The 105,286-nt window shown below is 42.8% G+C and overlaps 2 protein-coding genes across 9 annotated transcripts; both read left to right on the top strand.

The window, feature by feature from the left end:
* Window positions 1-17,395: 17,395 nt before the first annotated feature.
* LOC110515948 (diacylglycerol kinase beta) lies at window positions 17,396-82,801 on the top strand. Its single transcript, XM_036973408.2, has 25 exons — window positions 17,396-17,833; window positions 24,272-24,397; window positions 30,179-30,255; window positions 30,623-30,643; window positions 30,753-30,900; window positions 33,198-33,347; window positions 35,059-35,108; window positions 43,760-43,834; window positions 44,031-44,150; window positions 46,452-46,569; window positions 46,781-46,869; window positions 47,134-47,250; window positions 47,736-47,834; window positions 47,983-48,087; window positions 49,026-49,099; window positions 49,881-49,955; window positions 51,553-51,638; window positions 52,839-52,928; window positions 53,259-53,419; window positions 58,123-58,187; window positions 70,975-71,065; window positions 72,118-72,313; window positions 78,465-78,585; window positions 78,757-78,817; window positions 80,574-82,801. Exons 2-25 carry the CDS (start codon window positions 24,328-24,330, stop codon window positions 80,679-80,681), a joined length of 2,367 nt encoding a protein of 788 aa, XP_036829303.2. The 5' UTR covers window positions 17,396-17,833; window positions 24,272-24,327; the 3' UTR covers window positions 80,682-82,801.
* Window positions 82,802-85,485: 2,684 nt separating this feature from the next.
* LOC110515941 (ETS translocation variant 1) lies at window positions 85,486-104,199 on the top strand. 8 transcript variants are annotated; one of them, XM_036973370.2, is made up of 14 exons: window positions 85,486-85,793; window positions 86,173-86,293; window positions 86,730-86,820; window positions 87,150-87,197; window positions 87,822-87,887; window positions 91,870-91,923; window positions 96,650-96,779; window positions 97,794-97,985; window positions 98,275-98,522; window positions 100,430-100,501; window positions 100,604-100,672; window positions 100,830-100,999; window positions 102,136-102,237; window positions 102,414-104,199. In XM_036973370.2, exons 2-14 carry the CDS (start codon window positions 86,249-86,251, stop codon window positions 102,639-102,641), a joined length of 1,515 nt encoding a protein of 504 aa, XP_036829265.2. In that variant the 5' UTR covers window positions 85,486-85,793; window positions 86,173-86,248; the 3' UTR covers window positions 102,642-104,199. The 8 variants fall into 8 exon arrangements, with proteins under 8 accessions (XP_036829265.2, XP_090086832.1, XP_090086830.1 ...); XM_036973390.2 differs by lacking the exon at window positions 87,822-87,887 and adding an exon at window positions 85,918-85,978 and having other exon boundaries at window positions 85,650-85,793; window positions 100,433-100,501; XM_036973385.2 differs by lacking the exon at window positions 87,822-87,887 and adding an exon at window positions 85,918-85,978 and having other exon boundaries at window positions 85,650-85,793.
* Window positions 104,200-105,286: the final 1,087 nt, after the last annotated feature.

The following is a 105,286-nucleotide window of genomic DNA, read 5'->3' as shown; positions in this document are numbered from 1 at the left end:
TGCCCCTGAACAAGGCAGTTAACACACTGTTCCTAGGCCGTCATTGAAAATAATAACTTGTTCTTAACTGACTTGCCTAGTTAAATAAATATAAAAATGTGTTTTTCATCACCTTCTTGTGAATTTGTAACAGACAGATATCCATAAGAATGCATAGACACGAATGCTATTTACTGACATAGTGTCTTCCATAGTGTCTTCTACGTCGGAACGCTTGATTCAATCTCTGGTCTATTCTTCCCTTAAACGTCCCCCACTGAACAATACTCCTGCATGAATTCTGAGTAAACATCTATAGTATGGACAAGAATGGCACAGTGGATTGTAATATACACTATATCAACAAAAGTATGTGGACACCCCTTCAAATTAGTGGATCTGGCTTTTTCAGCCACACATATTGCTGACAGGTGTATAAAATCGAGCACACAGCCGTGTAATCTCCATAGACAAACATAGGCAGTAGAATGGCCCTTACTGAAGAGCTCAGTGACTTTTAACGTGGCACCATCATAGGATGCCACCTTTCCAACAAGACAAATAATTGCCCTGCTAGAGCTGCCCCGGTCCACTGTAAGTGCCGTTATTGTGAAGTGGAAATGTCTAGGAGCAACAACGACTCAGCCGCGAAGTGGTAGGCCACACAAACTCACAAAATGGGACCGCCAAGTGCTGAAGCATGGTAGCGTGTAAAAATCGTCTGTCCTCGGTTGCAACACTCACTACCGAGTTCCAAACTGCCTCTGGAAGCAACGTCAGCACAATAACTGTTTGTCAGGATCTTCATGAAATTAGTTTCCATGGTTGAGAAGCTGCACTAAGGTCTAAGATCACCATGCACAATGCCAAGCGTCGGCTGGAATGGTGTAAAGCACGCTGCCATTGGACTCTGGAGTAGTGGAAACACATTCTCTGGAGTAATGAATCAAGCTTCACCATCTGGCAGTCCGACAGACTAAACTGGGTTTGGCGGATGCTAGGAGAATGCTACCTGCCTGAATGCATAGTGCCAACTGTAAGGTTTGGTGGAGGAAGAATAATGGTCTAGGGCTTTTTTTCATGTTTCCATTCGTTCCAGTGAATGGAAAGTTTAATGCTACAGCATACAATGACATTCTAGATGATTCTGTGCTTCCAACTTTGTGGCAACAGTTTGGGGAAAGCCCTTTCCTGTTTCAGCATGACAATGGCCCCATGCACAAATCAAGGACCATACAGAAATGGTTTGTCGAGATCAGTGTGGAAGAACTCGACTGGCCTGCACAGAGCCCTGACCTCAACCCCATTGAACACCTTTAGGATGAATTGGAATGCCAACTGCGTACTCCCAACATCAATGCCTGACCTCACTAATGCTCTCGTGGCTGAATGGAAGCAAGTTCCTGCAGCAATGTTCCAACATGTTGTGGAAAGCCTTCCCAGAAGACTGGAGGCTGTTATAGCAGCAAAGGGGGGCCCAACTCCATATAACTACCCTTGACTTTGGAATGAGATGTTCGACGAGCAGGTGTCCACAAACTTTTCATCATGTAGTGTTCTGTGGCATAAAACCTCTTATGGCTGCAGGGGCTGTAATGAGTAGCTTGGATGAAAGGTGCCCAGAGGTGCCCAGAGAAAACAGCCTGCTTCTCAGTCCCAGTTGCAAATATATGCATATTATTATTAGTATTAGATAGAAAACACTCAGACGTTTCTAAAACTGTTTGAATGATGTCTGTGAGTATAAGAGAACTCATATGGCAGGCAAAAACCTGAGAAGAAATCCAAACAGGAAGTGAGAAATCTGAGGTTGGTCGATTTTCAACCCAGCCCCTATTGAATTCACAGTGGGATATGGATGAAGTTGCACTTCCTAGGGCTTCCACTGGATGTCAACCATCTTAGAAACTTGCATTAGGCTTCTTCTGGGTTGTGGGGCTGAATGGGAGCTGAATGAGCCAGGTGTCTGGCAGAGAGCCAAGGGCTGGTCACTCGCAATTCACATGATAGCGACCTGCGTTCCATGGCTTCTCTACAGACAAAGGAATTCTCCAGTTGGAACTTTATTGAAGATTTATGATAACAACACCCTAATGATTGATTCTATACTTAGTTTGACAAGTTTCTTCGACCTGTAATATAACTTTTTGAAGTTTTCGTCCGACGTTCGGATGGACCTGCACAAGTGTTTGGATTTGTGTACTAAACGTGCTAACAAAAGTAGCTACTTGGACATAAATAATGGACATTATCGACCAAATCAAGCATTTTGTCACGGTGCGTGAATGAGGACCCAAAAGCGAATTAACGTAAACAGAGCTTCTTTAATAACAAAACAAAACGTAGGCTCAGATGGACCGGCAGGTTCCGACAGGACAGGACAAGGTTGCAGCAAACATGACGATAGTCTGGTTCAGGCATGAACAACACAAACAAGAATCCGACAAAGACAGGAGCAGAAACAGAGAGAGATATAGAGGACTAATCAGAGGGAAAAAGGGAACAGGTGGGAAAAGGGGTGACGAGGTAGTTAGGAGGAGACAAGGCACAGCTGGGGGAAAGAGGGGGAGAAAAGGTAACCTAACAACGACCAGCAGAGGGAGACAGGGTGAAGGGAAAGGACAGAAACACACAACATGACAATACATGACAGTACCCCCCCCACTCACCGAGCGCCTCCTGGCGCACTCGAGGAGGAAACCTGGCGGCAACGGAGGAAATCCTCGATCAGCGCACGGTCCAGCACGTCCCGAGAGGGAACCCAACTCCTCTCCTCAGGACCGTACCCCTCCCAATCTACGAGGTACTGGTGACCACGGCCCCGAGGACGCATGTCCAAAATCCTACGGACCCTGTAGATGGGTGCGCCCTCGACAAGGATGGGGGGGGGGGGGAAATGAGCGGGGGCGCGAAGAACGGGCTTGACACAGGAGACATGGAAGACCGGGTGGACGCGACGAAGGTATCGCGGAAGAAGAAGTCGAACTGCGACAGGATTAATGACCCGAGAAATACGGAACGGACCAATGAACCGCGGGGTCAACTTGCGAGAAGCCGTCTTAAGGGGAAGGTTCTGAGTGGAGAGCCAAACTCTCTGACCGCGACAATATCTAGGACTCTTAGTTCTACGCTTATTAGCAGCCCTCACATTCTGCGTCCTATAACGGCAAAGTGCAGACCTGACCCTCTTCCAGGTGCGCTCGCAACGTTGGACAAAAGCCTGAGCGGAGGGGACGCTGGACTCGGCGAACTGAGATGAGAACAGCGGAGGCTGGTACCCGAGGCTACTCTGAAAAGGAGATAGCCCGGTCGCAGACGAAGGAAGCGAGTTGTGGGCGTATTCTGCCCAGGGGAGCTGTTCTGACCAAGACGCAGGGTTGCGAAAAGAAAGACTGCGTAAGATGCGACCAATAGTCTGATTGGCCCGTTCTGCTTGACCGTTAGACTGGGGGTGAAAGCCGGAAGAGAGACTGACGGAAGCCCCAATCAAACGGCAAAACTCCCTCCAAAATTGAGACGTGAATTGCGGACCTCTGTCCGAAACGACGTCTGACGGAAGGCCATGAATTCTGAAAACATTCTCGATGATGATTTGTGCCGTCTCTTTAGCAGAAGGAAGCTTAGCAAGGGGAATGAAATGAGCCGCCTTAGAGAACCTATCGACAACCGTAAGAATAACAGTCTTCCCCGCTGACGAAGGCAGTCCGGTGACAAAATCTAAGGCGATGTGAGACCACGGTCGAGAGGGAATGGGAAGCGGCCTGAGACGGCCGGCAGGAGGGGAGTTACCGGACTTAGTCTGCGCGCAGACCGAACAAGCGGCCACGAAACGACGCGTGTCATGCTCCCGGGTGGGCCACCAAAAACGCTGGCGAATGGAAGCAAGCGTACCCCGAACGCCAGGGTGGCCGGCTAACTTGGCAGAGTGAGCCCACTGAAGAACGGCCAGACGAGTAGGAACGGGAACGAAAAGAAGGTTCCTAGGACAAGCGCGCGGCGACGGAGTGTGAGTGAGCGCTTGCTTTACCTGCCTCTCAATTCCCCAGACAGTCAACCCGACAACACGCCCCTCAGGGAGAATCCCCTCGGGGTCAGTGGAGGCTACTGAAGAACTGAAGAGACGAGATAAAGCATCAGGCTTGGTGTTCTTAGAGCCCGGACGATAAGAAATCACGAACTCGAAACGAGCGAAAAACAGCGCCCAACGCGCCTGACGCGCATTAAGTCGTTTGGCAGAACGGATGTACTCAAGGTTCCTATGGTCAGTCCAAACGACAAAAGGAACGGTCGCCCCCTCCAACCACTGTCGCCATTCGCCTAGGGCTAACCGGATGGCGAGCAGTTCGCGGTTTCCCACATCATAGTTACGTTCCGACGGCGACAGGCGATGAGAAAAATACGCGCATGGGTGGACCTTGTCGTCAGAGAGGGAGCGCTGAGAAAGAATGGCTCCCACGCCCACCTCTGACGCGTCAACCTCGACAACGAACTGTCTAGAGACGTCAGGTGTAACAAGGATAGGAGCGGATGTAAAACGATTCTTGAGGAGATCAAAAGCTCCCTGGGCGGAAACGGACCACTTAAAGCACGTCTTGACAGAAGTAAGGGCTGTGAGAGGAGCTGCCACCTGACCGAAATTACGGATGAAACGACGATAGAAGTTCGCGAAGCCGAGAAAGCGCTGCAGCTCGACGCGTGACTTAGGGGCGGGCCAATCAATGACAGCTTGGACCTTAGCGGGATCCATCTTAATGCCTTCAGCGGAAATAACAGAACCGAGAAATGTGACGGAGGAGGCATGAAAAGTGCACTTCTCAGCCTTCACAAAAAGACAATTCTCTAAAAGGCGCTGGAGGACACGTCGAACGTGCTGAACATGAATCTGGAGTGACGGTGAAAAAATCAGGATAACGTCAAGGTAAACGAAAACAAAGATGTTCAGCATGTCTCTCAGGACATCATTGACTAATGCCTGAAAGACAGCTGGAGCGTTAGCGAGGCCGAAAGGAAGAACCCGGTATTCAAAGTGCCCTAACGGAGTGTTAAACGCCGTCTTCCACTCGTCCCCCTCCCTGATGCGCACGAGATGGTAAGCGTTACGAAGGTCCAACTTAGTGAAAAACCTGGCTCCCTGCAGGATCTCGAAGGCTGAAGACATAAGAGGAAGCGGATAACGATTCTTCACTGTTATGTCATTCAGCCCTCGATAATCTATGCAGGGGCGCAGAGACCCGTCCTTCTTCTTGACAAAAAAAAACCCCGCTCCGGCGGGAGAGGAGGAGGGGACTATGGTACCGGCGTCAAGAGCTACAGACAAATAATCCTCGAGAGCCTTACGTTCGGGAGCCGACAGAGAGTATAGTCTACCCCGGGGGGGAGTGGTTCCCGGAAGGAGATCAATACTACAATCATACGACCGGTGTGGAGGAAGAGAGGTGGCCCTGGACCGACTGAACACCGTGCGCAGATCGTGATATTCCTCCGGCACCCCTGTCAAATCACCAGGCTCCTCCTGTGAAGAAGAGACAGAGGAAACAGGAGGGATAGCAGACATTAAACATTTCACATGACAAGAGACGTTCCAGGAGAGGATAGAATTACTAGACCAATTAATGGAAGGATTATGACAAACTAGCCAGGGATGGCCCAAAACAACAGGTGTAAAAGGTGAACGAAAAATTAAAAAAGAAATGGTTTCGCTATGATTACCAGAAACAGTGAGGGTTAAAGGTAGCGTCTCACGCTGAATCCTGGGGAGAGGACTACCATCCAGGGCGAACAAGGCCGTGGACTCCCTTAACTGTCTGAGAGGAATGTCATGTTCCCGAGCCCAGGTCTCGTCCATAAAACAGCCCTCCGCCCCAGAGTCTATTAAGGCACTGCAGGAAGCTGACGAACGATGGACCGACAAGGTAGTGCAGGATCTTGAAGGAGAGACAGGAGTAGTAGCGCTCACCAGTAGCCCTCCGCTTACTGATGAGCTCTGGCTTTTACTGGACATGAAGTGACAAAATGACCAGCAGAACCGCAATAGAGACAGAGGCGGTTGGTGATTCTCCGTTCCCTCTCCTTAGTCGAGATGCGGATACCTCCCAGCTGCATAGGCTCAGCTCCCGAGCCGGCAGAGGAAGATGGTAGTGATGCGGAGAGGGGGGCAACGGAGAACGCGAGCTCCTTTCCACGAGCTCGGTGACGAAGATCAACCCGTCGCTCAATGCGAATAGCGAGTTCAATCAAGGAATCCACGCTGGAAGGAACCTCCCGGGAGAGAATCTCATCCTTTACCTCTGCGCGGAGACCCTCCAGAAGACGAGCGAGCAAAGCCGGCTCGTTCCAGCCACTGGAGGCAGCAAGAGTGCGAAACTCAATAGAGTAGTCTGTTATGGATCGATTGCCTTGACATAGGGAAGACAGGGCCCTGGAAGCCTCCTCCCCAAAAACAGATCGATCAAAAACCCGTATCATCTCCTCCTTAAAGTCCTGATACTGGTTAGTACACTCAGCCCTTGCCTCCCAGATTGCCGTGCCCCACTCACGAGCCTGTCCAGTAAGGAGAGATATGACGTAGGCGACACGAGCAGTGCTCCTGGCGTAAGTGTTGTGCTGGAGAGAAAACACAATATCACACTGGGTGAGGAACGAGCGGCATTCAGTGGGCTCCCCAGAGTAACACGGCGGGTTATTGATTCTGGGCTCCGGAGATTCGAAAGCCCTGGAAGTGGCCGGTGGATCGAGGCGGAGATGGTGAACCTGTTCTGTGAGGTTGGAGACTTGGGTGGCCAGGGTCTCAACGGCATGTCGAGCAGCAGACAATTCCTGCTCGTGTCTGCCTAGCATCGCTCCCTGGATCTCGACGGCTGAGTGGAGAGGATCCGAAGTCGCTGGGTCCATTCTTGGTCGGATTCTTCTGTCACGGTGCGTGAATGAGGACCCAAAAGCGAATTAACGTAAACAGAGCTTCTTTAATAACAAAACAAAACGTAGGCTCAGATGGACCGGCAGGTTCCGACAGGACAGGACAAGGTTGCAGCAAACATGACGATAGTCTGGTTCAGGCATGAACAACACAAACAAGAATCCGACAAAGACAGGAGCAGAAACAGAGAGAGATATAGAGGACTAATCAGAGGGAAAAAGGGAACAGGTGGGAAAAGGGGTGACGAGGTAGTTAGGAGGAGACAAGGCACAGCTGGGGGAAAGAGGGGGAGAAAAGGTAACCTAACAACGACCAGCAGAGGGAGACAGGGTGAAGGGAAAGGACAGAAACACACAACATGACAATACATGACACATTTATTGTGGAACTAGGGTTCCTGGGAGTGTATTCTGATGAAGATCATCAAAGGTAAGGGAATATTTATAATGTGATTTCTGATTTCTGTTGACTCCAACATGGCGGATCATTTTATTTTCTGAGCGCCGTCTCAGATTATTGCATGGTTTGCTTTTTCCGTAAAGTAGCGGTTGCATTAAGGAGAGGTATATCTATAATTCCATGTGTATGTTCATCTACATTTATGATGAGTATTTCTGTTGAATTGATGTGGCTATGCAAAATCACTGGATGTTTTTGGAACTAGTGAACGTAACGTGCCAATGTAAACTCAGATTTTTTATATAAATTTGAACTTTATCAAACAAAACATACATGTATTGTGTAACATGAAGTTCTATGAGTGTCATCTGATGAAGATCATCAAAGGTTAGTGATAAATGTTATCTCTATTTGTGCTTTTTGTGACACCTCTCTTTGGCTGGAAAAATTGCTGGGTTTTCTGTGAGTTGGTGGTCACCTAACATAATGGTTTGTGGTGCTTTCGCTGTAAAGCCTATTTGAAATCAGACACTGTGGTGAGATTAACAACAAGATTACCTTTAAAACGGTATAAGATACATATATGTTTGAGGAATTTTAATTATGAGATTTCTGTTGTCTTGAATTTGGCGTCCTGCACTTTCACTGGCTGTTGTCATATCATCCCATTAACGGGATTGCAGCCCTAAGAAGTTTTAATCTCCCCTCCATTTTTTCCCTGCTCTCAGCATTAGGAGATGAATTACAGACACTGCATTTTCTTCCTACATCACTGGCTCAGTATGAAGATAAATTATGCCAGTGTGATATCATCAAAGCACTTGCGTGAGTCTAAGAGTGTTCCGCTCAGGCGACCAACACTAACTCACGTTAGCAGTCAGCTGAAACACAATGTGGCATTCCCCTGTGCAATGCATTTCAGTATCTCTCACCTCTGACATGTCAGTAATTGCAACCTGGACGTAAATACGAGAGGATATGCTGTCTGAAATAGCCGTAACACCTTTCCAACATCGATAGCCATATAGTAAGAAACTAAAACAACGTTTGGGGATATGATATAATTATGGATATCTAATAGATGTGTTCTTTTTCTGGGGTTTTCTTCTTCTACGGCACCAGCCAGCAGATGGACAGAGCAAATGTGATTTTTCTTCTCCCACTGCCATAAATGTTCTAGTGTTCATGTTATGGTTATAGCCAACTGTCAGCATGGCACTGGAAGGAGTAGTACACATACCACACACACACACACACACACACACATTCAATCGGACACATTGATCAGACAAAGCTCCACTACCCCACCCCATCCCATCCATCTCTCCAAACCATAACGCTGTCTTGTCTTGTGCCCTGTTTTATACTGTAGAATTGAGTGATGGATGGACAGATGGAGATTATTATTATTTTTCTTTAATTTTACCCCTTTTTCTCCCCAATTTTGTGGTATCCAATTGTTGTAGTAGCTACTATCTTGTCTCATTGCTACAACTCCCGTACGGGCTCGGGAGAGACGAAGGCTGAATGTCAAGCGTCCTCTGTACTGCTTCTTAACACAGCGCGCATCCAACCCGGAAGCCAGCCCCACCATCGCCAAGCAGCTTGGTGAGAAGGTGACAACAGTTGGTGCGATTATTCGCAAATGGAAGAAACACAAAAGAACTGTCAATCTCCCTCGGCCTGGGGCTCCATGCAAGATCTCACCTCGTGGAGTTGCAATGATCATGAGGACGGTGAAGCTCTGAAAGAGCTTCAAAATCTGGATCCCTACAAATCAGCCGGGCTAGACAATCTGGACCCTTTCTTTCTAAAATTATCTGCCGAAATTGTTGCAACCCCTATTACTAGCCTGTTCAACCTCTCTTTCTGAGATTCCCAAAGATTGGAAAGCAGCTGCGGTCAAAGGGGGGGCACTCTTGACCCAAACTGCTACAAACCTATATCTATCCTACCCTGCCTTTCTAAGGTATTTGAAAGCCTAGTCAACAAACAGATTACCGACCATTTCAAATCCCACCGCACCTTCTCCGCTATGCAATCTGGTTTCAGAGCTGGTCATGGGTGCACCTCAGCCACGCTCAAGGTCCTAAACGATATCTTAACCGCCATCGATAAGAAACAATACTGTGCAGCCGAATTCATTGACCTGGCCAAGGCTTTTGACTCTGTCAATCACCACATCCTCTTCGGCAGACTCGATAGCCTTGGTTTCTTAAATGATTGCCTCGCCTGGTTCACCAACTACTTCTCTGATAGAGTTCAGTGTGTCAAATCGGAGGGCCTGTTGTCCGGTTCTCTGGCAGTCTCTATGGGGATGCCACAGGGTTCAATTATTGGGCTGACTCTCTTCTCTGTATTCCTCAATGATGTCGCTCTTGCTGCTGGTGTGTCTCTGATCCACCTCTACGCAGACGACACCATTCTGTATACTTCTGGCCCTTCTTTGGACTCTGTGTTAACAACCCTCCAGACGAGCTTCAATGCCATACAACTCTCCTTCCGTGGCCATCAACTGCTCTTAAATACAAGTTAAACTAAATGCATGCTCTTCAACTGATCTCTGCCTGCAACTGCCCGCAAGTCCAGCATCACTACTCTAGACGGTTCTGACTTAGAAAATGTGGACAACTACAAATACCTAGGTGTCTGGTTAGACAGTAAACTCTCCTTCCAGACTCACATCAAACATCTCCAATCCAAAGTTAAATCTAGAATTGGCTTCCTATTTCGCAACAAAGCATCCTTCACTCATGCTGCTAAACATACCCTTGTAAAACTGACCATCCTACCGATCCTCCACTTCGGCGATGTCATTTACAAAATAGCCTCCAATACCCTACTCAATAAATTGGATGCAGTCTATCACAGTGCCATCCGTTTTGTCACCAAAGCCCCATATACTACCCACCACTGCAACCTGTACGCTCTCGTTGGCTGGCCCTTGCTTCATACTCGTCGCCAAACCCACTGGCTCCAGGTCATCTACAAGACCCTGCTAGGTAAAGTCCCCCCTTATCTCAGCTCGCTGGTCACCATAGCAGCACCCACTTATGGCACGCGCTCCAGCAGGTATATTTCTCTGGACACCCCCAAAACCAATTCTTCCTTTGGCCGCCTCTCCTTCCAGTTCTCTGTTGCCAATGACTGGAACGAACTACAAAAATCTCTGAAACTGGAAACACTTATCTCCCTCACTAGCTTTAAGCACCAGCTGTCAGAGCAGCTCACAGATTACTGCACCTGTACATAGCCCATCTATAATTTAGCCCAAACAACTACCTCTCCCCTACTGTATTTATTTATTTATTGTGCTCCATTGCACCCCATTATTTATATTTCTACTTTGCACATTCTTCCACTGCAAATCTACCATTCCAGTGTTTTACTTGCTATATTGTATTTACTTCGCCACCATGGCCTTTTTTTGCCTTTACCTCCCTTATCTCACCTCATTTGCTCACATCGTATATAGACTTATTTTTCTACTGTAGTGTTGACTGTATGTTTGTTTTACTCCATGTGTAACTCTGTGTTGTTGTATGTGTCGAACTGCTTTGCTTTATCTTGGCCAGATCGCAATTGTAAATGAGAACTTGTTCTCAACTTGCCTACCTGGTTAAATAAAGAAAAAATCCAGTTGAAGTCAGATGTCTACTTACAGTTTAGTCAAACACATTTAATCTCAGTTTTTTACAATTCCTGACATGTAATCCTAGTAAAACTCCCATGTCTTAGGTCAGTTACGATCACCACTTTATTCTAAGAATGTGAAATGTCAGAACAATAGAAGAGAGAATGATTTATTTCAGATTTGATTTCTTTCATCACATTCCCAGTGGGTCAGAAGTTTACATACACTCAATTACAGTGCCTTGCAAAAGTATTCGGCCCCCTTGAACTTTGCGACCTTTTGCCACATTTCAGGCTTCAAACATAAAGATATAAAACTATTTTTTTTTGTGAAGAATCAACAACAAGTGGGACACAATCATGAAGTGGAACGACATTTATTGGATATTTCAAACTTTTTTAACAAATCAAAAACTGAAAACTTGGGCGTGCAAAATTATTCAGCCCCTTTACTTTCAGTGCAGCAAACTCTCTCCAGAAGTTCAGTGAGGATCTCTGAATGATCCAATGTTGACCTAAATGACTAATGATGATAAATACAATCCACCTGTGTGTAATCAAGTCTCCGTATAAATGCACCTGCACTGTGATAGTCTCAGAGGTCCGTTAAAAGCGCAGAGAGCATCGTGAAGAACAAGGAACACACCAGGCAGGTCTGAGATACTGTTGTGAAGAAGTTTAAAGCCAGATTTGGATACAAAAAGATTTCCCAAGCTTTAAACATCCCAAGGAGCACTGTGCAAGCGATAATATTGAAATGGAAGGAGTATCAGACCACTGCAAATCTACCAAGACCTGGCTGTCCCTCTAAACTTTCAGCTCATACAAGGAGAATACTGATCAGAGATGCAGCCAAGAGGCCCATGATCACTCTGGATGAACTGCAGAGATCTACAGCTGAGGTGGGAGACTCTGTCCATAGGACAACAATCAGTTGTATATTGCACAAATCTGGCCTTTATGGAAGAGTGGCAAGAAGAAAGCCATTTCTTAAAGATATCCATAAAAAGTGTCGTTTAAAGTTTGCCACAAGCCACCTGGGAGACACACCAAACATGTGGAAGAAGGTGCTCTGGTCAGATGAAACCAAAATTGAACTTTTTGGCAACAATGCAAAACGTTATGTTTGGCGTAAAAGCAACACAGCTGAACACACCATCCCCACTGTCAAACATGGTGGTGGCAGCATCATGGTTTGGGCCTCCTTTTCTTCAGTAGATGGTTAAAATTGATGGGAAGATGGATGGAGCCAAATACAGGACCATTCTGGAAGAGAACCTGATGGAGTCTGCAAAAGACCTGAGACTGGGACGGAGATTTTTCTTCTAACAAGACAATGATCCAAAACATAAAGCAAAATCTGCAATGGAATGGTTCAAAAATAAACATATCCAGGTGTTAGAATGGCCAAGTCAAAGTCCAGACCTGAATCCAATCGAGAATCTGTGGAAAGAACTGAAAACTGCTGTTCACAAATGCTCTCCATCCAACCTCACTGAGCTCGAGCTGTTTTGCAAGGAGGAATGGGAAAAAAATTTCAGTCTCTCGATGTGCAAAACTGATAGAGACATACCCCAAGCGACTTACAGCTGTAATCGCAGCAAAAGGTGGCGCTACAAAGTATTAACTTAAGGGGGCTGAATAATTTTGCACGCCCAATTTTTCAGTTTTTGATTTGTTAAAAAAGTTTGAAATATCCAATAAATGTCGTTCCACTTCATGATTGTGTCCCACTTGTTGATTCTTCACAAAAAAATACAGTTTTATATCTTTATGTTTGAAGCCTGAAATGTGGCAAAAGGTCGCAAAGTTCAAGGGGGCCGAATACTTTCGCAAGGCACTGTAGTATTTGGTAGTATTGCCTTTACATTGTTTAACTTGGGTCAGATGTTTCGGGTAGCCTTCTACAACCTTCCCAAAATAAGTTGGGTGAATTTTGGCCCATTCCTCCTGACAGAGCTGGTGTCACTGAGTCAGGTTTGTAGGCCTCTTTGCTCGCACACGCTTTTTCAGTTCTGCCCACAAAGTTTCTATATGATTGAGGTCAGGGCTTTTTGATGGCCTCCAATACCTTGACTTTATTGTCTAAAAGCCATTTTGCCACAACTTTGGAAGTATGCTTGGGGTCATTGTCAATTTGGAAGACCCATTTGCGACCAAGTTTTAACTTCCTGACTGATGTCATGAGATGTTGCTTCAATATATCAACATCACTTCCTCCCTCATGATGCCATCTATTTTGTGAAGTGCACCAGTCCCTCCTGCAGCAAAGCACCCCCACAATATGATGCTGCCACCCCCGTGCTTCACAGTTGGGATGGTGTTCTTCAGATTGCAAGCCTCCCACTTTTTCCTCCAAACATAACGATGATCATTATGGCCAAACAGTTCCATTTTTGTTTCATCCGACCAGAGGACATTTCTCCAAAAAGTGCGATATTTGTCCCCATGTGCAGTTGCAAACCGTAGTCTGGCTTTTTATGGCGGCTTTGGAGTAGCGGCTTCTTCCTTGCTGAGCAGCCTTTCAGGTTATATTGATATAGGACTCGTTTTACTGTGGATATAGATACTTTTGTACCTGTTTCCTTCAGCATCTTCACAAGGTCCTTTGCTTTGTTCTGGGATTGATTTGCACTTTTTGCACCAAAGTAGGTTCATCTCTAGGAGACCGAACGCGTCTCTTTCCTGAGCGGTATGACGGCTGCATAGTCCCATGGTGTTTATACTTGCGCACTATTGTTTGTACAGATGAACGTGTTACCTTCAGGCGTTTGGAACCTGCTCCCAGGGATTTTTTTTTTTCTGAGGTCTTGGCTGATTTCTTTTGATTTTCCCATGATGTCAATCAAAGAGGCACTGAGTTTGAAGGTAGGCCTTGAAATACATCCACAGGTACACCTCCAATTGACTCAAATTATGTCAATTAGCCTATCACAAGCTTCTAAAGCCATGACATAATTTTCTGGAATTTTCCAAGCTGTTTAAAGGCACAGTCAACTTAGTGTTTGTAAACTTCTGACCCACTGGAATTGTGATACAGTGAATTATAAGTGAAATAATCTGTCTGTAAACAATTGTTGGAAAAATTACCTGTGTCATGCACAAAGTAGATGTCCTAACCGACTTGCCAAAACTATAGTTTGTTAACAAGAAATTTGTGGAGTGGTTGAAAAAACGAGTTTTAATGACTCCAACCTAAATGTACTGTATGTCAACTTCCGACTTCAACTGTATAGTTTATAGCTTTATCATATTGCTCTATATTTGCTAAGTAATATTATTTGATTACTAAGCCCACAGGCTAAAGCCTCATCTGTGTGGTGGATGATCTACAGAAGACCAAAGTCAATTATAGTGATGCTAAGATCAATAACGATTGTGTCAGGAAGTGGAATGACGTAGGTCTAGTCTATGCCCTCGCTCATACTTTGCTTGAGTGACTATTCATCACCACGGCGACTGACTGTTTTCATTCATAGTAGGGATGACGTAAGCATGGCACAACAGGCAGACAATCTGACTCATCTAGCTACTGCATTTTGATCGTATGCAATTCTATTAGCATTTACGTAGTTGGGCTTTCATGTCGTTCAGCCGCCATTGTTTTGGTCTGCGTCACTGGATCCATCCATAACATGGATGGGTGATGCGTGTACTTGGATGCTCCCTCCAAAAATAAGCCTGCCACTACCACCCTACTAAACTCAGCAAAAAAAGAAACGTCCCTTTTTCAGGACCCTGTCTTTCAGAGATAATTCATCAAAATCGAAATAACTTCACAGATCTTCATTGTAAAGGGTTTCCCATGCTTGTTCAATGAACCATAAACAATTAATGAACATGCACCTGTGGACCGGTCGTTAAGACACTAACAGCTTACAGATGGTAGGCAATTATGGTCACAGTTATGAAAATGTAGGACACTAAAGAAGCCTTTCTACTGACTATGAAAAACACCAAAATAAAGATGCCTGGGGTCCCTGCTCATCTGCGTGAACGTGCCTTAGGCATGCTGCAAGGAGGCATGAGGACTGCAGATGTGACCAGGGCAATAAATTGCAATGTCTGTACTGTGAGACACCTAAGACAGGGCTACAGGGAGACAGCACGAACAGCTGATCATCCTCACAGTGGCAGACCACGTGTAAGAACACCTGCACAGGATCGGTCCATCCAAACATCACACCTGCGGGACAGGTACAGGATGGCAACAACAACTGCCCAAGTTACACCAGGAACGCACAATCCCTCCATCAGTGCTCAGACTGTCCGCAATAGGCTGAGGGAGGCTGGACTGAGGGCTTGTAGGCCTATTGTACGGCAAGTCCTCACCAGACATCACTGGCAACAACGTCGCCTATGGGCACAAAGCCACCGTCGCTGGACCAGACAGGACTGGCAAAAAGTACTCTTCACTGACGAGTCGCGGTTTTGTCTCACCAGAGGTGATGGTCGGATTCGCGTTTATCGCCGAAGGAATGAGCGTTACACCGAGGCCTGTACTCTGGAGCGAGATCAATTTGGGGGTGGAGGGTCTGAGCTTGGACTGAGCTTGTTGTCATTGCAGGCAATCTCAATGCTGTGCGTTACAGCGAAGACATCCTCCTCCCTCATGTGGTACCCTTCTTGCAGACTCATCCTGACATGACCCTCCAGCATGACAATGCCATCAGCCGTACTGCTCGTTCTCTGAATGATTTCCTGCAAGACAGTAATGTCAGGGTTCTGCTATGGCCAGCGTAGAGCCCGGATCTCAATCCCATTGAGCACGTCTCGGACCTGTTGGATCGGAAGGTGAGGGCTAGGGCCATTCCCCCCAGAAATGTCTGGAACTTGCTGGTGCTTTGGTGGAAGAGTGGGGTAACATCCCACAGCAAGAACTGGCAAATCTGGTGCAGTCCATGAGGAGGAGATGCACTGCAGTACTTAATGCAGCTGGTGGCCACACCAGATTCTGACTGTGACTTTTGATTTTGACCCCCTCTTTGTTTCCTGGACACATTATTTAATTTCTGTAAGTCACATGTCTGGAACTTGTTCAGTTTATGTCTCAGTTGTCGAATCTTATTATGTTCATACAAATATTTACACATGTTAAGTTTGCTGAAAATATATGCAGTTGATAGTGAGAGAACATTTATTTTTTTGCTGAGTTTATATACACTAATTGCACAGTCATGAGTTAGCACTGACATACCCTGTAAATCCATATTCAATTTGAAACCTCGAGTGGAATATGACAAGTACATGTTCTTTATTGCTGATAAAATGTGATAAACAACTGCTGGGGACTGGTGTGTTCTCTACGTCAATGTGATGCGTATTCTCCCAACCACCGACTGTCACATGGGAGAAAATGTCAATACCTAGATTGGAGCCAGGCCCACTGGCAAACAACACAAATACCCTTGGCCTCGGTCGGCTAAAGACTGAGAGAGAGCCTGTAGGTGTTTCTGAAAACATAAACGGTATTGGCAGATTTGGCACATTGGTCAATGATTTCGCCTCTATTTTCACTCATCGTTTCAGGGATCTGATATTAAATTCAATACACTGCGACCTTAGTGTCAAATGAGACAGCCATTATTTGGAAGGTTGTGTGAAAGGTGTGGGGGCGATATATAGCTGACTACGTGTAATCCGGGACTGTTAAATGAATTGGTGGGTATTAGCTTTGGTCCAAATAGCAGAGTAGACTGCTGGGAGGCACAGTGTGTTTTGTCCGACATGTTCTCTCTTTTGTAAGGCTGGTATATAACAGCAGCAAGTTGTTCATTTTGTATGAGTAGAAATAATATCGCTGCTTTTCTGCAATAGCCATTATTGTATTCATATGTTGTGTGCTACCTTGGTGAACATGTGTCGTCAAACTATAATATATTGTAGCCCTCCAGTCTTTTCCCTTTGCATTTCAGCTACAGCCATAGAAAACATGTACCGTATTTGAAGTATCTAAAATGTCAAGGGCCCTGCCTATCCTTTTTCCTATTGATTCTGAATGTAATTGGCCTTGGGCTGCTGTTAAATAGCCCTCCACAGCTGCAGCACCACAGTGATGAGAGAATATTACTCCTGATTCATGTCTGTTGAACACGACACCCCCTCCCCTAGACCCCCGGCCCCTGCCCCTTTCACATCCCATCAGTTCAATCAAGAGGTATTCCCACAGGTCGCCGCGGTTACCACCTGCCTGCTGAATGCTAATGGCGACACGCGCCACGGCAACGGGAGAGAGAGACCGGAAGAAAGAAAGTGAGGGAGAGGGAAAGTGTGAGAGAGCGAGAGAGAGAGTGGGAGAGAGAGTGAGGATGAGTGAGAGGGAGGGAGAGAGAGAGAGAGAGGGAGAGAGAGAGAGGTAGAGAGCGGGAGCGGGAGCTCAGGACATCAGCCTCACCAGGGAATAGGGGAACAGAAAGAGGAGGAGAAGAGGGATAAGGGTGACGTAAGCAGTGAGTATGAGAACTGATTATCATTGCGGACAAGCGGTAGATCGTTCTGTGCTTTTTATCACTCTCGCCCTCTCTCTCTCACACACACACACACACACACACTCACACACACTCCCCCTTTTTCTATTGGAGTTTCTATCCTCTAGCACTGACTGCTTCTAAACAAACACACACTTACACACACAAACACAGCCACACACGGATAATCTTACACACACAGCAGAGAGGGGGGGTCTAACACACACACACACACACACACACACACGATCTGATGACAAACCCTCTACGCTCTCCTCCAGTACATTCAGCAGGGATGTGAGTGAGGGTGTGTATTTGTATGTGAGCGTGTGAGAAAGACCAAGATGCGTGTGTGTGAGAGTGTGTAAGCGTCATCTGTTAAACATCTGTCTGGAAGACTACTCCCTGCTCCCGGCAGTTTGCCTTGGCTATCCAGCAGGTGAGCATCATCTTGATACTGCATTCTATTGTTTGTTCGTTCATTGACTGTATGCGAGTGTGTATATAGTGTGTGTGTGTGTGTGTGTGTGTGTGTAATGTAGTGGGTGTATTTGTTCATGTATAGTGTCAGCTACTCTCTAGTTGTATCGCTGGTGTCTCTTGCAGTAGAATCCTCTACCGGGGGTGGTATTACCAATGAATTCATTGATAGATACAGAGATTAAGAGAGAGGAGGACAGCAACAGTGTTTGATAACCTACTGTTGCACCACTGGAAATGAATCAAGCCTATCAGTATCACAGTGCTGCTACAATAGATACTGTACACTGCTCGTGGAATTAGACTCGCAGCATTGAGAAATGTGCTAAAGTGTTGAAATACTGCTGTCCTAATGTCGTTGCAGTTCTATGGACATTATGATGAGGATATGTGCATTATACTGTATGTATACCAATGGAGGCTGGTGGGAGGAGCTATAGGAGGACGGGCTCATTGTAATGGAATGGAATGGACTAAATGGAAGGGAGTCAAACGTGGTTTCCATATGTTTTATGTGTTTGATACTGTTCCATTTATTCCATTCCAGCCATTACGTTGAGCCCGTCCTCCTATAGCTCCTCCCACCAGCCTCCACTGATGTAAACGGATTATAAACAATAGAGAATGAGAATCATTTTGAGAATTTTTATTTTCTGTGTATCTAACACTCATAGGGAATGGATTGTAAATGTGAATTACAAGACAAATATAACAACTAGTATTTATGATAGCAATAAGTATAAGTCCTAGAGAGGGATTGCAGAGTTGCGATATGTATTTGTCACACAAGCAATAGATTGAAGATTATGGGAGGGAGTACAATGCCTATAGCGATTCGATTGACTACTGTGATTTTTCGCAGTCTAAATGGCATAATAATGCATACATGGCACCACATTATGGTCTATTTAGTCACAGATGCTGAATGTATTTCAGAGATATACAGTATATTCTTCTTCAGTCATCTGTCTATACTGTTCAATTGCATCGATAATGTATATAGAGTGCATTCGGAAAGTATTCAGACCCCTTTACTTTTTCCACATTTTGTTACACTACTGCCTTATTCTAAAATTGATTAAATTGTTGTTTCCCCTCATCAATCTACACACAATAACCCATAATGACAAAGCTAAAATATATTTTAGGACATTTTTTCACATTTATAATAAAAATAATTTTAAAAAACCACAGTATTCAGACCCTTTACTCAGTACTTTGTTGAAGCAAAGCTATCATTCGCTATCATCCAGAAGGCGAGGTCAGTACAGGTGCGTCAAAGCTGGGACCGAGAGACTGAAAAACAGATTGTATCTCAAGGCCATCAGACTGTTAAACAGCCATCACTAGCACAGAGAGGCTGCTGCCTACAGGCATAGACTAGAAATCACTGGCCACTTTAATGTTTATCTACAGTGCCTTGCGAAAGTATTCAGCCCCCTTGAACTTTGCGACCTTTTGCCACATTTCAGGCTTCAAACATAAAGATATAAAACTGTATTTTTTGTGAAGAATCAACAACAAGTGGGACACAATCATGAAGTGGAACGACATTTATTGGATATTTCAAACTTTTTTAACAAATCAAAAACTGAAAAATTGGGCGTGCAAAATGATTCAGCCCCTTTACTTTCAGTGCAGCAAACTCTCTCCAGAAGTTCAGTGAGGATCTCTGAATGATCCAATGTTGACCTAAATGACTAATGATGATAAATACAATCCACCTGTGTGTAATCAAGTCTCCGTATAAATGCACCTGCACTGTGATAGTCTCAGAGGTCCGTTAAAAGCGCAGAGAGCATCATGAAGAACAAGGAACACACCAGGCAGGTCCGAGATACTGTTGTGAAGAAGTTTAAAGCCGGATTTGGATACAAAAAGATTTCCCAAGCTTTAAACATCCCAAGGAGCACTGTGCAAGCAATAATATTGAAATGGAAGGAGTATCAGACCACTGCAAATCTACCAAGACCTGGCCGTCCCTCTAAACTTTCAGCTCATACAAGGAGAAGACTGATCAGAGATGCAGCCAAGAGGCCCATGATCACTCTGGATGAACTGCAGAGATCTACAGCTGAGGTGGGAGACTCTGTCCATAGGACAACAATCAGTTGTATATTGCACAAATCTGGCCTTTATGGAAGAGTGGCAAGAAGAAAGCCATTTCTTAAAGATATCCATAAAAAGTGTCGTTTAAAGTTTGCCACAAGCCACCTGGGAGACACACCAAACATGTGGAAGAAGGTGCTCTGGTCAGATGAAACCAAAATTGAACTTTTTGGCAACAATGCAAAACGTTATGTTTGGCGTAAAAGCAACACAGCTGAACACACCATCCCCACTGTCAAACATGGTGGTGGCAGCATCATGGTTTGGGCCTGCTTTTCTTCAGCAGGGACAGGGAAGATGGTTAAAATTGATGGGAAGATGGATGGAGCCAAATACAGGACCATTCTGGAAGAAAACCTGATGGAGTCTGCAAAAGACCTGAGACTGGGACGGAGATTTGTCTTCCAACAAGACAATGATCCAAGACATAAAGCAAAATCTACAATGGAATGGTTCAAAAATAAACATATCCAGGTGTTAGAATGGCCAAGTCAAAGTCCAGACCTGAATCCAATCGAGAATCTGTGGAAAGAACTGAAAACTGCTGTTCACAAATGCTCTCAATCCAACCTCACTGAGCTGGAGCTGTTTTGCAAGGAGGAATGGGAAAAAATTTCAGTCTCTCGATGTGCAAAACTGATAGAGACATACCCCAAGCGACTTACAGCTGTAATCGCAGCAAAAGGTGGCGCTACAAAGTATTAACTTAAGGGGGCTGAATAATTTTGCACGCCCAATTTTTCCGTTTTTGATTTGTTAAAAAAGTTTGAAATATCCAATAAATGTCGTTCCACTTCATGATTGTGTCCCACTTGTTGTTGATTCTTCACAAAAAAATACAGTTTTATATCTTTATGTTTGAAGCCTGAAATGTGGCAAAAGGTTGCAAAGTTCAAGGGGGCCGAATACTTTCGCCAGGCACTGTATCTGGCATTACTCATCTCATATGTATATACGGTATTCTGTACTATTCTACGGCATCTTATTCACTTAACAATGTTTACATATCTTGCATTACTCATCTCATATGTATATACTGTTTTCTATACTATTCTACTGTATCTTAGTCCGTTCCGTTCCACTCTGACATCGCTCGTCCATATGTACATAGTCTTAATTCATTTCTACTTGGATTTGTGTTTATTGGGTATATGTTGTGAAATTGATTAGATATTACTTGTAAAATATTAGTGCACTGTCGGAGCTAGAAGCACAAGCATTTCGCTACACCAGCAATGACATCTGCTAATCACTTGTATGTGACCAATCAAATTGGATTTGATTTGATTTGAAGCACCTAGCCTCAAGTCTAATTGGTTATGACACTACAAGCTTAGCACACCTGTATTTGGGGAGTTTCTCCCATTTTTCTCTGCAGATCCTCTCAAGCCTTGTCAGGTTAGATGGGGAGCGTCGCAGCACAGCTATTTTCAGGTCTCTCCAGAGATGTTAGATCGGGTTCAAATCCGGGCTCTGGCTGGGTCACTCAAGGACATTCAGAGACTTGTCCCGAAGCCACTCATCTTGGCTCTGTGCTTAGAGTTATTGTCCTGTTGGAAGGTGAACCTTTGCTCCAGTCTGAGGTCCTGAGAGCACTGGAGCAGGTTTTCATTAAGGATCGCTCTTCACTTTGCTCCGTCCATCTTTCCCTCGATGCTGACTAGTCTCCCAGTCCCTGCCGCTGAAAAACATCCCCACTGCATGATGCTGCCACCACCATGCTTCACGTAGAGACGGTGCCAGGTTTCTTCCAGATGTGACACTTAACAAGATTTTAATCTTGGTTTCATCAGACCAGAGAATCTTATTTCTCATGGTCTGAGAGTTCTTTAGGTGCCTTTTTGCAAACTCCAAGCAGGATGTCATGTGTGCCTTTTACTGAGGAGTGGCTTCCATCTGGCCACTCTACCATAAAGACCTGATTTGTGCAATGCTGGAGAGATTATTGACCTTCTGGAAGGTTCTCCCATCTCCACAGAGGAACTCTGGAGCTCTGTCAAAGTTACCATCGGGTTCTTGGTCACCTCTCTGACCAAGGTCCTTCTCCCCTCATTGCTCAGTTTGGCCGGGCGGCCAGCTCTAGGAAGAGTCTTCGTTCCAAACTTCTTCCTTTTAAGAAATGATGGAGGCTACTGTGTTCTTGGGGACCTTCAATGCTGCAGACAATTCTTGGTACCCTTTCCCAGATCTGTGCCTCGACACAATCTTGTCTCTGAGCTCTACGGACAATTCCTTCAACCTCATGGCTTGGTTTTTGCTCTGACAAGCACTGTTAACTGCGGGACCTTTATATAGACAGGTATGTGCCTTTCCAAGTCATGTCCAATCCATTGAATTTACCACAGGTGGACTCCAATCAAGTTATGGAAACATCTCAAGGATGATCAATGGAAACAGGATGCAGCTGAGCTTTATTTCGAGTCTCATAGCAAAAGGTCGGAATACTGATGTAAATAAGGTAAAAAAAAGATATGCCTTGTTTATCATAAAAACCTGTTTTAATTTTGTCTTTATGTGGTATTGCGTATAGATTGATGAGAAAAAGAATAATTGACTCATTTTAGAATAAGTTTGTAACGTAATAAAATGTGGAAAAAGGGAAGGGTTCTGAAAACTTTCCGAATGCACCGTACGTGTCCATGCATATTTAAGTGTCTCAGGGGTTCCTTAAGGTTAGACATGTGCATTTACTATGGGTATAGGTATAGTATAGTATGGGACATCCACATACAAACTATGCCCGTGCACAGATACACAAATATGTGCAGACACACACTTGCACGCACACACGCATGCACTCATACTAGAACACACACGGATGATTCCATGCCAGCTCTTTCATTAGGAAATTGTTGTGAACTGAGGTGGTAAAGTACTGTTACATGCACTTGTTGCTGTGAGGTTTTATAATTGGTCAGAGGGAATTGGGTCAAAAAGGAAGGAAGCTGGCTCTGAGACTAACACAGGTGCATTAAGAGAGCAGGGGGGAGTGGAATATTCAGCTTCAGTAGTCCACAGAACACAATACTCTAGGCTATATACTGTAGCAACCGACTACTCCAAAACACTCATGCACACACACACACACACTCACACATTATTTATTTACCTTTACATGAATGTGTAATGCTTTTTGAACCCTTCTCAGTAGTTACAGTAGTTACAATGCAGAACGGATTTAGTTTACAGTAAGCATATCCTGTTTTTTGTCAACCCATTGAGTGTGTGTGTGTGTGTGTGTTTTGGCGGGGGGGGGGGGGGGGGGGGGGGGGGGGGCTCTACAGCAAGGGAAAAGTGGCATAACATCCCCTCTTTTCTGACACTGTCCAATCTTCTGTCACCATGGCATTGTCCATAATCAGTGATGCCAGCTGTCTGTCCCCTGGCAGCCGGCCCATCATTCTGTTGTTGTCAACAGGACACGCAGCAGTCCTGGACAATCATAACTTAAACTCTTACATGTCCCTTATACTGTCTGTCATAAATGCTTATTTACACATAAACTAAATGCTGTCTTAGGTACAGCTGTAGGATCTTAATTTGAGCCAGTTTGCTAAAGCAGGCAACAGGAAATGTGAATTATTATGTGGATTATAATTAATGGACATTTTTGTAGGGGTTGATATATTTCTTGTAAGGGAAAACAAAGTCTGAAATTTCAGCATTTTTAAACCTCACATACACTACATGTTTTAAATGTCCTGCATTGCAGGAAAGTTCTCCTGCAACAGGGTGATCAAATTAAGATCCTACATCTGTAAGTAAGAAATATGTCAAATAATGCAGTGAGTTGGTGAGCTCATGTTGGACATTGACATGCCAGTTAGCAAATTACTAGCTATAGCTATAGCACATAGTGCTGGATAGGACAAGATAGCATTAGCTTGGCTGTCAGCCATACAACGATTAATGTACTTGTCTGATGTAATACTTATGGTAGCATGAAAAATGCATTGATTAGGGGATTCAGTAATTACTGTATTATGAATCAAACAAGTCCCTAGCCTCAGTCTCTAATTGACTGACAGACTGACTGATATACTTTTTGGTTACAGATGGACATAAGCATTTCTTGGTTTCTCCTAAACTATACTATACTATACTATATTGTACTATACTATAGCAATGTAATGATGTGAGGATAAATATACAATAAATGTATGCAATTTTATGACCAGTGATGATGGAATGAATGTCAGAACCCAAACCAAATATCTTTCTGTTAACAGCCTGCCACAAAAGACTATAATGAAAGAGGCCTAACAACTTTTTCTATGTTCTGTTCCAGAGAGTGGACTGTGGTCTGATAGTTTGGGGATGTGAGGGAGAAGAGGACTCATCACAATGACCAACCAGGACAAGTGGGTCACTCTGACCCCAGCTGAATTCTCCCTTCTGCAAGAGTACGCTCAATGTAAGTCTGTGTCTCTGACAGTGGGGGGGGGGGGGGGGGGGGGGGGGGGGGGGGGTGTGTGTGTGTGTGTGTGTGTGTGTGTGTGTGTGTGTGTGTGTGTGTGTGTGTGTGTGTGTGTGTGTGTGTGTGTGTGTGTGTGTGTGTGTGTGTGTGTGTGTGTGTGTGTGTGTGTGTGTGTGTGTGTGTGTGTGTGTGTGTGTGTGTGTGTGTGTGTGTGTGTGTGTGTGTGTGTGTGTGTGTGCGCGCGTGTGTGTGGGTGGGTGCACGTGTACACCGTCACTTTACGCTCGCAATCAAGTTTAAACTTCATTGAAAATTGAATCTAGTCAGGTATAAAATGTGACACTGGATTCGTAAACTACTGTAGATCCCATCTCAGGAGTATGTCCTGATCCACCTCACACAGAGAGAGATTTTACCTACTGCTTGACTACGGCAGGATAACAGAGCCCAGTTACTGTAATGGTGACTGCATAAGAGCAGAGCAGAGAATGTCTCCATGCACTGGCACTGTGTTATGAAACCCAGCTTAATCCAACTTGATTTGGTGTAGAGCTCAAACAGTACAAAACCCCCTCTTTCTCTGATGACTTGGAATCATCCATATGTCTGTAATCTGTTATTGGAGCCCCTTGCTGATTTTGCAGAAAAACCAGCTCAAGCAGTACATCTGTTTGGTGCTCTGGTGCTGTTTATGATAAAACATGATCAATCATAACACAAAAGCATCCCCTGCAGGCCAAAGAGAGTTATGAACGTCTTGAAGTTATTTTCAAGAACGCCACTGCAAGTATTCAGGTTTTCGTAAATGAACAATTTGACTGTGCATGTTTTGAGATAGATGGTTTTTCTTGCCTTCAGTGGGAATAGTGAGATATACTGAAACGTTTCTTGCATTGGTTGTTTCCAGGAAAACAATTAGGTTTATTGTCATTATTATTTTCTATATTTATTATATTTTGGTTTTAAAATGTGTTTTTCGGAGGATTCTCAAAAGACTTCCCACATCTCCACAACAATAAGAACTTCATCCCAGCGTGTCACGCCCTGACCATAGAGAGCCCTTGTTTCTCTATGGTATAGTAGGTCAGGGCGTGACTGGGGGTATTCTAATTTATTATTTCTATGGGGTGTACTAGTTTATTTTTCTATGTTGGTGATTTGTATGATTCCCAATTAGAGGCAGCTGGTAATCGTTGTCTCTAATTGGGGATCATATTTAGGTAACATTTTTCCCACCTGTGTTTGTGGGATATTATTTTGTGTTTTGTGCATGTGCACCGCGTAGTCACGGTTCGTTGTTCGTTTATTTGATTTATTGTTTTGTTTTTGCTAAGTTTCACTTTATAATAAATATGTGGAACTCTAAATCCGCTGCGCCTTGGTCCGTCTCTCGTGAGGTACGTGACACGGTGTGTTAGAGAAGACTAAAACAACAGAGCTAATTTGAGCAGCAATAAGGACCCTAAATCTATATAGCATCTTAACTGGAGGTTATTTTATTAGATATTCACAGACGTCTGTCCAAATCTAAATAATGAATGTTTTTTGCTTGAGATCTCTTCTGCAGGCAAAGCGTTTCACTTGGCCATGACATCTCTCTCGTTAATTGCTCTACGCGTCTTGACAACATTGTTCCGCTGACTGTAAGCAGCTCTCCAGCATATCTTTACTGTCTCTGATTGGGATTGATTTTTCTTCTTCTGCAATGCTTACCAGGGGCGCAACTTTGGTTTTAGAAGTGTGTGTGTGTGGGGGGGGGGGGGGGGCGACATAAGATCAGTGTAATTACCTGCATCATTTCCGATCTTTCCAATTTTTTTGTAAATATTTTCCATAAATGTATATATATATTTACAAAAAAAGTATATGGGGATTGGAAATGATGCAGACAATTACATTGATGGAAACTACAATCTATCTGCAATATTAAAGCTGATCTACCACCTAAAAAAAAATCCAGCTCCACTATAATGTTGAAAGTCTGAGAAGAGACAGGGTACAGGAACGGGGGGAAATGAGAAAGGGTGAGGGAAAGTGTGTGATAGAGAGATTTGGATAATCGTGTTTCAAATTGGCTCACAGCTAGTCATTATGCTCCCTGTGCAGTGAAAGGTTATAAAATATCCCATTCTCCGAGGTGCAACAATGGACCTTCTGCTGTTTCCACCTCTTCCTCCCTCCTTTTCAGTCCCTCCAGCTCACTTTAGCCCCCTCTCTTCTCATTAAAAGGTGAAATGAGCTCTATTGCACACTTTCCTCACTTCACATACTGCATGAGCACCAATACTCTACAGTCTACTTCACTGCAGTTATGATTTCATAATCAGAGACGATTATTAGAATGGATTTTTTTGCTCAGTGACATTGCGGTGTGTATTTTTCCAGGTGTTGTGTAAAAGAACATTGATGTGACATGTATTTTGGCCTAAAGTAACCTACGCTGGTCACCATAGCAGCACGCGCTCCAGCAGGTATATCTCTCTGGTCACCCCCAAAGCCAATTCCTCCGTTGGCCGCCTCTCCTTCCAGTTTTCTGCTGCCAATGACTGGAACGAACTACAAAAATCTCTGAAACTGGAAACACTTATCTTCCTCACTAGCTTTAAGCACCAGCTGTCAGAGCAGCTCCCAGATTACTGCACCTGTACATAGCCCACCTATAATTTAGCCCAAACAACTACCGCTTCGACTACTGTATTTATTTATTTATTTTGCTCATTTGCACCCCATTATTTCTATTTCTACTTTGCACATTCTTCCACTGCAAATCTACCATTCCAGTGTTTTACTTGCTATATTGTATTTACTTCGCCACCATGGCCTTTTTTTGTTGCCTTTACCTCCCTTATCTCACCTCATTTGCTCACATTGTATATCGACTTATTTTTCTACTGTATTATTGACTGTATGTTTGTTTAACTCCATGTGTAACTCTGTGTTGTTGTATGTGTCAAACTGCTTTGCTTTGTCTTGGCCAGGTCGCAATTGTAAATGAGAACTTGTTCTCAACTAGCCCACCTGGTTAAATAAAGGTGAAATAAATAAATAAAAAATAAATGTCCTTTTAAGTGTTAGCATTAGGATGACAACTTGACAGTTTTTTGACCATGTAGAGGAGTGATAAGAAAGTTAATACTTTATAACTTATTTTTGGTGGGTTTATCACACAGGCACCCAGGCATCCAGGCACACGTTTCATGGTTTCACGTGGTCATCCTTCCAAATCTAGTCTTGTTGCTCCAGAAGCTACAATGAATGAAATTAATTCATGAATTACATTTTATTTTCGTGTCCAATCGCCAATTGGCAACCCATCCCTTAATGGATTAATTGACACATAAACAAACATTACAGTAATTCACTGTGGTAATTAAATGTTAATTCTTCGTCTGGCGTTCTCCGTATGCGCATCACATAAAGAATGAAAGAAAAATGGAAAAAAGTACATTAATAAATAATAGTAAATAAGGTAATCCAAACAATAATTATATCCATAGAGCAGTAAAATAATATACAATAATATACAATAATACATACATACATACATACATACATACTTACATACATACACACTGCATATATGCCTACACACATACATACACACATACATACAGTTGAAGTCGGAAGTTTACATACACCTCAGCCAAATACATTTAAACTCAGTTTTTCACAATTCCTGACATTTAATCCTAGTAAAAATTCCCTGTCTCAGGTCAGTTAGGATCACCACTTTATTTTAAGAATGAGAAATGTCAGAACAATAGTAGAGAGAATGTTTTATTTCAGCTTTTATTTCTTTCATCACATTCCCAGTGGGTCAGAAGTTTACATACGCTCAATTAGTATTTGGTAGCATTGCCTTTAAATTGTTTCACTTGGGTCAAACGTTTTGGGTAGCCTTCCACAAGCTTCCCACAATAAGTTGGGTGAATTTTGAACCATTTCTCCTGACAGAGCTGGTGTAACTGAGTCAGGTTTGTAGGCCACCTTGCTCACACACGCTTTTTCAGTTCTGCCCACAAAGTTTCTATAGGGTTGAGGTCAGGTCTTTGTGATGGCCACTCCAATACCTTGACTTTGCTGTCTTTAAGCCATTTTGCCACAACTTTGGAAGTATGCTTGGGGTCATTCTCCATTTGGAAGACCCGTTTGCGACCAAGCTTTAACTTCCTGACTGATGTCTTGAGATGTTACTTCAATATATCAACATAATATTCCTCCCTCATGATACCATCTATTTTGTGAAGTGCACCAGTCCCTCCTGCAGCAAAGCACCCCCACAACATGATGCTGCCACCCCCCGTGCTTCACGGTTGGGATGGTGTTCTTCGGCTTGCAAGCCTCACCCTTTTTCCTCCAAGCATAACGATGGTCATTATGGCCAAACAGTTCTATTTTCTGTTTCATCAGACCAGAGGACATTTCTCCAAAAAGTACAATGTTTGTCCTCATGTGCAGTTGCAAACCGTAGTCTGGCTTTTTTATGGCGGTTTTGGAGCAGCGGCTTCTTCCTTGCTGAGCGGCCTTTCAGGTTATGCCGATATAGGACTTGTTTTACTGTGGATATAGATACTTTTGTAACTGTTTCCTCCAGCATCTTCACAAGGTCCTTTGTTGTTGTTCTGGGATTGATTTGCACTTTTCGCACCAAAGTACGTTCATCTCTAGGAGACAGAACGCGTCTCCTTCCTGAGTGGTATGACGGCTGCATAGTCCCATGGTGTTTATACCTGCGTACTGTTGTTTGTACAGATGAACGTGGTACCTTCAGGCGTTTGGAAATTGCTCCCAAGGATGAACCAGACTTGTGAAGGTCTGCAATTTGTTTCTGAGGTCTTGGCTGATATCATTTGATTTTCCCATGATGACAAGCAAAGAGGCACTGAGTTTGAAGGTAGGCCTTGAAATACATGCACAGGTACACCTCCAATTGACTCAAATTATGTCAATTAGTCTATCAGAAGCTTCTAAAGCCATGACATCATTTTCTGGAATTTCCCAAGCTGTTTAAAGGCACAGTCAATTTAGTGATGTAAACTTCTAACCCACTGGAATTGTGATACAGTGAGTTATAAGTGAAATATTCTGTCTGTAAACAATTGTTGGAACAATTACTTGTGTCATCCACAAAGTAGATCTCCTAGCCGACTTGCCAAAACTGTAGTTTGTTAACAAGACATTTGTGGAGTTGTTGAAAAACGAGTTTTAATGATTCCAACCTAAGTGTGTGTAAACTTCCGACTTCAACTGTATATACTATATTCAGACAAATAAATGCAGAAAAAAAAGAAACAGAAGTCCCTTGAACCCAGTCTGACACAAAGAGAAGATTCAAATGGTAGACAAGCCTATACACAATCTATATGAACACACCATTAACCACTACAAATAACATAATGGAAGAGCTAGAATAATATAATTAAACAATGTCTACACCAGGGGCCCAAATGGACCAGTCCTGCCAGGACACTCCTGGGACTAAACTCCCATAGTTTGAAAATACAGGAAGAGATCTTGACAGGAACCAGACCAAACGGACCAGGCAGAGGAGTCTAACCTGCTACCCGTTCCAGAGTCTGGTGATTCCCCCTGTGATTTCGATGCGGTCTGGTGGGTGTCAGATGTGATTTCTCCTGAGCTGTAGACTGAACCTTTTTTTTTAGAGACAATTAGATGAGATCCCGCAGTGGGATCTCCCTTCACGGACATAATGATATCATTTGCTATTTAATGGGAAGCATTTATGGTTGTAACATGTGCTGAATGTTTTTATTTTAGACTCAACCAAGAAGCTGAAAGATGTGCTGCAGGAGTTCCATGGAGACGGAGTGTTGGCGAAATATAACCCAGAGGAGGTAGTCTTTCTTCCCATAAGACACTGTTCTGACTGTTCTGGTAGTGACGTGGCATCATTAGCATTGCATGAACCATTGCAGAACTACTTTGAGGCTTCTTCGTAATGTAGACCAGTACCATCACTTCAGACTTGCTACCAATTCTTGGTCATTTTGATATCAACAACATTCAACAATGTTATCGGTCTATATTCACCTCAAACCGATATCTTTGTTAGTTTTGGCATTTGAAATTAAGAGCCACTACATACTTTGGTTATGGAAGGGATGCTGAAAATGTCACACCGGCTTTTCAGGATATGAGTAACTAACTTTTTAAAAGTTTGATTTATTGAGATGCCTAATGTCTTTATTCAATGCTGCATAGAAGCAAGACATACTCAATCAGGTAATGTAATTCCTTGTCCTCCCAGGCATGATATGGTAATGATATGGTTATTAAATCTTCCCTCATGGGAATTATACCAACCAGGATCATGTTCTGTGTCTTGTTTCAGGAGATTGACTTTGAAGGCTTCAAGGTCTTCATGCAGACGTTTCTGGAGAGCGAGCTGGCAGAGGAGTTCTGTCAACACCTCTTCTTATCATTCAGTAACAAGGGACCAAAACCCAGCCCCACTTCCATAGACAAGCCCAGAGTTACTGGTAAGACCCTGAACTTCAGCTATAACCTTCAGATGATGTCCTTAAGGGGCCAACTAGCTTTTATATTGTCTGTGTGCGCTGTTACTGAATTTTTAAAGCTACTTTGACAGAAAGACCACCGCACCTTCACTTCAGACACAAACAAAGGAACAGATCAAGAACGCATAGAAACTATGACCTCAGCAGCAGACAAACAATCTCTCCAACACCAAATAATAGGCTAAAGTTGTTTAGGTCTGCTTTAGTTTTTACTCCTACCACAAAGAGCAGTGCCACTGGGTGATACTGTTGTAATTGGTTCAGTATTGTTAATTCTGTCGTCAGACCACCCCAGATTGCCTTGTTGTCGTAGACTGTAGCTTCCAGGCAAGTCATTGAGTGCAGTGTTTGTAGCATCAGCTTGTACTTTTTCACAAAATGTGTCCTGAGGTACTAACTACAATCTTCACAAACTAAAACTGTGCTGTCCAGTCAACATTTACTACCGTAATATTGGCAAAAACTACATCTACAGTGCCTTGCGAAAGTATTCGGCCCCCTTGAACTTTGCGACCTTTTGCCACATTTCAGGCTTCAAACATAAAGATATAAAACTGTATTTTTTTGTGAAGAATCAACAACAAGTGGGACACAATCATGAAGTGGAACGACATTTATTGGATATTTCAAACTTTTTTAACAAATCAAAAACTGAAAAATTGGGCGTGCAAAATTATTCAGCCCCTTTACTTTCAGTGCAGCAAACTCTCTCCAGAAGTTCAGTGAGGATCTCTGAATGATCCAATGTTGACCTAAATGACTAATGATGATAAATACAATCCACCTGTGTGTAATCAAGTCTCCGTATAAATGCACCTGCACTGTGATAGTCTCAGAGGTCCGTTAAAAGCGCAGAGAGCATCATGAAGAACAAGGAACACACCAGGCAGGTCCGAGATACTGTTGTGAAGAAGTTTAAAGCCGGATTTGGATACAAAAAGATTTCCCAAGCTTTAAACATCCCAAGGAGCACTGTGCAAGCGATAATATTGAAATGGAAGGAGTATCAGACCACTGCAAATCTACCAAGACCTGGCCGTCCCTCTAAACTTTCAGCTCATACAAGGAGAAGACTGATCAGAGATGCAGCCAAGAGGCCCATGATCACTCTGGATGAACTGCAGAGATCTACAGCTGAGGTGGGAGACTCTGTCCATAGGACAACAATCAGTCCTATATTGCACAAATCTGGCCTTTATGGAAGAGTGGGAAGAAGAAAGCCATTTCTTAAAGATATCCATAAAAAGTGTTGTTTAAAGTTTGCCACAAGCCACCTGGGAGACACACCAAACATGTGGAAGAAGGTGCTCTGGTCAGATGAAACCAAAATTAAACTTTTTGGCAACAATGCAAAACGTTATGTTTGGCATAAAAGCAACACAGCTCATCACTCTGAACACACCATCCCGACTGTCAAACATGGTGGTGGCAGCATCATGGTTTGGGCCTGCTTTTCTTCAGCAGGGACAGGGAAGATGGTTAAAATTGATGGGAAGATGGATGGAGCCAAATACAGGACCATTCTGGAAGAAAACCTGATGGAGTCTGCAAAAGACCTGAGACTGGGACGGAGATTTGTCTTCCAACAAGACAATGATCCAAAACATAAAGCAAAATCTACAATGGAATGGTTCAAAAATAAACATATCCAGGTGTTAGAATGGCCAAGTCAAAGTCTAGACCTGAATCCAATCGAGAATCTGTGGAAAGAACTGAAAACTGCTGTTCACAAATGCTCTCCATCCAACCTCACTGAGCTCGAGCTGTTTTGCAAGGAGGAATGGGAAAAAATGTCAGTCTCTCGATGTGCAAAACTGATAGAGACATACCTAAAGCGACTTACAGCTGTAGTCGCAGCAAAAGGTGGCGCTACAAAGTATTCACTTAAGGGGGCTGAATAATTTTGCACGCACAATTTTTCAGTTTTTGATTTGTTAAAAAAGTTTGAAATATCCAATAAATGTCGTTCCACTTCATGATTGTGTCCCACTTGTTGTTGATTCTTCACAAAAAAATACAGTTTTATATCTTTATGTTTGAAGCCTGAAATGTGGCAAAAGGTCGCAAAGTTCAAGGGGGCCGAATACTTTCGCAAGGCACTGTATATAACATCTGCAATCAATTTCACCACGTGAATTTCGATTTATTGGTAGACAGTTTGAAAGACAGTTTGAGGTTGACATTAGAGGCATAAGCTCAGCAATGATCATAACCGGCCTACATTTTGACCTTCTTCTCTGGCCTTCTTCTCTCTGCAGGCCTCAAGTTGATCAAAGGGAACTCGACCCCTCTGAAGGTGCCCCCTCTACCCAGGACTATGCCCAGACCTCTAGGCATGGTTCAACTGAAGGACATCGTCTGCTACCTCTCACTGCTGGAGGGTGGCCGACCCGAGGACAAACTGGAGTGTGAGGACTCATTATTATTTTTCCTCTGAAAGGGGAATATACTGGATCTCCTTTGGCTATAATGTTATTTTGGGGTTTACCCATGAGAAAAATGACATTTGTGTACCGTAAATACAAACACTCATAGCCAAACAAGTTAGAGCTTCGTCCCAATACACTGCTCTATATTTCCCATGACCTAAGCAGGAGCAGCAGGTTACCCCTTTCGCTGTAGTCTACTTGAATCATTATGTTTACTGAAAGCCCTTATTAGCGTTGCCATGGTATCTCTTTATTCCACTTAAACTTTAGATGTGTACTTATTTATTTATGACATTATATTAGATAATTGAACATAAGACTTTTTATGTGTTCTTATAATTCTCATCCAACTGCTGAATAATTGAAGAGTAGAGCCGTTCATTAAAAATTAAGTGTGTTAATAATTTAGCAGATCTGGCCCAGGGAGCACATTGGTTTAGCCTTGAATGCTACAGTATCTCTCCTTGCAGAGAGAATCCCACTCTGCCCACCCTACATCTCCTTCCGTCTGGCCTCGCTGATGTCTTGGGGTGCTAACAGGGCCCTCTGCTGGTTCTTCTAAGAATGACTGGTTTCAATTTACACTTACAGTACATTCACTTTAGCTGCTATATCTGTAGGTCTACATACGTTGTGCAAAGTCAGGGAATGCATGGCAAAAAGAGAAACATCTAAAAAGTGAGTATTGATCATCAAGCTAAATTCCCTTGGTTCTCTATGACTGAGGAAATATACCCTATGTCACTACAGTGGATTCAGTAAAAGTTACTGCAACTAGTAGTAGTTCAGCTTTGAAGAGCAGGTGAGGACAACGACAAATAACCGTCTTTATACTGTAGGTTCAGATGGTTAGACAACTTAGCTCTATGCTTTTTTTGAGTGACTTCACTGCATGCTATTCCTACCATCTCTCTATACACCATCACCTTCCTGTGGCCACGTTGGATTACCACCACAAACACCTTCCAAGCTCCAGCAGAGTTCCCAATCCTCCAGGCATCTACCTCACTTCCCCTTCCTCCTGACCGCACCACAGCAGGAAGCTGTCAATTAGCTCCTAATTAGTGTCTGACAAACAGCAGCTTGACGTCAACCCCATATGAATTTAACAACCCCCCTCTTCGAGTCCTTAGTGAACTCACCGGCTCACCCTCCTCAATCCAGCTGGTTTTGTCACGAGCCGCACCACTACTGATATTGGGGGAGGGGGTAGCTTCATGCTGAGACTGGGCTAAAAACACTTTTCCACGTATTGGGAACATCCATTAGTATGTAAATTACTTAGGGCAGAGGAGAGTGTTGTCACGATTATATTACTATAGTGATATGGTGTGTTTGTGTGTGTGTGTGCGTATCTCTGTCAGTCACACTTGTATTGGATAGCCAATCACTGTTCTGGTGAGGGAGCTGTCTGTTTCCATGGTGACGGTGTTGAGTGGTGGCTGGGGGCTAGTGGAGGAACCAATCAGACTTCAACACTGAGATGCTAAGAACACTTTTATGTGGGGAAACATTGCTTTGAATTGATGGGAGCTGATTGTACACTTAAAAACTAAAGGAAGTTTTAGTTCTTCAACATAGTAAAGTGCATCCGTGAAACTAAATTGGCAGTAAAAATGTGTCTCAATGACATCTATTGCCTCTAAAACACCAATTGAAACTCATAAATGTTTGATCTCTTTCTCCACAGTTATGTTTCGTCTCTATGATACTGATGGGAATGGGTCTCTGGATAGTTCGGTAATCATTTTTCTTTCTTCATATGTATTCAAAAAAATGCCAAACAAATTATTTGAACACAGCCTTACATGAAACATCCTCTTTGTTATTTGCCTATACCAGAGCCATGTTTGGTTCTGTCGTATACATGCCATGTTATTTACTGTACTGAAAAATGATTGGTGCTGCAACCTGAACTCAAGGGTAGATTTAACATAGTAAATGTAAATCCGTGACACTCCAATTAGAATGATATGTTAAGTATGGTATGGTACGTAGTAATTTGTGGATGTATGTCATCCATTTCACATGATATGTTACACATTTGCAAATCATGTGATATGTTACGAATTCCAATTTGTTGTGGCTAACATTAGCTAGGTGGCTAACGCTAACGTTAGCTAGGTGGCTACCATTAGCTAGGCTAGGGGTTAGGGTAAGGTGACCAGATTTCTGAAATAAAAACTGGGGATATTTCCAGTTTGACAGTCAAACGTTATTATCTATGAAATGAAGAAGAGGGACAATTCCGGTTCCATGTATTTAGTCTAACAGGCACACTGTGATAGAGAAAACAACTATACTACAGAAAAACTACAGACAAGACAGAACTGATCTGAACATCCATTCAGTGGTCCTGGTAGTCTGGGTAGAATAAGAACAGAAGAGAACAGAAAAAAACCCAGCAAAATAGAAAAAACAGACAATAGTATATGTGAAATACTTAACATAATAAAGAAATAAGATGATGATGAGATTGTTAACTACATAATATACTTATACCAACCTAATCTGTATATTTCTCAGAAGAAGGTATTTTCTTCAGGATTGCTCTGTCTTTGTCCAGCTTCTCCATGAACTCCTGGCGCAGAGGGGAGGTTGAAGTTTGTCTTCACAACAAGCATGGCCTTGATGGTAGGAACAGTGAACCTATTTCTTGCTGCTGTCCATATATCATTCATTTGGGAGAACACTCTCTCGACTGGTGCATTACTTCCAGGTAAGCACATGACAACAGACGCTAATCAGCCAGGTTAGTGTGTGGGATGTCATTCTCTTTGAAGTGGGTAACCACCGTGCTCCATCTCTGACTAAGCAGTGTCTCAGATGTTTTCCATTCTTCAAGCGATCCCCCCTTTATGATCTCTTGCAGGCCAGTAACCTCGTCGAACAATGCATTGATGGTCACATTGGGGCATTTTTCCTGCAGTGTGGCTGCTGCCTTCTAGATCTCTTCATGCTGAGGTTGCCTTTTTAAAAGGAGACAATGTAAATCTTTTAGATGATCTGTGTGCTTTCCCCAATGCCTGCAAGTAGTTCACAGCCGTAGTGAAGAACTATTGGGATGTTTTGAGAAAGCTCTCCTTAGACATTGCTTAATTTTCCTCTAGCTCTCTCAGAAGTCCTCTGCCCAAAACTGGAATGAAGTTGTCATCGTGACTTGCAGTCAGTTTTGCCTCAACGTTTCTCAGAATTGCAGCTGACTCCACAGCACTTTGCCTGGCCTCCAAGCATCTTGATCGTGTCACTGAATACGGTCAGGTTTCCATGGACAAAGGCCAGCCAAAGTTCAGTCAGTGGATCTTTGAACATTGTTCGCAGGACAACAGGGCATTTGTCTTCAGAAAGAAAAAAGGATTTCAATGGCACATACATTTTCAGCACTCTTTCTAGAGCAGGGAGCAGGGACAGCCAGCGAACATTGCTGTGTCCTAAAATGTTATGGTACTCCTGGCCAACAATCTCACAAATGCTCTTCAGTCTTTCTACTCTGACGGTGAAAATATCCAAATATCTTTGTGAGCAGGTACTCAACCACGAGGGGAATCATATCCAAAGCTGTTCTGGCCGTGTTATGAATGATGTGGGCAGGACAACCTAAACCAATCACGTCCCGCTGCAGAGCATTTTAAACTTTGGTATGGACATTGACCCTCCCCAGCCTATTCAGTCCTCCAAAGTTGGTATTTGTGTTGTCGGCAGAGAATGCCATGACTTTGTTTTCCAGGTAAAATTTTGGGATGACCACCAGGGAGCTCAGCCGCAATCTCCTCTGCGTTTTCTCTTTTCAATTCAACAAAATCAAGCAGTTTTGTTTCCACAGATGTGCTTCCATCATATATCTTACAATATCTGACTACTATTAGCAGCAACTTTACATGTCCATGATTGGACACATCAATGGACAGGAACACAAATTCAACCTGGTCTAGGTCCTGTGTTACCAAAGTAGTTGCCCATGGTGCTAACACGTTACTCACTATGGCGTCACATTTTGTCCTAGCACATGTGAACTTTGGCTCATAAATCTTTCGTGTCAGTTGTGCTGTGCAGTCCATAGACCTGTAACTATGATTGTGATGCATAGAGTGGTATGCAAAGACACTAAAGGCTCTACCTTCTTGAAGAATGTGGTGACTGAAGGCATACCAACACGGGCAATCAGAGAGGCTTTATGCTTTTTCGTCTGTTGATGTTCTACCACTGCCGTTCTTCCCCCGCTGCCAATTGAAAAAGAGGAATTACAAAGGGTGCAGTGAACCATTCTATCGTCTTGACCTGAGCATATAAATGGTAATTCTCTCATCATGTTGTCATTAAAACTGTTACGGTTTTCTTCTGGTGAAAGAGAGGAGGACCAAAATGCAGCGTGGTTATCTTTATACATTTTTAATGAAAGATGAAAATAGAACAATATACAAAACAAAAAAACGTGAAAAAACCGAAACAATCCTAACTGGTGCAAAACACAGAGACAGGAAACAATCACCCACGAAATACCCAAAGAATATGGCTGCCTAAATATGGTTCCCAATCAGAGACAACGATAAACACCTGCCTCTGATTGAGAACCACTCCAGGCAACCATAGACTTTCCTAGACAACTCTACTAAACACAACCTGTCACGTTCTGACCTTAATTTCCTTTGTTTTGTGTTTATTTAGTATGGTCAGGGCGTGAGTTGGGTGGGCAGTCTATGTTTGTTTTTCTATGTTTTGGGGCGTTTCTATGTTTCGGCCTAGTATGGTTCTCAATCAGAGGCAGGTGTCATTAGTTGTCTCTGATTGAGAATCATACTTAGGTAGCCTGGGTTGCACTGTTTGTTTGTGGGTGATTGTCTATGTAGATTGCTTGTTTCAGGTCTAATTTGTAGCCTCACGGTCGTTATTTGTTTATTGTTTTGTAGGCAGTGTTCAGTACTTTCTTTATTAAAGATTTACCATGGACACTTACCACGCCGCATATTGGTCCTCTGATCCTTTTCGCCTCTCCTCTTCATCTGAATCTGAAGGACGACTGTGACACAACCCCATAAATCTAATAAACCCCTAGACAAGACAAAACACATAAATCACCCATGTCACACCCTGGCCTGACCAAAATAATAAAGAAAATACTAAGGCCAGGGAGTGACAGTGCCCCCCCCCCCCAAAGGTGCGGACTCCCAGCCACACACCTAAACCCATAGCGGAGGGTCTGGGTGGGCGTCTGTCTTACTTAGCGTCCTTAGAGTGGCGACCCTCGCCACCGACCTTGGCCTAAGAACCCTAACAGAGGGCCCCACTGGGCTGAGGAGCAGCTCCGGACTGAGGGTCAGCTCGGGACTGAGGTAGCTCAGGACTGAGGGGTAGCTCAGGACTGAGAGGAAGCTCAGGCAGGTTGATGGCTCTGGCAGATCCTGGCTGACTGGTGGCTCTGGCAGATCCTGGTTGACTGGCAGCTCTGGCAGATCCTGGCTGACTGGCGGCTCATGGCAGATCCTGGCTGACTGGCGGATCCTGGCTGAATGGCAGATACAGGCTGACTGGCAGATCCTGGCTGAATGGCGGATCCTGGCTGAATGGCGGATCCTGGCAGAATGGCAGCTCTGGCGGATCCTGGCTGACTGGCGGATCCTGGCTGCCTGGCGGCTCTGGAAGATCTTGGCTGACTGGCGGCTCTGGCAAATACTGGCTGACTGGCGGCACTGGCGGATCCTGGCAGACTGGCGGCTCTGGCGGATCCTGGCTGACTGGTAGCACTGGCAGATCCTGGCAGACTGGCGGCTCTGGCGTATCCTGGCTGACTGGCGGCTCTGGCGGATCCTGGCTTACTGGCGGCTCTGGCGGATCCTGGCAGACTGGCGGATCCTGGCAGACTGGCGGATCCTGGCAGACTGACGGATCTGGCAGATCCTTGCTGACTGGCGGCTCTGGCTGCTCCATGCTGACTGGCGGCTCTGGCTGCTCCATGCTGACTGGCGGCTCTGGCTGCTCCATGCTGACTGGCGGCTCTGGCTGCTCCATGCTGACTGGCGGCTCTGGCTGCTCCATGCTGACTGGCGGCTCTGGCTGCTCCATGCTGACTGGCGGCTCTGGCTGCTCCATGCTGACTGGCGGCTCTGGCTGTTCCATGCTGACTGGCGACTCTGGCGGCTCATGACAGACGGGAGACTCTGGCGGCTCATGACAGGTGGGAGACTCTGGCGGCTCATGACAGACGGGAGACTCCGGCAGCGATGGAGAGGAGGAAGGCTCTGGCAGCGCTGGACAGGCGAAGCACACTGTAGGCCTGGTGTGTGGTGCTGGCACTGGTGGTACTGGGCCGAGGACACGCACAAGAAGCCTGGTGCGGGGAGCTGCCACCGGAGGGCTGGTGTGTCGAGGTGGCACTGGATGGACCGGACCGTGAAGGCATACTGGAGATCTTGAGAGCAGGGCTGGCACCAACCGCCCCTGCTGGATCTTCACCCTAGCCCGGCAGATGTGAGGAGCTGAGATGTAGCATACCGGGCTAAGCACGCGTACTGGGGACACCGTGCGTTCCACCGCATAACACGGTGCCTGACCAGTACCACGCCCGCCACGGTTAGCACTGCTAGGAGCACTGTAGCGCTGAGCTGGCACAGGATGTGCAAGGCTAGGGAGGTGCACAGGAGGCCTGGTACGTGTGGCTGGCACAATCTTCACCAGCCGACTAGCACGCACCTCAGGACGAGTATGGAGAGCTGACCCAGGTGCCATCAAATCCCCGACACGCACCGTCGGGCGAATTCCGTGCCTCATGCACCAACACAGCAACTCCCTCATAACTTTCTCCTCCAATTTCCCCATTAACTCCTTCACAGTCTCTGCTTCGCTCACCTCCAACACTGGCTCTGGTTCTGGTTTCCTCCTTGGCTCCTTACGATAAACAGGGAGAGTTGGCTCAGGTCTGACTCCTGACTCTGCCACACTCTCCCTGTGGCCACCCCCCAAGAAATTTGAGCCGCCAGAGTCTCCCATCTGTCCTTAGCCGCCAGAGTCTCCCGTCTGTCCTGAGCCGCCAGAGTGTCCCGTCTGTCCTGAGCCGCCAGAGTCTCCCGTCTGTCCTGAGCCGCCAGAGTCTCCCGTCTGTCCTGAGCCACCAGAGCCGTCAGTTAGCCAGGAGCCGCCAGAGCCGTCAGTCAGCCAGGAGCCGCCAGAGCAATCAGTCAGCCAGGCGATGCCAGAATCGCCCTTCATTCCGGAGCTGCCAGAGTCTCCCGCCTGTCCGGCGCTGCCGGAGTCTCCCGCCTGTCCGGCGCCGCCGGAGTCTCCCGCCTGTCCGGCGCCGCCGGATTCTCCCGCCTGTCCGGTGCTGCCGGAATCTCCCGTACATTCGGGACTCGTGGCGTGGGACCCCAGTCCAAGGTTGGCGGCGAGGGTCGCCGCTCTAAAGAGGCCATGGATGCGGGCTAAGAGGTGCAAAAAAACTATGGTGAAGTGGGGTCCACATCCCGCGCCAGAGCCACCACCGCGGACAGACGCCCACCCAGACCCTATAGGGGGGGGGGGTACTGTCACGTTCTGACCTTAGTTCCTTTGTTTTTGTCTTTGTTTTAGTATGGGCGTGAGTTGGGGTGGGCAGTCTATGTTTGTTTTTCTATGTTGGTTTTTGAGTTCGGCCTAGTATGGTTCTCAGAGGCAGCTGTCAATTGTTGTCCCTGATTGAGAATCATACTTATGTAGCCTAGGTTTCACTTTTGGTTTGTGGGTGTTTGTTTCCGTGTGAGTGTTTGGGCCACACGGTACTGTTTCGTTTTGTTCACATCGTTTATTGTTATGTTCCAGTGTTCAGTTTGTTTATTAAAAAGACATAAACACTTACCACGCTGCACCTTGGTCCTCCTCTCTATCTCCAGACGACAGCCATTACATCTATATAATAAACTGTGACATTATAACATCACTAGGTAGTATCTCAAACGATTGTAACTCACCTGGCTTGAAAAGACGTTTGTGGTGCTGTTGTGGATTCATATGACACTTGCTAGTTTCTGGCCAAGTTTTCCACAGGAGTTTTCTCTATTACTAGCGCTAGCAAGTAGAAGACGAAGAGTGAATAAAGCTGCTATAGCGAGCAGGGGTTAAGGTTAGAGTTAACATTAGGGTTAAGAGTTTGGTTAAGGTTAGCGTTAGGGGAAGGGTTAGCTAACATGCTTGTAGTTGCAAAGTAGCTAACAAGTAGTAAGTTGTTGTAAATTTGCTGATTAGCTAAAATGCTAAAGTTGTCTGTGATGAGATTCTAACACGCAATCCTTTTGGGTTGCAAGACGTTCGCGTTATAAGTCTACCCATCCAACCCGACCAACCACCCTGCTTTGGTTTTTGCCTTAACCTTTCTGATCTCCCCATCCCGGATCCGGGTTCGTGAATACAGACTCAAGCTCATTACCATAACGCAACGTTAACTATTCATGAAAATCGCAAATGAAATGAAATAAATATGCTAGCTCTCAAGCTTAGCCTTTTGTTAACAACACTGTCATCTCAGATTTTCAAAATATGCTTCTCAACCATTGCAAAACAATCATTTGTGTAACAGTATTGATGGCTAACGTAGCATTTAGCATTAGCATTCAGCTGGCAACATTTACACAAAAAAACAGAAAAGCATTCAAAAAAATCATTTACCTTTGAAGAACTTCAGATGTTTTCATTGAGGAGACTCTCAGATAGCAAATGTTCAGTTTTTCCTGAAAGATTATTTGTTTAGGACAAATCGCTCCGTTTTCTGCGTCACGTTTAGCTATGAAAAAACCCCTGTATCCAGGATTGTGTAAATCTATCAGCAAGCTCATTAGCATAACACAACGTTAACTATTTATGAAAATCGCAAATGAAATGAAATAAATATGCCATCTCTCAAGCTTAGCCTTTTGTAAACAACACTGTCATCTCAGATTTTCAAAATATGCTTCTCAACCATAGGAAAACAATCATTTGTGTAAAAGTAGCTAGCTAGAGTTAGCATTTCGCGTTAGCATTTAGCGTTAGCATTAGCGTTAGCATCCAGCACGCAACATTAACAAAAACATAAAAGCCTTCAAATAAAATCATTTGCCTTTGAAGAACTTCTGATGTTTTCAATGAGGATACTCTCAGTTAGATAGCAGATGCTCAGTTTTTCCAAAAAGATTCCTTGTGTATTAGAAATAGCTCCGTTTTATACATCACATTTGGCTACCAAAAAAAATCCATAAATTCAGTCCTCAAAACGCAAACTTTTTTCCAAATTAACTCCATAATATCGACTGAAAACATGGCAAACGTTGTTTAGAATCAATCCTCAAGGTGTTTTTCACATATCTCTTCATTGATACATCGTTCTTGGAAACATGCTTTCTCTCCTGAATCCCAGGAGAAAATGACCGCACCTGAAGATTACGCACAAATTTAGACAAAGGACACCGGGCGGACCTCTGGAAAATGTAGTCTCTTATGGCCAATCTTCCAATGATATGCCTACAAATACGTCACAATGCTGCTAAGACCTTGGGCGAACGACAGAAAGTGTAGGCTCATTCCTTGCGCAATCACAGCCATATAAGGAGAGAATGGAAAACAGAGCTTCAGAAATTCTGCTAATTCCTGGGTGATGCATCATCTTGGTTTCGCCTGTAGAATGAGTTCTGGGGCACTTACAGACAAAATCTTTGCAGATTCTGAAACTTCAGAGTGTTTTCTTTCCAAAACTGTCAAGAATATGCATAGTCGAGCATCTTTTCGTGACAAAATATCGCGCTTAAAACGGGAACGTTTTTTATCCAAAAATGAAATAGCGCCCCTAGAGCTCTAACTGGTTAAGTAACCTTGTGTCTTATGTAACTATGCCAAGCATAACATATCATACTAATTTGAGGGTCCCAGATTTATTTTACTATGTTACGTCTAGTCTATGAGACCATGCTGGATAGAATGGTACATGATAGCTACCTAATGTTCTATAAATACAATTCTGCAGTAGAGGACCTTCTGGAAATCTGAATCTTACCTCTATCTCATTCTAACCATGACACTGACACATGGAAATGTAGAATATCTTGTACAATATAATCTAAAGTAACATTACACAAGCCCTCTAAAAAGCTTGGGCTTGTTACGGAGGAGCAGGCGGGTAAATGTCTCATGTTCATTGCTCTGGTCTGCATGTGATGACTCTCCACTACATGATAATTGCCCTCCCGTAGGGCAACCATTGTAATTAAGTCATCAAGCCTGTATCAGTTTTCAAGCTGCTTTTGTTGTGCATTGTACAACTCTCCTTTGGAGAGAGAAGATTGTACCAACTGACCAACTGACATGCTGTTCATCAGTCTAAAACCATCAATTGAAGAATGGCTATTGTATCATAGGTATATTTTGATGCAAGATTGGTTTTCCACTTCTAGGAACTGGAGCACATCATCTCTCAAATGATGCATGTTGCTGAGTACTTGGAATGGGATGTGACAGAACTGAAGCCGGTAAAATGCATATTTTTTCATAAACATTTAAAATACTGCAGATCCATAGACATAAAGCTCTAGGGCCCGCAAGTTTCAGTTATATGAATAACAAGAAAATACTGTAACTTTGTATAGGTTGAATGAGGGTGTCATATACCCTGTATAATCTGTGTTGACAGATCCCACTGTACTGTCTCTGATTGGTTGTGAGTAGATTCTGCAGGAGATGATGCAGGAGATTGACTATGACCATGACGGCACAGTGTCTCTGGAGGAGTGGATCCAGGGAGGCAGCACGACCATCCCCCTGCTAGTACTACTGGGCCTAGAGACGGTGAGTAGTCAGGAATGTGTTACCTAAACATCATCACTGTTTTTACTTTCAATGGCAAATTTTCTAGACCGGAGCCAAAGCGATTGTCTATGTATGGCTCTGAAGTGTGTGCAGGATTTAGTTCAAGCTCAGTTAAAGTTAAAGTTAATGCAGCCATTTTTATATGAATATCATATCTGGCTATTTCTCAAGCAAGACTTTTGCTATTGGCAGGCAGGTCTGGAAGTCTACCGGTCTATTAACTTATTTACTGCCATTCATGCAAAAACTGCTTATTAGAAGATCCTGTCACCAGGTGCACGGTGCACCTCCACAGCACGCATCCAACCTGGAAGCCAGCCGCACCAATGAAGGAAACACCGTGCATCTGGTGACCTGGTGACCAGACAAGGATATCCCTACCGGCCAAACCCTCCCTAACGACGCTAGGCCAATTGTGCATTGCCCAATGGACCTCCCAGCCTCGGCCGGCTGCGACAGAGCCTGGATGTGAACCCAGAGTCTCTGGTGGCACAGCTAGCAATGCAATGCAGTAACCTAGACCACTGTGCCACCCCCTTGATTGCATTTTCAACCAGCAACTGGGTCGTTACACAAAGTGGGTGCCTTTTACGTGTCCTTTTAATATTTTAAGTAGGAATTGTGCACCAATATTGAATTTTAAAATAATGTTATATTAAATGAAGTGCCCTTTAATAGAGACCACGTGAGGAATTCAATATATCGTATTTGTAATATGAATAAAGGCTTGCTAAAGTGCCAAAATGCAGCATTTTCACGTCCCTCCATCCACCCTGTGTCACTTCTATGAAGATTTCAATCTACTTAATCCCAAAAATGTATCACAGTATCATTATTGTAAAGCCCTAGTTATTTTTGTTGCTTTGACAAAGTAATCTCTGAAGATGATGATGTTTTGTGATTAGTGATTCATTTACGTATTTCCCTCATTTTCCGGAGAAACCTGTTGCGTGAACTGAACTCTTGTTTCAATATGGCGAAACTACTCCTTTGAAAAAACTTTTTTCTAAAGAAACAATGAACATCAAATAGTCAGATCGTAGTGTACAAGCAGGAGAGCTGGTTCAACTCTTTTTGGCGATTGTCTGGTGTTTTGTGGTAGAAAAAGGAGCTGGTCGGTCATAACACATCAACCCAGGCTAGAAATGTTTTAGATGTTACATTTTTTTATGAAGCTTGCATTCAGTTGCCACTCCCTGTTGCACACAACAAGCTTGCATTCCCCATGCCACACAGGGATTTATGGCTTATTTAAAATGAAATCGTCATCCCTGTTACATTCAACTCTGTTACTTTATTTGACACTTAATAGGCACGTTAGGCACCTTAGTCGTTTTTGTTATTTTACCTCTTGAGAAAGCATGTGCTCTTTGTTTCAGAATGTTAACATGAGGTGAAAACAAACGTCTTTTTTGAACCAAGTTGCACTTGTTTAAAGGCACCGGATTGGTGGAACGACCCAACTATCAGGAAATAACACAGAAACAAATCTGACCTTTACAGTGTTATTTTCATCAGCTGTTGTAGAATATGATACAAAACACAGACAAAACATCATTTTGACTGCACTGGGCCTTTAAACCCTCTGTAGCCTGATTCACACTACCAGGCCAAACCGAGCCAAATCCAGCTGTATTAGGCCAGCCTGGTTCCTCGTCCACCATAGTTGCTGGAACCGTGCTGGAAAGGACAATGTGGGGAAAAAAATATTTGAGCCAGCACAGCATGATTGGGGTGGGCCCTATTGTGTGAATCAGGTACAAGGTCTGGACATTCCCACCACTGCCTAACTAGTCAATAGCGTCGTCAGATGGCACCACTGATGTCCTAGCTCTCTTTGTCCACTAGATGGAGTCATCTTTTCAGTTTTTTGCTGCCTTGTCTTCAATGATCTTGAACAAGCCGTCACTTATCACAATGCTAATGAGACAGTCTCTTACGGTGTCGTCAGACTGTCATTTTGCTGTGATTGACATAATAGATGACATGATTAATGACACAGGATTAAAGGAAAGAACCCAGGCAATCCTCCCCACTAAAGTTGATGGCTTTGGAGAACAGTAAAAAATGTGCAAAATCTTTCACATGGGCCACATTCAGTTGCCAAACGTTGTGGAACGCTGCAGATCAAAATGCCACAAATAGAGCCGATGTGATTCCTTATTGCACATGTCAGAGAGGCATGTTTGTTTTACATGGCCTATTTATATCTGCCATGTAACAAATGACCCAATTATCAACCAATCAATCAATCAAACCAATCAATCATCTTCCCTTTAGAATGTGAAAGACGATGGGCAGCACGTGTGGAGACTGAAGCACTTCAACAAGCCGGCCTACTGTAACCTGTGTCTGAACATGCTTATAGGCCTGGGCAAGCAAGGGCTGTGCTGCTCATGTGAGTATGGTAACAGTAACAGTTGTTTCCTCATGTCTATTCTCATTTTTGCCATTCCATACACATTTTCATCATTAAGAAGGCATTTATGTGATCCAAATCGCCCCTTGAAAATGTGAATCTCCAACCTCAATTTAATGTTTGCTATTTTTTACTTGTTTTTGTGATTTTTTTGTTGTTGTTGTCAAAATGTGTGTTCCACCTCTCCCAGTCTGCAAGTACACTGTCCATGAGCGCTGTGTGGCCCGTGCTCCTCTGTCGTGCATCAAAACCTACGTGAAGAGCAAGAAAAACATAGAGGTGCATCCAATTGGAGTGTTTACTAATCGGCACGCTCGGATCAGCGATGCTCCACGGAGCTTAGATCCAGGGCTCCTTCCCCACTAATGGAATTAAACAAGTCATTCTGATATTAAGCATAGCTAATTACAATATTTAGTCTGGTTTAAATACATGCCCAATACACAAACATTTTTCTTTCTTTCTTTCTTTACTATTATGGATATCTCACTTGTTTTCTGTTCTGCTTTCCGCCTCTGTTTCTCTCTGTTTCTCGCTCCACAGGTGATGCACCATTTCTGGGTGGAGGGAAACTGCCCGACCAAGTGTGACAAGTGTCACAAAACCATTAAGTGTTACCAGGGTCTGACTGGGCTTCACTGTGTGTGGTGCCAAATCACGGTACACCCCCCCCTCCCACCCCCCACCCCCCAGGAGAATCAGCCACCTCCTCATTATTTTCCACTGTATCTTGCTGTTTATGATTTATTTTTTTGCACCTTTTATCCGAGTCCTCTCACTTTACCAATTTACACCAAGTAACAGTTATTTCCAGTATTCTGCTAATGGAAAATAAACCACAGTTAAAATGTGTTTTGATATCAGTCTTTTTTAAATAAACCCAATGTTAGGCGTTGTGTTTTTGTACATTACACAACAGGCTCTTGCTTTTTACTCAACAGCAATTGGCGTTTAGCTAAAAACAATTCTACATAGCTGATACAAACTGAAATTTATATTTTATTGCCCCCATACATTTTAAAGGAACTGAACTCTAATATCAAATTACAAATGACAATCAAATGAAAGGTAACATTGAATAATATGTTATGACCTTGAATGTCACCCTGATACTAATATGGTTGTAATTGATTCCCCTCATCCAGCTTCACAATAAGTGTGCCTCCCATGTGAAACCTGAGTGTGACTGTGGACCACTGAAGGACCATGTCCTGCCCCCCAACACAATCTGTCCTGTCATACTGGTGAATTTAACTTTCAACATGATACCATATTCTGCTTATATACAAATTTACCACAGGATAGCTTTATCATACGTAGATCACAGTTTCCCATATTTTTGATAACGTGCATTAGATTGTTTTCAAGATGTCTGTGCACTTTGACCCCCAGGAAAGGCAGTCTATGGTGAGGAAAGATTCCAGATCCAGCCAATCAGGGGGCAGAGGGAAGATGCAGAGAGCCAACTCAGTCACAGTGGATGGCCAAGGACTACAGGTGACAATCCAAACCTTTTTCTTTTTCTTCTATAGAAGCATCAGGATAACATTTAGTAGAATTTAGTGAAAAATATGTACTTTAAATTGACATTTCAAATCTAACCACAATTTAGACTTTGATGGGCGCAGGATAATATAAAATGACTCTGTTAGGATTAATATGAGATTAGTTTCTACTGGTGAACAAAACAAGAATCAGCTCCATCCAAATCCTCCCTAATATCTAACAGACAGACAACCGGTGACAATCAACCTGAATCATCTCCCCGCCACATCCATCTCTGCCCTCTCCGGCTAACCAGCATAATAATCAGGATTATTATTTATAATTAGAGGAAGTAATGGATCACTCCTGGCTGGACAGGGAGCTCATTAATCCACCGCTCGGCCTGCTGGGATAGCAGACGGAGAGTTAAGAGCTTCATCTGTGTCAGGGAGCTGCACGGGCGCACTGTCACCGCCGCCCGCCACTGAGCGGCAGGAAGGCCAACTCGTAGGCTACAGCCTGCGATTAGGGCTTGTTTTGTTTATGCCTCGCCTCAGCCCTGGCTGCCTCCTCTGTGTTAGAGGCCTTACTGCTTCTCTCTAGCCACTGCTCTACCAGAGGTAGCGATAGAGGGGCTTGTCTCTAAGGATAGCCCCCGTGTCACTCAAGACTCAAACTGCTTCTCCCAATCAGGAGATGGTGATGGTTATAACTTGAATTAGGAGGGGTATTGTTCAGTTGATTTCCTAGGATTTTGTTGGGTTTTGTCTGTGGTTCACATGAGAAATGTTTGAACTTTTAATTGTCGATACCAGTAACTAGAATATAAATATTTTTTATTCACAGCTTATAATAATGATTTTATGCTATACTTTAACGTAAGATCAGCCTACTACATTATAAGCAATTGGACTGAAATTCGCTTTCTGTTTTGATATATTTTCCTATAGATCACAACAATAGAGGGAACTCATCCTCTGCTAGTGTTTGTGAATCCAAAGAGTGGAGGGAAGCAGGGCGACAGGTAAGCACACTCTCTCCCCACGCTCTACCTCTCTGTAAAAAGCCATTCCCAGAACTGCGTAGCCCGGCTGCACACGGAGTGCTCAAGGCTTAGTTAGTCAAATAGAAACACAATAACATGTACCTACGGACTCCTGCCTGGTTCAGCAGAGGTTCTTAGATGGCGCTGTCGTTGACTGTCACATCCCTGGTGGTCAGTGTATAGGTTAGACCTCCTTCTTTAACCCAGGGCCTAATTGGGTTATTACTGAACATATTCATTCTACTCCTTATTACTCCAGTCCTCATTTGTTTAAATGATGAGATCAAAATATGACTTGAGCCAGTTGATATAATGAAATGTAAATTAAAATGAATTAGTCTTTCTAATGACTTCTTCCTATAGCCCTCCCAGTTGCTGACAATGACACTGGGATAGGGCATTGGAGCTGTCAATCATACTGTAGCAAAACGGCATACAGACAATGTTGATCACATTTCAGTTAAGTGTTTGCATTTGGACTTTTCTTCACAATCCAGATGTTCTGTGGTAGCTGTAAGGGGGAGATGTTTCATTAGGTTTCTGTGGGTCAACTCAACACTGTATTGCTGGTTGTCACAATTTCATCCTCTTCTTTCTTCCTTTCCTTGTTTCTCCTCTCCTCTCCTCTCCTCTCCTCTCCTCTCCTCTCCTCTCCTCTCCTCTCCTCTCCTCTCCTCTCCTCTCCTCTCCTCTCCTCTCCTCTCCTCTCCTCTGCTCTGCTCTGCTCTGCTCTGCTCTCCTCTCCTCTCCTCTCCTCCAGGATCTACAGAAAATTCCAGTACCTCTTAAACCCTCGGCAGGTATACAACCTGGCCAAGAACGGACCCATGCCTGGGTAAGTTCTGCTCTAATCATCTCACACAGACTCCGCAACATCACCTAAAGTGCACAGAACACTCTACAGTCATGATTCAACTATCATTATTATCCTCAAGTTACATGTGGAATCAGAGTGTAGGATGAGCGACTGTTTACAAAGCCCTTATGTATTCCGCTGTTGCCCAGTCATAATATCCAACATCTCATGCAAGGGAGGTCTCTCAATTTGAGCCTCTCACTCAATCAGGATTCATATGCAGACGTGATTGAAAGGTGAGATCAGAGATCACAAGCAGTGAGACAACAACACTGTGCTTGAGTCTAGTAGTGGTTACAGTGGGTGGCAATAGCGATATATTGTGAGTGACGCGAGGCATGTTGATGTGTGATCACGCATACCGCTGTAGGCTGCACAGGCATGGGTCTGGGGTTGTTGGACTATCCGTGTCTATGGTTAAGAAGATGAGCAGGTCATGTCAATGCACAAGGTTCTGCCCCTTTCGTTTTAGACACATGACTTTCGGAGCATTCTGAAATGCAGGAACACATCACTGCCTTGCTCTAATGTTGCTTGATTTTGATTAGGTTTTGAAAGCAGAATGTAAGTGGTTTGCAAAGAGGAAAAACTTTTGTAGACGGTTTAGTTTGTGCTCAGAATTACAGTGGCCAAGAGGGGCAAAACAATGGCTTTACTCCATAGATCTATCTTACACAGTTGTAAGATTTGAAATTGACCTTGTCGGCCATATTGTGTCTTCGCTGTTGATTCTCTGTGTTTGGAGCTTTAATGGCTGGGAAGGCCATGTTTATTGACGAGGCTCTTAGAGACGTGTTGCGCTCAGAAGAAGCCTCTCTCTATCTTTATCTGGGAACATTCCAGATGACCTTGCCCGGCTGTAACCTTGTTAATATTTGGTGAAGTGTATGTAATGCGGTTGGCATTAACAAGGTGACTGGTCACCGTGGCCACTAGCAGGCTGAGGCAGTTGCACACACTGCTGTCAATTAGCACTAGCGCTAACGCAATTAGCCCAAATTAAGTGTTTGTTTCTTGGTATTTAAATATCCCCAAAGTTGCCTTTCATGTTCGCGGCCGTCTGTTTTGCACCTAATGCGGTTTGCAGTCCCAGTTGGAGAGTAATTGAGCGAATAATTTATCTGCCGTATGAGGTTTGGAGGCTCCCTCATTCAGTTAGGGCTTTGTTATTGTGAAGGAACGGAAGAAGTTGGACTGAACATTGGCCATCTTGATCCGATTAGCCTCTGAACAGACTAGCTGGCTGAAGGAATAATTGTCAATGTGATCTGTGTTATTTTGTGAGATTATAGGGGCCTTTGCAGAGCCGCTCCAGTGCATCAGAGTTACAGTATAGATGTGAGATAAAATAGGGATAAGTATGGAGAGCAAACACTTCCAGTACCTTTGAATAAGATAGCCTTGAGTTTAATTTACTATTCGACAAAATAGTACATTCTTTCAGGGCAGAATGTCTAAAGGTTTTTAATTAATGTATAGTAGAAAAAGAAAATAATGTGTTTCTCTCTAAAAGGGGATTATTTCCTGCATTACATGACTGGTATTGTGTATATGATTTTTTTTGGTTGTGTTCAAGGTTGAATTTCTTCCGAGAGGTTCCAGATTTCAGAGTGTTAGCTTGTGGTGGGGATGGGACAGTCGGTTGGATTCTGGATTTCATAGGTGAGTGTGCACTTCCACTGCCACACCAGTGTTACACTGGTGAACAGACTGGTGAACACATCCCGGTATACACTAGTGAGTATACTAGTGGGATGAATGGAACTAGCCCTAAGTATGAATTTGGTCCTCACAATTTCATAATAAAAATTGTATTTACATTCTAAATATAACAACTTTTGCATTATAACAGTTTTCCCCTTTCCTTAACATTTCATCGTGCTCTCTTCAAAACCTTGTGCCGTACCGTCAAATCTTTTGTGTGTTTTGTTTATTATAATGTTGTATTACTTTGCTGAAATAAACAGTGCTCTCGTTATTTTGCAAGAAATCATCAAATATACTTTTATGATTTGTACATAAATATTTTCATTACGTCCAAGCCGGCGTATTCAAGGGAGGTAAAATAGGGTGATTATGTGAGTTCAAAATCGCCATATTAGTCGCCATTTGAGAAACAGCCTGCCTGAAGTCAATTTTTTCTCGAAGACATATTCCTGGTTCTGCCTTTTAAAAATTGCCTCCATTTTTTCTCAATCAAAACAAAGAGAAGTAATAACATGGACAGAACGAATGCTACAGTACTCCAGAAATAGCCTGTGAGACTGGACATTCACGTCGAGTCAAGGTCTATCTGTTGTGGCACAGAGTTTAGATTTGAGTGATGGTCAGATAACCTGCACTGACTGAGATTTGTTTTTTTACTCAGAGACCTGGGCAAATCAAAGTGAAATCAAATAAAGATACAGTATATTAAAGTGGATTCGTGTTCAGTTTTGTTGTTGTGGTCAGAATGTGGGGGTGTGGTCTTCTGTAGCTCAGTTGGTAGAGCATGGAGCTTGCAACGCCTCGATAGTTGGTTTGATTCCCGGGACCACCCGTACGTAAAATGCTTTATTTAACTAGGCAAGTCAGTTAAGAACAAATTCTCATTTACAATGACGGCCTACCCCGGGCCAAACCCAGACGACGCTGGGCCAATTGTGCACCGCCCTATGGAACTCCCAATCACGGCCGGTTGTGATACAGCCTGGAATCAAACCAGGATCTGTAGTGAGACTCTAGCACTGAGATGTGATGCCTTAGACTGCTGCGCCACTCGGGAGCCATGCTTGACTCTAAGTTGCTCTGGATAAAAGTGTCTGATAAATGGCATAGTAGTAATACTAAAGTAGGATGTTTTTTGTTGTACCTCTTGTGTAGATAAGGCCAATCTGGACAGGAACCCCCCTGTGTGTGTACTTCCCCTTGGAACAGGAAATGACCTGGCAAGGTGTCTGCGATGGGGAGGAGGTATGTTTAGCAATTTAATGACCCAAAGTGTGCAAAAAATGTTTAATTCGTTATATTATTCCTCTTAAATGAAGGAAACATAAATGTGTGTACTCTATTTTTTTTGGTCCAATTACATGATTCATGATATTGAATTTAGATGTAACTATATTTTATTTTGTCTATGTTTTCATGTAGGAATAAATCAGTATCAATGAATAGTTAGAATAGCTAAAAGTCCTGAGAATAATGTTATATTAAAATACTTATGGCCTATACTATAATGTGTTTTAGCTTATGTTCTGAGGTATTATCTACGACATAAGCTAACCTACGTTGTTTATGTGTTAGGTTATGAGGGAGAGAGCATTCTGAACATCCTGAGGGACATAGAGAACAGCTCTGAGGTGATGTTGGACCGCTGGAAGATTGACGTCACACCCACAGACAAAGAAGAGAGGGGAGACTCTGTGCCTTACAGCATCGTCAACAACTATTTCTCCATTGGGGTGGTGAGTTGCCTACACTAATATACAGAGCATTTGTCACATTAAAGGCATAGTTAAGCGGTTTGAAAAATGTGTTTCCTAATGCTAGCAAATCTTGGCAGTGGCTGTTTGAACAAAACAAACGTGTGGATTGCAGTCGCTCCATGTCCATAGATGGCTTTCAAGATAAGTAAACACATGTCTAAATATCTAAAACTTATCCCTTTGAGCAAGAACAGTGGGTCAACAAACTGGACTAGTCAATAGGAGAGGGGCCATGTTAGATCTAAGGCTCTCACCTAAAACAACAAGGCTGACAACTTCATGCTTATCGTGAACCATCCATTTCAATTGAATAATCAATATAAAGTCCTCAATTGGATAACACGGTATACCGAATTTAAAGCAGCAACGTAATCATGTGTTCTTCTGAGTAATCTTACTCATTTTGATCAAATGCTAGTTAATAAGCCTTTATTGAGATGTGCTTAAACTTAAACCACCTCTGGTTGAAGAATATGTAGTATGTTGTGCATCTGCGTGGTGTTAGGCACCTTTAAACTCGTCTACAGCAGAGTCGGGCCCATCTCTGTCCATCTTCAACATAATGACACTGATTACACCCTGCTCGGGTGGGTCATTACTGATAAATGTCAGGGGAAATATGGTAATTGACATTTGCAGGTTGGGAGACGGCGGCATCTTGGTGTTGTGACATTCGAAACATGACGGGGAAATGAGGGATGCATGTCCTTACAAATGTTAGTCAAATAAATGCCTTTGCTTTGTCCCATATTGACGAAGGTAGGTCCACTTAACAGACGAAGGGGTTGTAAGCATTGGAATAAATAAAGATCATTTCTCTCATAATCCCTCAATATTCGTCATGGCTTGAGGCAAAACATGTTTTCGGAATGCATATACAGATATTCCAATACCCTTCTACCAAACAACAGTAGTAGCCTTAGCAGAAGTGTTACTTTAAGCCCTTGCAACCAATAGACTTCATTGTTATAACACTATTTTCATGGCCTTCTAACAGTGGGATTAGTATCTAACGAACGTGTTGACAAATGAAGTTGTTTGCCCCTGGATTAGGAAGATTCTGAGCTCTCGAAGGAATTGAGTGTGATATATTTTGTGTCACATTTCACATCAAATTTTGCTTTCCGTTGGGGAAAAAAAAACACAGAATACAATAAAGATTACGAAACAAGTCAAGCTAATAATTACCTCAGAGATTATGCAGATGAAGAAAGTTTTTTTCTGTAATGACATTTCTGTAGAGTCAAACTCGGAGGATCAGTAGTAACCAAAAGGGTTCACTATGTCGAGCCACAGAAAAGTGTAATCATAAGCATCTTATTCTTGGATTTCAAACATTTTATGTACAGTGTGCACATTTTTTTCATCTTAAAAATTCTAAGCATTGCGTCACAGGTTGGCATTTATTGGCATTATTGCATTGGAGGCAGCTCTGCAGAACGGTTACTGGCTGGCACAGCCACAAAGTCATAATATCTGATTTTAAACCTAACCTTAAATTAAGACAAAAAATATCATTTTTGTTGTCCTGAATCTTTACAACATAGCCAATTTTGACTTTGCAGCTAGTGGAAATGGCTCATTTCTGTCTCCAGGGCAAGATTCATGACAATAAGCATCAACCTGCCATTGTATCAGGCGTTGAAGGTGGCTAGGGCATTGCACAAACCGAAAGGCGTCTGTTTGAACTTGTACAAGCCCAGGGGTCGGTGAATGAATGGGTAAAAGTGTTGGATGGGGAGAGTATATTTCAAAACGTACCATTCCTGTCAAACTTCACAAAGTACTAGGATCACCTACAACTTCCTCTTCCATTTTTACAAGATTTACACCAAACTCAAGTCATAAAGTCTTCAAATCGTCAACTATTGTAGCACACCTCCTGTTCCTATGCTTCCAATCCAGCCATTCCGTCCAGTTGAATGGAATTAATGGCGCCATCCCTTTATGAGGACGTTAAAGTGACGTGAAGTGTAATGATCTCAATCAGGGCTTAGTGTGCTGAGGGACAGACCTAATCACAGAGGAGGTCCTAAGATGATGCAGTCAGTTCGTCTAATGACCCAGGCTCGCATGTCAAAGTCATTACTCTCCCGGTGAAGGAGAGTCATCAGCTGCCTGAGCACCACTCATAATTGGACTAAACTTTGAGCTATGAGGGCGTATTACATTACACATGTACTGTATTAATTTGGGTGCCAGAGTTTTACAATGGTAATTATTTGAAGGCGGCCCCAAGATGAGTGAGAGGGAGCGTGAGAGAGAGACTTCATTGTCCTACTGCTGTTTGGGGATTGAGGTTGAAGATGTTTGTATCATCAGTTCAGATGATCTACTGTTAATGTCCTCTTAATCTACATATGAACTTGCTCTACATTACATTGGCCCTAAGTGACAAAGTAGCTTTAGTGGAATGTAGTTGCAGTAGCAGTCCATCTAGTTACAGTTAAAGACTGACGGGAACTTCTACCGGAAGTATAGGAACTTCTACAGGCGCACCATTGAGAGCACTCTGTCAGGCTGTATCACCGCCTGGAACTGCACCATCCGGGACTGCAGGACTTTCCAGAGGGTGCTGGCATCTAGAGCACCTGGTGTCACAGGAAGGCCAAGAAGATCATCTCCAGGCCATCAGACTGTTAAATAGTCACTACTAGCTGGCCTCTGCCCAGTGCCCTGCCCTGAACTTTAGTCACTGTTACTACCCGGCTAACACCTGGTACTCAAGACTGCTGCCCTATGTACATAGTCAGTGATAACTGGTCACTTTAATAATGTTTACATACTGTTTTATCTACTTCTTATGTATATACTGTATTCTAGTCAAGGCACGTCCTATATAACTACTACTGCACACACATTTTCCATTCATATACTGTCCATAATGTCTGTACACACCAATGTCTATACACACCGGACTCTAACATTGATCATTCTAATATTTCTATATTTCTTAATGTATTTTTTGGATTAGCGTGTATTGTTTTGCACTGCTGGAGCTAGGAACATAAGTGTTTCGCTACACCCGTGATAACATCAGCATAATATGTGTATGCGACCAATAAAGTTTGCTTTGATTTGATTCAACATACCGTATACAGGGTTATAGTGTACCTTCTTCAATTTGGAGGTTACTTGAAGTGGATCCTCCCTGGTTTCTGAGCTGCAGTATATTTTCAAACAACTCCTCCTTCCTTTCGCTCTCTCGTTTTCAGTTATTGTCCTGTTTGTAAGAAAATCAAGTTCCAATCTTTCAGATATATCCATCATCTCACCTCTTCTGGCTCCTGTTGAAGATAAATAGAGTCTGCGGGGATCTTGGAAATTCTTTGGTCTTTATTTAACAGCGTCTTGAAAAGACATCAAGAAAACGGCATTGATTTTTTTTGGGTTTCTCCTACATGTTGTACTGAGAGCTAGCAGGGGGTCCTCCCTGTGGCTGGCGTTTCAATTGAGCCACTCAACATGGAGCGGGTCAAAACAGATTGCTCAAGTGGGGGGGATAGGAACAAACCCTAAAAGTTTCCTGAAGTTTCCCCCCCCCCTTTTTGTGGTTGACGACTGTTCGTCAGTTGTTGTTTTTACTTGGCAATCACCGTGACTCACAAAGACCATGGTCAATTCTGGCCCAGGGGTAGTATACTTTTTGGTAGCATTTCATAGAACACACAGATTTTTCAACAAACATGCACAGATTTACTTACTCCTTAGATTCTCTTGATTAATAGAGTAGCTGTCAATCTCACAGTCTGTCATTCTCATCACACATGCCTGCACGCAAACACACACACCCAACACTGCCAGTGAGTCTACCAATGCGGTACTAGCCCCGGGTCAGAGAGAGAGAGAGAGAGAGAGAGAGCGAGCGAGCGAGAGTAAGAGAGTAAGAGAGTGAGAGAGTGAGAGAGAGAGAGAGAGAGAGAGAGAGAGAGAGAAGTTGGTTGCCAGGGGAGCCGGCAGCATCCTGTACGTTGGGAGCTGTGATTACTAGCAATGTGTGTTTAATTAATTAGCCTGTGTGGAAAGACGGCGTGCTGTTCGTCAAGCTCTCTGTCAATATCCTCATCCCTGGCTCAAACCTCAACCACCGCCCGCCTTCCAGTTGGCCAGGAATTCAAAAACACCCTGGTTCTGTTTAGGCATATCAATATGCATCGGGCATATGTGTCATTTTTTGGGTGCAATAGAAAGTTGGCTGAGATGCTTATCAGCAGAGGGGAAGAAGTTGACTTTAATTGGTGTTAAAAAGCCATCATATTGGTTTTAGTACCAACATCTTGCCTGTATTTTGAGATCTTCATATCTCATCAATTAATTAATTGAAATAACAACATCCCAAATAGAAATCTAAACTATTTTAGTTGTGTAGCTTATTTCAAAATGAAAATATTTATGTAGGTTTATACCCCTAATATACAGTACCAGTCAAAAGTTTGGACACACCTACTCATTCCAGGGTTTTTCTTTATTTTTACTATTTTCTACATTGTAGAATAATAGTGAATACCTCAAAACTATGAAATAACACATATGGAATCATGTAGCAACCAAAAAAGTGGACAAATGGAATGAGTAGGTGTGTTCATTGGTGTCCATTGGTTAATAGGCCTTTTCCACTGTATAAATGAGTATCAAAATAAAAGTCATTGCTGAATCCATGTTATTTTCTCTCCCTTATTTAGGATGCTTCCATTGCACATCGGTTCCACATGATGAGGGAGAGACACCCTGAACGCTTTAACAGCAGGTATGTGTTGTTGGGTTTTAACCAACACTTCACCAACACTGCATGTTAACTCCCCCCCACCCCCCCTGTTGACTGTCAGCACCTGTGAAGCTGCCACTTCTAACTGGTATGTGGTTAGCACTGGTATTTCCTCCCCCTCTCTCTCTCCTCGTACTTTAGCCATCTCTTACTGAATTTATTTTGTTTACTACAAATATATGTATGAGTCGAGAGGATTTTCCATTGGTACAAGGGGGACTTTTAGATTGTTTGATTGGTAAATGTATACAGTGGGTCCTGTCAAAGTATATAGTTCAAACATACTAGGGATGGTTCTGAAGTTTAATATTCATTTAGCAATATGGGGGGAAAAAGTGGCATTCAACCTCTGGTAGGGTGACATCTATGAACAGAAATACTCACCAAGTCAGAAAGCTCTAAAAACATGGCCGGAACCCTCATTGCAATAGACTCTTCTTCTTCTTCTTCTTCTTTTTTCAGTAGTCACTTGATACAGTAAATGGACTTGTCTCATATTTAGCATCTGTGATTACCTTAAATAGATGTGTTCACCTTTGGAGATGAACAAATGTGGCATCTATGTTCCCATCAATATTTAACACGACCAATACGTCTCCACTAGCAGTAGGGAGTAATGGCGTGGGTAATTGAATTTGCTTGGGTAGTTTGACATCATGCGTGTGTCGGAGTGATGACACACAGTCTCCTAATAATCCCATTTGTACTCATTTATCATGTTTACTCTGACTTTAGTTCAACATACCGCAAACTATTATCCAAAGGTTCGTTTAGGATACGTGATCTGCAAGGGTTGCTGCAGTGCAAAGAGATATATGTGAGAGAACTCAAATGTTCCTTACATTGCAGTTTGTGTTTTTACTGAACGGTATGTGTGTTTTAGGCATATTCTAATGCTACTGTTGCCATACATTGAAGGTACAGGTTTAGCCACAACTGTATATTTTTGAATCATTAGGTTAAATCTCCATTCCCAAACTGTTCAGTAACACGATATGGCTGTACATATTAATACACAGGACAAAAATAATGTATACAAAGACATCAAATATATTGTTTTATACCATTTTAAGCCCATGTGAAAAATGATTGAGATATTTAAAGAAAATTATACCATCTGTTATTTGAATTCAATGAATAATTTACAGGAGGGAATGGGTTTAGGATCTCTCTATTACACACTATCCTTGCCAATTGAATAATGCATGATTATAGTTTTTCAAGGTAGCGTATATTTTGTTGGATTTGTCCAAGGGGCTCATGTCCACTGCAAGTAGAATGCAACTTATCATGGAGCCATTTCCTTCCGAGTGTATGAACAGTGTTCAATAGCGGGTGTAAGACAGAGAACACTGTCTGTACAGGATAGAACATCCGGGCCTGTGTAAAGCCAACAACAAGACACATGAAAGTGCACAGCAGTCTTAACTCAAAAACACAGCCTGACACACATTCTCACATGTCACAGTTGAACTGCACATAACTGACTCTTCCAAATCAGATATATTCACCATCTCTCAGTTACTGTATTAGAGTCTTTCAGCAGCCATCAGGCCTGGCACTGGAGGCTACTAAGTTACAATGAGTGGAAGAAGCATTCCCCACTCCCTACCGCTTCCCCGCAGGGCCCCTGTGGACCCGGGCAGAGGCCGCCCTCGGACCTCATTTGAGGATGAAATCGTTTGTCTGACCAAGATGTCATCTATAATTAATGGCCACTTGTGAGTGTAATTTAGAGAGATCTCACCTGTGGCCCTGTCCCCAGCCCAGCGTGAATGTACACACAGTCACACACATGCGCACACGCAGGCAAGTGAGCGCATACATATACTGTACACACAAAGATAAACAAACGCACACACTCACTAATGCATGGACATACACACACACACACACACAACCGTATCATATATAAACATAGTTTCACACGTGTCTGGACCTCAGAAGTGAGCCACCAGTCTTCTTCAGTAAATTCCATAAACTCTAATTCAAACTGGTTGGTATGTAATATTTCATATGATACTTCTATACAGGCTTAGAAAGAAAAGGTGTAGAACCCTTTTGGGTTCCAGGTATCACCTTTTGGGGTTCCATGTCGATCCGTTTCCACAGATGGTGATGTCACAGTTGAACTGCACATAAATGTCTTTTCCTTATCAGATATATTCACCATCTCTCAGTTACTGTATTAGAGTCTTTCAGCAGCCATCAGGCCTGGCACCGGAGGCTACTAAGTTACAATGAGTGGAAGAAGCATTCCCCACTCCCTTCCCCCCCCCCCCCCCCCCCCCCATCGAAATCACAACCGACTCTGCACTCCTTTCCTCATTTATTTCTCTGTCTTTCTCTCTTTCTTCAGAGCATGTCAATTCCATTTGTCGTCGGGTTGACCTTAAAGAAGACATACATATTTGATCAGGTTTAATTAGCAACAAAATAATGGCATATTGTTTTTTAAATTATGGAATGAGGGGATTTGGTTGATGAATGTAATGAATGCTGGGGCCCGGCCGGGGGTGACTCCCTCTCTGTTTTGGCACCTCTGGGCGATTATGAAGGAGAATGTGTGAAGATTTGACACGTCGGCAGATAGATTCATTTACTGACTGCAGCCTGACCAAGAGGTGATAATGAGGTCGAGGATTAAAAGTAAGACAATCAGTCGACCCGTGACGACGCCACACACTACCTCCCTCTGCCTAGTTCAAACATACTGCTCCTTTTTCTCTCTCTTGTTACTGATCTCCCATGTAATTACACACTAATCTCTGCCTCAGCAAGAGAGAGAGAAAGTAAGGGAGAGGGGGGGGGGAGAAAGAGAGAGAGATGGAGAGAAAGAAAAATACAAGATTATAGCGAGATAGACTTTGTCGTCGTCGTCGTCGTCTTTGCCTTTGTACCCTCAAAAGCAGTTACACTTTCAGCCAATTTCAATAATCTGTTAGCAACAGTTCAGTGGCCACCGACACGGGTCTGTGTTCTAAGCCTGAGGTATTATTGTATATGATGTATGGCAGTCTATTACTACTACTGTCTTAAGCACTGGTTCTATTACCACTCTCCCTTATGTAGCCTGTGGCTGTTCTGTTGAACCATTCCGGCGTTAACCTTTCCTGGAGGCACAGGGAAGCCCAGGCATGGAGCGCTCTTTAGCATAATGAGTGTGTTCATCAAAGCCTGCCGTGTGCACAGGGCCCACTGGATCCACTCGCACACTGCCACACACACTCCCAAACCGCTTCCCCGCAGGGCCCCTGTGGACCCGGGCAGAGGCCGCCCTCGGACCTCATTTGAGGATGAAATCGTTTGTCTGACCAGGATGTCATCTATAATTAATGGCCACTTGTGAGTGTAATTTAGAGAGATCTCACCTGTGGCCCTGTCCCCAGCCCAGCGTGAATGTACACACAGTCACACACATGCGCATACGCAGGTAAGTGAGCGCATACATATACTGTACACACAAATATAAACAAACGCACACACTCACTAATGCATGGACATATACACACACACACACACACACACACAACCATATCCTATATAAACATAGTTTCACACTTGTCTGGACCTCAGAAGTGAGCCACCAGTCTTCTTCAGTAAATTCCATAAACTCTAATTCAAACTGGTTGGTATGTAATATTTCATATGATACTTCTATACAGGCTTAGAAAGAAAAGGTGTAGAACCCTTTTGGGTTCCAGATATCACCTTTTGGGGTTCCATTTCGAACCGTTTCCATAGAGGGTGATACACGGAACCAAAATGGGTTCTGCCTAGAACCATAAAGGGTTCTCCAATAGGGACATCCATCGAACCCTTTTGTTCTAAGATTGTAGATGAAAGCCCTATAGTAGTCTCAATGCCCTCTGATTTCTCACATTGTAACAACAGCTCTTACTGTCCAAGACCCCAACCACATATTGACTCCCCATCACTCCTCCAAAAGTCTCCTAGTCCCTGTTGTGTCCCCCATCCTCTGTCGAGCCCCCATAGCCCCTGCAGAGCCACCAGCTGGCTACACGGTTTCCTTCTCACACCTTCCCACCAGCAGTATGTTCACGTCTAGGGAGAGATAACAGACAGAAAATAATGTACATTAAATAAATAGATAGTTTTTAGATTTTATGTGTCTGATTATTGTAGTCCCTATATTATAACAATTGATACGACCATATCCCTTACAAGCCATTATGTTACTTCAGTATATTTATTGTGATGAATCTAGGATTATTTGTATTTCGATATTGGAAGAAAAAAAACAAGACCCCTCTTTATAAACTCAGCAAAAAAAGTAACATCCCTTTTTCAGGATTGTCTTTCAAAGATAATTTCGTATAAATCCAAATAACTTCGTAGATCTTCATTGTAAAGGGTTTAAACACTGTTTCCCATGCTTGTTCAATGACCCATAAACAATTAATGAACATGCACCTGTGGAACGGTCGTTAAGACACCAACAGCTTACAGACAGTAGGCAATTAAGGTCACAGTTATGAAAACTTAGGACACTAAAGAGGCCTTTCTACTGACTCTGAAAAACACCAAAAGAAAGATGCCCAGGGTCCCTGCTCATCTGCGTGAACGTGCCTTAGGCATGCTGCAAGGAGGCATGAGGACTGCAGATGTGGCCAGGGCGATAAATTGCAATGTCCGTACTATTAGATGCCTAAGACAGCTGATCGTCCTTGCAGTGGCAGACCACATGTAACAACACCTGCCCAGGATCGGTACATCCGAACATCACACCTGCGGGACAGTTACAGGATGGCAACAACAACTGCCCGAGTTACACCAGGAATGCACAATCCCTCATCAGTGCTCAGGCTGTCCGCAATAGGCTGAGAGAGGCTGGACTGAGGGCTTGTAGGCAGGTCCTCACCAGACATCACCGGCAACAACGTTGCCTATGGGCACAAACCCACCGTCGCTGGACCAGACAGGACTGGCAAAAAGTGCTCTTCACTGACGAGTCGCGGTTTTGTCTCACCAGGGGTGAAGGTCGGATTTGCGTTTATCGACGAAGGAATGAGCGTTACACCGAGGCCTGTACTCTGGAGCGGGATCGATTTGGTGGTGGAGGGTCCGTCATGGTCTGGGGCGGTGTGTTACAGCATCATCGGACTGAGCTTGTTGTCATTGCAGTCAATCTCAATGCTGTGCGTTACAGGGAAGACATCCTCCTCCCTCATGTGGTACCCTTCTTGCAGACTCATCCTGACATGACCCTCCAGCATGACAATGCCATCAGCCATACTGCTCGTTCTGTGCGTGATTTCCTGCAAGACAGGAATGTCAGGGTTCTGCCATGGCCAGCAAAGAGCCTGGATCTCAATGCCATTGAGCACGTCTGGGACCTGTTGGATCGAAGGGTGAGTGCTAGGGCCATTCTCCCCAGAAATGTCCTGGAGCTTGCAGGTGCCTTGATGGAAGAGTGGGGTAACATCTCACAGCAAGTCACTGGCAAATCTGGTGCAGTCCATGAGGAGAAGATGCACTGCAGTACTTAATGCAGCTGGTGGCCACACCAGATACTGACTGTTGCTTTTGATTTTGAATCCCCCCCTTTTTTCAGGGACACATTATTCAATTTCTGTTAGTCACATTTCTGTGGAACTTGTTCAGTTTATGTCTCAGTTGTTGAATATTGTTATGTTCATAAAAATATGTACATATGTTGTTTGCTGAAAATAAACGCAGTTGACAGTGAGAGGACTTTTCTTTTTTTGCTGAGTTTAGTATGAGCTGAGCTTTGCAACAGAAAAGTTCCAATGACAAGGACAATTTTTATAAACTCAGATAAAATAATTAGATCTATCCCAGCAAACCGGGGACATTCCCAGAACATTAGCTAAGATTCCCATTAAGTTCTAGTTGGATTGTATTAACATTATGATGATAACATCCCCAAATCATGAAAATAATGTTTTTGATAACAACATTTAATTAAATGGATGAAATTAAATGCTGTGTGTCTATATCACTTTGTAGTTGGCCAACAATACAATCTTCAAATGCAAATTGCCATTAAATCTATAGGGAAACATAATTGGGATGTATTCCAATCTGCTTTCTTATGCTTCAAGGAACTAGAAATATGGATGCTGAGAATGTTGTGATAATATTAGGTAAAACTTTAATATAACATTTTCTAAATGTTCTTGAAATTTTCTGAGGGCTTCCAAGACAATGTTAGTCTGGAGGCGAAAGAAACTAACAGCTGTTTAGGCGAGGTGCTGGCTAGCGGAGTAGAACACTTGAAAAAGCGAGCCGCACACTCTAGGAGTTCAGATGCAAAAATGTAATAACCAATCAGGGTACCTCCAAGACAAGGTCAAATATACTAACTTAAACATTGTATAAACGTCTTCGCAACTGATCATATCTTGTACCCACACTGTTCCCATAACCTAATTAAATGTTCTGGGAACCTTTAAAGAACTCGCACGCTGTTCTGTCAACATTCTTGCAACACCAAAGGAACGTTTTGTGCACCCTGAGACAAACATTATCTGAATGTCAGCACAACTGGACAGTTTTAGTGTTTTGGGAACCTTGTGATATCCCCACAATGTTCCGACAATTTAGTGAAATATTCTGAGAACCTTTAAAGAACAGGCTAAATGTGTTCTGGGAACGATCTTGCAACATCAGGCGAATGTTTCATACAAACTCATCAAGACTGAACCGTTTTTGTGTTATGAGAACAATTTTAGTTTGCTGGGATGATACTGATATTATAATTACACCCAGGGATAATTTTCTTGTAGTTTAAACCCATTCATTGTACTGTTTTATCTCTTTAAGAAAGGGGAGACAACACAACACAGGCCATTTTTCAAGCTGCCAGTCAAGAGTTGTAGCACTCGGGGCGGTGTCATGTTAAACAAAACAGTGCATTGATGCAATGCACAAAGACTTGGTTATGTCAATGTGATATTTATCACCTCTGATCAAAAATAAATTAGTGTGAAAATAAGGTCATAGATCACGGGGGCTTAGATTAAGTGTCAGAGGGAAAAATCAATGGCTCTGTGCCTCGTGCTAGCAGTGGACAGTAGAAAGAGCATTAAAGAGTATTACAAGGTGCTGTGGCCTGGGGATAGCCTAGCCATGCTACACTGAAGCCTGTTTGGCTTTGACACTTTTTAATACAGTGACGAGACAGGGGTTTATAAAGTAGATGAGTTGACTGATGAGGAGAGAACAGGGGCATAATACTGTGCTAAGTCTGCGCAGGGAGCTGCTTGCTTCAGTGGTTGGTGAAACCTGAGACAGTGTTGTCTTTTGACATCGAAGTTGTAGCTACATATTGTCTCTCGTGCACTCAGTGGTGGAAAAAGTACCTTTCTTTGTTTATCTGATCTTCAAAATTAATTTACATTTGTGATATATTCTAAGTTATGATATTTTGGACACACTCTGGTTAATGAAACCCCTTTATATTCACTTTTATTGCAAAGTCAAACCTCTTGACCCACATTAAAAGTATCAGCCTGTTCAGACGATCATTTTCAGTTGATTCTCCATTGATCCTCAATGGCCATCTCCTTGGAGCTTCTCCCTGTTCCAGCTGTGTTTCAGATCATGGTGCTGAGCGCCAGTCTATCAGCACATAAAGGATGGGAATCCGATGGGGCCAATGGGATGCTCCTAATTATCTAATGAGCAGGGAGATAAGGCCGTGATTTGTTGCCATGGCTCTCTTGTTAGGTTAAGTGGAGGGAATCGACAGGACAGTCAGATGTCGACTCTATCAATTCCATTTATTCCCATGTTTAACTACTACACAAAGTTGTGGACGCCAAAGTGCTGCGTTTTGGTTTTGGTTATATTGTACTGTAAAGAAGTCAATGTGTAGTAGTATATGTTGATTTTGACTTTATCTATTCCCTTGTTTAGCTACATTCAGTAGACTTGAGGACGACAAAGTGCTGCGTTTTGATTTTGGTTACAGTAAAATATAACCTTTATAGTACTATAATTGTGAATTTGCTGTAACAACTACTGTATGTTTTTACAAGTGTTTTAGACATCCTAAGTGGAGGGAACAAACAGTACATTCAGATGTCAGCTATCTATTCCCATTTTTAACTACTACAAAGTCGACTTGAGACTCTCTAGAAAGTGCCATGTCTGGTTTTGGTTATATTGTACTGTATGTGCTGTGTGTCCTGTATGTGCTGTGTGTACTGTATGTGCTGTGTGTACTGTATGTGCTGTGTGTACTGTATGTGCTGTGTTTTAGACATACTGTATTAAGCTTATTAAGCCTATTACTGTGATGATATGGGGTGCACTGTACAAAAAGGTAGTGCACGTCAGAGGAGATAAATAGCCTCTTGAGTTTGCCTCTCATGTAAACAGAGAGAAACTTTCCGCCTGGCAACCAAATAATACAGCTGCGTGGAGATCTGGGTAGTTCCCCTGTGTCTTAGAGGACGCAGTGCTTCAGATGTGCGAGGGCCTCTTGAAAATAACTAAAACAAACCCCCCCAAAAAAATATTCGTCCAACAGCTCACTGCAGGTGTAAAGACTGCACATCGTTTAGTTTCAGTCACACCCCAAGTTGCTTTGTTTTTGAATAGACTCGTGAATAGGCCACCGCATTTGTTGGCTTGCAAATTATGCTCACGTCTGTATTTGTGTTTTGTCTACAACAGGAGTTTGTTTTAGTTCTCGGCTGTCACAGACACGTTTCTCAAGAGAAGGAACCAGACCTGGGTTAAAATAGTATTTGAAATAGCCTACATTGCGCATTTGCTTTAGCCTAGGTCGGGTGGGTGGGGGGGGTGGGGTGGGGTGGGGGGGGGAGTTGTGCACTTTTGGGACTTTCCTATTAGTACATTTCAACAGGCAAGTTCAATCAAGCACAATTTGAGTATTTTGAATGATAGGTCTGCTAAGCACACAGATTTATGGTGAGGTTTGCACATGGAGCCCAGGGCAGCTGTTGGAAGTCATGTTAGAAAGATGCTAGATGTGTTATTGTGTAGTAGGCCCTCTCAGCATGCCCCATGTCTCCCTCCACTGTCTCTCTCTCTCTCTTTCGCTCTCTCTTTTGCTCTCCCTTTCTCTCCTTTACTCCTCTCTTCCCGCACCTATTGACCATCTTGCACATTATAAATCAACATCGAGCCGGGCTATCCTGCAAGTGGCTAATGAAAGCAAATTTATAAAGCGGCTAAATGGTCCTGACAAAACTCCTAATGAGGAAATCAATAATTTAGTGATTGTTACTTTGCTTACACTAATACATCCCGCTAGTAAGGCTTTGATTCCAGCTAAAAGAAGGCCATTTTTTATTGCATTCAGTTCTGCATGTCAGCACTGTTGTAAGGTTGTTTTTCTCTCTCTCCATGATGATAAATCATCTGTTGGGGTCTCTGGCTAAATTAACCAATGGCTGTGAGGTGTGCTTTCAAAGAAATCTCTAAAGAAAGTCAAGCATTTCGCTATAAAGAGACATTGGTGCTCATAAACTTTCTCTCTATGGATGTGATGTGATGCTATGAATGTTAGAGCAGCATTCAGTCCAAAATCAAATTAAATCAGATGTTATTGGTCACATACACATGGTTAGTAGATGTTATTGCGAGTGTAGCAATGCTTGTGCTTCTAGTTCCTACAGTGAAGCAATATCTAACAAGTAATATCTAACAATTCCACAACAACAACCTAATGGAACAAGGAATGGAATGGAATGAGAATATATACAGTTGAAGTCGGAAGTTTACATACACCTTAGCCAAATACATTTAAATTCCGTTTTTCACAATTCCTATTTAATCCTAGTGAAAATCCTCTGTCTTAGGTCTGTTAGGATCACCACTTTATTTTAAGAATGTGAAATGTCAGAATAATAGTAGAGAGAATGGTTTATTTCAGCTTTTATTTCCTTCATCACATTCCCAGTGGGTCAGACATTTACATACACTCAATTAGTATTTGGTAGCATTGCTTTAAATTGTTTAACTTGGGTCAAACATTTCGGGTAGCCTTCCACAAGCTTCCCACAATAAGTTGGGTGAATTTTGCCACATTCCTCCTGACAGAGCTGGTGTAACTGAGTCAGGTTTGTAGGCCACCTTGCTCGCGCACGCTTTTTCAGTTCTGCCCACAAATGTTCTATAGGATTGAGGTCAGGGCTTTGTGACGGCCTTTGTTGTACTTAAGCCATTTTGACACAACTTTGGAAGTATGCTTGGGGTCATTGTCCATTTGGAAGACCCATTTGTGACCAAGCTTTCACTTCCTGACTGATGTCTTGAGATGTTGCTTCAATATATCCAATTTTCAGAACGATGGTTATTATGGCCAAACAGTTATATTTTTGTTTCATCCGACCAGAGGACATTCCTCCAAAAAGTACGATCTTTGTCCCCATATGCATTTGCAAACCGTAGTCTGACTTTTTTATGGCGGTTTTGGAGCAGTGGCTTCTTCCTTGCTGAGTGGCCTTTCAGGTTATGTTGATATAGGAATTATTTTACTGTGGATATAGATACTTTTGTATTAGTTGAAAAACGAGTTTTATTGACTCCTACCTAAGTTTATGTAAATTTCCGACTTCAACTGTAAATATATGGATGAGCAATGACAGAGTGACATAGGCTAAGATGCAATAGATAGTATAGAATACAGTATATACATTTGAGATCAGTAATGCAAGATATGTAAACATTATTAAAGTGGCATTATTAAAGTGACTAGTGTTCCATTTATTAAAGTGGCCAATGATTTCAAGTCTGTATATAGGCAGCAGCCTCTCTGTGCTAGTGATGGCTGTTTAACAGTCTGATGGCCTTGAGATAGAAGCTGTTTTTCAGTCTCTCGGTCCCAGTTTTGACGCACCTGTACTGACCTCGCCTTCTGGATGGTAACGGTGTGAACAGGCCGTGGCTCGGGTGGTTGTTGTCCTTGATGATCTTTTTGGCTTTCCTGTGACATCGGGCGCTGTAGGTGTCCTGGAGAGCAGGTATTGTGCCCCCGGTGATGCGTTGTGTAGACCACACAACCCTCTGGAGAGCCCTGCGGTTGTGGGTGGTGCAGTTGCCGTACCAGGCGGTAATATAGCCCGACAGGATGCTCTCAATTGTGCATCTGTAAAAGTTTGTGAGGTTTTTAGGTGACAAGCCAAATTTCTTCAGCCTCCTGAGGTTGATTAATGCCTCATTAAATTCACTTATTAAACTGAACTCCAATGTGTACTACATGTCCAGTACAGAATCTACAAAGAGTAGCTAATATTCCTCAGACTGCTCCATCTGTTTTTGCCAGGGGAGGGAGGTTTGAACATCTTTCTTAGCACATGTTGATAGATATCTTCTTTCCGCCCTTAATTCTTGCTCAAAGGGGGATGAGCTGTGAGTTATTATGAATCTTTCAAGGCTCACTAACTCTATGGGCAGAGTGCAATAAGTTGAGACAAGTAATCTTTGCTGGCCAAACTGTGGCTACCAGAGCGTTTAGTAATATTGATTCACCTTGTAGGCCTTTTAAGCCTGGAGAGTCTATAAGAAATCCTGTCTTCATAGAGATTTTTATTCTCTGTTCTGTATGTTCATTTCCCTTTGTGTATTAGGCCTACAGTTATCCATTCTCACTCAGCGGTCCACGTGGAGTATTTCAAAGTTTCTATTTGCTTTGTTTTACAGCTTGCTCTGTCTTAAGATGTAGCCTACATTCTGCACCAATCTTCAGATTAAAGTCTGGGACAGTATTCATAAAGCATCTCAGAGTAGGAGTGTTGGTCTAGGATCAGTTTTATATTGTAATGAATGGACAGTGGGGACCAGATCCTAGATCTGCACTCCTGCTCTGAGACGCTTAATAAATACAAGCCGGCTCAGTAATGTAAAAGCATACAGCTCTATACAGAGTATCACTCTGTTATAAAGACAGATAGATGGTGACTCTAACTTGCAGGATCATTGATCATCAGGCTTAGCTCTGGGATCATGTGTCCCTAGGAACCAGTAGCAGCACCCCAGTCCTCAGTTAATTGAAGGGCCAGCTAGATTACCTTCTCTCACCCCTTGCTGTGTTTTAATGCAAGGTACCCACCCCACATACTCTAGTGGTTAATCGGCTTTACTTTAGTCTTTGGGCTTCTACGTGTGTGAGACATTATGATTAATGAATGACGTTGTATGTTTTTGGAGATTGGATTTTGTGAATATGTTTAAAATCCAATATCAAATGTATTTTAAATTCTCAAACAATGGCGGATGGTATTCACGGTAACGGGTTATAAGGGGGCAGGTAGCCTAGCGGTTAGAGGGCTGGCCCAGTAACCGGAAGTTTGATGATTTGATTACCCAAGCCAACAAGGTGAAAAAATTGTCGATGTGCCCTTGAGCAAGGCCTTTAACCCTAATTTGCTCCATGGGCGCCGTACTACTATGGCTGACCCTGTAAAACAACAGATTTCACTGCACCTCTCCTGTGTATATGACGATAAAACGTTTTTTATTATTAGATATTTTTTTGTTGATAAACAATGGTGGAGAATACTTCCAAGTCAATTCTGAAAAGTCTGAAATAAATACATTTCTGACAAACTACATGAATCAATGCTATTATAGACAGAGAGCTATTCCATAAAACCCAGACTAACTAAAAGCGAGAAATTGCGAGGAGAGAGAGGGAAATCACTTCAACCACTTTTTGTATTGCTGACTGTATGGCAGTAGATTTTGATGTGGGGAGAGATAGATTTTTGTTTCCTCCTAGTCCCCTTACACTTCTTGTTGTCTTGTTTTTCAGAACAAAGAATAAGCTGTGGTACTTTGAGTTTGGCACTTCTGAGACCTTCTCGGCCACATGCAAGAAGCTCCACGACTTTCTGGAGGTTGAGGTAAATACAACTGCCTGCTTTCAATTTTTGGGAGATTGGGACTGAGTATTTTTATGCCATTTAATCCTGTGACTTGTCACCTTTTAATTGCACTACTGTGTAATGAATATGTAATAATTCAACATAAACTACTCTCACTTGTACTGTTCTCTGCAACAATAACACCTACTGTTAACATGAAAAATGAAGTCTTTTGAAAGCAGACACAATGCAGTGAGAATAAGAAGCAAAAAGTAAAGCACCTAGGTACAATCTCCCTGGGAGAAAGAATCATGCCTCTAATCTAGTGCACACCATTTTAAGACACTGAGCACCAGCCACCTCCTGATCCACAAATAGCCTTCCATTTGTACCAATTTCAGTCTTGAAGTGTTGAGGAGGGAGGGAGGCCTCCCCTCTCCCCCTCCCACTCCCCTAACGGATCCTCAGCCCAACACACAGGTAATTATCCCGGCACGGCCCTGCTGTGTGTCATATTGAGGGATAATGAAGGTGGTGTCTATCTGATCCATCTCCCCCTCCTCAGAGCCATCAGCGGTGGTAGAGGTCTTCATTAATTAGCCGTGGATGGCTACTTAGTATGGTACTGAAGGGGAGCAGGTTCGGTGTGGAATACATGCCATGTATTAAACTCCACTGAGAGAGAGGACAGAGAAGGGGCCTTTTATTACACAGCTGGCAACTGAGGGTATTCCTAATATGGATGCCGTACTAGTATAAGGTTGTTGGGAGTCATGGCTGGTGGCAGGTCCCCTTCTGGTGGACATTTACAGCTTGTCAAAGATCAAATGGCTTCGACATAAACTGTTAATCATCACTCAGCAGTGAACGCTGTCAGATGAGCGTGGTAAAGTTTTGACAACACCTAACTGAGAAGCTCTGGCTCAAGCAAAATTAGCATGATCTACTTAACATTCTTTTTTTGCTACACAAATGTTTCAATAGGAACACTTTGATTATTGATATGATGTAATCACTCTCTCTCTTGCTCTCTTGCCTCTCTCTCTCTCTCTCTCTCTCGCTTTCTTTCCTGACCCTTGTCCTTTGTAAAGTGCGATGGCATCACTCTGGACCTAGACAGCATCTCTTTGGAAGGCATCGCCATTTTAAATATTCCCAGCATGCATGGCGGCTCCAACCTGTGGGGTGAGAGCAGGAAAAGGCGGAGCAACCGCCGGGGAGGGAAGAAGACCCAGGATAAGAGGACAACAGTGCTGGACCCCAAAGAGCTTCAATTTGCTGTCCAAGGTAGCTATCGTAATGATGGATACTGGTGAATTTGAAATGTATTTATTGCAATTCCAACTTTGAGGAAACATTGTTCACATTGTCACATTTATTTTACATGGGGTATTTTACATAGGTCCTTTAAGGTCTTTTAAAATGTTGAAGGCTTGCTCATATTCAGGTATACCTCTTACAGATCAGTACTACAACCAAACATACACCGGATAACAGGCTTGATGTGCTACAACTTAATGGCTGATCGGCTGCCATTTTGTGTATAGTTTTGTTAGCATAGAAGACCCTTTCTCCTAATAACCTGTGACACTAAGAGGCAAGACCTTGTCCAAGCTCACATTAGACCGATCAGAGACAAACTTTGGGACAAAGTTTTCCCTGGCGCTGGTATGAATATTTCACCAATGACAAGTTGAATCACAGTGCTTAGATTTGGTTTGGGATGAAGGGGTGCGGTTTAATGTCACTGTTTCGCACTGTCACTTGACTGGTAATGGCTTGTGTAGGTGGAAGTGGACAACCCGGCTTAATAGGAGCAGACTGAGGGAGCTCAGTGTCAATTCTGCTGCCTTTATGGGCACTGAATACAGAAATATGTCAGATGGGAAGCCCATCAAGGAGAATCTATGAATTAACACATATTATTGTTTAGGAGGAGTTAAGATCAGCCGGTAAACTGGTGAACTGTCTACTCATGTCTAGTTTGCGGATGATCACCTTAGTCACTGGTTAAGTTCCTGTAAACACGCATTTATCACCTTCTTAGGCAATACTATGTAGAGGGTTGTCCTCACATGGAGCAGCATAATGTAGGGAAGTGTAATTCACAGTGGACTAGGGCTACGGCTAACACCTTGATCACTGCGTTTTGGTACACCAGAAGTACATTCATTTCCAATGGAACGCTGCGTTTGCTTTGCAGCATCCCATTGCAGAGGCAGTTGCAGTGAGTTCTGTGAGGTGCATGCTTTGGAGTTATCAAACATATCATCAAATTGTATGCGTAGACCGCATGACAGAAATGGGGAGTGTTAAACTTTTGTTGCACACATGTCCAGATGATGCTACGTTCCATTGTGCGCAATGATGCTGTAGCTGTGATCAAGGTGTTTGTATTAGAAGGTGTACAGTATTTTATTGCAAGGGCATTGGATCTTAATTTGACCAGCATTGTTGTAGCAAAATAATAGATTTAAACGCTTAGTCCATAATGTTGCTTGATTGGTGGTTAGGCTATTAGTTGGACAAAAGTATGCCACATGAAAAGTGCTATACTGTTAATACAACTGTGTTTTAGTGTGGGTTTTCAGTGAATTTATGAAAATCACTAAACTAATCTGCCTTTCCTGCACCGCAGAAAGATTCTCAGCAACAAAAGAGTGATCAAATTAAGATTCTACATCCGTAGAATGTGGTAGTATTTTGTTGGCGTATTATGTCCAGGCTTGATTCGATCGTAGATCAACCAAATCAGATTCATACAGAGCATAGTGAAAGTCAAATCACACAAGACTGGGTATGTGACAATTTTTCATTGTCAAATGTGCAATCATACCAAGGATGTTTTCATGAATTAGTACCACTGCGATGGACACTGCACTGTATAATAGGCAACCCATTGACTACATACTCTGGAATGTATCCTCCTCAGTTAAAATCAAAGTACCAAATCCATTATCTGCCTGTGTGCTTCACCAACAGTGAAGTATCGAGGAGATTCCCCCTGCTCTTTAATTTCAGTCAATACGAGTCAAGCACTGATGAATGCACCCATTTGGATCATGCATGTTCTTTCTAATAACCTAGGGAATCATCCATTTCACTGAGTTCTACTCTTATAGACTGGGAGAGAGGCAATGGACAGAGCCTTAGAAATGACAGCTTTGGCAAGGGGGGTTAAGATGGTAGTGGTGGTCGGAGATGATCAATTCACACCCCATCGATACACTACAGTAGTCCCTCCCTACCATTAATTCACCCAAAAATCCTTTGATTTGGTGCAAATAATTTTGTTTTGTTTTATCCTAACCCTCAGCCTGAACCTGAAAAGGCACTTAGTGGCCAGTGAGTGAGTGCTGGTTGCTGGTTGCCCTTGCTGAAGGTGTGCTCAAGATGAGATGACCAACTTGTCAGATCAGAGAATGGAGTATTAGAGGGGCCCATAAACACTGAGTGCATTAGCCTGGGCGGCTGTGGTGGGGCTGTGGTGGGGCTGTGGTGGGGCTGGGGGGCTGTGGTGGGGCTGGGGGTCGTGGGGGCTGGGGGCTGTACACGTACCCAGAGCACAGAGTGCGAAGTGTGGATCAAACTGGGGGAAAAAACGACTGACCTTTCTGGAGCTGTTAAGTCATCCCGCTGTTGACGCCAGGAGACAAGCCCCTCAGGTGGAAGGGAATGGCTATGGGTGAATTATTTAGAACGGGGACAGAGGGGAGTGGCAATGGGGGGAGGGGGGGGACTGATTCCCTGAGACATGTACCATGGAGATTCTAAAGGTGGTCTCAACGTCGTTCACCCACTCCCTCTCTGTCACTCTGCATGTTGTCAGTGGAGTAGAGACTGCCCTGGACAGGTATTTGACAATGACAAGGATGCTGGGACTAATCGTGCACTGTGACAACTCGATTATGAGGCGTGGGCTGCCTAATATAGGACTTGGCTGTGTGTGTAAGCCACTGTAACATCTCTGTGACTCAGTCTTGTCTTCTATCTGAGATAAGTCATGTCGATGTGAGATCAGGAACGATTTGGTCTTTATTTGGTCCCCTCTTCTAAAACAGATTGTTTTGAAACCACTATGAGTGTAAAACTACATTTGTATTATTTGTATGACTGTATTTTCCATTTATCTACAAGGACAAGTTTTAGTGCAAGCGATTAACCAAAATCAAGACCACGTTAACCACATGAGAGAGAAATGTACACAACACTACTACGAGTGATAGAGATAGAGAGAGTTTGTGAAAGTATGCCTTATCTATTTTGAAGAACTCGTAAAATGATTTCTTCAGACAGCTCTGCAGCATACTTAGGCAGGCTAGCCTAGCTAAACAAGGTGACTACAGACAGTACAGTATGGCTTCTACTGCCAGAGCAGAGATGAGATGATGACTTTAAGGAATGAAAAATAATAAAGCCATCAAATAGAAATGAAGTAATATACACAACTGAAATGTTGTATTATTTCATAGTAAATTTCTATGTTTCTAATGATGTCTACCCAGTATGGACCTGACAGAGACAATGGAATATTTTCAATGTTTTGGCGATTGAATGATCACTATTTTTGCCTTTGGAATTTCCATTAAAAAGCTCTAAAATTGGGGACTCCCGGGTGGCGCAGTGGTTAAGGGCGCTGTACTGCAGAGCCTGGGTTCGAGCCCAGGCTCTGTCATAACCGGCCGGTGTCTCATCGCGCTCCTGTGGCAGGCCAGGCGCAGTGCGCGCTAACCAAGGTTGCCATGGTGTCTCCTCCAACATATTGGTGCAGCTGGCTTCCGGGTTGGATGCGCTGTGTTAAGAAGCAGTGCGGCTTGGGGTTGTGTATCGGAGGTTGCATGACTTTCAACCTTCGTCTCTCCCGAGCCCGTACGGGAGTTGTAGCGATGAGACAAGATAGTAGCCACTAAACAATTGGATACCATTTAAAAGGGGTAAAAAAAACAACAACGTCTAAACCAATTATTTTTTTGTAATTGAACCGACCTCAAAAATCACTAATCGCTCAAGTTATTATTTCTGCAAGATCTATGTTTCCACTTCACCTTTTGCCCATTTAAACACTGCATGATGATGATGACGGTCTTCTCTCAGAGCGCTTGATGATATGTTCCAAAACTATGACCAACTCTCAACCAATAACACTTGAGCAGAATGTAGTAGACAGATAAGTGAGAGCTGAGCCATATATTTACATGACTCTGAGTTAGAGAAACCTCTCCGGAAGTGCTGGTGTAACTAGTGTTGCCCTTTAAAAAAAAAATCACTTGACAAGAAGAAAGAAAAATACATCTTTAATCGGTCTCTCTCGTCTGACACGTGCAACCAGTGCCTCTGAGCTCAACCGATTCTAATCTGGGGAAACTGGAGTCTGTTCCTTCTTCCATGACTATAGACCACAGACCAGGCTATAGTTATGCATGCATCACTATTATTAAACGGGCACTGCACTGGTTGTAACAGTCAGATAGTATTATACAGGCATTCATTCATCCTTAAGTGTCTTAAGTGTCACCTTTGCCTCAATCTAAGTAACGTAATAATAAAATCCCCATCAAAATCTGTCAGTTTAAGCTAGAGCTATCAGGTTTTTTTGCATGGGCTGTGTCTCAATCCACCTCATCTGCCTATGTCGGCCTTGGAAGGTGGCAGAGCTACAGCAGTGTTTGTCAGACCATGAGACATCCCGAAAATCGGTCTTCTCAAGAAAACATCTGTAGTGTCCCGAACAGTTTGGACTACAAACTAATATAAGGGAGTCTCTCGCGACCGCAATGTTCTCCATTATGCTCTACGACCTCCACAAGTGTCACGGGACTCATCTGAGGTACAAACTAATGGAAGTAGTTTTGTGCCACAAAAAAATAGAGTTGAATATTTAGCAAATTCATGAATGTGTTATTCATGCATTTCTATGGACTATAGTAGTAAAGGCCATATTCAATATTTTCTCTAATTATTTTATTTTATTTTTGGGGGATTCAATTCTAAATCAAATTGCTAAATGATCCATGGTATAACCATCTTAAAATAATTCAAAATGTTAGCTTAGTCCCTCACCCCTCCCCCAATGGCATATACTTAAACAACTGAAGTAGCCTCATGAAAATACTAATACAACCACCATTGTTTATGATAATCATATACCAATCATTTGTTATTTTCAAAAATAGATAGACCTTGGTTACTGAAAGCAGAGCACACTCCTGGCCTTGCCCACAGTAAGCACTCTGGGGTATACTATATGACCTGTGTGTAGCCCCGGGCAACCAGGAATCTCCACACGTTTATCCATCGCCGTGGTGATGCTGTCCATCGTACGTGTCAGCCAGGGGCTCTGTGAGCCAGCAGCGCTAACGTGAGAAGGCATGCTGGGGGGGAGGGCCCAGTATCAGGGGGCTAGCACATTGTGTACACACACAAACACACACACACACACACACACACACACACACACACACACAGGCATGCAGGCATAAACACACACACAGGTGTGAACACACACGTATTCACACACAAGCACACACGTGTGAATGCACACAAACACGTGCGAACGCACACAAACTCTCTGCTTAGCTCTCATGCCAGGGCAAGCTCTACATTCACAATTTAACACAGAGGGTGCCGACCCAGCCTGTTGCTATAGTTACAGCTGGACACTACCCCTCAACAGTAACATCCATAGAAATGCAAATATGGTTAATTTATATACTGTGTCCAAGGCATCACTCAAACATCTTAGAAGCCCTCAACATCAGCCTGACCCTAGCAGCAGCAACCTAGCATTAGCAACAGCACCATACAGCACGATCAATGACAGCATGCTAGTTTGTTCTACCATACCCACCAAGTCCCTAAAATGGGTCTTAGTTTCAATTAGTGTCTCTCTGCACTCCCAACAGGGCTTAATTTGCGGAGGGGTAGTCTGAGAGTAGGAGGAGTAACAGGCCCGCTGAAACAGATGGGCTCAGCGCGACACTGGGCTTCCAGCAGGGGCAAAATCAATGCTCATAACTTCAAAACAGAAAATAAATTAATAATTATAGGAAGACAAGATTGCTTTGCATTGCCGGTGCAATCTAATTAATAGGTGTTTTGTTTATGGCTGCTGGTTGTTGTTCTTGTTGCTTCTTTTTTCCTTTCAACAGTGAATATTCAGACTTCAGAGAGCGGAAGGCAAACTGTGCACCTTGAAAATGAAGCACACTTCCTTTTTGCCTCTTTTATCCCTCCTGTTCTCATCTTTCTTCTCCTTCTTCTTCTCCTTCTCCTTCTTCTTCTTCTTCTTCTTCTTCTTCTTACTCAAGATGCATGGATTCCAGAGTTAACCAATGGCTTGATTTAGGATCAATTCAAACTGTAATGCTCGGCTCAACAGGATGGTCGAGAGATGGTCTGAGTTCTATGTGTGGCTGTGTTTATGTCTCCGTGTTTGTAGACCCGTCAGACCAGCTGTTGGAGGTGGTGGGTCTGGAGGGAGCCATGGAGATGGGACAGATCCACATCGGCCTGAGGAGCGCAGGAAGACGCCTGGCCCAGTGCTCCTCGGTCACCATCAGGTCAGTACCCCTTGACCACAACCACTGATCACTGTCTGACCACAGTCGACCTTCTTTAATCCCATCCCAGCCGTTTTGAACACTGATAACAACACAGAAACAATCTAGATGGAAGACATGACAGAAGTCAAGAATCATGTTTTAAGGGGGATTTTTGTTTGTAATTGTCAGGACCACCAAAGCCCTCCCCATGCAGATTGATGGAGAGCCCTGGATGCAGACTCCCTGTACTGTAAGTCATGTCAATGTTCCCTGTATTGTGGTATTAATGCATGTAGAATGCGCTGCACACAGGTGGTTCATATAGAAAGTTCATCACCTAATTGTCACTATGCTCCCACATAAGAGATGAATGCTTTAAAGTACCCCGGCAGAAGTTTCTTGAGAGGGAAGTTGCATTGTTTTAAATATTTGTAATTTATCATAACTGACATGCAATAACACAACCCTTTCTTTGAATGTGTTCACCTGGTCCCTCAAACTACTCCCCCTGCACAAGTACAAGTGTTTGTTTTGTTTTACGTTTTGTTCACTTTTCAAAATGAAATGGCTCCATTTGTGCTGATTAAACCAGTGTTTGCTTTTAATTACAATCTGACAGCATCACAGATGAAGTGGAGCCAGAATTTACATACAGATCTTTCAGTTATTATGGGAGAATCTAGTGCATGACAAAACAAGTAGTTTATAAGTGCACTTGTGTCTGTTGGCAAAACTCCACAAATCAAAGTTAGGCTCTGACAATACATAATTGTGTGTTGGATGATTTCCATGGTGAGTTACAGACGTCTCGATGCTGAATTTTGAATCAGTCAACCTGTTAAAAGTTCATTAAAATGGGATGTTATCCAACTAATTATTAACAACAACAGTTATGCAAATCATGTCTTGCATACATAAGATAATTAACCACGTTCATTTGCACTTATAACATGTATTACTACATCTCTATTGTACACTGGCATAACCTTTAAAGGGCCATACATTTTTTTCAAGTATATATAATCATTGATTATTGACGACTATAACTTGTAAATTCCTTAATTATCTTAGTTTAACTGTTGTACACCATCAGAACCCAAAATATACATTTGTTTTACTCCATTGTTTGTAAACCAGTCAATTGTAAACAAACACTGACTGTGTAGGTTTAAAACATGGTTAAAACTAGGATTTTGATCTAATGGATGGTCAGTCCCAGTATTGATAGCATTGTTTGGTTACGTTCTCCAGCCCCATTCCTCAGCTATTTACCAAAACAGTGGCAGGGTAGCCACTTTGTTGTGCTTTGCAGATTGCCCCTTTAATTAATCTATTTGAAAATTAGTATACATTTCTTTACCATGAAATACAAACTCATAGCCCTTTAAGCTTTCAAACACGGTCAGCTTCTCTTTCAAGTCATGATTTTGTGCTGAACCTTTTTTTTTTAACCTCAATTCTCATGGAAAGGTTAATTTGTCAATGAAATGATACTCCAGTAACATTCAGTTCAGTCACGTTGAATATGACTTGGACATCAAGCCCACGCACAATAGCGACCACTACAGCGTTAGAGTTCATGAACGATGAATGGCACGCGCCTCTTTGAAGTAGAAGGGTTTCTTTTATGCTGATGATACTGTTCACCTTGCTCATTATTCTGCTTTATACTGCGAGGGCTATAGTATAATGAGCTGCGTCCAGGTCAGGGCATACCTTGATGGTTGATATTTACCTTCTCATTGATCTGTGGTAGTTTCACTTTTTCTTCTTCTGACATGCTAATAGCGTCTAATACTCATAGAATTCAAGCTTCAAGCTTTTCTCTGTGGTTGCTTATTGGAATGGCAAGATTACATTATTACACAGGCCATGACCTCCCTTGCTGTACAGTGTACAGGTATGTTCAGTGGGTCCGTGTGCTCCGTGTTATGAAAGCATTCACCCAACCATAGCATAACACCATGTAACTCTGTCCTGTTTCCCTCACTCTCTGTCCACACCAGATTGAAATAGTGCATAAGAACCAGGCCCCGATGTTGATGGGTCCCCCACAAGGCAACAGCTTCTTCTCCTCTGTGATCCGACGAACATGCAGCGAGAGCAAAGACTGAGAGAGAGAGAGACTTAGCCTTCGGCCTCTTCTCCAGAGAATCAAGCTGTCTTACCCACGGAGGTCGCTAGGTGTGATGCCAGGATGCTAATTTGTTAGCCTAGCTCCATTTGGGTCGCTAGGGTATGATGCTAGGATTCCAATTTGTTAGCCTAGCTCCATTCAATAGCATACTGTAGCTGTGCATGCTACTTCTGCCATGGAAATGTCAGTGCCCCCTTACTTATTTAGAGTGAGGAACTACAAGGACAGAAACTTTGGTTCATGATGCGGTGCCACTCCACAATGCCAACACAGTGGTATTGTCCCTCTGGAACAGTTGTTTACCGTTCCAGATTTCAACTTTATACTGTTACGATGGCATGTTTTTTTCTAAATGTCATTTTTATAGTGGTCTAGTGCAACGTGCCATGTGGATCAAGTCCTTTTAAGGAAGTAACACATTTCTGTCAATCATTGAAAATAATTTGTATGATAAGGTATTGATTTATGCGGCGTCATTGTTTTGAATGTGTTTGTGTTTGCGCTTGAACACCCCCAATGCATGATGGACATTGGATTACTGTTTATGAGGTGAACATATCTTTCAGGGTGCATAAGGACAGTGATGACATTGAGTTAACATATACTATAAGCATTTGGTCTAAGTTAACGTTTCAGGTTATTTGCTTCGCATTTCTTCGGGCACTGACTATCTCTTCAATGTTGACTTCATCAGAGAATGGATTTAAGAATCTCAAAGGCTCTGTTAGGTTTCCCACAAAACATGTTTGACAGGTTATTGCTCAAATGTCTTGCAGCTGGATCATAGAAACTATTTCCATTAAGGCTCATAGACCAATTAAGGAAAATGAATTGGTAACAAATGCATGCACATGTCACATGACATATACACTTTTTCTACATTGCACGGGATATCCAGACAATTTCTTCTAATTGTGCTGTGCACATCTTGAGTTGCATGGATAACCAAGATCTATTTTTGAACGTGGAATTGTACTGTGTTGTTCATTTTCGAAGTCAAACACTTTGTCAGGGTTCAACTACTGCCTTTCTCTCACACTAAATGAAATCATATCAACCTGAAATCAACCTTTTGTGGTCAGGGAGTCCTGTTTTTCAGGGGCAGGTACTCAGGTATTTTTAAGATATAATATTGCTCAAAGGTTTATACACTTAACTATTATTATAGAAAAACCTTTCAAATAATAGAATTGAGTACATCATGTAGTACAATTATCACAGTCAAGACTCCAGAGCAGGTTTTGACCTCCTTAGGTCATTGACTTGTTCAGTCTTTTTCAGCGGTTTGCCATTGAGCATGTTTACAATACATGACTCATACATGCATACATTAACCAATTAGAACTCAAGTCCACATGTGAAATTACTATTGACATACTTGAGCTAGAATTGAGGAATCAATCTTGAGAATCAGTCTAATCAATTTGCATGACTGGGTTATTCAGAGACAAGAAGAAGCTCTGCATTCTCCCACTAGATATCTGCAGAGGCTATTTGGTCTGGCACATGATGTGCAGATAAGTAAGACTAACCATAAGAATGGCCTGATATTGTTAACCTGAACAGTATATTGTATTCTTAATTTCAGAAATCTATAGTGACTTTTTATTATATTGACATCATTCGTCCAGTTTTCACCAAAACCTCTGACCCATATCTCAATGTAAAATACTACCAAAGATAAACAGAACGAAAGGCCATATTCAGATCAGATCCATACACTATCTGAAATTCTTCAAATCTGTTACACATGAATGACACCCAAACAGTACATGAATAGATACAAGTTTTCAAGTAAAATGCATTCCTGCATGTTTTCTAAGTGCAATTCAATGATGGAAGATGACTGTATTGGATTTCTGTCTCTGTTCAAAGGCCCATCCTGCTTATGGAAGATTTGGTTCCACCAACTTTTCCATTACTTTGCTTTGTATGTGCAGTGTTTGCTTTGTACAGTGAAGTTGTATTTTTGTACACAATGTTATTTTTCTGCGTAAAGCATTGCTCTTCTCTGTAAATCACGCCATTGTGTTCTTCTGTTCAAAAACTGAACAGAACATGAAAACAATTAAATGTTGTTGTCGTTTGACCTGCTCACCGACATGTCTTCTTACCTTTGACCCTGTTGACACCTAATGGCACTCAATGGCACAATGGCACCTGAGACGGGTTGACTGTCACCGACAGGACACTCACGATCCTGTTAGTGTTCTTACACCTGCTCTAAAGCTATTTATACAGTGGATACACTCAAGCCATGAGAGATGCCTGTCAAACTTTCTTATGGCTCATGGTATGTCACACTTGACAGTGCTGTGTACAGTTTTCACCCTGATCCTGCGATGACCCTTCAATGACCCTGTAACATGCTTTTTTCTTGTTGCTTGAGTCAACTAAATCAATATAGGATTAGTCTTAAAATAAATGTCCCTTAACAAATCTAATCATTTCCTGTAGCCTATATTACTTTTGTTATTTATTTTGATGATATTACATAATTTCAATCATAACTCCTCATTCATTATGATCTCATTCATATCTTTACCGTAGGCTTATGTGATACATGAAACAATGAATGCCTTCTGCACAAAGTAACTACATGGTGTTGCTGCTAATACAATACAATGTAAAATCTCAATTGGAACACATAGCTAATATTTGTTTGTCTCTCTAGGGATGAGGCAAATGAGTGTGTTTACCTCTTCGCTTGGTGTCAGATGGACAGGACACCTACGCTTGACCTGTGTTTCTCAGGCCTCCGGGGGGTTCCACAGGAGTGACAAGATAATTCACTTCCTATCCCCATCAATGTCTTAGGCATCAGGTAGCTTAGCAGTCAGAGCTTTATGCCAGTAACCGAATGGTCGCTGGTTTGAGTACCCGACCCGACAAGGTGAAAAATATGTCGATGTGCCCTTGAGCAAAGCTCTTAGCCCTGATTTGCTCCAGGGGTGCCGTACTACAATGGCTGACCCGGTAAAACAACACATTTCACTGCACCTCTCCATTGTGTGCATCAATACAACATGTCTTTTTTAAATGTAATAATGGCCATAGGACGGCTTCAAGATTTCTGTCCTGACATATACCACCCTTTCAACTGAACATTACATGTGTTTCTTTGATATTTTCATCAGCCATGCAAGTGTTTTGATTAATGTAATAACCAATTTGTATAATATTAGAATAACTGTTTAGAATTTCCCCCAAATCATTAGATTTTTATATTTGACATTAACATTTTAGTAATTTAGCAGACAGCTTATCCAGAGCAACTTAGAGTTAGTGCATTCATTTAGTGCATTTATAGCTAGCTGGGACAACCACATATCATAGTATTAGTAAGTACATGTTTCCTCAATAAAGTATCAGCAAAGTCAGAGCTAGTAAGGGGGGGGAGTCAGGTGTGAGTGTTAGTGATATCTTTCTTTTGTAAAGCACCAGACTGCTCTCACTGTGTGTCAGTGTCGTATTGACTGTGATGCAAACCTGTCCTCAGTTGCCCAGTGACCTGTGATTTACTTACAGGTCAGTGCCTTCTGCAGGTCTGAGGCACACAGCAATGCATCCCTTACATTAGGGGAGAGCTGCAGCTTTAGCAAGTCCCTCTGGAAACACTTCAAAATGCTGTTTCCATGGTCACAAAGTGTGTGTGCTCACATCTGTGTGTGTGTTGCCTCTGATTGAGAAAGAAGGACAGAGGGAGCATGCGTGCGTGTGTGTGCGTGCGTGTGCGTGTGTGTGTGTGTGTGTGTGTGCGTGTGTGTGTGTGTGTGGACGTGTTTAACTATACTTGTTGGGACCAAAATTTGACCAACTGGGGACATTTTGTTGGTCCCCACAAGATCAAATGCTATTTCTACGGGGTTTCGGGTTAAGGTTAGAATTAGTGTTTGGGTTAGAATTAGGTTTAGGGTTAAGGTTAGGAGCTAGGGTTAGTTTTAGGGTTAGGAGCTAGGGTTAGGTTTAGGGTTAGGGTTAAGGTTAGTTTTTGGGTTAAGGTTAGGGTTAAGGTTAGGGTAAGGCTAAGGGTACGTGTGTGTTTGTGTGTGTGTGTGCGTGCGTGTGTGTGTGGGTGGGTTGGTTATTCTATCCTTGTGGGGACCTAAAATCACAAGGATAGTAAAACAAGGAAAAACATTCCTCATGGGGACATTTCCCATGTTCCCATGAGAACAAAGGCTATTTTAAGTTTAGGGGTTAGGTTTAGGGTTAGGGTTACAATTAGGGTTAGGGTTAGTGGTTAGGTTTAGTGTTAGGGGTTAGGGAAAATAGGAGAACATAAGGTTTGTGTGTGTCTATGCGACTGTGCGTTTACGTGACTGTGTGTGTGTGTGTGTGTGTGTGTGTGTGTGTGTGTGTGTGTGTGTGTGTGTGTGTGTGTTTGATCAAGAACGTGCTCTGAGAAACATGTTCTCAAACAAAACAAAACAGGTTCTGTACACAGGTAACCTATTTCCTTCTTCAAATGTAGTGTTATGTTCTGTTAATTACTGATGCCCCCTTTAAGGATGGAGCACCCTTGGTCATGCGCATTGTTCTATGTTATTCTGGTACTAACTCGTTTGAGTAAATGTGAAGCTACAGTTCAATTGCTTGTATTCAGAGTCTTTCTTATTACATAAATAAGTACTAAGTGTTAAGACACTACAATGGCATCAAGTAAAAGTGGCATTTTAAAAGCCCAATTTTTTAGAAACATTGTGCAAAGTGATAAAGTTTAAAACAGACATGCACACGCAAGCACAAACACACAGACAGACTGACAGACAGAGACAGACAAACAGTTGTAACACTGTTCCTCACAAGTTGTTCTCTTTAGAAGTTAAACACACATGATTAAAAATGTGCCTGATTGAAGGGTGGAAATCGGATCCAGTGAAAGACTGACAACCAATAGGAAACGGAGCGCCTTCTTTTTCCATGGGGGGCCCCAGAAGGCGAAGCCAAGCGGCGCCAAACCAACACTAGAGCTGAGTGTGCGCAGGCTTCAGCCGTCAGATTCAGCAGCGGGCTTCACATCGCTGACTTTTGTTTCTTACTAAATACAGACAGAAACCCGTGAATGAATGCGGCGCAGATTAATTAGGTGAGTGTCCCTATTATTTTATTTTCTATTTTGTGTTTACGACATGCTTTAGAGTATTATTTAGTACAGCTTTTGGTCACGTTAGGTGGTGGTTCTCAATATTTATCGCCATCCTTGCGCACAGCCTATAGTGAGAAGTGGACCGTTTGTAAACAACCTTATGCATAGCCTACCTCTTTACAAAGGTGAGTAACACACAACTCATTGAGAGCTATGCAGCTAATATGTCAATTATTTACTTTTGTAGTGGGATAATCGTAGTGCAAGTTCACTGCGGAGGTGTTTGTACCTTTATGAATGAAACTGTTTCATGTCGACTACCTCGGCAAGTTTAGACGGTCCATTCATTTTATTCTTCCCCCAATCCATCTTGATATAGGGTGGTCGGACGGCACACTCCGCGGACAATTCTGGCTAATTGCTTATCAATTAAAGTAGAGCATTAGCGTTGGAGAATGGATGGGATTCAAGACCAACAAGTGCCTTATATTAAATCCAATGTGAGTGAGAGACACGTTTTTTTTTTACGTATAACCCGAGACCAAATAACAAATAAACAGCACTTAGATATCAGGAAAATGTTATTCATTACTGTGTTATTAAGTTGATGTAAAACCTGCAAGCTGGTCACTCGGTCGCTCAGTCACCTCCTCCATGTACAGATGTATGAACGGATAGCGTAATATTTAAACTATTACTGTGTAATACATGATGTTATATATATTCTAAGAAATATTGTAATAACGTTATTACTAGTTAGCACTGAAGCGTTGCATTCCCTCTGTAGTTATAGGTCAAGAAAAGGGACAGGGGCAAGTTTAAAAGTGTGTGAGATGTGTGATTGATGGCCATCTATTGCTCTCTCAGCTGTCATCTGTGCTAGTACACAACAGAATCACTCCAGTGGCAGACATTGATTTGTTTCCTCCCGTTTAGAGGCCACAGGGGAAGACAACTTGCAGTGAGAGACCGGCAAATGACAGAAAAAGAAAATTAATTAACTCTGACCTAGCCCTGGACACTGAAGGTAGGTAGAGCAGAGGGGAGGGAAAAGTTAATTTCACGGCTTCTTAACATTTAGCAAAATTCAATTGGTTTGTGGCCACCTGCACTCGTAAGCAAAATCTCAATTACAAGACATTCACCTGTGAAGATTGCGAGTAGCATCTGTCAGTGGCTACAGACACAAATTGAGTTGTTATTAGTTACACACGTGCCTCTGAATCATCTGGCCAAGCCTCCAATGGCATTCTAAGCCTATCAGCCTGTCATAGTGGAGGGAATTGTTTCTGAAGCTTTTTTTGTCCTGTTTTTTCTTCCCCTCCATGATTGTCCTCCATTGTTTTATTCTCCTAGAACTCTTCCAGGACCTCAGTCAACTGCAAGAGACCTGGCTGGCGGAAGGTAAGTGTTTACACATTTACTGTAGTGTCGAAGCTCAACAAGCTCACTTGGTTTAAAAGACATAGTAAGAGAATTGGAGAAAGGGATCGGGAAAGGTAGAGATGTAGAAAAAAATTGGCCCCAAGTTCCATTCCTACTAACGTGCAGTCCAATTAAAGCCTGTGTGGAAGAGGCACCTTGTGTGTCATGCATACATTAGAGACTGTGATGAGCGTGGTCTTGAGGGAGACTGAGGAGGCTCTACCCAGAGTGTCATCACAAATTACCAGGAGAAAGCTCTCCGCTGCTCACTGTCTCTTCTGCTTTTGGCAAGAGCTAACGCACGCGAGCCGACCCACCACCGCACCACCTCCACCGGTCCTCTACCATCTCCTCTCTCTCTCTCTCTCTCTCTCTCTCTCACACTCCCTCACTAATTCCTCTTTCTTTTCCTCTCAGCGCATCTCTCTAGAAATCATCCTCCATAGCTGTAGTATCAGCTGTCTTCTCCGTTTCTTTATCTTTCTATTGGAAGAAAAATAACGGATTTACTTGTTTTTTTGTTGAGAGTAATTTTTTGTTTGTTTTTGTTTATTTAATTATTTTTTTCTAATGGCAAGACTTGCTCTGTGTGGTATAACTCAGACGTGATGCTTCAGGATTTAAGCGCGGGTGTCTTCTTTCCGCCCTGTTTGCAGCACAGAAGTTTTGGTTAGTAAAGAATATTGATCATATTGTGCCTGCACCATTTCCGTAAGCTGCATGTTTCATATGTCTGTGCATGTCTGAGTCTGTAAACGTATTAGTCTGTCGTTTGTATCTACATTTGATCTTCTTCTCTTGAATATCATTTACATGTTGAAAATGCTTTTCTTTGCATGGGACATTTGCATTAGTTTGCAATGTTTCTTCCTTTCAATTAATTGCTAATAAGCTGCAATATGCATTAACAGAAAAACATGGCCTTTTATTCTTTAAAACTTTTGTTGCTACATTTCTGGATGTTAATATTGCTTTGATTACATTTAGAGTGACCTATAAATTATAATATGCAGTATGTCCAATCTATGTTATTGGCATTAGGTTTTAAAACAGGAAATCACAAAGTTTCTGGTGGTGTAAATATGAAGTAGGATGTGGATTCAACGTGTGAGTTCTTTGTAGCTTCTATAAAAGTCCTCTACATTACTTTTTAATCATTTTAATTTCCCATGTCAATATGATTGTATGCATGCATGACACATCTTGAAGTTTGTACTTGCCGCTTGCTTAGGGACCGAAACAAGCCCACGACATTATGTGCTGTATAATGTGGTCCCATCATCTTATCTCGTATTGTAAATGCACCATGTGTTCCCTTTCTACACAAAATATAACTAAGTTTATCTCTGTATGTGGGACATCTTTCTCAAAAAAATAATGTATCCTTTATTTAACTAGGCAGGTCAGTTAAGAACAAATTCTTATTTACAATGACGGCCTACCGGGGAACAGTGGGTTAACTGCCTTGTTCAGGGGCAGAATGACACATTTTTACCTTGTCAGCTCAGGGATTTGATCCAGCAACCTTTCAGTTACTGGCCCAATGCCCTTACCAGTAGGCTACCTGCCGCCCCAATGCACTGCATATTTACTTTTCTCCTTAAATGCACTGCATTTGTGGACTGTGGACTGCATTATGGAAGACTAAAACATGCCAACATCTTGTGTCAGCTAACTATTTAAAACAAATTTCGTTTGGATTAGAATTAGGCTACATTTGGTATCAATAATGACATCATTCTTTTGTTGTTCAATCTATGTCAGTGTCAGGGCTTTTGTTGTTTGTTGGTCTCTCAAGCTTTGAGAGGAATCGAGGTTTGATGACAGATTGAACTTTTGATGATTTTATATTTATATTCAGACCACATATTTGTTAATCTAGAAAAATGTGTATTTATGGTAAATTGTTTAGATATTTTCTTCAGCTCTACTGTTGCGCTATGTTAGTATTGAACAAGACAACCTGTTTCTTTATCCAGTAGGCCTCAGTCTCTACTGGCAGATGATTCTAGTCGTAATGTTAAGGTCTAAAGTGTAGATCCTTAACCAGTAATATACATTTTTATCATACTCTATCAACTGTGATGTTTTCCTGGTAATTTTTTTGAGGTTATCTTATTACATTTTCCAAAGAGGTAGAAAAATATTTCTCCCTGCTTTGCACAGGTGGATAGGCAACTTAATCATTGATGAGATTCATCTATTCTTTAATACATTTAAAAATGCTTGCAGTGTAATTTAGGGGTTTTAAAAATGAAAAGTATGCTTTGAAATAGATATTGGAATACTTTACCAGCTACTCTCTGCCAGTTAGATTATGAAGTATATACCGCAGGGCTTGTAAAAGAATAAGATGTCGTTTTAATATTTTAGTATTTAAGTGGGGGGAAAAGGCCTTGGTTCCTGATATAGATATTACTGTAAGGAGTACAGTTCTGCATGTCGTGGATCATTGTGATGTACGTTTCAAGATTGAAGTAGATTTAATAAATGACTTCCTGTCCATTAAGATAAAAAGGAATACCTACCTACCTATTTCAAAGATTTATTCATTCAGGTAATTGGAAATAAGAGGAGGAATGATGGGAGACAGACTGAATTTCTGACATCACAAACCGAGAGGTTGAAGGGTTCCTAACCTGGCCATTTTGGCCAGGGCTATTTTTCTCTTTCTTTTTGGGAGTTCTTCAAGTATCAATTTCACGTTGAAATCTATTCGGTGAGGTTGCCACAATTTTAGAATACTGTCATTTTTTAAATAAAATGTTGACATAAATGTGAAAATGATAGCTGATGCAGTCTGGTCTATTGAATTCAAACTTTTAAAAGGAGACAGTAAATCTTTTCCTCAACCCGTTCTTTTCATCTCAGCCCTGTTGTTGGCGCGCTAGCTAGATTTGTTTGAAACCTAACACCATCAGACACACAGTACTTGTAGGTACAGGAGCCTGATGGTGTTGGGCTGGGATGAAAAGAATGGGCTGAGGAAAAGACAAAGGATGTGCCACTACTACTCAGGGCCTGTGTATGGGGCTTGGCTGTTTTTCTTTTCTCTTCTTTTCTCTCTCTCCCTCTTTCTTTCTCTCTCTCTTTTTTTGTGAATGGCGGCAGAGTTCTAATTTTGGTGCTCTCTCCGGGAATTGTTGCAGGGATCAGCTGGCCCATTCACAGACTGGGTCCGGTGACTCATGCATCCGGCTTCAACATCACTTTCTCCCCCTCTCCTTTCGTTTCCGCCTGTCTGTCGCCATCCTTCTTCCCCTCTCGCTTTGAACCTTGCGACTTTGTGATGCCTGCAGTGCGCGTGTGTTACACAGTGCTAGCGAACTTGAGGTAGAAAGAAGTTGTACACGGTTGTGGTGGAGACATTGTTTCCTTTTCTTTGAGTGGTCAGGCTTGCACTGGGTGAATGTTTTCCAGTCATGGTTTTGTGGTGGAGGCAGTATTTTGAATTGAGAGAAAGTTCTGGTCTGTAATTATTTGTAGTGGCAAGGTATGACATTATTTTGCACGAAAAGGTGTTTTGTAGTTCTTACAATGGCCATCTTGATGCAGAAATCACAGTGCACACCACAATCCCACTGCAAGAGGGGGCTTGGCTGGCACAAATAATTGAAGTCAGCAGGTGCACAGGGTTTTACAATTATACTTCAGTTGCTGTTATGTTGATCTTTACAGTATTGCACCATACAATATAATTCATCTTTCCTAGTGTCTATCAGAACAGTCTACTGTATTGACACTTGTTTTACAGTGAACATTAGTTCACACAAGGCTTGACCTAATCGTTTTTCACATGTTTTTCCACCACGCATATTGTGAGAAAATAGGTTTTTCCTTTTTCTATTTTGTTGGATCGTTCCTTTTCTCTCATTTTGAAAAGTGAAAATACAAAACATGATCATCTGATACAGACCTGCCTCGACACGATACTGATTCAGTGATAATGAGAATCCACCTCTTTGTGCGTAAAAATAGACGTGCTAACGACACATTTAAAAATCTCTCATATTGCCGTTTGCCACAATTCTCCAAACTCGTCAAACTTCAGGGACCTAAAAAGTGCAAATGTGTGTGATATAAATATGTACATGCCTAATTGGACCCTGTGCAAAGCCTTCATTGTCTTAGCATTAGCCGAAAGCACAGGAGTGTGAATGATAGGTGAAACACTCTGGATTGGAGCAGAGCTGACTCGGCAGGTACAGGTGGATTCAGCAGTGGGGAAGAACCCAATTAGCTACTGTTAACAATGGGTGTTATTGCTATCGGCGTGGAGATAGCAAACTCCTGAAGCTACAGCATCATTTAAAAACGGACCAGACAACCTCAGGACATATGCAATCAAGAGAAAGAGGGGAAGAGCAATACATTCGTTCTCCCTAGAGACTGTTATTTTAGCTTTTAGCTGCTCCATTTGCATTCTATTTGTCCGTTGGTGCATTATAACTTGGATAAACATTGGGAGGATTCTGCATTTACATTGCTTTGTTCATGAATAGATACATGTCCATAAAGGGATTTTTTTTATGTCTTTAGAGGCTTTTTGCCAAAATAAATGATTGAGAGGGTTAGACTGGATATCGTGAGTCTGGTGTCGTCCATCGGCATGAAAATCACTTTTTCCTTTCCTCTCTGCTTCTTTCTCTAGCTCAAGTTCCCGACAATGACGAGCAGTTTGTCCCAGACTACCAGACTGAAAACTGTGAGTATATGATGCCACAATGTTATTGTATTTGTGTATGTATGTGTGAGTCTATGCGTTTGTGTGTGAGTGTGTGTGTGTGTTTTTCCATGTCTCTCAGTACCCCCACCTTCACTCTCACATGTGGTCTCCGGAGAGCTAGTCTTGCAGGTTGGCAGACAGGTGCAGAAGAGAGGGGGTGGAAGAGAGGGTAGAAGAGAGGGGGTGGAAGAGAGGGTAGAAGAGAGGGGGTGGAAGAGGGAGCTATGATATTATAGCACTGGGGTTTATTTATGTAGGAAATGTATCAAAATATTTTGAGTCATTTGCAATGAGTGATAATAATCAGATAGTGTTTTTTATATATATATAATAATAATCTCAAACTCAATATTTTCCAACAGTATTTTATCCTCTGTAACTGTCAGCATTTGTTGTGGCGGTTATACTGGAAGAAATCCAATATGTCTTGACATAAATGCACTATACATTAAAATGCATTTGGTGGCACAGTACAATGAGCATTTAAAGTGAGTGGAGACGAGGCTGTTGTTGGCACAGTGGGGTTATGAAGGAAGTCAGCCAACGTGGAGACAGAAGTGGAGTGAGTGGAGCTCAGTGGGATCCAGTGCTAGCACATGTCTTTTAGATGAGCCAAAAGGCCTGTGCAACAGTGAGAAAGCAGGAAACTGTGTCTGTAATGACCATTACCCCCTTTATCGCTCACATGTTAGATATTCACCTCAGAATATTTGATTCATTTCAATACTTGTATTTCTACATTTGTCTCAAGAAACTGTTTGCCTTTGAGGAACCTCTTACCAGTTTCTCTGAGCTACGTAGACGTACAGTATGGTACATATCCACATAGGATCCAAAATGGTTGCACAGTAACATCCATAAGGTCTTGAGGTCCCCATGTCCTTCAAAGCCATCCAGGGCCCATCGTGTCCATTGTAGTAGGGGACTGCTGACCATAGGAAACGTCCTGTTGGCATGCTGGAGCAGACTGGAGAGGCAGAAACAGATGGTGGGTGGGAGGGCGAGGGCACTGTGGTTGGGCTCTCGAGCAGGCGTCCCAGCCTGCAGGACTCCAATATGGGTTTCACCAAGGAGAGAGTGAGAGAGGATGGTGGGATTGTTTAGAGGTCAATAGAGGTAAAACGAGGTGTATGACATGTACAGTCAATTCATTCGTACGGGATGAGAAAATAGACATAGAGAACAGGTGGAAACATGGAAACGGATCACTGCAGATATTTTTGACATGGGTTTTTTTTGCGCTTCATAGAGAAGCATTCACGTCCTCACTTTATCACCTCACCTGTGGTCAATTTTCCCATGTCCATCAACCATACTTAACATCACATTTGAAGGGGAAACTTCCAGACATTGAATCTTAAGGCTTTGCACATGGAGGAGACATGTTCTTTGTCTATTACCTTCACATTTAGTGGTTTCCAAGCTCTCATTAGCATAACTTAGCAGGGTATGAAGAAGTACTGTAGATGGTGTAAAATGAGACCACATGTAATCAGCGGATAGGAGCTACTAACATTAACAGTAATGGCAAGCACTTACACTGTGTGAAAATTGATGTTTTTTCCCCCTGTTGCCAAAAGACTGATATTTTATGAATGGACTGGAGAAATATCTGCCAAAAGTAGACTTCACTGTAAATGCCAAAATACACAGTTTGTAACCCAATGCACACAACTGTTGCCCTCAAGGGGGTTTTGTGGTAATTAGGAATGATTGGCACCAAAATGAAATTTCTTAGCTTGCAGCTAATATAGTGGCTGTATTGAGAAAATTCACTGTGAACGGCATAGCTGGTTGGGGGGTATTTCAGATATGATTTAAATAAGGGAACCAAAATAATAAATGAAAGAGATTGTGTGCACTGCAAAGCGTAAAGTCAGACAAAATGCAAATACACTCAAATCTGTATTTATAAAAATCAATGATCAAAATGTTGTTTTGAATCAAATGTAAGGTTTGGTTTCTAAATAAGGAATAGGGCCAAACAAACAATAGTAATTTCTCAAAATACTAAAATGCAATTCATGTGGGCAAGCATAACACATTTTGCACAGAAAACCAGCCTAAGAAGTTGACAGAATATTTGAGAAATTCAAACGAAACCATTCAAAATGATGTAAATAACTGTCAGAAATGCTTGTTCTTAAAATGCACAGCCATTTAGATAAATCAATCTGTAGATACTCACAGCAATTTAACATTGATGGACCTGACATTCTAAAAAGGTTTATCTGTTCTCATTACAGGTGATGTTTTCCATATTGATTGGTGTACCTTGGCACCCCACTGATAAATCTATTGTGACATTTCCATCTCTATTTTAGGTGCCTCTCTTAGAGCGCATGAGCTGTTCTTAACATTGTAGTTCATTCAGTTCATGTGCATATTAACTTATTGTGTTGTAGGACAAATACATCATTTCATAAACCATAATTATACTGAACAAAAATATAAATGCAACATGCAACAATTTAAAAGATTTTACTGAGTTACAGTTCATATAAGAAAATCAGTCACCTGAAATAAATTAATTAGGGCCTAATCTATGGATTTCACATGACTGGGCAGGGATGCAGCCATGGGTCAGCCTTGGGGGACATACCAGGCCCACCCACTGGGGAGCCAGGCCCAGCCAATAAGAATGAGTTTTTCCCCCACAAAAGGGCTTTATTAAAGATATAAATACTCCTCAGCACCCCCAAAACTCACCCCCCTCAGACGATCCCACAGGTGAAGAAGCTAGATTTGAGGTCCTGGGCTGGCGTGGTTACACGTGGTCTGCGGTTGTGAGGCCGGTTGGACGTCAAGTTCTCTAAAACGATGTTGGAGGAAGCTTATGGTAGATAAATGAACATTAAATTCTCTCGGGTGGACATTCCTGCAGTCAGCATGCCAATTGCATGCTCCCTCAAAACTTGAGATATCTGAGGCATTGTGTTGCGTGACAAAACTGCACTTTTTAAAGTGGCCTTTCATTGCCCCCAGCACAAGGTGGACTTGTGTAATGATCATGCTGTTTAATCAGCTTCTTGATATGCCACACTTGTCAGGTGGATGTATTATCTTGGCAAAGGGGAAATGGTCACTAACCAGGGATGTAAACAACATTGGAGAAAAATAAGCTTTTTGTGTTGTCTGGGATTCTTCATTTCAGCTCATGAAACATGGGGCCACCACTTCACATGCTGCGTTTATATTTTTATTCAGTGTATGTCCACTAATAAATACATGTACATCACAAAACAGTAAACAATACGTCTCTGTTACTTATTGTACCTCTTGCCATAAGCCTTTAATTAGCCAGATAAGGCTGCAGCCTCTGTGTCTGTGGCGCCTGAGACGCCGTTCGACCCCGTCAAAGGTCTCCCCTCAGGAGGTACCACTTTGACCACCGATCGATGACCCGTAAAGGTCGCGCCCCACCGAGGCCAGCGAGACCTGTGAACATCCCCTGTGCTTTGCCCCAACGTGCCCCGTGCATCAGTCCCCTGGGACACAGGCGTCAGATGGGGTGTTGACAGATCGACTCCTCCACACAGAGAGACTGTGACACTGTCACACAGGCCAAGCTGTCAGTCAGCAGTGAGAAATTCAAAACATCCACTTCTCTCAGCTCCTCAACCCCTAAACTACTTCCTCAGTCATCAGCTCTGGAAAGGGCTTGTTTTCTAAGGCCCATTCTAGAAAAACATACACTGGCCCGGCAATCCCCCAGGTAGACAGTTGAGCATGGTTCTAGCCCTAAATAACCAGAGAAAAGACAAGCATTTTTAGTGCTTTGTTTAGTTTGATTGATTTTCACTTCCATTCATGATCGGTATCTACTTTGTTTTGACGTCACAGTGGGTCGGATGTGGATTTTAACATGAAGATTGACAAACCACTTCCTGTCAACGGTAACGAGGAAATTATTGTGCCATATTCTCTGCATAAGTAAAGCACTTTGGGTTTATACTCTCCTCAGTAGTTGTGCATGTGCCTGGTGCAACCGCGTGTGCATGTTCGCGCACGTACGTAGCCTACGTGTGTTTATTAGCGGTGACACGCTAGCTCTCCAGGTACCCGGGACTGACTTGATCCTGAGTGACTTGGTTTTCATCACCGTGGCCAATTGAATTAGTGTTGATCATGACTCAAGATGATGGGATGTTAATCAGGACTGATTTGGCACTTAACAGCTTCTTAAATGCACAGGCCACTGTGGGAAACTGGGCATAGGTACAGAGAGTGGGTTCAGATCAATGGGCCTTGTTAGTGTTGTCTGGACAGTATTGGCAGTTAGCTGAAACGTGATAGGGATTTAGTGGTGTCTAGCCCTGCTTTGAGATTGTCATATTTCAGGAAGGAAGAGACTCCCATTGTGTAACTGCGAGAAGTGAGTTACAGTGAGTGATGAAGACTGGGATTCTGGACTTAGAAATAGTCTGCATAGATATTCCCTGTCCTTAGGGATAGCAGTGGAGTAAGATGAAGTACTGGACATGTATACCTATTACCCAAGTGTTGAATAAGGATTTTGTATGTGGTGGAAGGGCCTTTAACATAGGTTTACTTTTCATGGGGACTATATGACTATTGTACATTTGGACATGTAGAGTACTGATAAATAATGAATTAGTTACTGAATAAATGTTTCAACGTCACCAATCTAATGTCTCCTCTCCATCCTCCCTCCTTCCCTCCCTCTCACACATGCATGTCATAGTGGCATTCCACGGACTGCAGCTGAAGATCAAGAAGGAGCCCCACAGCCCCTGCTCCGAGCTGGGCTCCGCCTGTAGCCAGGAGACGCCCTTCAAACTCCACTATGGGGAGAAGTGCCTGTACAACATCAGGTAGGTAAGCTACAGCACCAGCCTCAGCTTGATAAAATAAGTATTAACAGGTTGAAAACATCCGAGCTCTCTGCATCAGCCAGTACGACATCACATGAGGTTCCACTTTCCCCTATCTGGAACCAACAGAGCCAGATTGCACACAAAGAGATAGACTAACACACAAAAATGAACATTATAGGTTTTGGTGGTTTGGAAAATATCCTGTGGGATATTGAAGTAGTATTTATTTGACCTGTAGTGAAATCTCACAAGGATTCTGCAGGTAAATCTGGTTTGATGAAAATGAAAATGAATCACATTTTGTACAGTCTTTTTTTCATCTCCACAGGTTGTCCAATATATCGCCACGCTGTTAGATGGATAATGACTGCTTCATTATGATTGCTTGATAAACTACAGTACTTCTGGCTTCCCACCCTGTTTTCAAAGTTGTATTACTTCCTTCCATTTTGAGAATTCATGACATTGGAATTGCAGCCATTCCCTATGAAACAAAAGGCCAGGTGCTGTGCTAAATGTTTCAAGTGGGATGCGCTTGACTTGGGGAATAGATCTAGGATAATATACTGTCTACCTAAGGTGTTTTTTTCAAATGAACCAAAATGTCTATGGCACAATAATTGCCTAGTTGCATCAAATCTTTAATTGATTTGACTTGTGATATATGGCATTGTGGCATATGCTTGCGATATTACAGTGCCGTGTACGTCAAGGGTCATCACGAAGATGTATTCTAGAAGAGGAAACACAAAAGTATTTTAAACCCTGAACATACGCTAAAATATATATATATTCTTAAAGAAGGAAAATGTGTCAAAATTCAAGTTCAAAATTTCGCCCGAAAAGTTTTTAAACTGTCATTTTGACAATAACTATAACATAAAAGACGATTGGATATGGAAAAGGATAGCGTTACTAGGCCACACTACAATGGCTTCTGTCAAATGGCATGTGTCGACATAATGTAAAAAACAACAACAGACTGATCCCTCCACCCCGTGTGTCTCTCAGTGCCTACCAGCAGCACAAACACCCCACAGGCATGAAGCCCTCCAGCCCAGCGACGCCCCCCTGCAGCAACCCCGTGTCCCCCCTTCGTAATGGCTCCCCCACGGCCATCCCCACCCCCAAACCAGACAGGACGTACCCCCACCTCCAGCCCTCCCAGCCCCTCCCGGACAGCACTTACTCCATGGACCACAGGTACTGTACTACACAGCTACTGTATACTGTGGGCTACCACTACATCATCTTTAAACTGGCACTAACAAAACATTATCGACATAGTTTCAAGTGCACATTTTAAGTTTATTTGATCATTATAGTACATTCAGTACAGCTTACCAGAATCTAGATTTACCATTCTAATTATACACAACAGGTTGTATAAATTGTCAAGTTTTAGGTATAAAAATGTGTATTGATGTCAGTCCATCTGTCTCAATCGGTTATCATGAGAATTTGTGAAAATGTCATTTTCTTGCCTTTTCAGATTTCGACGTCAGCTGTCGGAGCCCTGCCACTCGTTCCCCTCCCCACCGTCGATGTCTCGGGACGGAAGGCCCATGTACCACAGACAGATGTCTGAGCCCAACATCCTGTTCCCCCCACAAGGCTTCAAGCAGGAGTACCCCGACCCCTTGTTTGAGCACCCTGCCATGGTAGGGGCGCCCATTCCCCCCACGTACCACCCCTCCATGATGATCAAACAGGAGCCCAGGGATTTCACCTATGACTCAGGTGAGTGGGTGTGTTAGTTGTCCTCTTTTTTTGGGGGGGAGGAGGTGGTGGTAATACAGATGCAGTAAAATGTGTTGTATTTAATATTGTGGTGTCATTATCTTATTTAGTCTTTGGTGTTTTAGTAGGATCCCCATTAGCTGTTGCGAAAGCAGCAGCTCCTCTTCCTGGGGCCCAACACAGAACAAGAAACATGAGATAATACAGAACATTAATAGACAAGAACTGATCAAGGACAGAACTACATACCTTTAAAAACGTCACACATAGCCTACGTATCTATACATACAGCCTGCAGGTCTTGCTTTGTGGAGTGTGGTGTCAAAAAAGCATCTCTTTATTACGGACAGACCTCTCCCCACCTTTACGACCGTTGAATCTATAACCTTGGTTAGAGCTGTAGAAAAATGTAGCCTACTGTATATTTATATTTTAGTGTACATCATTAGAGAAATATGACAAATTCGGCCAAAGAACACTCTTTTCACTCAATAATATAACCAAATACTTGAGCATTTGGACCCACCATAGCATCAAACCACCCTCTTTTTAATCAGACCAGATAGTTGTCATTTGAGGAATGGGCCTGTTGATTGGATTAACCCATTATTAGTGCAGGGGTTTCTGGTTTGGGTGTCTGTGCCGGGCTCCATTTCCTGTGGTGCTCTAATGTCTGTGCCTGGTCACAGTCCGCCCCCGCAGAAGGGGTGGTGGGGTGTTCTAATCCTGCTGGCTTCATTCATAAGCTAGAGCCAAGGAGAGATTACTGTGGAGTGGTGTAATAGTGTGCCCAGTCAGGGTGGAATGTGGCGTCCACTCTGCTGCCTCATGCAGAGAAAGATTTCAATATAAACAGCACTGAGCTCCCTTTGAGTTGGCCTTCTCTCTGTAACATGAGCCCTTTTCAACAGGGACATGTTCATAAGAGAGTGCGTTCAGAAAACATTTGCAACAGAAAACAAATGTTTCTATATCTAGGTAGTCCTCACTATTTACATCTGAGCTATTCAGCAGACTCTCTTATCCAGAATGACTGACAGTAGTGAGTGCATACATTTTCATACCGTTCCCCCGTGGAGTGGAACCCAAAGTCGTGGTGTTGCAAAGCACCATGCTCTACCAATTGAGTTACACAGGTTTATTTCAGTCTGTTGTCTTCAGTTTGGTGCCTAATGAACACTACCCTGCAAACATTTACGCAGGTTTCCCAAGTATCTCGATGGCGTGGATGAACAGAGGGAGCCCTTTTCCAGCATGTTTTATATCCCAGATTGACCATTTAGGCGAATTTATTAGCAGTCATTCTGCAGCTTGTTTACTAGACCAGGCCTGGGGAGAGGATGGGAGGGGAGCCTGGTAATTTCATTAGCAGTAATTTCCTCTACAAGCCCATTACTTTGATGAAGTTCAGAGAAATGTTGATGGCCCTAAATGAACGGGGTTAGTCATTTTATTGACCATTCACTTTGTAACTGTTTCGGCCCTTTGATTGTACCCAGCAGCTGTAATGTGGTAGGAGGGCCAGACATATACAGTATAATATTATACTGTTGTAAATGGTACCAGTGAAGTTGCAGTCAGTGAAACAAAGCCATCACAGCCATCATGCTTCACTGCTGAAGAAACAAAACAAGCCGAAAACATGTCCAACATTTTATGCTACATTTACTCCAATGCTGCTAATAGGTTATCTTGAGCTTAGCCTAGACTACGACACTGCACTGTTCAGGACTAGTGTCATATTGTGCGCTTATTGTTGGCTGAGCTCCAGTGTCATGCTAGAAGACATGTTCTTTAATCAGGGGCAGTGGTGCAGTGAGTGAGCAGTAACTGACTGCTCTCAGATAGCTGATACTGTCCTAATGCTCCCTTAAGGGCTTCTAACACCCATTCTTCCCTGTCTCCAGCAGAAGTGCCTAGCTGCCATTCTGTCTACCTGAGGCAAGACGGCTATCTGGCTCACAGCAGCAGGACTGAAGGTGAGGGATGACGCTTGGAGACATGCATGTTGGTTGGGTTATTCATCCCGTCCAAGTTGCCGTTTCCCTAACGTGATTTCTCAACACTGTCCCGTCTCTCAGGCTGCATGTTCGATAAAGTCGCAAGACATTTCTACGACGACACCTGCGTGGTCCCCGAAAAGGTCGAAGGTGAGATGTCCAAGAGTCGACACATAAACGGCTGCTTTCACTTGTAATTTCAATCAAAGATATTCATTGAAATGTGAAATAACAACCTCTTCTCTCCCCTTCCTCCCTCCATCCTCCTCCTCCCTCCATTCCCCCTGTCCCTCCACCCCCCCTCTAGGTGAAATAAAGCAGGAGTCAGGTCTGTACCGTGAAGGTCCAACCTACCAGCGCCGAGGCTCACTGCAGCTCTGGCAGTTCCTGGTGGCTCTCCTGGACGACCAGTCCAACTCTCACTTTATCGCCTGGACCGGCCGGGGCATGGAGTTCAAGCTCATCGAGCCAGAGGAGGTGAGAGCATGTCTGTCTCATCATATTCCACATGGAGTATCTTAGTCCCTTCAAGCAACAGTGACCAGATTATTCTGATCATTGAAGTGAGTTTGAGGTGAAATCTGCTCTTCAAACGGTCAGAATAATGTGTTAGGAAACGTTTGAACGAGGCAATGTACCATACAGACGTTCCTTTTTTATTGCCTCACCCCGTGCTAAAAGTATGAAATCTGATCAAATCAAACAAACTGTCAACCGGAGAGTGGCCTACTAAACGTTTCAATGAACCTGTTCCTAAAAATATAAACGATGTTGACGGTTCGGCCCTTTGAAATGGAACAGGTCTGGGTTTGTGCGCTCACATCGCAGACAGAGAGGCACAGTCAGTGTCTGGTGTGTTGGTAGGGTAATGGTTAGAGGAGTGTAACATGGCATCGGTCCACATGGCCCAACTCAGTGGGACCAGCCAGCTGCAGCGAACAGGGGGGCATTCATACCATCAGGTGACCAAACGCGCTAACTTTGGGCTTTGGGTGGCCGTAAATTCTGCCTTTGGCCCGGGCAGGTGTAACACATGAATGAGCATGAGGACATGAAAGGGGGTGCAACGTTTTTAGTGTTGGGTCCAGGCAGAGAGGGAGAGAGATACAGGGTTAGAAAGAGAGAGAGAGAGAGAGAGAGAGAGAGAGAGAGAGAGAGAGACAGGGAGAGAGAGAGAGAGAGAGAGAGAGAGTGGTATACAGAGAGAGTAGGAGTAGGGCTTTAGAATGGAGGATGGGGAGGTTGTGTGGTCTGGTAGACAGGTGCTGTAACATCTGCTGCCTGCTCCACTGGGTGGGTGACAAGCTCCTAATGAACACATCCCTGTCAAGGGGTGTGGAGTCTGGTTCCACTCTAATTGCTGTTATTAGGAAATATGGATTAGTAAGCTCTGACATTAAGACAACGTCATTGCATTTTTACCGGGAAGTTGTGCAACAGGGGGCGTGTTATGTTCTCACCTCTTATTATGCACAGGGAATATGTTACAAGACTGAAGCCACTAATCTGTACAATGTGATCTTTCTATGACATTCTGGTATCTATTCATTTCACCATAACCATTTCCCCTTTGTTTATGTGTGTCTGTCTGTTCGTGGATGTGTGTGACAAAGGTTGCACGTCGATGGGGAATCCAGAAGAATCGACCTGCTATGAACTACGACAAACTCAGCCGATCGTTACGCTATTACTACGAAAAAGGCATTATGCAGAAGGTAAAAAAGGCCTAAGGCGGCACCCTGACAAGAGACATATGACGATGGTTCCACGTTTGATTAGCTGTAATACCTTCTTCTCCATAGTCAACCATGGGCTCTGACAACTGTCCCTTTGGGGACAATAAAGTTAATCTCATTTCATCTTATCTAATCTTATCTTATCTTATCTCCAGGTGGCAGGGGAGAGATACGTGTACAAATTTGTGTGCGACCCCGAGGCTCTGTTCTCCATGGCCTTCCCTGACAATCAGCGGCCCGTGCTGAAGACGGACATGGAGCGGCAGATCAACGAGGAGGACACAGTGCCGCTGTCACACTTTGACGAGAACATGGCCTACGTGCAGGAGGCGGGGCCCTACTGCAACCCGCCACACCCGTACAGCGAGGGCTACGTTTATTAACGTGAAGCCCCAAGACGCCGAACTGGTGTACTTCACAGTCGCTACGAACGGAGGGGAAGGACTTAGTCATTCAGAGGATCCCGAGTCACCCTCGCTCACAAACACCACCCTTTTTCTTCCATTTTCTTTGACGTCCAAGCTGTGCTGCAGGATGGAGAGTGCACTTTATGGACTGACTGACAGTTTGTGAACCTGCGGGGGCTAGCTATGTAATTGGGTCGTTTCAGATGTTTATGTTTAATTTAAAGGAGGGATTCTCCCCCCCCCCCCCCCCCATAAGCATGCCGTATTCGTATGAGACAGGACTCAAAGGCCAAAGGTCACATATGGACATATTCCTGCAGTCTAGGCAGCTGAATCCTCAGAGCTTGAAAAAAAAAAATCCTCCTGATCTTTTCGACAGCTACAGGAAGCATCCTCAATTATTTCTTTCATTCCTCTTTTTGTTCAATTGCCCTTTCATCTCCATCATGTGTACTTTCTTACTCATTTAAGTGAATAATGCAATGTATTGTAATGACATGCTTTTAAGATACTTTTATGGTGAAGTGACATAATTCTAGACTTGAAACAGTAATGTAATTATAACAATCTTAGTTGACATCTACATGCTGCCTTGCTGCCAGTTTTAAACGTGCCCCTTTGCCAGTACTGACTGACCCACAGTGCATCATGATATGACTGAGTTTTGGGTTCCTTTTCAAAACTGCATTGACTGTGTAGACCTGTAGGAATTCGACACGAAACGGTCAGATGCAAACAAATTCACCCTAAACATACTTTATTATATGTAATGCAAATGACCTGTATTTAAAAGACAAATGAAGTAGAGACTGTACCTTATTTAGTCTTTGCATTGTTGTGCATATCACACCAGCGGCCAACTTAATGAATTACATATTTATAACAAACCTTTAATTCTGATTTGTCCTACATTATACGACACAAATGTTTTTTATGTTAATGATGTGTATTAATTCAGCCATAACACGAGTTGTCCGATATTTCAAGGCCACAATGTGGGAATTGTACAAAACAAACATTCCCTTTATATCCTATCACACGATGTTGTTGTCCCCCTTTTAAAATCAAACGTAATGTGAGGAATGCATACAAAAAAAGAGATAAACATGCTAACTGAAATCAAATCATATCTAACTTTTTCCTTTTTGTTTGTAGACAAATGATGTACGTGTTGCATACGGGGGGGGGTTGCATTTGAATAAAAAGGTATCAGAAATATTTTGAATTTTCTAGTATTATAAAGATCCATGTTATATCTGAAATAGGGTTTCCATGTATAATCAGGTAAATGCACTTTGGTTGCTGCTTCGAATTGTAACTGTCGTCATATAGTCTAAAAAATAATGGCAAACTGCAATCTGCAATTCTGCGTTCTGTGTTTAAGTGTTTTGTTTAGTCATATGTTTTGTTTTATATTCTTCAAAAAGGGAAAAAAAATGAAGTCACCACGATGAAGTTCTGTTAAAAAGTATACAGGTTGGGATGGAATTAGCAATAGCCAAAATTCTGTAATAAAATAGTGCTGAAAAACTGGTACATGCGTGATTGTCACCCATGAAAATATATACATATTTTTTTTTTTACCATGAATACAATATTTTCAGATTTATTAGCAAGTAAACATTTTTAAAGAGAATTGAAGTATGGGATCTTGGTGAGCTATCTACGGCAACTACTGAAATAGAACATATCATTTTTGTTGTCATTTCCACAGCCAATTATACCACAAAACCTCTTATTGCATAAAACACAAATATTCTGTAAGGTTTCAAAACCGCATTACTCAGTAAGGATAAGATGTTGTAGTTCATAGATTTACTGACAGGCATAGACAAATTTAGAGCAGTTCAACCAAGCATGAGTGGGTTGGTGTAGAGAAGTGCAATGGAGAAAAGTAACTCGTCAATTTCCAGGTTGGTGGGGATACTCTCTACCGCAAAGCATTTAGCCAAAAGTGACACCCAAAGAAAAATCAATGTCTAATTTAAGGCAGTATTTTTTTCATGTTGGACAATTGTTGGTGTCTTTTGTTCCTACTCTTAAAAGCTGGAGTGTCAGTAATGAAAAAGTAACACTGCCTTAAAGTTATTATTGCCTCTTGTAAAGTGTCACTCGCAAAGAAATCAATGGCTAATTTAAGGAAGCATTGTTTAATTGGTTTCACTGGGGGAAAAATGAAAACGGATGTGTAGGTAATGAAAAAGCACAGTTTGCCTTAATTTGTCAGGCCAGGTTACAGGCAAACCCTATTATAGGTCCTAGTCTTAGATGTTTTTATTGATTGCCTATAGTGCAATGTATTGCCCCTTTAACTTTATCCAGCTGATTGCTTTTTTGAAGCATTTACTAACACCTAACTTTTAATATGATGAATTACATATTATTTGATTACAGGGTCGTTCCACCAATTCAGTGCTTTGAGAAGTGTAACTTCTAAAAAAAAAAACAGTTGATTTGACCAAATGTTTACATTCTGTCATAAAGAACAGATGTTCAACTATACTGAACAAAAATATAAACGCAACATGCAACTATTTCAATGATTTTACTGAGTTACAGTTCATATAAGGAAATTAGTCAACAGAAATAAATTAATTAGGCCTTAATCTATGGATTTCACA

Source organism: Oncorhynchus mykiss, chromosome 3 (genome assembly GCF_057628025.1).
Source record: "Oncorhynchus mykiss isolate SJ-2025 chromosome 3, ASM5762802v1, whole genome shotgun sequence".
NCBI classification, from domain to species: domain Eukaryota; kingdom Metazoa; phylum Chordata; class Actinopteri; order Salmoniformes; family Salmonidae; genus Oncorhynchus; species Oncorhynchus mykiss.
The sequence above is the reverse complement of the archived record's forward strand: the minus strand, read 5'-3'. Positions and strand labels throughout refer to the sequence as shown.

Coding starts and splice junctions, on each gene's coding strand:
- LOC110515948 (XM_036973408.2), top strand. CDS start 24,328: ATGACCAACCAGGACAAGTGGGTCACTCTGACCCCAGCTGAATTCTCC. Junction 47,835..47,982: donor CAATCTGTCCTGTCATACTG/GTGAATTTAACT, acceptor TTTGACCCCCAG/GAAAGGCAGTCTATGGTGAG. Junction 49,956..51,552: donor AAGAACGGACCCATGCCTGG/GTAAGTTCTGCT, acceptor GTTGTGTTCAAG/GTTGAATTTCTTCCGAGAGG.
- LOC110515941 (XM_036973370.2), top strand. CDS start 86,249: ATGGATGGGATTCAAGACCAACAAGTGCCTTATATTAAATCCAAT. Junction 91,924..96,649: donor AGACTACCAGACTGAAAACT/GTGAGTATATGA, acceptor TGCATGTCATAG/TGGCATTCCACGGACTGCAG. Junction 97,986..98,274: donor ACTTACTCCATGGACCACAG/GTACTGTACTAC, acceptor TTGCCTTTTCAG/ATTTCGACGTCAGCTGTCGG.